Source organism: Phytophthora sojae (assembly GCF_000149755.1).
Source record: "Phytophthora sojae unplaced genomic scaffold PHYSOscaffold_4, whole genome shotgun sequence".
In the NCBI taxonomy this organism is placed as follows: Eukaryota; Oomycota; class Peronosporomycetes; order Peronosporales; family Peronosporaceae; genus Phytophthora; species Phytophthora sojae.
In genome coordinates, this window is record NW_009258118.1 from 7,047,103 (window position 1) to 7,149,082 (window position 101,980).

General features: G+C 53.1%; 25 protein-coding genes across 25 annotated transcripts in view; 8 read left to right on the top strand and 17 right to left on the bottom strand.

Annotated features, from left to right (window-relative positions):
* Positions 1 to 4,377: 4,377 nt before the first annotated feature.
* On the bottom strand, positions 4,378 to 6,555 carry PHYSODRAFT_332592 (hypothetical protein; the record flags this gene model as incomplete). The annotated part of the gene is made up of 2 exons (XM_009529626.1): positions 4,378 to 6,290; positions 6,348 to 6,555. 2 exons carry the CDS (start codon positions 6,553 to 6,555, stop codon positions 4,378 to 4,380), a joined length of 2,121 nt encoding a protein of 706 aa, XP_009527921.1.
* An 18,252-nt stretch (positions 6,556 to 24,807) lies between these two features.
* On the bottom strand, positions 24,808 to 26,088 carry PHYSODRAFT_498614 (hypothetical protein; the record flags this gene model as incomplete). The annotated part of the gene is made up of 1 exon (XM_009529627.1): positions 24,808 to 26,088. A coding segment is annotated over one exon (1,281 nt), but the record flags the coding sequence as incomplete, so codon positions are not given.
* Positions 26,089 to 30,423: 4,335 nt separating this feature from the next.
* Positions 30,424 to 30,615, top strand: PHYSODRAFT_382386 (hypothetical protein; the record flags this gene model as incomplete). The annotated part of the gene is made up of 1 exon (XM_009529628.1): positions 30,424 to 30,615. A coding segment is annotated over one exon (192 nt), but the record flags the coding sequence as incomplete, so codon positions are not given.
* Positions 30,616 to 35,309: 4,694 nt separating this feature from the next.
* PHYSODRAFT_301342 (hypothetical protein) lies at positions 35,310 to 36,181 on the bottom strand (the record flags this gene model as incomplete). Its single annotated transcript, XM_009529629.1, has 3 exons — positions 35,310 to 35,689; positions 35,727 to 35,928; positions 35,966 to 36,181. The coding sequence occupies 3 exons, from the start codon at positions 36,179 to 36,181 to the stop codon at positions 35,310 to 35,312; spliced, it is 798 nt and encodes a 265-aa protein (XP_009527924.1).
* A 447-nt stretch (positions 36,182 to 36,628) lies between these two features.
* On the top strand, positions 36,629 to 37,714 carry PHYSODRAFT_332599 (hypothetical protein; the record flags this gene model as incomplete). Its single annotated transcript, XM_009529630.1, has 4 exons — positions 36,629 to 36,987; positions 37,084 to 37,281; positions 37,375 to 37,560; positions 37,639 to 37,714. 4 exons carry the CDS (start codon positions 36,629 to 36,631, stop codon positions 37,712 to 37,714), a joined length of 819 nt encoding a protein of 272 aa, XP_009527925.1.
* Positions 37,715 to 38,123: 409 nt separating this feature from the next.
* Positions 38,124 to 39,609, bottom strand: PHYSODRAFT_315374 (hypothetical protein; the record flags this gene model as incomplete). Its single annotated transcript, XM_009529631.1, has 3 exons — positions 38,124 to 38,302; positions 38,325 to 39,291; positions 39,574 to 39,609. The coding sequence occupies 3 exons, from the start codon at positions 39,607 to 39,609 to the stop codon at positions 38,124 to 38,126; spliced, it is 1,182 nt and encodes a 393-aa protein (XP_009527926.1).
* A 1,129-nt stretch (positions 39,610 to 40,738) lies between these two features.
* Positions 40,739 to 41,962, top strand: PHYSODRAFT_301345 (hypothetical protein; the record flags this gene model as incomplete). Its single annotated transcript, XM_009529632.1, has 2 exons — positions 40,739 to 41,194; positions 41,219 to 41,962. 2 exons carry the CDS (start codon positions 40,739 to 40,741, stop codon positions 41,960 to 41,962), a joined length of 1,200 nt encoding a protein of 399 aa, XP_009527927.1.
* Positions 41,963 to 45,335: 3,373 nt separating this feature from the next.
* Positions 45,336 to 45,785, top strand: PHYSODRAFT_286128 (hypothetical protein). Its single transcript, XM_009529633.1, is given in 2 exon segments — positions 45,336 to 45,486; positions 45,501 to 45,785. The coding sequence occupies 2 exon segments, from the start codon at positions 45,416 to 45,418 to the stop codon at positions 45,598 to 45,600; spliced, it is 171 nt and encodes a 56-aa protein (XP_009527928.1). The 5' UTR covers positions 45,336 to 45,415; the 3' UTR covers positions 45,601 to 45,785.
* Positions 45,786 to 45,895: 110 nt separating this feature from the next.
* On the bottom strand, positions 45,896 to 46,633 carry PHYSODRAFT_503615 (hypothetical protein; the record flags this gene model as incomplete). The annotated part of the gene is made up of 2 exons (XM_009529634.1): positions 45,896 to 46,087; positions 46,538 to 46,633. The coding sequence occupies 2 exons, from the start codon at positions 46,631 to 46,633 to the stop codon at positions 45,896 to 45,898; spliced, it is 288 nt and encodes a 95-aa protein (XP_009527929.1).
* A 3,516-nt stretch (positions 46,634 to 50,149) lies between these two features.
* On the bottom strand, positions 50,150 to 50,419 carry PHYSODRAFT_498504 (hypothetical protein; the record flags this gene model as incomplete). Its single annotated transcript, XM_009529635.1, has 1 exon — positions 50,150 to 50,419. A coding segment is annotated over one exon (270 nt), but the record flags the coding sequence as incomplete, so codon positions are not given.
* A 15-nt stretch (positions 50,420 to 50,434) lies between these two features.
* Positions 50,435 to 52,276, bottom strand: PHYSODRAFT_301346 (hypothetical protein; the record flags this gene model as incomplete). The annotated part of the gene is made up of 4 exons (XM_009529636.1): positions 50,435 to 50,911; positions 50,933 to 51,383; positions 51,473 to 51,934; positions 51,972 to 52,276. 4 exons carry the CDS (start codon positions 52,274 to 52,276, stop codon positions 50,435 to 50,437), a joined length of 1,695 nt encoding a protein of 564 aa, XP_009527931.1.
* Positions 52,277 to 59,721: 7,445 nt separating this feature from the next.
* Positions 59,722 to 62,441, bottom strand: PHYSODRAFT_315376 (hypothetical protein; the record flags this gene model as incomplete). The annotated part of the gene is made up of 2 exons (XM_009529637.1): positions 59,722 to 59,928; positions 61,554 to 62,441. The coding sequence occupies 2 exons, from the start codon at positions 62,439 to 62,441 to the stop codon at positions 59,722 to 59,724; spliced, it is 1,095 nt and encodes a 364-aa protein (XP_009527932.1).
* Positions 62,442 to 63,908: 1,467 nt separating this feature from the next.
* Positions 63,909 to 64,070, bottom strand: PHYSODRAFT_502853 (hypothetical protein; the record flags this gene model as incomplete). Its single annotated transcript, XM_009529638.1, has 1 exon — positions 63,909 to 64,070. A coding segment is annotated over one exon (162 nt), but the record flags the coding sequence as incomplete, so codon positions are not given.
* Positions 64,071 to 64,694: 624 nt separating this feature from the next.
* PHYSODRAFT_286129 (hypothetical protein) lies at positions 64,695 to 65,357 on the top strand (the record flags this gene model as incomplete). Its single annotated transcript, XM_009529639.1, has 1 exon — positions 64,695 to 65,357. One exon carries the CDS (start codon positions 64,695 to 64,697, stop codon positions 65,355 to 65,357), a length of 663 nt encoding a protein of 220 aa, XP_009527934.1.
* Positions 65,358 to 65,975: 618 nt separating this feature from the next.
* PHYSODRAFT_497958 (hypothetical protein) lies at positions 65,976 to 66,808 on the bottom strand (the record flags this gene model as incomplete). Its single annotated transcript, XM_009529640.1, has 4 exons — positions 65,976 to 66,201; positions 66,272 to 66,339; positions 66,411 to 66,603; positions 66,666 to 66,808. The coding sequence occupies 4 exons, from the start codon at positions 66,806 to 66,808 to the stop codon at positions 65,976 to 65,978; spliced, it is 630 nt and encodes a 209-aa protein (XP_009527935.1).
* Positions 66,809 to 67,381: 573 nt separating this feature from the next.
* On the bottom strand, positions 67,382 to 68,678 carry PHYSODRAFT_354699 (hypothetical protein). The gene is made up of 3 exons (XM_009529641.1): positions 68,614 to 68,678; positions 68,246 to 68,462; positions 67,382 to 68,168 (listed from the first exon to the last, which is right to left on the bottom strand). The coding sequence occupies exons 2-3, from the start codon at positions 68,392 to 68,394 to the stop codon at positions 67,697 to 67,699; spliced, it is 621 nt and encodes a 206-aa protein (XP_009527936.1). The 5' UTR covers positions 68,395 to 68,462; positions 68,614 to 68,678; the 3' UTR covers positions 67,382 to 67,696.
* A 195-nt stretch (positions 68,679 to 68,873) lies between these two features.
* On the bottom strand, positions 68,874 to 70,061 carry PHYSODRAFT_544405 (hypothetical protein; the record flags this gene model as incomplete). The annotated part of the gene is made up of 1 exon (XM_009529642.1): positions 68,874 to 70,061. The coding sequence occupies one exon, from the start codon at positions 70,059 to 70,061 to the stop codon at positions 68,958 to 68,960; it is 1,104 nt and encodes a 367-aa protein (XP_009527937.1). The 3' UTR covers positions 68,874 to 68,957.
* A 315-nt stretch (positions 70,062 to 70,376) lies between these two features.
* Positions 70,377 to 71,966, bottom strand: PHYSODRAFT_499736 (hypothetical protein; the record flags this gene model as incomplete). Its single annotated transcript, XM_009529643.1, has 2 exons — positions 70,377 to 71,733; positions 71,818 to 71,966. The coding sequence occupies 2 exons, from the start codon at positions 71,964 to 71,966 to the stop codon at positions 70,377 to 70,379; spliced, it is 1,506 nt and encodes a 501-aa protein (XP_009527938.1).
* A 204-nt stretch (positions 71,967 to 72,170) lies between these two features.
* On the top strand, positions 72,171 to 72,962 carry PHYSODRAFT_544408 (hypothetical protein; the record flags this gene model as incomplete). The annotated part of the gene is made up of 1 exon (XM_009529644.1): positions 72,171 to 72,962. One exon carries the CDS (start codon positions 72,171 to 72,173, stop codon positions 72,879 to 72,881), a length of 711 nt encoding a protein of 236 aa, XP_009527939.1. The 3' UTR covers positions 72,882 to 72,962.
* Positions 72,963 to 83,789: 10,827 nt separating this feature from the next.
* PHYSODRAFT_332613 (hypothetical protein) lies at positions 83,790 to 85,486 on the top strand (the record flags this gene model as incomplete). Its single annotated transcript, XM_009529645.1, has 5 exons — positions 83,790 to 83,926; positions 84,001 to 84,134; positions 84,862 to 85,211; positions 85,266 to 85,376; positions 85,409 to 85,486. The coding sequence occupies 5 exons, from the start codon at positions 83,790 to 83,792 to the stop codon at positions 85,484 to 85,486; spliced, it is 810 nt and encodes a 269-aa protein (XP_009527940.1).
* Positions 85,487 to 93,354: 7,868 nt separating this feature from the next.
* On the bottom strand, positions 93,355 to 96,275 carry PHYSODRAFT_559459 (hypothetical protein; the record flags this gene model as incomplete). Its single annotated transcript, XM_009529646.1, has 2 exons — positions 95,187 to 96,275; positions 93,355 to 93,557 (listed from the first exon to the last, which is right to left on the bottom strand). The coding sequence occupies exons 1-2, from the start codon at positions 96,208 to 96,210 to the stop codon at positions 93,355 to 93,357; spliced, it is 1,227 nt and encodes a 408-aa protein (XP_009527941.1). The 5' UTR covers positions 96,211 to 96,275.
* A 1,294-nt stretch (positions 96,276 to 97,569) lies between these two features.
* On the bottom strand, positions 97,570 to 97,731 carry PHYSODRAFT_498786 (hypothetical protein; the record flags this gene model as incomplete). Its single annotated transcript, XM_009529647.1, has 1 exon — positions 97,570 to 97,731. A coding segment is annotated over one exon (162 nt), but the record flags the coding sequence as incomplete, so codon positions are not given.
* A 643-nt stretch (positions 97,732 to 98,374) lies between these two features.
* On the top strand, positions 98,375 to 99,067 carry PHYSODRAFT_301356 (hypothetical protein; the record flags this gene model as incomplete). Its single annotated transcript, XM_009529648.1, has 1 exon — positions 98,375 to 99,067. The coding sequence occupies one exon, from the start codon at positions 98,375 to 98,377 to the stop codon at positions 99,065 to 99,067; it is 693 nt and encodes a 230-aa protein (XP_009527943.1).
* A 608-nt stretch (positions 99,068 to 99,675) lies between these two features.
* On the bottom strand, positions 99,676 to 100,508 carry PHYSODRAFT_501745 (hypothetical protein; the record flags this gene model as incomplete). The annotated part of the gene is made up of 4 exons (XM_009529649.1): positions 99,676 to 99,901; positions 99,972 to 100,039; positions 100,111 to 100,303; positions 100,366 to 100,508. The coding sequence occupies 4 exons, from the start codon at positions 100,506 to 100,508 to the stop codon at positions 99,676 to 99,678; spliced, it is 630 nt and encodes a 209-aa protein (XP_009527944.1).
* Positions 100,509 to 101,081: 573 nt separating this feature from the next.
* Positions 101,082 to 101,980, bottom strand: part of PHYSODRAFT_286132 (hypothetical protein) — a 1,239-nt gene continuing 340 nt past the window's right edge. The window contains exon 1 of the mRNA XM_009529650.1: positions 101,082 to 101,980. This exon is cut by the window's right edge and continues 340 nt beyond it. Within this exon, the coding sequence (XP_009527945.1) occupies positions 101,397 to 101,843 (447 nt within the window). The 5' untranslated portion in view covers positions 101,844 to 101,980 and the 3' untranslated portion in view covers positions 101,082 to 101,396.

The window sequence follows — 101,980 nt, forward strand, 5'->3', positions numbered from 1 at the left end:
TGGGTTCCCCAGAGTTCAACCCCAAAACGTCCAAGACATCTTGGTCAACCTCAGCTTCTTCCTCAGGGGAAAGCCGCAGAAATCCCCACATACAGTTATTGAGAACTGCTTGGTAGATCAGCGGCGCGTTCTTGAGGCCAAACGGCATCCTGACCCACTGGTAGTGCCCATAGGGACAGACGAACGCAGAGATCAACTTGGCTCTCTCGGTCATCTTGATAGCCCAGAAACCACTCGCCATGTCCAAGCTCATATACCACATCGCCGACTCAAAGCCAATCAAAAGATCATCAATAAGCGGCAGCGGATAGTGGAGAGCTTAATGAAGCCATTCACCACGCGATAGTCGATGCACATCCGGATGTCGACGCCATTCTTCTTGAGGACGATCACGATTGGAGATGCCCAGGGGGACGTAGAAGTCTCGATCAGCCCGTTCTCCAGAAGCTTCTTCAGAAGTTCATACACCTTAGTCCACAGGTGTGGTGCAATGGACCTTGGACGCTGGGCAACAGGTTTAGCGTCGTCTACATCCAGGTCACAAACCACTCCACGGGCAGGTGGGGGAGCTGCATTGCCGTCTCCCAAGAAGATCTTCCGATGATATTCCAGAATTCGCCTCACTTGGTCCTCCATCTCGGGCGTCGTTTTCCCAGGGACTCCAACATCTGCCTCCTCGATCTTGCACTTAGGGGTCAAGTCACGCATCTCAGGAAGCATAACCAACTGGTCACGCATCTGAGAGAGCAACTCACTTCCTTCACGTATGTAGACCGCAGGCTCATAGTCGAGGTCCTCTGTCGAAAGCCGCATGCAGCGCTCATATTCCTGCTTCAGCTTCTCCAACGGAGTTCCCGGCATCTCTGAGATCGGGATATCCCAGTAATCTTCAACAGCATCCTGAGAATCGTCGTCATCCACATCGAATCCCAGAGAATCACCTTCGTCGCACCACTGACCCTGAGAATCACTGCCAACTTCAACCTGTAAACTCAGAGTTTCAGCGGCCGTATCACCTTCAGGACTCATGCCCTCTGGGGTTCCGACAGTCTGCGAGGCAACATCGGTCACCGCCTCCTTCAGAACGTCACCCAAGTCACTCGTATCAACAGCAACATCTCGGAGTTCAGGAGGGTCTTCAGGAGGCACTCCTTCAGTCTGAGTTGCAGCGTCTTCAGCGAAGCGCACGCGACGAGGCTTCGGTTTCCTGAGAATCGAGGCAAGCAGTGCCATGTCGGGGCCCTTTGCAGGTCGCGGCAGAATCTTCGTAGGCCACTGTTACTCTGGGCCTCGACACAGGATGGCTCAAGCGCAGCCAGGTGTTCCGCCCGAAGTCTGCCCTCACGCCACTGAACACTCTCCAGAATAAGCGTCTGCCACTCCCGATACGTAAACGAACCAGGGCGCACAAAGCGTCCGGCACGTGGGAAGAAGCCGCACTCCACAATTCGGGCGACTGGCGTTCTGTTGTGAATCCAGACGTCCTTGTCCGAGATGTTGACCACCTTCACGGCGACCGGCCAGGATCTCGCAGCGTAAATCAGGTGCGTTACCCAGCGGTCACCTCGTCCTGCCCACACAACCTCACGCTGTGGGTTCGTCGGTCCATACGAGATCTTCACCACCTTGGATTCCCCAGGGGCCAGGTACCAACTACCTGTGGTTTCCACGGGCATGTCGACACCCAGGCGATCATCTGGAGTCCATCCACACATCATGATCGCCTCTTCATCCGGAAGTGTCACGAGACCTTCGCGAACACTGATCCTCACTCCAGCTGCAAACATGAAACTCATACCCAGAAGAACTTCGATCCTTCGCCGATGTTAGCAATCCAGACATCCAGGAGATATATCACCCTCGAACCGAGAGTAATCTCCACCTGAGCACTGGCACCGATGTACGTCGGAACGCCTACACCTTGGTTTGCTTATGCGACTTGAGTGTGAGTCCGAGCTTACGCGCTAAGTCGAAGCTCACAATATTCACAGTCGCACCGGTATCCAGGAGAACTCTCGTCCGGCAGTCGTTCACAGCACCATGCACCATCGCCACATCACGTTTCTTTGGGTCAGGATCATTGTTTTCCCACCATCCGTAGCGCTCTCCAGGGTTCAGCTTGTACTCCACAATTTCTTCAGAGTTCACCGACCCAGAGTTCGCTTGTTCAGGATGCTGATTTTCAGGGGAAGTCATGAAATCCTGAGTCAAAGTAGTCATGCATTGTTGGTTATCTTGGGTTCTTGTTCTCAGCTCCGGGCCTACATACACTAGAACACATAACGCTGGGGCCTTCTTCAGCCCGGCGCGTACTGGGTCCCCACCCAGCGGGCTTATTGGTTTGACGGCCTCCCAGAGTTTGCTTCGCCACCCAGAAGTTTATCCAGGATTTGGCTCGGCATGTTCTTCAGTGCACCTTGGCGGGCGAGTTTCTTCACAGCTTCCAGTGTCTTCCAGTCTCCAGCAGTCTTCCAGTCTCCAGCAGTTTTCCTCTGGGTGCTCCCATATGCCGCACTTCTCGTAGAACTTGTCCCAATTCGGGTTTTCGCGGCGAGGGGAACGGAATCCAGAGTTCGTGTTCGGTCCTGGTTGGGCGTTCGGTGGACGCCATCCCATGCTATCCATCACGCGATAGACCTCGTTCGTCAGCGTCTGAGTCCGCTCGGCACCCTTCATACTCGCCAGACTCCCAGCGCTAGGCGTAGAAGCTTCTTCTCCAGAGATCTCACGAGTTGACCCTGAATTCGCGCTCGTGCTTCGGGCTGAAACTCTGGGTTCGTCCGTGATTTCCTGGAAACGCGCGTGAATTTCAGGGTCTTCGTCTGACTCAGAGTCAGAGACATCGCCCCTAGTCACATACGCACGTCCTTGTCGCTTCGGCTTGAAACGTCCCTGAGGAATGTTGTCAGCACGAAAGTCACGAACTCTGGGTGGCGGAGCATCATGGTCGCTGCGGCTCCAGCCATCTTCGTCCTGTTCCAGGGCGTACTCTAGATCAGCGATACTCCTGAATCTCTGGCCCTGCAGCGACGTCTTGAGGCGCGTGTCCCTGAGTTTTGTGATGAACCTCCGGATATGTTTCTCCAGGCGCTTCGAAGACTTGCGAAAGTCAATGTCAGCCTTCCCCGCGGCGGAATTCAGACGATAAAAGAAATCCAGGGCGCTCTCTGAATTCTTCATCTCCATCGTCAAGTAACGTTCAGAGTACGACGAGCGCGCTTTGCAGTACTTCTTCCTGAATGCAGACGCCAACTCCTTCCAGTCACGCTGAGTGTGTTTGGGCAACTGGTTGAACCAGTCACGCGCAGCTCCCGAGAGTTTCAACTTGAGTTCCTGAATTCGCATCTTCGTAGACCAACCTCCCTGAGCCGCCATGTTCGCAAAACGCTCCCACCAATGCACGCGTTCCCTGAGTGACGCCTTAGTATCGAACTCACCCAGAGTATTTGAGTTGATGTACGGTCTGAACGTCAGGAGCGTAGTGCCAGCTTGAGCCGTAGAGGCCGTCGTCAGGTTAACCCCAGGATTCCCGTCCGAACTGTCATCCGAACTCTCAGAGGACGAGTCATCATCGCTGGAATCGGAGCTTGGGTCTGAGTCCGAGGGTGGATTGACATCCTGACGCTTCTTCTTCTGCTGCTGGTGTTTCTTGGGTGCAGAGCGCTTGGAGTCTGTTTTAGAGTCCTGTGAGGCCTTAGAGGTCGCTGTTCTCCTGGGATCCGACGTCTTCCCCAGAGACACAGGCTCGAGCTTGACATCCTGCGTCACCTTGGTCTCCGTAGCGCCATGTCCCCGCTTGACGCGCGCGATTCTGCCGGAAGTGTCGGCAGGAGTCTGCGCGAGGGTCGCTCTCAGCTGGGAGGCGGCGACTTCGGACGTGTTCTTTGGATCAGCTGTCTCCCGTCTCTGGCCTGTGACACTTGCGTTTCCGTTGATTACGCCACTGGATTCTTGGGGTCGGGTTGCAAGTTCAGGGTTCTGAGCCACTGACGACCCCACATTTGTTGCCAAATCAGGGGCGACGGTTGCGCGACGCGCTTGAACTTGGGCCAATGTTGCACGAAGGTCGCGCACTTGGCCGGCGTGGAAGCGCTGGATATTCTCGGAAGACTCCCGCTCTCGCTCTTTCTCCGCCTCAAGTTATTGGACCTTCTGCTCCATAGTTGACATTTGTTCCTTCCAACCGGCGTAGGTCTCGGAAACCCAGCGCGCGCTCCGAGTCGGCTTCGGCTTCGTGCTGTTGCCAGCGCTCGGCGTAGGCGGCATTCAGGCGCTCACGCTCAAGACGTGATACTCTGGGTCATCCCCTGAGTTTCAGTAGAACTCTGCGTCCTGCGCACGCCGTTCCGCTTCTCCTCAGGCGATCTCAGCGTGGACCTAGCGATCCGTAAGTTCCTGGATCTGGCGACGCGCGTCCAGGTCACGTTGTTCCCTGAGGCGCTCGCGCTCCAAGGCATCCAGGCGTTCTCTGGCGAGAAACTCGCGTTGCTCATGTTCCATGCGGGCCTGCCACTCCTGCTGTTGTCGCAAGACGTTCAGCTCGATTTGGGCGGGCCCAGACCTCGCGGACACGGACGAAACTGACCCAAGATTCCTGGATCCACTCGAGCGGCTCGACGCAGATGATTTTCTGGATTTCGTTGAGCGTCGAGAGCGCACCTCGCTCTTAGAGCTCTGGTGTTGACTCCGCTCATCGGCGCTGACATCCCTTGGACCACCAAATCCAGTAATCGGGGCAGAAACCCTGAGTTTCGGCTCGGAAGTCGTGGCTGAAATCCTGGGGAGACCGGCCTTCCTGGGTGCGATCTCTGCGTCAGAGTGCACCGACGATGCCATCTCAACGTCATCTTGGTCGACTGACACAATACGCGATGGGATGACTGTCCGGGTAACCTGAAATCCAAGATCACCGGCAGCTGCAAAGCCACCGGCATTCTGAGCCACAAGCGCTAGAGCTCCAACTCGTTGTCCAAGCGACATCATCGACGAAGACGAAGAGCTACCATAAGACGTTTGAACGCCCGAGGCAGTACTCTCATCCGAAGCGCGCGAGGTACCGATGACACTTGGCACCGCGCCTGGGGTAGTGGCCTTGGCTTCCGCCTCCAGAGAATCACGTCCATTGGACACGGAATTCAGGGGAGTGGAATTCTGAAGCGAGGCACCAGTCGAAGACTTGTACGCTGGAAGAGAGGACAGCGACGGTGTAGACAGCGCGGATGGCGTTGACGGGACTTGTGGCCGAGGCGGTCCATGCTGAGTACGCTTGGATCGTGGCTCACCACCACTCGACCCTCGTGGGCTCCGTGAAATCCTGAGTCCAGTGACTCTGAATCTCAGGTCAAACTGTCGGCCCAGTAGATCCACATCGTAGTCTGTCATCAATAGATCACCGTCTCCATCTTCCTTGTGGTAGTCCAGCCTTGGTGCTTGCTCTTGGGCGCTTGGTGCGGCGTGATCTTCAGAGTTTACCTTGAAAGACACACCAGCTATCACCAATCTCCACTCGACCAGTTCCACGGCGATGAAATTCTGGGTTTCCTCCATGACAGAGCGCACCAGACTTTCTGGAATCCTGGGAGCACGCGTCGAAGACCAGCCAGGGATCAAATTGACAAACTCAAATCCGGCTTCGAAGAACAGAGTCTGCAGAATGGCGACGCACTCGCGGGTGGTCATGATACTCTGGGGAATCGTAGTCGCCATGAGATCCTGAGCAGTTCCGACGCCCCACCGGGCGAGGTGAAACTCAGAGATCCAGGCTTCATCTTGATCCTCCAGAGACATGAGGTAGTCTCCCGTTGCGTACGCGGCCGCGAAGTACGAGTTGGCATCCGGTTTCGGAGTCGGCCACTCATAAACGACACTTGGCGGCGTCACCTTCCCAGGATTCACCACTTCCCAGCGTCGAACTTCACGTCGAACGTACAGCACCATGCTCCTGGCGTCCAACGCCGCTGCTCCCGATTCCGGAGCAGGCGCAGCAGCTTCCCGGATGTCGCTTTCAGGCGTCTTCCTGGGTGTCGCTTGCGAACTTGGCGCTGAAACTCTGGGTTCAGGTGGTGCGCACCCAGAATTCACCTTGGAACTCTGAGTCTTCGCCTCCTCCTTCGCTCGCACGGGCTCCGACTTCACTTCCACAACAGACTCGTCCGAAGATGAGACCAAGTCAACCACCTCCGGGGGCTCAACCGCATTGGCGCCTCCCTCAGACGCCTGAACACCACCCTCGCGGGTGTGCTCCTCTGGGACTTCAGGAATCCGCGACCCAGAATTCACCTCCGTCGAACCTTGGAACCCAGGGGAAACTTATTCCTCCTGAGTTTGCGATCCAGCAGCAGGCTGACCTTGGACTGCAGACGCCTCGACGTCCCCACCTTGCACTGCCTCGCTCTCGCGAGCAGCCTTCTTCGCCTTCCGAGCGTCGCGGACGACTGTTTCCAGGTCCTTGTGCTCCTCAGGCTCCATACCTTGAACACGACGCGACTGACGTGACGCCTCAGTACGTCCTCCGTCACCGCGTCCACTCTTCTTCGCCCCTCGTCCTCCAGGCATCTTGGTAGCTTGAAGTTGACGGGCACTCAACACTTCTTCAACACTTGATTCCGATGAAATCCTCGACAATCGAATCCGGGCGCGCGCACCAGCTGAGGCGAGGCCGATGAAACCTTTGTCGCCCAGGGGGGGGGGGGGTCGTATAGCGCAGCCCAAGACTGTTCCCCAGGGGTAGACCCAGAGAATCGACTTGAGAGTCAACAGCAAGAAGATAGACCCAGAGATTCGCAGCCGCAAAGCTTTAAACCCTGAGAATCACACTCCTTGGTTGATGTGGGTACCTTGTGTAATCCCTGTCGGCTCGTTTGTCTTCGACGGAACGGCACTCCACCGGTTGAAAATGTAGCCTCGAAGAAGTGCGGGAGGCGCACGTCTACTTCAGAACGCACCTCCACACCAAAAGGCAAACCCAGATAATCAGATCCCCTGAAACCCAGAATATCACGAATTCAGGGTCCAGGTTTTCAGTCAACTCTGGGACTTGGAACTCAGAAGACACCTTACCCAAATGTCTCCTAGCTCGATAAAACCTACAAATACAGAGTATACAAACACTACAACTAGCCGTCACTTATTCTTTTGGACCCTTGGACGGTGGGTCACACACACACACTAGGCTCACTCGAGTCTGAAATTCAGGGGCCTAGCTCCCCTGAGACTCACACAAACGCGCACCACCTCCAATAAAGGAGGAAAATACAATCACTATCAGTTACCTTCCCTTCACACAAGCAGTCAATACAAAATCCTGGAGGCGACTACCTAGCACCCCAGAATACCCTCCGGAATAATATGAAATGGGCTACCACGAGCACAGCAAGTGACCCAACTAGGATATGGAATAGATGGATCACCCCAGGAAGCTCACGGCCGTCGCTGGTCACCACCTAACTGGACTTGAGTTTGATGGAGCCCACACAGACGGCTGTCCTTCGCCGTTGATATGCCCTTAGCGTCCCGCGGTCGTAGTCTCGGGTCCTCCGGATTTCCGTCGGCAGGCTTGGCCGAAGTCACTTGCGCAGTACAGGGTAAAAGGAACTCTGTTTGGTTTTTATCAGCTACTTCTCTCTCTCTCTCTCTCTCTCTCTCTCTCTCTCTCTCTCTCTCTCTCTCTCTCTCTCTCTCTCTTCTTCGGGCAAATATCTTCTGTTCACTATGCTTGGGGTCAAAATGTCTTGTCTTGAGTATACCTTGGGATCAGCGGTCCAATCTTGCGATCGGCTTGCGAATCCATTGTCGCACGGCGTCGAAAGTGCCAATTGTGGGTCCTTAGACTTGGTTTAGTATGGTACAGGACTCCCTCTCGACTCCTCGAAAGTATCCAGTCTGTACATCCATGACGGTTCTTCAAGGTCACGCATCACTTTGATTGCAGACTGGCTTCGAACTGACTCGAATCCCTGAAAACCAGGTGACACTCAGGGTCATCTTCTGAAATCCTGGGAATTCTGAGGAATCTTGGGGAACTGTGGGGATTCTTGGGTGTTGGCTCGGGAAACACTTAAGTTCAGTATAGAGAGTCTGGATTTATGGCTGGTAGTGCCCATAGGGACAGACGAACGCAGAGATCAACTTGGCTCTCTCGGTCATCTTGATAGCCCAGAAACCACTCGCCATGTCCAAGCTCATATACCACATCGCCGACTCAAAGCCAATCAAAAGATCATCAATAAGCGGCAGCGGATAGTGGAGAGCTTAATGAAGCCATTCACCACGCGATAGTCGATGCACATCCGGATGTCGACGCCATTCTTCTTGAGGACGATCACGATTGGAGATGCCCAGGGGGACGTAGAAGTCTCGATCAGCCCGTTCTCCAGAAGCTTCTTCAGAAGGTCATACACCTTAGTCCACAGGTGTGGTGCAATGGACCTTGGACGCTGGGCAACAGGTTTAGCGTCGTCTACATCCAGGTCACAAACCACTCCACGGGCAGGTGGGGGAGCTGCATTGCCGTCTCCCAAGAAGATCTTCCGATGATATTCCAGAATTCGCCTCACTTGGTCCTCCATCTCGGGCGTCGTTTTCCCAGGGACTCCAACATCTGCCTCCTCGATCTTGCACTTAGGGGTCAAGTCACGCATCTCAGGAAGCATAACCAACTGGTCACGCAACTGAGAGAGCAACTCACTTCCTTCACGTATGTAGACCGCAGGCTCATAGTCGAGGTCCTCTGTCGAAAGCCGCATGCAGCGCTCATATTCCTGCTTCAGCTTCTCCAACGGAGTTCCCGGCATCTCTGAGATCGGGATATCCCAGTAATCTTCAACAGCATCCTGAGAATCGTCGTCATCCACATCGAATCCCAGAGAATCACCTTCGTCGCACCACTGACCCTGAGAATCACTGCCAACTTCAACCTGTAAACTCAGAGTTTCAGCGGCCGTATCACCTTCAGGACTCATGCCCTCTGGGGTTCCGACAGTCTGCGAGGCAACATCGGTCACCGCCTCCTTCAGAACGTCGCCCAAGTCACTCGTATCAACAGCAACATCTCGGAGTTCAGGAGGGTCTTCAGGAGGCACTCCTTCAGTCTGAGTTGCAGCGTCTTCAGCGAAGCGCACGCGACGAGGCTTCGGTTTCCTGAGAATCGAGGCAAGCAGTGCCATGTCGGGGCCCTTTGCAGGTCGCGGCAGAATCTTCGTAGGCCACTGTTACTCTGGGGCCTCGACACAGGATGGCTCAAGCGCAGCCAGGTGTTCCGCCCGAAGTCTGCCCTCACGCCACTGAACACTCTCCAGAATAAGCGTCTGCCACTCCCGATACGTAAACGAACCAGGGCGCACAAAGCGTCCGGCACGTGGGAAGAAGCCGCACTCCACAATTCGGGCGACTGGCGTTCTGTTGTGAATCCAGACGTCCTTGTCCGAGATGTTGACCACCTTCACGGCGACCGGCCAGGATCTCGCAGCGTAAATCAGGTGCGTTACCCAGCGGTCACCTCGTCCTGCCCACACAACCTCACGCTGTGGGTTCGTCGGTCCATACGAGATCTTCACCACCTTGGATTCCCCAGGGGCCAGGTACCAACTACCTGTGGTTTCCACGGGCATGTCGACACCCAGGCGATCATCTGGAGTCCATCCACACATCATGATCGCCTCTTCATCCGGAAGTGTCACGAGACCTTCGCGAACACTGATCCTCACTCCAGCTGCAAACATGAAACTCATACCCAGAAGAACTTCGATCCCTTCGCCGATGTTAGCAATCCAGACATCCAGGAGATATATCACCCTCGAACCGAGAGTAATCTCCACCTGAGCACTGGCACCGATGTACGTCGGAACGCCTCCCATGCCAGACACCTTGGTTTGCTTATGCGACTTGAGTGTGAGTCCGAGCTTACGCGCTAAGTCGAAGCTCACAATATTCACAGTCGCACCGGTATCCAGGAGAACTCTCGTCCGGCAGTCGTTCACAGCACCATGCACCATCGCCACATCACGTTTCTTTGGGTCAGGATCATTGTTTTCCCACCATCCGTAGCGCTCTCCAGGGTTCAGCTTGTACTCCACAATTTCTTCAGAGTTCACCGACCCAGAGTTCGCTTGTTCAGGATGCTGATTTTCAGGGGAAGTCATGAAATCCTGAGTCAAAGTAGTCATGCATTGTTGGTTATCTTGGGTTCTTGTTCTCAGCTCCGGGCCTACATACACTAGGACACATAACGCTGGGGCCTTCTTCAGCCCGGCGCGTACTGGGTCCCCACCCAGCGGGCTTATTGGTTTGACGGCCTCCCAGAGTTTGCTTCGCCACCCAGAAGTTTATCCAGGATTTGGCTCGGCATGTTCTTCAGTGCACCTTGGCGGGCGAGTTTCTTCACAGCTTCCAGTGTCTTCCAGTCTCCAGCAGTCTTCCAGTCTCCAGCAGTTTTCCTCTGGGTGCTCCCATATGCCGCACTTCTCGTAGAACTTGTCCCAATTCGGGTTTTCGCGGCGAGGGGAACGGAATCCAGAGTTCGTGTTCGGTCCTGGTTGGGCGTTCGGTGGACGCCATCCCATGCTATCCATCACGCGATAGACCTCGTTCGTCAGCGTCTGAGTCCGCTCGGCACCCTTCATACTCGCCAGACTCCCAGCGCTAGGCGTAGAAGCTTCTTCTCCAGAGATCTCACGAGTTGACCCTGAATTCGCGCTCGTGCTTCGGGCTGAAACTCTGGGTTCGTCCGTGATTTCCTGGAAACGCGCGTGAATTTCAGGGTCTTCGTCTGACTCAGAGTCAGAGACATCGCCCCTAGTCACATACGCACGTCCTTGTCGCTTCGGCTTGAAACGTCCCTGAGGAATGTTGTCAGCACGAAAGTCACGAACTCTGGGTGGCGGAGCATCATGGTCGCTGCGGCTCCAGCCATCTTCGTCCTGTTCCAGGGCGTACTCTAGATCAGCGATACTCCTGAATCTCTGGCCCTGCAGCGACGTCTTAAGGCGCGTGTCCCTGAGTTTTGTGATGAACCTCCGGATATGTTTCTCCAGGCGCTTCGAAGACTTGCGAAAGTCAATGTCAGCCTTCCCCGCGGCGGAATTCAGACGATAAAAGAAATCCAGGGCGCTCTCTGAATTCTTCATCTCCATCGTCAAGTAACGTTCAGAGTACGACGAGCGCGCTTTGCAGTACTTCTTCCTGAATGCAGACGCCAACTCCTTCCAGTCACGCTGAGTGTGTTTGGGCAACTGGTTGAACCAGTCACGCGCAGCTCCCGAGAGTTTCAACTTGAGTTCCTGAATTCGCATCTTCGTAGACCAACCTCCCTGAGCCGCCATGTTCGCAAAACGCTCCCACCAATGCACGCGTTCCCTGAGTGACGCCTTAGTATCGAACTCACCCAGAGTATTTGAGTTGATGTACGGTCTGAACGTCAGGAGCGTAGTGCCAGCTTGAGCCGTAGAGGCCGTCGTCAGGTTAACCCCAGGATTCCCGTCCGAACTGTCATCCGAACTCTCAGAGGACGAGTCATCATCGCTGGAATCGGAGCTTGGGTCTGAGTCCGAGGGTGGATTGACATCCTGACGCTTCTTCTTCTGCTGCTGGTGTTTCTTGGGTGCAGAGCGCTTGGAGTCTGTTTTAGAGTCCTGTGAGGCCTTAGAGGTCGCTGTTCTCCTGGGATCCGACGTCTTCCCCAGAGACACAGGCTCGAGCTTGACATCCTGCGTCACCTTGGTCTCCGTAGCGCCATGTCCCCGCTTGACGCGCGCGATTCTGCCGGAAGTGTCGGCAGGAGTCTGCGCGAGGGTCGCTCTCAGCTGGGAGGCGGCGACTTCGGACGTGTTCTTTGGATCAGCTGTCTCCCGTCTCTGGCCTGTGACACTTGCGTTTCCGTTGATTACGCCACTGGATTCTTGGGGTCGGGTTGCAAGTTCAGGGTTCTGAGCCACTGACGACCCCACATTTGTTGCCAAATCAGGGGCGACGGTTGCGCGACGCGCTTGAACTTGGGCCAATGTTGCACGAAGGTCGCGCACTTGGCCGGCGTGGAAGCGCTGGATATTCTCGGAAGACTCCCGCTCTCGCTCTTTCTCCGCCTCAAGTTATTGGACCTTCTGCTCCATAGTTGACATTTGTTCCTTCCAACCGGCGTAGGTCTCGGAAACCCAGCGCGCGCTCCGAGTCGGCTTCGGCTTCGTGCTGTTGCCAGCGCTCGGCGTAGGCGGCATCCAGGCGCTCACGCTCAAGACGTGATACTCTGGGTCATCCCCTGAGTTTCAGTAGAACTCTGCGTCCTGCGCACGCCGTTCCGCTTCTCCTCAGGCGATCTCAGCGTGGACCTAGCGATCCGTAAGTTCCTGGATCTGGCGACGCGCGTCCAGGTCACGTTGTTCCCTGAGGCGCTCGCGCTCCAAGGCATCCAGGCGTTCTCTGGCGAGAAACTCGCGTTGCTCATGTTCCATGCGGGCCTGCCACTCCTGCTGTTGTCGCAAGACGTTCAGCTCGATTTGGGCGGGCCCAGACCTCGCGGACACGGACGAAACTGACCCAAGATTCCTGGATCCACTCGAGCGGCTCGACGCAGATGATTTTCTGGATTTCGTTGAGCGTCGAGAGCGCACCTCGCTCTTAGAGCTCTGGTGTTGACTCCGCTCATCGGCGCTGACATCCCTTGGACCACCAAATCCAGTAATCGGGGCAGAAACCCTGAGTTTCGGCTCGGAAGTCGTGGCTGAAATCCTGGGGAGACCGGCCTTCCTGGGTGCGATCTCTGCGTCAGAGTGCACCGACGATGCCATCTCAACGTCATCTTGGTCGACTGACACAATACGCGATGGGATGACTGTCCGGGTAACCTGAAATCCAAGATCACCGGCAGCTGCAAAGCCACCGGCATTCTGAGCCACAAGCGCTAGAGCTCCAACTCGTTGTCCAAGCGACATCATCGACGAAGACGAAGAGCTACCATAAGACGTTTGAACGCCCGAGGCAGTACTCTCATCCGAAGCGCGCGAGGTACCGATGACACTTGGCACCGCGCCTGGGGTAGTGGCCTTGGCTTCCGCCTCCAGAGAATCACGTCCATTGGACATGGAATTCAGGGGAGTGGAATTCTGAAGCGAGGCACCAGTCGAAGACTTGTACGCTGGAAGAGAGGACAGCGACGGTGTAGACAGCGCGGATGGCGTTGACGGGACTTGTGGCCGAGGCGGTCCATGCTGAGTACGCTTGGATCGTGGCTCACCACCACTCGACCCTCGTGGGCTCCGTGAAATCCTGAGTCCAGTGACTCTGAATCTCAGGTCAAACTGTCGGCCCAGTAGATCCACATCGTAGTCTGTCATCAATAGATCACCGTCTCCATCTTCCTTGTGGTAGTCCAGCCTTGGTGCTTGCTCTTGGGCGCTTGGTGCGGCGTGATCTTCAGAGTTTACCTTGAAAGACACACCAGCTATCACCAATCTCCACTCGACCAGTTCCACGGCGATGAAATTCTGGGTTTCCTCCATGACAGAGCGCACCAGACTTTCTGGAATCCTGGGAGCACGCGTCGAAGACCAGCCAGGGATCAAATTGACAAACTCAAATCCGGCTTCGAAGAACAGAGTCTGCAGAATGGCGACGCACTCGCGGGTGGTCATGATACTCTGGGGAATCGTAGTCGCCATGAGATCCTGAGCAGTTCCGACGCCCCACCGGGCGAGGTGAAACTCAGAGATCCAGGCTTCATCTTGATCCTCCAGAGACAAACGCCACTTGAGGTAGTCTCCCGTTGCGTACGCGGCCGCGAAGTACGAGTTGGCATCCGGTTTCGGAGTCGGCCACTCATAAACGACACTTGGCGGCGTCACCTTCCCAGGATTCACCACTTCCCAGCGTCGAACTTCACGTCGAACGTACAGCACCATGCTCCTGGCGTCCAACGCCGCTGCTCCCGATTCCGGAGCAGGCGCAGCAGCTTCCCGGATGTCGCTTTCAGGCGTCTTCCTGGGTGTCGCTTGCGAACTTGGCGCTGAAACTCTGGGTTCAGGTGGTGCGCACCCAGAATTCACCTTGGAACTCTGAGTCTTCGCCTCCTCCTTCGCTCGCACGGGCTCCGACTTCACTTCCACAACAGACTCGTCCGAAGATGAGACCAAGTCAACCACCTCCGGGGGCTCAACCGCATTGGCGCCTCCCTCAGACGCCTGAACACCACCCTCGCGGGTGTGCTCCTCTGGGACTTCAGGAATCCGCGACCCAGAATTCACCTCCGTCGAACCTTGGAACCCAGGGGAAACTTATTCCTCCTGAGTTTGCGATCCAGCAGCAGGCTGACCTTGGACTGCAGACGCCTCGACGTCCCCACCTTGCACTGCCTCGCTCTCGCGAGCAGCCTTCTTCGCCTTCCGAGCGTCGCGGACGACTGTTTCCAGGTCCTTGTGCTCCTCAGGCTCCATACCTTGAACACGACGCGACTGACGTGACGCCTCAGTACGTCCTCCGTCACCGCGTCCACTCTTCTTCGCCCCTCGTCCTCCAGGCATCTTGGTAGCTTGAAGTTGACGGGCACTCAACACTTCTTCAACACTTGATTCCGATGAAATCCTCGACAATCGAATCCGGGCGCGCGCACCAGCTGAGGCGAGGCCGATGAAACCTTTGTCGCCCAGGGGGGGGGTTCGTATAGCGCAGCCCAAGACTGTTCCCCAGGGGTAGACCCAGAGAATCGACTTGAGAGTCAACAGCAAGAAGATAGACCCAGAGATTCGCAGCCGCAAAGCTTTAAACCCTGAGAATCACACTCCTTGGTTGATGTGGGTACCTTGTGTAATCCCTGTCGGCTCGTTTGTCTTCGACGGAACGGCACTCCACCGGTTGAAAATGTAGCCTCGAAGAAGTGCGGGAGGCGCACGTCTACTTCAGAACGCACCTCCACACCAAAAGGCAAACCCAGAGAATCAGATCCCCTGAAACCCAGAATATCACGAATTCAGGGTCCAGGTTTTCAGTCAACTCTGGGACTTGGAACTCAGAAGACACCTTACCCAAATGTCTCCTAGCTCGATAAAACCTACAAATACAGAGTATACAAACACTACAACTAGCCGTCACTTATTCTTTTGGACCCTTGGACGGTGGGTCACAGGCTCACTCGAGTCTGAAATTCAGGGGCCTAGCTCCCCTGAGACTCACACAAACGCGCACCACCTCCAATAAAGGAGGAAAATACAATCACTATCAGTTACCTTCCCTTCACACAAGCAGTCAATACAAAATCCTGGAGGCGACTACCTAGCACCCCAGAATACCCTCTGGAATAATATGAAATGGGCTACCACGAGCACAGCAAGTGACCCAACTAGGATATGGAATAGATGGATCACCCCAGGAAGCTCACGGCCGTCGCTGGTCACCACCTAACTGGACTTGAGTTTGATGGAGCCCACACAGACGGCTGTCCTTCGCCGTTGATATGCCCTTAGCGTCCCGCGGTCGTAGTCTCGGGTCCTCCGGATTTCCGTCGGCAGGCTTGGCCGAAGTCACTTGCGCAGTACAGGGTAAAAGGAACTCTGTTTGGTTTTTATCAGCTACTTCTCTCTCTCTCTCTCTCTCTCTCTCTCTCTCTCTCTCTCTCTTCTTCGGGCAAATATCTTCTGTTCACTATGCTTGGGGTCAAAATGTCTTGTCTTGAGTATACCTTGGGATCAGCGGTCCAATCTTGCGATCGGCTTGCGAATCCATTGTCGCACGGCGTCGAAAGTGCCAATTGTGGGTCCTTAGACTTGGTTTAGTATGGTACAGGACTCCCTCTCGACTCCTCGAAAGTATCCAGTCTGTACATCCATGACGGTTCTTCAAGGTCACGCATCACTTTGATTGCAGACTGGCTTCGAACTGACTCGAATCCCTGAAAACCAGGTGACACTCAGGGTCATCTTCTGAAATCCTGGGAATTCTGAGGAATCTTGGGGAACTGTGGGGATTCTTGGGTGTTGGCTCGGGAAACACTTAAGTTCAGTATAGAGAGTCTGGATTTATGGTCCAAACCCAGGGAATCATCTTTGGAACTCTGGGTCACCTGCACTCAGGGAGGTAAACTCTGGGTCATCGTGCGGCACTCTAGGTTTTCCGTGCGGCACTCTGGGTAACAAGTCTGCTGCAGTGCAGACTCGTGTGTATCTCCTCAAAGCCACACTTTTAGTGGGTTTAGTGGCCTCCTGCGCATGGTCACAGTGGTAGTGGGTTGATTCCCAGGGTAATTTGATCCTCTGGGGCACTCTGAGCCACAGCAAGATGAGGTGTACTCTGGGATACATTCTCCAGAGACACTTTCCGCCAGACTTTAGGCACTCATCGTAAGGGAAAGTCCGCGGCTGGGCTGAGTGTTCTCTGAAATTCTGGGCGTGCACTCCCAGGATTCACACTTCCAGTCAGTTGGGCCCATCTGCGGTCAGACGCTGGATTCATCCCGAGAAATCACTTCTCTCCCACAGTCGCCATCCATGTCACACGGGTACAGCCGCGCCGTATCCAAGTCATCCACCAATCAGCATCCGATACAAACTCCAGGTCACAGAGGTGACGGCACATCATCGGCAATTTTCTGGGGACCGCCTCGTGTCAACGGGATGAACCGACGATCGGACCTCCGTCGAGGCCAGATCCCACGGTGATGCAGGACGATGGATCGATGCTACAGGAGCAACAGCACGCATCTACTGCCCGGATGGAGGAAGTCCAAGATCCAGTGTCGGTCACAGATGAAGTTCCTGCTGAGCGCCAGCCGGATCCAGATCCAACTGCCGATCGAAGTGTAGACGACGCGTTGAGACCAGACGATGGATCAACGGGCCAAGATCCGACTGACGACGCGCAAGGTCGCGAGGGGACGCTGGATCCAGATGATGTGGGACAGGCGGTCCAGCCCGTTGTCACATCGGGTGGTAATCACGGAGGGACAGGGGGCGGATCTGCAGGTTCAACAATGCGATATGGGACAGGCCATGGATCCCATGGAGCTTCAAGTTTCGGATGGTGAGATGGGACAATGTGCAGATCGAGATGGAGAGACGGTGCAGGAATCAGGTCCGACACCGGATCCAACTGTCGATGCAGATCTAACGACTACCATGATCCATGCCGCAGCTGATGCAGATGAGCAAGTCTGCTACCACGTGAGTGGGGATCTGCACGCGGAAGATGTTGAAGCGGAGATAGCGGTGCTACCGGAAGTCACTGTGACCACGGACGAGGTGACTATTGAAGACATCCAGGTGGAGATCCAGAGGTTAATACGGGGGAAGAGATCGATCGACTTCGACGGCAGATCTGGAGGCGCCGGCACCTGCTGATTGGCAAAGGCAACGCACTGCCGCCCGCGGCACGAGGAGTTGTGTGTGACATCGATGTGTGTGATGCAAAACCCATTGCTCAGCGGGTGCGCAAGGTAGCCCCGCAGTACCTTGAGAAGCTGTCGGATCTAATCAAGGGGCTGCTCGGAGCCAAGATCATCAAGAATTCGACTTCACCGTGGGCATCTCCGATTGTGGTGATCATCAAGAAGAACGGGGTGGACATACGTTTGTGTATTGATTACCGGCTGGTTAATAGTTTGACCCGGCTGATGGTCTACCCGATGCCCCTGATCAACAACCTCCTTGAGGATCTGGACAAGGTGCTTTGGTACTGCTCTTTGGATATGGCCAGTGGATTCTGGGTGGTGACGATGACGGATCGGGCTCGTGCGATCTCTGCCTTCATCACCCCGTTCGGGCTGTTCGAGTGGGATCCGATGCCCTTTGGATTGAAGAATGCACCCCAGATCTATCAGCAGATGCTAGACAACGCATTGCATGGATTCACTCGGATCCCGCGGCTGGAAGATGGATCGGGATCAGAGCGTGAACTTGGATCCAAGCGTGGATCTGGATCGGAGGCGTCGGATCTGGATCTGAAGTCGGGAGAACCTGAAGGTCCGGGCAAACCATCCGTACTGGGACGTCGGTCGTATATTGACATCTTGGTAACCGGTGGATCCTGGGATCATCTGTGTGAGCGTGTGGACGCACTACTCGACGCATGCGATAAATGGAATCTCTCGATTAGCGTGGTGAAGAGTTTCTGGGGCAAGAGTAAAGTGGAATACCTTGGTCATCGCGTGTCAAACGCGGGATTGAAGGCGAATCCCAAGTATCTTTGGCATTGATGGATCTACCCTTCCCAAGCACGCTTAGATCCATGCAGTCGTTCCTGGGTAGTTTGAATTACTACTGTCGGTTCCTGGAGGACTACGCGATTTACGCTGCGATTCTCTACGAGCTACGTGAAGTGGACTACGCCGCGATGAGCATCCCGGAGAATCGAGGCCGGATCCAAGCGGTGATGGCTTCCACGACTCCAGACCCAACGGAGCAGACCTCGTCCGACACGGTGGATCTAGACTTACCGGATCCGGACTCTAGATCCACCAAGGCTATGAAGCGGAAGACTTCGGATCTGGAGGCGAACGATCCAAGCAGTATAGATCCGCGTTGGATTCGCGCTCATCGGGCATTTGCCAAACTGAAAGACAAGATGGCGACGACTCCGATCCTCCGACACTTCGACTCAAATCTGTTGCCGGTAGTGGTCGTGTACGCTAGTGAGTGGTCCATCTCGGCTGCCCTGATGCAGGAGCACGACGGGATCCACTGTCCAGTAACGTTCACCAGCCGCACCCTGAAGTCAAACGAGCTTAACTACGGCGTGGTTGAGAAGGAGATGTTGGCCCTGTTGCAGATCCTGGATCTGGGTTACAACATGTTGGTGGGACTCCCGATCCGAGTCTTGATTAGACATTCGACGATGGCCTGGTTGTTCAGATCCACGGGCCTACAAGAGCGATTGGGACAGTGGGCGGCTCTGCTCTCGCCGTGTACCCTCGAGATTGCGAAGTACACGAAGGGCGAAGATGAGATCCTGGGAGCTCTGGCAGCCAGTATTACACCTAGATCCAAGGTGGATCGGGCTTTGATCGAAATTGTGCCCAAGAAGGAGCCACGGCGCAAGATCCAGGCGCCACGGATCGTCGTGTGGATCCGATCCATCATCTCCGTCCGGAGGTTCGCCCGCACCGCTGGCAGTCAAGGAGCGGTGAGGAGAAGCGTGCTGCCGTCGGCGCTCTTCGGATCTCGATTGGGAGAGTCCCTCCAACGTCTGAGCTTCAAACAGCTCGTTCGCCATTTCCTCGTCCTCCTCCTCGTCGCTGGCCATTTCGTCGTCGTTCTCCTCCCCTTCGTTGTCGTCCTCCTCGCGGTTGTCGTTGCTCTCTTGATCATTTTCCCCCTTATTTTCCTCGCGGTCGCTATCGTTAGCGTGGGGATCCTTGCCGGCGCCGAGGCGTTTGCTGGAGTCATGATCTCTCTGTGTGGCATGTCCACCTTCTTCAGCAGGTGAATCCTGATGACCCCCGTCGTCGTCGATCTCGCCATCGGCGTCCCTGTCATCGGGAAGAGATGGGGAGAGAATACGTCGCTTGGCAGGAGGGTCGGGATCCGGATCGGAGGTTTCTGCATCCCGATCTGGCTGCCCAGCCGACCCAGGAGGCGCCACTGGGATCAAACCTAGAATGTACGCTGGATCCACCACGTCTTCGGTCGCGTTGGGTCGGGCATCGGCCAGGGCGCGTATGGAAGACAGCTGCCATCGCGCGACGTTCAGCTCTCGTTGCAGTTCGTCTCGCTCGTGGCTCATGCGGATAAGATCCTGAGTCCGCGACCGACGCTGAGACTCGATGGCTTGCACGCGCTACCTTAATGAAGTCACTGTCTGCTCGGAGGCGTCGAAATCAGCTCGAAGATCCCTGAGCTCCGAGTGCACTTGGTCCACCTCACCATGAGAAGCGTCACGTTCTCGACAAACTCGAGCTAGATCCGCGACGGTCGTCTCCTGGAGATCCCGTGGGCGAGTGAGTTCGGGATTGTGGTGAGGTTGGACCGCTTGATCCAGATCCGCCAGGGTAGCCGTGAGAACGGCTCGAAGGCGGTTCAACTCCTCGCGAGCATCGCGGTGCATGCGCTGATGGGCACTTAGATCCTCCTGAGCCTTCACGAAATTTCGTGTGACCTCGGCCAGAGACGTATGACTGCGATCCCGATCCAGAGTCAGAGTCAGAGCCTCAATTTCTTGGCGGTCCGCTGGGGGGGGGGGGGGCTGGATCCTGGATCCCTGGCTTCTGACACGAGGCGGTCCCCAGAAAATTGCCGACGATGTGCCGTCACCTCTGTGACCTGGAGTTTGTATCGGATGCTGATTGGTGGATGACTTGGATACGGCGCGGCTGTACCCGTGTGACATGGATGGCGACTGTGGGAGAGAAGTGATTTCTCGGGATGAATCCAGCGTCTGACCGCAAATGGGCCCAACTGACTGGAAGTGTGAATCCTGGGAGTGCACGCCCAGAATTTCAAAGAACACTCAGCCCAGCCGCGGACTTTCCCTTACGATGAGTGCCTAAAGTCTGGCGGAAAGTGTCTCTGGAGAATGTATCCCAGAGTACACCTCATCTTGCTGTGGCTCAGAGTGCCCCAGAGGATCAAATTACCCTGGGAATCAACCCACTACCACTGTGACCATGCGCAGGAGGCCACTAAACCCACTAAAAGTGTGGCTTTGAGGAGATACACACGAGTCTGCACTGCAGCAGACTTGTTACCCAGAGTGCCGCACGGAAAACCTAGAGTGCCGCACGATGACCCAGAGTTTACCTCCCTGAGTGCAGGTGACCCAGAGTTCCAAAGATGATTCCCTGGGTTTGGACCATAAATCCAGACTCTCTATACTGAACTTAAGTGTTTCCCGAGCCAACACCCAAGAATCCCCACAGTTCCCCAAGATTCCTCAGAATTCCCAGGATTTCAGAAGATGACCCTGAGTGTCACCTGGTTTTCAGGGATTCGAGTCAGTTCGAAGCCAGTCTGCAATCAAAGTGATGCGTGACCTTGAAGAACCGTCATGGATGCACAGACTGGATACTTTCGAGGAGTCGAGAGGGAGTCCTGTACCATACTAAACCAAGTCTAAGGACCCACAATTGGCACTTTCGACGCCGTGCGACAATGGATTCGCAAGCCGATCGCAAGATTGGACCGCTGATCCCAAGGTATACTCAAGACAAGACATTTTGACCCCAAGCATAGTGAACAGAAGATATTTGCCCGAAGAAGAGAGAGAGAGAGAGAGAGAGAGAGAAGTAGCTGATAAAAACCAAACAGAGTTCCTTTTACCCTGTACTGCGCAAGTGACTTCGGCCAAGCCTGCCGACGGAAATCCGGAGGACCCGAGACTACGACCGCGGGACGCTAAGGGCATATCAACGGCGAAGGACAGCCGTCTGTGTGGGCTCCATCAAACTCAAGTCCAGTTAGGTGGTGACCAGCGACGGCCGTGAGCTTCCTGGGGTGATCCATCTATTCCATATCCTAGTTGGGTCACTTGCTGTGCTCGTGGTAGCCCATTTCATATTATTCCGGAGGGTATTCTGGGGTGCTAGGTAGTCGCCTCCAGGATTTTGTATTGACTGCTTGTGTGAAGGGAAGGTAACTGATAGTGATTGTATTTTCCTCCTTTATTGGAGGTGGTGCGCGTTTGTGTGAGTCTCAGGGGAGCTAGGCCCCTGAATTTCAGACTCGAGTGAGCCTAGTGTGTGTGTGTGACCCACCGTCCAAGGGTCCAAAAGAATAAGTGACGGCTAGTTGTAGTGTTTGTATACTCTGTATTTGTAGGTTTTATCGAGCTAGGAGGCATTTGGGTAAGGTGTCTTCTGAGTTCCAAGTCCCAGAGTTGACTGAAAACCTGGACCCTGAATTCGTGATATTCTGGGTTTCAGGGGATCTGATTATCTGGGTTTGCCTTTTGGTGTGGAGGTGCGTTCTGAAGTAGACGTGCGCCTCCCGCACTTCTTCGAGGCTACATTTTCAACCGGTGGAGTGCCGTTCCGTCGAAGACAAACGAGCCGACAGGGATTACACAAGGTACCCACATCAACCAAGGAGTGTGATTCTCAGGGTTTAAAGCTTTGCGGCTGCGAATCTCTGGGTCTATCTTCTTGCTGTTGACTCTCAAGTCGATTCTCTGGGTCTACCCCTGGGGAACAGTCTTGGGCTGCGCTATACGAACCCCCCCCCCTGGGCGACAAAGGTTTCATCGGCCTCGCCTCACCGTCCACATCCAAGATCCGTGGATCTGACCTGGGGTGATGGGCTCTGGGGTGATGGGCTCTGGATCTGCACCTCTTCCAACATGGCAATCTTCATACACTGACGTAATGCGAATGGTTGACTGCGAGGTCTGCCGACCCCCAGGAACTCCTCGTCACTTGGATCTTGATCCGGCGAATCTTCGGCCTGTGGGCCTCCTCCGGGTACTCGTCCGCTCGTCTCTTCCGGTCGCTGATCTCGTGTCCGTGCCTTGATTGAAGCTTGGAGCTGCAACACCTCCGCCGCCCCGGCGATGTATTCGGCGATCGCCTGACCGGGCGGATCCGGCAGCGACTTGCCCCGTCCACCCCCGGCGCTCTTGGATCTTGGTTCCACCTGTCGGACTTAAGCTGGATCCTGCCTCCGCAGTATTGCACGCGGCGTCGGGTACTCAGGACGCTCCACCATCGGCCCCGTCGGGGTTTCTGGAGGCGCCGCCGCCGCAGATCCAGCCTCCGTCGTAGCCTGCAGCGCGAGATTCTGCCACTCTAGGTAGCGGCGGGATCCGACGGATACGTAACCTTGGACCCGCGGCACTTGATCACCGGCCAGCCACATCCCTACTTGATGGTTCTGGCGCAGCACCAGCTCCTTCTCGCCGACGTTCGTGATCCGAAGGTACCGTGTCTTGCCTGGGCCCTTGATCACCGTTGGTACCCATCGATCCCCTCGCGTAACCCAAAGCTTGTCGTGTTCCGATCCAGATCCTCGCAGGCGCGTGGGTAGCTCCGCGGACTCTCCGACCCCAAGCTGCAGATAGCGATCCAGCTTCACCGACTGCTGTATAGTGGACGGCGGCCGCTGAGTTGGATCCGGACTTCGTCAGGCAGACAGAGAGTCCCGTCAGCTAGATCCAGTCGGATCTCGGCAGGGACCATGTAGTCCATGCCGAGGTTCGCTTCTTGGCCGGAAAGATCTCCTACCCAAATGTCGAAGAAATACACCAGATATCCACCCAAGGTGATCTTGATCCGCGTTCTCCCTTCCGTCGTATACACGTTGTCTCCGATCCCAACGCATTCTTGGCTCTGACTACTGTCGATGAAGCACACAACCTTACGAGCAAAGGCGGTGTCCACGATGGACACCTCGGCACCGGATCTAGGAGTAAGATAGCCTTCTCATTGTTGACCTTGCCGTGGATCTTATCCTGGCGGAACCACTTGCCTGGCGAATGTTGCTTCCAGTACCCTCTAGATTCTTCAGGTAGGAGATACGAGGACTCTGGATCTACAATCCGCCGGCTTACAGCGACACGTCGAGATCTGAATCCCGAGGTGGCTTCGCCTTCCGCTGGTTTGAACCACTGCTCTGGATCCTGCTGCTTCCAATAGCCTTGACGAGCTTCTGGATCTAGGTCTACTTCCACTGTCGCATCGGATCTGGAGTAGTCGTCGGCTTGCCGAAGACTTGAGATCACAGCAGTACGTTTCCCATGAAGATCACATGTATTACCGCGTAGATCCTGTCGTTTGCTAACTGGATCTGCAGATGTCTTGTTCACAAATGCATAGATGCAATATCTAGAACGCTCGGCTCGTACCGGATTCCAACCCGGCGAGCGTCCTAGTTTAACATCCTTTCCGCCATTTCTGGCAGCATCCCCGCATGCTTGGCTGGATTGAACCACTGGCGGATCTGGTTGTAAAACTCTTCCATCGGGCACCGGCCCACGTCATGGAGTTCACCACACCCACGGCATACGAAGAGGTAATGGTCACCTGGATGACCCTTCTTGCCGCACTTCTCACACGTCAACCGCTTCCAGCAGCCGAGATGCGAGTGCTTCTTGGATCCACAGTGCGTACAGCGGCTTCGCTCGGATCTGTCAGCGTGGATCTTGGATCTCTGCTCGCGGGATGTTGGATCTTGCTGCTTCCGGTCTAGAGGGTTCCGTTCCAGGGCTTTCGGCTCTTCCTCGACTGGTTTCGCAAGGTCGTGGGAGGCAGACAAAAATATCCTGCGCACTCGGAGTCCGATCCATCGCTGGATCCAGACTCGGATCCCGAGTCAGGTTGGATTTGGATCGCACGCACATGTTTGGTTGGAGCGCCCGGCGCAGGCGTCGCTGGTGCTTTTTGTCGGTACTTGCCGGATCCATACGCGGACTTCTTGTGTTGGTTCTTCGCCCGATCCAAGGCACGCAGGACTTCTTTCAACTCGTCACCATCCGGCAGTCGGAGCAATGTCAGCCGATCCGCCAGATCCTGATCGCCCAGAGTCTCAATGAAATGGTCCACATGCTCGCGCTTCTCCTTGGATCCACCGTCTTTGATCTTGAGTCGAGCACGGAGTCCGGTGACGTTAAGTCGGTAGAGATAATCCAGCGGAGTCTCGTCCGAACGCTTGCGAGCATGATAATACTGGCGGGCGACGGAGATCCCCAATCCACAGTATTGGGTCTGGAAGCTGCGTAGGAGATCCGACCACATATTGCGTGTGGATCGAGGTAGCTGGCGGTACCAGTTCCGCGCCGATCCAGACAGCAGATCCGCGAACGTCAGGCATTTCTCTTCGTCAGGTGCTTGATCGCGGAGGAATGCAGACTTCACCTTACTGACCCAAGCTCTCGCTCGATCCTCGTCTTGGTCCTTGCCAGAGAACTCCTTCAGATCCGAGACGCCGAGATCCGGACTCGTTGGATCAGGGCTGAACCTGTGGATCCGGTCGCGGTGGTGGCTACTGTAGCGCGCGCTGGGGCCGGGAAGTCAATGTCGTCAGGGTCGGACTCCCAGTGTGGGTCCGGATTCGATGATCCAGTGGACTCCATCTCGACATCTTGGGAATCGTGATTCTGAACCGCCCTCGGTGTCATGGCTGGGGTTAAAGCTCCCTGCTCCTTCAATAACCTGTTCATAGCTGCCTGGAAGAACGACTCCAACCTGCTAGTCGACATGTCGGATCCTGATGTCGTCGCTGTTGGATCCACTGATGGAGCTGACTGCTTCTTGGATCGAGGCTGGGATCGGGGCTGAGGACTCGATTCGCGTTGGATCTGGGCTCGGGCGCGTAGCATCGAGGCTCCCGATGGTCCAAGTGACATGCGTCGCGGCTCCGAAGACGTGTCCGACCCAAGCTCTGCAGCCGACACATAAGGTGACGACGTCCGACCTCCTGTGGATCCATCTTGTAGTGATCTTGGATCCGGGATTGCGGGATCCGGCTTCGGCTGGATCTCGCCTACCATCACCTTCAGCCGGTTCAACAACATCTCCGTCGTGGCACGGAGTTGGATTGGATCGATCTCGTACATCACTGACGCGTCGAACGCTCCAGCCACGAGACCGGCATCCCTCAGCAGCTGCATCAGGCGTTCCATCTCGGGCAAGATTCTTGGACGCTTAACAGCTGCCGGAAGTGTCAGGGGTCCCTGCAGGGCTCCTATCTGCTTCACACCAAACTTCTGCATAATTGGATCCACTGTCAGAAAGCTGCGTAGTTGCTTCTCGCGATGACGGAGCCATGATGCCTCGGATCCATCCTGGGCCGGGGTTTCTGGATCTTCGTCCTCCAGATCCGGGGCCTTCATCTTCCTTCTCGTGGCGGTCTCCGTCGTCTGGGGCTTGTCTGGACGGAAGATGTAGGGTTCTTGTTTGACTGGAGAGTCAGCAAATGCATACCGGTCCTGGCCGGCCTTGGTTTGTTTTGTTAGTGGATCTTGACTTTCGTCACGATCCACCGGGGTCCCCGAAGGGACGTGTGGAGGAGGTTGAGGTTTCTCTTCTGGATCCATGTCTGGATCCACCTCGGTTCCGCCGACAGAGGTCCTCCTTGCACTCTGCCGATCCGTGGATCTTGTTTCATTCAGCAGCGTCGTCGTCGATCCCGACTCCGAAGACGCTTGATCTCCTTGTTCCTTCTTCACTCGAACTTCTTCGTGGGACTCACGTGCACTTGAAGGTAGTTCACTAGGAAGGTTTCGGATCTGGCCAATATATTACTCCAGTCTTACAACCAACACCAGCTCTACTACCGCTAACCTCTCTACGCCGTGTAAGGCCAATGTAGTTCCCGTTTCCAGGCGAGGGAGGAAGCGCTTGCGATGTACAAGGCATATTCAGTTCTGATTTATGCTTAAGTTCGTTCCTATCTCAAAGTCCTATCACCATGTGGATCCTATCATCCCATTTGTGCTTACCGACTCGATGGCCTCCCTTTATCTTCATTGCGTGTCAGCTGCTTGCCCGTCGAGTCGTGTCCACAGCTTCCTGATTACGCCTGAATTCAGAACCACGTTGGACCTTGGATCTTGCATCCTGGATCCACCTGAGTCCAGATCCAGATCCATCTCAGTCTGGATCCAGCGCAGATCCAGATCCATCTCAGTCTGGATCCAGTGCAGATCCAGATCCATGTCGGATCTGGATCCTGGATCCACCCGAGTCTAGATCCGGATCCACACGTTGGATCTGCGTCCTTTCACTGTCACTCTTCCGGATTTGTGCCGAGGTCCAGATCCGTCACTCGTCTCATCACTGCTATAACTCTTCTCCGGGAATTGCGCTTCTCCACATCACCTTGGCTCATATTATTGGTCAGATCTCATCCAATCAGATTCGCGTCAGCCTTCACGGCTGAGGCGTGTGACTCGCCTGCGTCATCCGGGCCCCTTGAGGCCGGAGACTCTTCCTAATTCGCTGAAAAGTGGGTGTCGAGGTCAACACAGTTCCTTCATTAGCTGTCGGCGACAAGGCTGACGCTACCTGCTCTTGCGCGCGTGCTCGCACGCGCCCAGGGCGCTCCGGGACAGCGGCATTTGGCGCTGTCTCGAGTAGGGAGTCGCGCGCACCTGTCGGTGCGTGCGTAGCGGCAACAGGGTCATCGCTCACTGTTCCGCTGTCGCGACCGAAGCGCACGAGAGTGCGCTTCTACCAATCGATGACCGGATCATGCCGTACAAGCCACGGCATGCCCAATACAATGTCAAACTTATCGTCCAGATCCAGGACGATAAAGGTCTCGACAAACTCTTGATCTTGATCTTCATACGTGAAGCGCACGCGTACCATGCGCTTCTCGGTCTTCTCGACGGCACCCGTTGCCAGTCGTACCTCCAACATACTTCGAGGTATCTTTAAATCCTGGAAGTCAAGCCTTGATAAACTTCGCAGTCGAACAAAGTTCTTCGACGCGCCAGAATCTACCAAAGCACGGAAAGAGCCGCTTGCTCTCATCGAGTTCACGTTCAGGATGACAAGTTCAGGCTTGTCATCTTGGTTCTTGTAGTGAGAATGAATCTCACTGGGGGCTGCAGTCCTCAGTGTCGCGTGTCCAAGGTCGACACGCGGGACTGCATTACCAGTAGGGCGCCCCGCGCCTACTGGCGTCCAGCGTTTTTTGTTTGGTTGCGACGGTGCCCGGCACTGCCGCGATAGCCACTCTGCTGGTGCACGGGGGCCGTGCACTCCCGCGCAAAGTGACCGACTCTACCGCAACGGTAGCATCGCACATTGTTTCTATGTGACTGCTGGGGTCCAGCAGTTGCAGCACTCGAGAGGTCCATGGGTTCTGGGCCTCCCGTCCTCACTACCAGGCGTGGCTGTGGCCTCGGCACATGAGCGTGCAGCTAAGCCTGCCGCAGGCTGAACTCCTCCTGTATTGCAAGAGTAATTGCAGCTTCGAAAGTTGCACGTCCGCCAAGGCATGACATGGCGAACGCAACCTTCGCCAACTGGTCGACGATACGTCGAGCCGCAATGGCAGTGTCGAGTTCGACAAGCCAACGGAGGAGAGGTTCACCCTCTCTTCCGACATAGTTGCTCACATTGAGCTTCAGCGATTACGCGCGTGGCATCGTCCCGGACGACACCGCGGTAGTAGTAGCAACATCTCGTTGCTCCTTCAGGATGAAACCCAGAGCAACACCGTGTTGCTCCGTCGGCGTTAGCGCACGCAGCATCGTAGCTACAGTCGCCTCACCAATGACTGTTGACAGTCGTTGGAGGGCCTCCCACTCTGGATCCGACAGGTGGGGACAGTCAGCGCGTGCAACGTGAGTTGCAGGCGTAGTGGAGCTTTCCATGGGCACCTCTGTATCCATGGGAAGGTTCTCAGCTCCGCGTTCGTGCGGTGACGTACGAACTCAGGTAGTCGGTCGTTGGACGGACTACAAAGTGCTACCAGGTGTAATTGGCCTACTTTGGCCCACTACTTTAGCTTACACGTGTGCGCGTGTATGTGAGGAAGCGTAGCTTAGTTTAAATTAGAGTTAATTATACTCGGACCTCCGAGTATAGATCAATCTAAATAAACGATCCAAATAATGTGTTTGGGTTAAAATGAGAACTGCTATTTTTGTTTTATGTTTCTGAATTCCTCTAAATGTAATATTTTAAACTAGGAATCTGCCAACGGCTGGTTGGCAGAATTCCAATGCTATGCATGTCGCTCATTGGCTAAAAGATGCTGCTTTCAGCCACTAGGAATCCTACGTCTCTATGGACCAGTCGTGGGGATCGTAAATGTATGTAGCCTTTGGTGTGTCTACACCAAGGACGAGAAAGTCTTTCGAACCTTTAACATACGTCGAGAGTTACAAGTGATTGTAGCCACTTGTATCAAATTATACTCGTACTTTGTATGGAGTTGATTGTTCCGCAAATTGTATGTTAAGAGATGACACATGGGTATTGAAAACCAGCCTTCCGCGTCACCAACCATCATCATGTTGCAGCGTGTTTAGACGCTGGCGCTTTGGACTTGTCAAGTCCGCGTGGGTATACGGAAAGACTACTGCCTGAGGGACTCACATGCAAGACAGAAGCCGAGCACTTATGCGTGGCACTCCGCACGGGGCCCCGCCGGAATGCGGGGCTCTGCTACTATTGTTTGTGTAGGGTTCACTTTTATATTATTTTTCAGATGGGTTTTGTAGCGACTCAACTTTTGATGGGGGGTTATTTACCTTTGTGCCCCACTTGTGCGTGTAACTCTGTTACAGACGTTGTGTACGACCACTGGGCGTGCTGCATCAGCGAGGCACATGGGCACGAACTCTACATTGATTGGATTCAGCACGCAGTTGGCAAGTGTCACTCACGAGATTTCTTCGCCTTTGAATGCAGGTGACCAACGCAGAAGGACTTCTGTGGCGAAGGTCGTGTTCCAGCTTCCATATTGACAGACTACTGGGACCGTGCTGTTGCAGTTGGGTACTTTTCTCTAGCGTCTAGTCTCAGCCTAACACAAAGGGGGTTGTTACCTACGAGGTTTTCTCCTCCTTAATCCCAAAGTACTCCGTGGGAAAGACTCGTGTCTTCATTGATCTCGTTGCTACTGCTTCCTACTCAACACCTCTGCCTGCGCATCGTGCCAGGTTATGAGCCCAAAGCTTTGAAGCTCTACGGACTTTTTTCGTGAGCCTTGAGAGAAGGAAGCATGTCGAGAACAAGTCCAGCGTCAAGTGCGCCAGTTGGTGCGTCGACCGGACAAGGCGGCGGGTCTTCGCAAGGCTTCGTGGTAGTGAACGTGCCTCCCAGTACTGTGGCTTCTACTGGGGTGTCGACGGTGAACCTGAGTGCAACGGCTCGTGCGATTGGAAGCGCTGCTGTTGGCAGAGTGAGTTGTGGTACTGGTGGATTTGTGAGTGCTGGTACTGGTGGATTTGTGAGTGCTGGTACCAGTGCAGCTACGAGTATCGGTATATCTGTGGGTGCTAGTGGATTGGCTGGTGTCATGAGTGGAGGATTTACGTTTCCAGGACTGGTTGGCAGCTATGGATTGGCTGGAAATCCATCTCCTACAGCGATGTCTGCGGCTTCGATGTGGTCGCCTCCTCCAGCGTATGGGTTGATGACTTCGCAATTGATGGCTCCTCCGCAGTATACAGGCAGCTGGTACGAGACGAAGATGGACAACAAGGCTCCTGTGATGCAAGGTAGCTTTGACTTGTATGCAGAAGAATTGAAGACGTTTCTGGTCAAATTTGGAGCTTGAGGGTGTTGTTGAAGATGCTGCGGCTGTGCGTGCGACTGTGAGTGATGCACAGTTTTGCAGAATGAACAATTTAGCTCGTGGTGCAATTCTCCGAGGTGTTCCGAAAGCAGACGCTGAGCTCATTCGTCACGAGCAGAGCGCCCAGGAAATGTGGACAGCTTTTGTGGACAAGCAGACCAAGAGAGAATACGCGAACTATATCTTCGCTCGACAGCGACTAGTGGCGAGCCCATTTACTCCTGATCGAAGTATGGATGACTGGCTACGAGAAATGCAGCTCTTACGTCAGGAGCTAGTGCACTATAAGCGAGGTGTTTCTGATGAGGAATTCGCAGAGATTATCTTGGGGAATGTGGTGCAAACGCATCGAGACGTCGTCCGTCAGTTCTCGCGGCATTATGACCCGGGGCATAAGAGTGCAACTTCTTCAGCTGCCCAAGTCATGAACGCTCTTCGCGCCGAGTCGGAACTTGATGCAAGGAGTGAAGAGCCGCATGGCAACGACATCTCGTCCGCCGAAGCTGGCAAGAAGCAGGGAAAGCAGCCTAGTCAGCAACCAGGCAAAAGGAAAAACGCGTAGTCGAGGTCGATACAAGGCCAAGGCTAATCCAGTCCGGAATGCAGGTGGTCCCAGAGGAAAACAAGGCGGCAAGAAGAATGAGAAAGAAGACAAACGAGAGTGCTGGAACTGCCATCAAACTGGGCACATTCAGACAAACTGCCCTCGTCCGAGACGCAACGATGACGAATCAGATTCACAGCTTCAGAACGCAAACGCTGGCAGAGTAAGGGCAATTCTGGAGCAAGTGGTGGAAGAAGTGGTGGTAACCAGAGAACAATTGACATGATTTCTCGTGGTGATTCTGACGTGAAGACAGTAGCTACACAGAATTCGATGAACACCAAATTGGAGTGGGTTTTTGATTCTGCTAGTGACTGTCATGTGTGTATTCACGAGGAGTTGCTTTCTGATGTGCGCCAAGATGATGGCCCACTAGTGTTCGACTGGGAAGGCAAGCCATCTCGGAACAGAGGTTGGTGAGGTGGAAATTCGAGTGAAGAATGAAAACCAGCCCGATGAAGCGGCAACGCTCTGTCTCTCGAGTGTGCTGCACACTCCAAGTGGAACAAACAACTTGCTTAGTCTGGACAAGTTGGAGCAAGCTGGCTGGGACTTTGTCAAGCCCGAGAACCACACAAGTGCTTGGCTTCGTAAAGGGAATCAACTGCTCAAGCTGGTAAAAACTCGCGGCCGATATCGATTGCAGTCCACGGTCATTCCGAAACAGCGGATTGACGCAGTGACGCGCGAGAATGAGCAAGCTCTTGTTCGATGACACGCTCGACTAGGACATCTGAATTTTGGAGCTCTGCAAGAAATGTCTAGAAATAAAACTGTGAAAGGCATGGATGTTGCAGGGAGTGGCTGTGTACCTCCGGATCATTGTTGGACGTGCGTGCAATCGCGGATGAAGCGAATGTCTTACAAGAAAGTGAAGACTTCACGATCCAAAAGGCCCTACCAGAAACTCATGTCCGACATGTGCTACGTCAATGAGCTGACCTACGATGGCTTCAAGCACTTTCAGCTCGTACAAGACGAAGCAACGCGTTATGTGTGGGGATTCCTGTTGAAAAGGAAAGACCAGTCTGACGATTTGGTGATCAAGTATGTCGCGTGGCTGCTGGCTCAAGGACACAGAATTGAAGTAATTGGGTCCGACAAGGGACGCGAACTCCTGAATAACAACTTGAAGGCATTTTTGAGAGCTCGTGGAATTGAGTGGACGTCAACGCAGCCCAGAGGAGAATGGGTTAGTGGAGCATATGAATGGGGTTGTATGTCTCGAATGAAGAGTTTGCTAACGATGGTGGACATGCCTATCCTTTTGTGGGGAGAGGCGTTCGCATTTGCTCTTGAGGTGCTGAATATTAGTCCGAGCAGTGCATTGGCGGGTGAAACTCCAAACACACGGCGCTTTGGTGAGCGACCAGAGCTTTCTAATTTGCGTACGTGGGGTTGTTTGGCTTTTGCTTTCACGCAAAAAGTGTAGCGCAAGAGTAAGCTGGAGAATCCAGGGAAGCCGTGCATTTTCCTAGGCTACGCAAAGAACTCTATCAGTTATCGTGTGCTGGATTTGCGTTCGGGCAATATTCAAGAGCTAAGGACGGTCGAGTTCGCGGAAGACTGGACGGTGGAGCGCAGCTACGTGGAGAAGCTTCTGCTCAACCGATTTTCACGCGGTAAATACAAGCTCCCGTCAAAGCTTCCATACGTTCGACTGGGTGATTTAACTGCACCGAGTGCTTCGATGTCTTTTGGCATGGCGTCGGAAGCTGAGCCCAGTGGAAAACGACATTGCAGTGAGGATCTTAGGGATCGTGACTCAAGTACTGTGGTCGATGCTCCGACCGCTGTTGGCGATCCTGCGTTGGCAAGCGTGCCTCCGAGCGGAACGTTGAGCGCGAATCCGTCGAGATCAGCAGAGGCTGAGGTTCGATCGTCGCGTGCGCGCGGACTACGCGAATGGAGATATCTGCGTGACCAACTGGATACTGATGGAGACGGTGGAGTTGGAGCTAACGGCGGCGTGGCCCTGTCTAACAGCAGTGGTTCAGCACCGAATGAGGTCGATGGGGATCTGTCTAACCGCAGAGTCTCTGTACCTTTAGCGAGTCCGCTAGCTCTCAGGAATTCAGATGGGGATCGCATGGAGATAAGTGACAGTGACTTTGATGATGATGATGATGAAGCCACTGAGACTGCAATTGGAAATGGAGAACCGATGCAAAATATTTCCCGCTTCGTGGGGGGAGATAGAGAGGATGATGATGAAGCAGCAAATAATCCAAGTGCATCGTTTCGAAGATCAACTCGTGTTCGGCAGCAGAATGTGAGGTTGCGTGACTACGAGGTTGATATCCCGGCAAGCCTTGTGATTCATGCCGTGAATGAGCTGCTCGAGCCGACCTCAGTGGAGGAAGCTCTGAGCGCCCCTGGTGCGAAAGAGTGGGTTGATGCTCTCGACACGGAGTACAAGGAGCTGCTGAGGAACCATGTTTGGGAGTTGGTGGACCGGCCTGATGGAGTTAAGATCCTGAAGAACAAGTGGGTCTTCGTTCGGAAAAGAAATGCACAAGGTGAAGTGTGCAGGTATCGGACGCGGATCACTATCAAGGGTTGCCAACAGGAGTATGGCATCAACTGCTGGGAGACATACGCTCCAGTAGCAAAGGCTGAGTCTGTGAGGTTTATCCTCCTCCTAGCATTGGAGCTGGGTCTGTTGTGCCGCCAAGTGGACTTTGTAACTGCATTTCTAAATGGACCGCTGGATGGTGTCGACATCTACATGGAGCAACCGGACTACTTCAATGACGGTACAGGTCGCGTGTGCAAGCTCAAGCAGAGTGTGTATGGCTTGAGGCAAGCGCCACGGATCTGGTACAAGATGCTCGACAAGTACCTGCGGAAGTGTGGTTTCAAACGCACGAAGATGGACGCTGGTGTATATGTGAGGACAGTGGGAGAGAACAAAGTGTGACTGTCTACGTTGACGATCTTCTGATTGTTGGTACTGAGACCGACATTGAGATGGTGCTGGGTGAGCTCAGCAGTGAATTTAAGATTAAGGATCTCGGTGAGGTGAAGCATTTGCTAGGAATGGAGATCACGTATGTGGCCGGGGTTCGTGTTGATGATTTCACAGAAGGGCTACACGGAAAAGATTCTTGCTCGCTGCAAGATGGTCAAGTGCAAGCCTGTTCCTACGCCTCAAGTGAAGGGTAAATTTCCTATGCCTGGAGACCCGGAGCGCGAACCTGTCTGTACCAATCCGGATCCAGAGGTCGACTACCGACCGATTGTTGGCTCTCTACAATATCTGGTGCAGTGCACACGCCCAGATACAGCCAACGCGGTACGAACACTGGGGAAGTACCTCAATTGCTTTACTCGAGAGCATCATGTGTTAGCGAAGAGGGTGCTGCGTTATCTACGAGGGACGTCGGACTACGGCCTCTAGTGGACGAAGAAGAAGAAGACCACAGAGCAGAGGATGCAGATCGATGCGTATGTAGATGCGTGGAGACCTACGAAGCCGGAAGTACAGATCGTGGCTTTTGCGGACGCTGATCTAGGAAATGAGAAGGATGATCGCCGTTCAATTACTGGATACGTGCTGCAAATGGAGGGATGTACGTACGCGTACTCGAGCCACAAGCAGCGGCTGATCACGGACGATACGTGCAGTTCTGAGTTTGTAGCTGCTGCAGAGTGTTCTACAATGATCAAGTGGACACTCAATCTGTGCAAAGAGCTTGGACTGTGTCGCAAGCAGACAGTTTTGTATGATGACAATCAAGCAGCAATTGCTGTCATCAAAGCAAACACCGGAGACTTCAAGGTGAAGGGCGTTGATCTCAAGTATCACAAGATTCGTGACTACTATGAGAAGGGTGAATTTGCTTTGGAGTACTGCCCATCTGAGGAAATGCTGGCAGATTTTGACGAAACCGCTTGGCCCCACGCAGTTCAGAAGACTGCGACAGCTTTTGAACGTTGAACCAATGTCTGACAAGCGACCTGTGTCTGGCAAGCGCAAGCGTGTGAGGACTGATGAAGAAGGTCGAGATTGAAAGGCAAGGATGGTCACCAGCAACACGAAGTGGGAGTGACAGACTACTGGGACCGTGCTGTTGCAGTTGGGTACTTTTCTCTAGCGTCTAGTCTCAGCATAACACAAAGGGGGTTGTCACCTACGAGGTTTTCTCCTCCTTAATCCCAAAGTACTCCGTAGGAAAGACTCGTGTCTTCATTGATCTTGTTGCTACTGCTTCCTACTCAACAACTCTGCCTGCGCATCGTGCCATTCAAATGGACAATTGACATTTTGTCTTACCACACTGACCCAACTAGCCTGGATGTTGTTACAATTTGCGTCCACTGGCATGCGAATTGGACCCGTTGCGTGAAAAGTTGCTTCCTATGCAGCTCACTCACGTACGGCGCCCATCGGTCATAAGTCACGTCGATCACCCACCTCTGTAAGCTTCACGCAGTACCCGCTGTGGTCGATCCACTCGACGTCGTCAGCGCGTTCGACGGCGCGATACCGATCGTTTGCTTCTGAACTGGCGACGATAATTGTGAACGTGACGGAGCGCTAGCCGGTCGACTCAGTTGTCGGATATCGCTGCGTAAGTTGAGTGTGACTTCTGGCCTGGAATGTTTACCACCATTACGCGGCACTCGTCTCCGAGGTCCTGAAGCACTTGAGTGTTCACAGCGTGACGTTGGCGCTGACTCCAGTTGGGAGGCGTGACGACGAGAGGCCACGGGTTGATATCTGAGTGCGCCACCATGTTATCCGCGTCGAGGAGAGAGCACTGCATCCGAGTCATGAGACGGATATACGTGAACGACAATTCGTCCTGCGCCATACACTCGGGAGGAGCTGCGCGATGCACTGTCCAGCCGAGTACGTGTCCGACGGAAGGAGCTCTTTCGGCGGGGATGCCTCGGGTTCGATGCGCCACGGCGTCAAATTCTGCTTGGTCTCAAACACGTAGCGGGACGTTTTGCTCGCTTCATACACGCTCTGTGGGCCATTCTTAGCAACTGGAGGCGGCACACTGCCTCAGCCATAAGCGACAAAGAGTGCTCGGACTGCTGCAGTTTCAGTAGAAGGCGAAGGTTCTCGCTTCGAAGTGCGTCGTTCTCGAGCGCTAACTGGCGGAACGCGTGGGGGAGCTCAGCGTGGATCGATGCAATGCCTTCTCTTCTTGGAGGATCTTGCTACTGCGCTGTTCAAAGCACTCAGTCGTCGCTGGACCTCGGTCTCCAAGCGTTCTCGCTCGCTGCGCAGATGTAGTAGCTCGTTCTTCTTGCGTGCGCGGAACCGCAGCGAGTTGTTGATGCGCTTCTGCCGCCTCCACTCGTCGCGCACTTGAGTCGTCCAGTGCTCCGTTGTCTGCGCGGCCCAGCTTTCAAGGTGCACGACCGAGTCGACGTCGCTCACGGCGGTGGACGGACAACTCGGCGACGCCATGACGCTACAATATTGTGGTGTGCAAGAGCTTGTCTGCCGTGCGAGATACCGTACGCCTCTCGGGCCTTGTGGCTGATGAGTATTCGCGGCGGATGAGTATCGGACTTTCGCGTTGGTCGTCAAGACGAGACCCGAGCCACCGACAACGTGTCGAGGATGAAGACTCGCTTCCTCTTAGTGCGGAATTTCGCTCCAACCACGTGAAGCTTCCTCGCCTGCCGGTACCGGTGAGAACCATGAGACGCAACCACCTCTACCGACCGTACTGTATTAACGCACAGTGTAGAGTCGACGAGATCTGCTAGCGTCTCTCGTCACCATATGTGATCGTTATCCGGGCTGGTGTGGACAAGACAAGAACTGTCTTACTCATTCCCGCCGTGATCACCGTCGAAACGAACTGACCAGAAATCGAGGCGAGTTGAGTAGACTTGAGTCGTCCACGCCATGACAGGAGCGCTTAGCTGTGGCCAGGCCAACGCCCTCACGATGAACACCAACGACCCGCTCGCGCTGCTCCAAAGCTGGGCCGCAGAGACGACCGACGACTGGACCAAGGAGGTGCAGAAGGAGGTGAGGCGCCAGAAGCGCATCCAGACCTTTCTTCGCCTCCGCGCGCGCAAGAAACAAGAGCTGGCTGAGCTGCGGTATGAACGCGATCGGCTGGAGACCGAGGTCCAGCCACGTTTTGCCGCGATGGAGATCGTGGCGAATCAAGAGCGGACGGCTGAAGTCGACATGAGCGACGCAGTCCGTCGCCTTGCACTCGAGTGTGGTAACTTCCGCGCGGAAACCCTCGAGCTCCAGTAGAGCCTTCTGCAGTATAAACGCCTTGTGTCGCTATTGGGTGGAAATCTGGACGCCGTTGTCCCGATCCGGGCCGTCGACTGTGGTTACTTGAGCGTTCGCGACGCGAGCATGATCTCGCACTGGGTTTCCTGCGCTGTCCAAGACGAGCCAGGGTGGCGGGTGTGTTTCTCTCGCCGCGAGCCGTCGTTCTACTTCCACCCGTTCTCACGACCGGAGTTCGAGTCAAGCTTTGAAGTCTGCGACAGAATGTTGGCCGTGAATTTGCCGTGCTCGTCGATCCAAGGTTCATTGTTCGGCTGGACTGTACGACACGCGCCTTGAGCTCGTCGAGAGGACAACTCGAGCCTTGTTCACGCTAGGTTTACGACGCGCGTAGGCTGCAGTCTCGATGGCGCGGACGCTTTCATGACTTCGGTGCCTGTCGATGCTGCTAGTGTGCTTATCATCCCGCCGGACGGAAGTCACCCGCCGCGAGATCTCGTCAGCATGCAGGTGCTGCAGGAGTTTGACAAAAATCGCTTTGTCATGGTTTGCAACATTCCAGGCCAAGTTCACACCCGCTTTTCCAGGTAGCTCGCCGACTACCATTGACCGACAAGAACGGGAGGCGTTCAGTCACTTACTCGATGGTTGTTGCTGATACCGAGGCTCACCGACGAAATCGAGCGATTGAAGTGCCACATCCGGACGTTCAGTGGGCCCACGGGGCCGGGGTGTGCATGAAGTTCACGGAAGTGAATGATACTACGATCGACGTTAGCAGCGACTATTGGGCTGGATGTGAGGACCCCGAGCATGCCAAACACTATTGTGTATTGTGGGGAGAGTACGTGTGTCAGTGGTTACAGTTCGTAGCGCCGCCGAATCTACTCGAGTCCAGATGAAGACGTTGCAAGAATTGCGTCTTGACCTCTCCACGCTGGACGAGGACATACATATTTTTAAATCTAAGAAAATGTTTGATAACATACATAATTTTATAATGCAATGCTTGTGGCGAATGACACGAAAGTCTTTTGACGAATTCAGGTTCGATTTACATGTTCCTAGCTAAACATGGTCATGTAAATATTTGCGAAGACGGAAGATCGAGCCAAGAACTAAAATTTAAAATTTACTGCATGTACTACGTTCAGCAAAACTTGAGCAAATTTGATGAGAGAGTGAGCTGCTCCCACCTTGTGACGATGCGGCCAAACATCGTAATGTGACCGAGCGCTTCCTGGTTGCTTTTGAAGCAGCCTAAGCTGTTGAAGACAGCGTCCACTGCTCCGCCGTCTGCTTCGATCAACGTCAGCGAGTACCCCCCCCCTCTCATCGGTGACCCAGATACAGTATTGGGCCGCGGGGTCAGCGTCACGACTACGAGCATTCGCCTCTGAGTCTGCAACCACATAGTAAAACTTGTACACGCGCTGTCCGTCGATCAGATCGAAATTGGATCGCTTGACCAGACACATGTAGCGGTAGTTGGCCGCTCCTCCCGAGTAGTAGCGAACGATCACGGAGGAGGCGTCGTCGAGAGTCTGCAGCGTCTGGATAGAGATGTCCATGTTCAGTCCCTGATCCTTCGACGTAGGCATGATGGGCCATTTGCTGGTACCGTCCTCCCTGCACATGCCGTGAAGTACCGTGTCAATGGAGCGTTCAATTCTTCTGGAGCAGCGCACGTGATCGATGATCCAGTCATTCCCTTGGACTGCAGCACCATGGTAAATGTTCCAGCCGAGGAATGTTCCAGCACAGACCAAGCTCGATTCGCGAGCGGATGAGTTGGTGTCGTGACGGCTCAGAACCGCGTTGAATTCTTGCCGAGAGAACGGATGGAAGAAGAAGGACGGGTCTCCGCTTGGGAAATCCACGCGACGGCCAGCTTGCTCGGTAATTACCTGCCATTGCGAGTTGATGCAGCGGACTGTGACGGCACTGGGCTCCTCGATTGGTTCAATGGCCCTTGAGTGACGCTCGTGGGCTGCGGCCCTTTGGATGACTTGTAGGTACTTGAGGTGGCGTGAGAGCTCCTGTCGAAGCGCGACGTTCTCGTCACGTAGCCCTCCATGCTCCAGAACAAGTCGCTGCAACTCGCGCTGAAGTGGCGGCAGGTTTTCCGTGTCGAGGCCCCTCCGTCGCAGCTCCACAAGGCGTTGTTCGAGCAACTGCTCGAGTTGTTGGTGCTCCTCCAGCATACTCTTCTTCTCAGCCGCTCGTTTGTTGCGGAATCGTGACATGCGAGCGCAATGGAGTTGCAACTTGCGCATGTCCTTGAGCTCTTGCGGCCACTTTCGCACCGTGCCGCGAGACTGCACAGAGTCCAGCGCCGGTAGTATCAGTGGCGGGTCAGCAGAGTTCATTACGCAGTGGGACTGTGGGAATGAGTTAGCGTAAATTTGACAATGAGTGATCCCTGCGTCACGCAGTGCGTGGCCTCCGCGGTGCGATGATGGCAGAGGTTCCTTCAATTCATCCGCGATGAGTGGCTCAACTTCTAGCCTCACGCCACGCGTTACATAACGATGCCGCGCAAAAGCAGGAGGTGGTCGAGGGCACGGTAACCTATCGTTGTGGTCGGATACAGAACGGACCTGATCTGTGGTCGGGTTTCTTGCATTCTTTGGCATTCTGGGGGATGCACCCCCAGACCCCCGCATAAAGAAAACTAACTCGAGTTGCGGCAACGTGTCCGCTCGCTGGAATGTTCGGCGCTGGGCCCGCCTCCGCAAAAACCGCGCGGGTTTGCTGCGGCCCCTCGGTACAGTAGAATCTCAAATGGGTCGTATACAGAACGGACCTAGCATTTTATATGAGTTTTTGTATGCTTTTGGTCAGATGAAAACACATGTTCTAGCGGAAGCGAGGTCGCGTAAAACAAGTTTGTCAGCGCTCTATCAGACTCTTAGCACTACACGATTTTGCTATGATACACTTGTCGAAGACTGAGGTCGTTCCAACCGAGATTAGCTACTCGCTATTGAAGGTGATCTTCGTTAAATACTTTAGCAAGTCCGAATAGCTTAGCTCGGGGCGTAGGATTGATCTAATCGGTAGTTTGGCGCTATATCGGAAATTTCACAATAGACCTGGGAAAATGCTCAATGACTTCGCAACCACCCAGCACGCTGTACTTGTCGGTCAAACTGGACACTTCTGGCCTTACTTGGCGCTGGTCTCGACGAGTCCACTTGTGTACTTAATTAAGTAGCCTGGTTAACTAACAAACGACATGCCTGCATACAGTGGAGCTCGAGCGCCCCGCGGAGAAGCAGTCGACAGTTGCCTGGTTAATTCAGCTCAATGAAGCCCAGCCTGCGTGGCGTGCGTCTGCTGCTAGCCTGTCGCGAGCTTCGATGCGAAGACGCGTGACCGCAAGCGTTGCGGTCCTCATCCGCAGCATGTTCCGCATCCGTCGCGACATCGAAGGAGTAGGTGCAGGAGGGATGCTAATGACGCGACAGTGTTTAGCATCTTAAATAAGTGAGCCTAAATAGTCTACCCGAAGAGATTAAGCGACCTTGTGTGTGCCATGCACTCGATTAGAACCGAGTATGGTCGTAAAATACTGAGTGACTTCGGAAATATCAAATCTCCGTTGCTTTGTTGCTTTCCCCACCATTTCACTTTGCAACGAACCAAATCACTGAGTGGGCACAAATACAACAACGAATTTCGCAATAGATCACCTACTCGGTTTGAGTTCTATTCTGAATTAATTAATCGAGGCTACTGTAGCAGTACTGTACCCGGGCAGCAATGGTCGACGAAAAAGCCTGGGTCTGGCTTCACGAATGGGCCGAGTCGACGACGCGAGCTTGGACGAAGCAAGCCAAGGCAGAGGTGAGGAGGCAGAGCCGATGCCAGAGTATGGTAAGGTTGCGGATCGCGAAGAAGGACGAGTCACTGCATATGCGCCGAGAGCGAGAGCGTCATGAAGAGCAAGTCAAGAGCCACTTGGCCGTCCTGAACCGCTCCAGTTTAGATCAAGATCAAGACATCGGCACCTCAAGCAAGCGCGAGCTCCGCTGCGCAGTCCACCGACTGGTCCTCGAGAGCGACACACTGCGGACCGAGAACGCGGAACTTCAGGAGAAACTTCAGCAACAGCAACACTTCCAGTTTCTGGTTCACGACATTGCGGTGGACGTCAGTGCGAGATCAGAAGATGACTGGAGTCTCAGCGTCCAGAATATCGACACGGCCAGCAAGGAGGTGTGAAGGAGACGAAGGCTGGAGGACGGCTGGAGGGTGGAGTTCCCTAACGGGGAGCCCTCCTTCTACTTCCATCCGTTTACCTTGTCCGAGCATCAAGGCGCAGTGGCATCCTGTGAATATCAAGCCGCTCAAGGCTCTCAGAACATGCCTGTGACTGGGCAGTTGTTCGGCTGGACAGTGCACCGCGCCCCTCTTTCGCGTACGACAGGAGACGCCTCACTCCACGGCCGAATCAGGCTCACTGCACGCGTTGCGTGCTCGCTTGCTGTCGCGGATGAGGTGATTGCAGGGAGAGACCTCAACTCCTGGCCCCTCGTGTTCACGCCGCAGAACTGGAGCCTTGCTCAGCGGTCCAACGTGAGCACACAAGTTCTTCAGTCGTTCGACAGAGACTCCCACGTCATGATGTTCAGCATTCCTGGCCCAGTCCACACTCGCTATTTTCTGCTCGCTCAACGACGAGAAGAGGTGGAGTTCAACGGAAAGCGCTCGTTCACGCTGATCCTCACGATCAGCGATTCATGGCGCAATGCCAAAAGCCGAGCAGCTGAAGAATCTCAGCCGTATGTCCAGTGGATCCGTGAAGGCAGCGCGTGGGCAAAGTTCTCTGAAGTGGACCAAACTATGATCGACGTCACGTGCGATATCTGCGCGCAGTTTGACAGCGAGCTGCATGCGCAACAAGTTTTCACTCGCTGGATCGAGTTCGTCTGCGTCTGGTCTCGGGGGATTATGCAGTCGAAATTGATGGGGTCGAGGAAATGAAATGGGTATCTGCGGGCGATAAGGTGCTGAGCAGCATGTACTCGAATCGATAGGAGAGAGGACCGCGACCTTTGTGCATGCGTAGAGCTCAGATTGGTAGGAACCTCCCGAGTCGAGTCACTACATAAAGCCTCGAGTATCCACCTGCAATTTGGTCCTTTTGGCGAGTTGTACCACCGCTTTGACGATAAGAATTTGTCATCCTGACCGCCATACGTTTAGGTTACGGTGTTCAACGAGATCAACGGAGATTTGAGATTGTCCCGTTCAAGCAATTGAGCGTTGGAAAAACTGTACACGAGGGGATAGCGAATACAAAGAGTAAGCGGCGTGTGGGTGAACTGTTAGCAGTGCATGCACAGATTCACAGTACAGTAATGCAAGTACAGGGTAGCGTTTTTGAGTTGATTCCTTCCTGTAACTTACGTGCACAACCCGATAGGCATAATTCCGGCGAGGCTTTGTTCCTACTCTCTGCTGGCTGGGATCGAGCAATCGAACAGGCGTTTTATCTCAGGTTGTCAACCTTGATCGCGTGAAAAACGTTGTCCCAGCTGGCTGCCAGTCATCCGAGGCCATGACTTCGTTCATCTGGAGGGGGATTATGGGACGACTTTTGCGAGTGCCAGATTGAGCTAAGTCAGCCTACGTCACGCCGTGTAAGCTTTTGCCAGTATTAATAAAGAGGTTGCCACAACTCTTCCGACACCGTCACACGCAATACGAGGGGCTCATTACATGTTGGCATCAAGTACAGTGGATTTCGTGGCCGCTGCCAAGTTCCTGGTGGACAAAACTCTCGAGGGTGAAATCCTAAACGACAAGGAGCAGAAGCGCCGTGAGCACCGTATCGGCATGGTGGCCTTCCGCCGTAAGAGGGATGTTGCGGGGCAGCAAGACCCGCCCCGACCTCGGTATTACTAGCCTAGTGAGCCGACGAGGCGAGCGGAACGGGTGCGTAACAACTAAAAACAATGTAAGAAATTGTATCCGCGACCTGCGCGGCGGATACAATTTCTTACATTGTTTTTAGTTGTTGGGTCGTAAAAACAATAGCAACACAATTATTATGGTATTGTCCCACTACAATTATATATTATTGGAAGTTCATGAAACCAATACAATATGATATTGCCCTAATAATAGCAATACAATATCAAAAACTATGAATTCTGAGGTTGGGCGTTCATATATGATGAAAATGCTATAATAAACTATTATAATCTCTATTTTTCGGGTTGAGGACACAGCCTTGGGTTGCGAGGTTTTGTGGAGCAAGCGGTGTATACTCAATAGCGCTTTACCGGACATCAACACTTCCCAAAACCGCCCTGGAAACAGTACAGGGCTATTGTAATCGTCATCAGCCTCCACCTGTATTTTCTCACTGTTTAGGTTGGCCTGACACCTCAGTAATAGTTCGATATCAGCCATGGGACGTTTGCGTAAAGTTCGCTTGAAGTTTGCGGTCTTCCTGTCACATTTTGGCAATGAATAGTTCATGTCAAGAATGGTAAAATATACTTAAATTGTTCCAATTGTTATTATTAGTTGCCCTCATATTGCCGTTATTACTACTGCAGCTTTGGCCTCGCAATACAATTTCATACTGTATTGCCCGACCCCTGCCGCCGCGTAGCGGCGGCGCTCGGCTAGTCCTAACTTAGGACTCCTAAGAAGCAATAATAATAATAATAATAATAAATTCAGAGAGTACCGTCAACGGTAGACTCACCAAAAGATGTTCTCTGTTATCTCACACGAATCATCGGGTATGTATTCCAGCAATGCTCCCTGCATTCTTCGTTGATGTGCATCGAAGACTGCCGAAGAAATGTTTGCCAGCAGGTCCCGCATTTGCAGGCATATATGAGGGACGCAAGTATGCAGGATAGGGACCCTACCTCAAGATGAGTTGAGTTGATGGTTGCCGAGTTATTAGGCAATCATAATACATGTACAAGTGCATGGGTACCTAGTAGTTTTGCGCTGAACTAAAAGAAGCCGGCAAGATCGCATCTCTCTGGCCAGCGTTTACTGCCGCAGTCTGTCAGCGTTCCCCAAGCGCTTAGGGCATGTGCCACATGATCATTCCTCAGTCTGATAAAGATGGCGCTGAAGGTGTGAGCTGGCCTCGCAATGAAGTGCCATGCTGTAAGGGCTCGATGGTGTTTGTGTGCAGTGCACACAAACACCACTGTGCACTGCGTTGCCTGAATTGGCTGCGACGGCGCGACAAGAAGCAGGTCTCAACCGATCACGTCAAATCCTTATCATGGGATGTAAAGTTACAGTATCCTTGTTACAGATTAATGACTTCTCGATAAGCAACCAAAGTTCTGACTATGGAGCTAAGAAAGACGTAAGGTATGGGTGACGTCCAAGCTTAAGGTGTCGGAAGCGCTGGGTGGTACTTGAAGAGCTCCCTCGGCGTTTGTGAAGAAAGCGCGCCTTCGTATTGACAACAACCGGTTGCCTTTATTTTGGTTCTTACGCAGATCAGGTCCAGGATTTGAACATGCTGATTGTGAGACCAAATCGAAAGACCTGAGCCAAACATTCACAGCTTAGGATCATGACATGACTTGGTTCCTCAGCGCGTGCCCCGTTCGGCTCCCTGTTCTAGCAACACTTCGTTGTGCTCTCTTTAGGTGAAAAGGTGTGCATGAGGTATTTGGCAGTGGGTTGTGTTCAAAATCATTGCAACTACTGCTACTTGTACTATCAGCTACTAATCAAACATGCCTCCCTTCCCAACTTCTCTTGACAGCAAGATTCATTAGTTGCAATAGCACACGCTGTTCATGCTTCTATGGGTGGTGCTGAATTGTATCCCATTCGCGACTACTGCACTGTACACTGAGCACTGTAGGTGCCTTTCAGTCAAAGTCGCTGCGCACACCTGGGCTGGTTTGAAACCAGTAATTTCCTTTCACACTCTCAACATCGATACTCCACAGGTAACTTACACACACAACTCGTTAACTTAGTTTACCTACTATCACAGCATGTATGTGGTACATATACTTTAGAGTTGTGTAGTCTAGCTAGCCACAACTTGTGGTCTCGTGGCCCACAAGACAAGCCTCACTCCTGCTTGGCTGGAAGAAAAAAGCGCTTCAATTCGTAGCGAGGTACCACAGCCGCAGCACGGTAACAACCTCTCCGAAGCTAAGACGCTGCACTGCGAACAACCCTGGCCGACCAGCAGCAGAAGCAGGACCAGCAGCAGCGCTTGAGCGTCTTCGAGCCGGGCTCTCCGACTGCGCGCACACCTCGTCGGGCTCAGCGTGGACATCACGCACCGCCTGACGCGCGCCATGGGGGTGTCGTGGGCATCGATACGCGGGTGCCAGGCTCGCTCACGGTGACGGCCAAAGTGCGCGCTGTGGCGCTCGACTCGGAGCACGGCAGCGGCGAGCTACGCGGACTAGAACAGCAGGAACAGCAGCAATGCACCCGGATAAACTCCGTGGACTTGACGTGCTCCGTACTCACAGGGCATCTAGAGTGCCTTCGCCTGCACGAGTGCACGCACCGGTCGGCGCGTCACCTGTAGTTACCGCGACGGACGGCGTCTGCCTCAGAACCACGTCACTTTCCGTGTCTTCGACCATCAAATAGCACAGCTTACATAGCGCAGCATGTCGTGCTGCACGTGGTTCAAGGCAGAGTTGACCCGTCGAAGCCATAAGCCACTTCCTGGCGGTCGATCGCGTACTCGTCGTTGGAGACGACATGGCTCAAGACAGCTGACTTCATGCTGAAGTACACGCCCGGCCGTCCGCCCCACTTGCGCTTGGTAGTCCGACATGCTGATCTTGCTGGCGTCCTTCACCAGCATGCTGTAGTGCAGCTGCCAGCTTCAGATCGGACGCGATGTTCTTGTTCTTGACCTTGAGGCTCTTCCACGCGCTTGACCTTCAACCGTGGTCACCGAGGAGAACACAATCGCCCAACCGCACCGCAGCCGATTGTCGTGGACAACGAGTCGACAATGGTGTCGTGTTCGTCCATATGGAGGTACAGCTTCATCACGTCGCCGCAGCCAGGGGCGTTGGAAAATATGATTGCGATTGTAATATTGTCAAGATTGTCAATCACAATAATTGATTGTTGTGTGATCTCAATCGACAATCCCGTTCCCATATTGTCCCTTTACTGATTTTGAGCCTTTGCCAGTGATCCGGTAGAGCAATATGCAACGCCAAGCCCATGGAACCGATCCTAGACTCATCAAAGCCTTTCTGTGTCATCTGCTACTTCGAAATGCGGAAATGAGGGGTCATTGGGTGCCCAAACGGGGTACACGCTTAACATGATGAATACAAGACCCAACATTGCTTTTTGCCAAGGCTTTTGAAGGTTAACACGTACGCAATCGAATAAGCAAAGATCTTAGGGCGATAGCGCCGCCAAACGAGTAAAAATATGAACCTAGCAGAGGAAATACAAGCGAGAACTTAGATTGCAATCTTTTGTTTTTGGGATTGTCAAGATTGCAATAATTGATTGTTTCAGATCTGAGTCGCCAATCAATAAACGATCTATATTTCCACAGCCCTGGGCGTACACAGAGCCCGTGCCCACATCCTTGGCGTTCTTGTCCACGGCGCTCACCTTGCGCGGGTCGTCGTAATAGTCGACCAGGCCCTCGCAGCACACGGGCATCTGCGAGCAGTGCTGGCCCAGCCGAGATGGCACTTGGGTAGTCTTGAGAGTCGAGCGGACAGCGTTGGGGGTCGTCTACCGACGGATTCCGAAAGAAAAAGTACGCGATCAAATCTAAGACATGTTCTGCATAACACCCATTTAAGAGGGACTGATTAACTGGCTATCAGCTTTTAGGGAACACTGTACCATCGGTTAAAGAGGTTACTTCAACAGCCTCCCTACCTCTTTAGATCGAGTTTTGCCCAACTAATATTATGTAGTTTAGCAAGGCACCAGAAATAGTGACAGATGATTCCTCAGTTCCAAAAAGACCAGTGCCGTGGACGCCCGCGTTTGCTGACGGTCCTTCGTGCTCGTAGTTTTGCTACGAGTGAAGGACCGTCACGCTGGGCACGCCAGGGAAATGCTAAAGCCACGAGACAAAAGTACTAGGGACCCGTGACATCATTACCAATAAGTACCACTAATCTGGTGCATCAAATCTGATGCAGTCGGTAGCTGCAGGTAGACATGGAGTACATCAACTACTAGAGGCCCGAGACAGATGCAGTACTAGAGCCCCGAGACCGAGGACGAGTACGTGTAGTACTAGAGCCCCGAGACCGACAATGAGTACTTGTAATACTAAAAAACGGTACTTAGATCAGTCACATCTTGTTAGTAGGAAGCCTGCTCCACGTCCTGCTCCACGCTCAACGTCCTGCTCCTTCTTGAGATCCATCTCCCCCTCTTTCTCTACAGCCACCTCCAGCTCCACATCCAGGCTCCATGAACAACTTCAACTCGAGGACCATCTCCAGCGCCGGGTTCAGGTGGTCACGGCGTCAGGATTCACCGCTGATCTACTATCCACTTGTGCCTTGTGGAGAAAAATGGAAACTGCATTGATCTCTCGTCTTCTCGGGGCCAAGCTAAACTGGACCCCACGTGCATACTCACTACTATTGGCTACAAACTAGATCCTTCGATCCACTGCACCCTGGGTACATGAACACTGGGTGTGGGTACAACCCAGATCATTTCCCCCCTCGACGGCGGCGACGACCTGCCTGGCGAATTTCCGTCGCATCAATAGGGTCTTCCGGTGCCAGTATGGCCCACATACGACGTGCCAGCGAATTAGCCGGGGAGGATGCCACGAATTGACGAACAAATTGCGGAACGTCTTCGTAAATCACCGAGGCCGGTTCCCAAGATGCTTCTTCTGGGTCCAGGCCGATCTATTGCACGTGTATCTCCCACTGCTGTGCGACTTGACCAAGTCTGCACTCAAGCAACTTATCGACGAGATGCCCTCCTTCGCCATGTAGCGCGTGCGCGATCAGGTCTTCCGTTACTCCACGCTCAGAGTCACGATAAAATTTTAATCGAGAGGCGTGACGAGCAACGACATTGTAAGGTGCGCACAGGTCTTGCACCTCGAATGTGTAGTCATTGAGAGATCGCACCACCCGCTTCGGGCCACGCCAATGCAGAGCGAGTTTGTTGCCACCCTTGACGGCTGTTGCAGCCAAGACAAAATCACCGATAGAGAACTTCGCCATTCGAACTCCAGGTTTGTTTGCACTGCGGCCACGTGCTTGAGTATTCCTGCGCGGCGAGGTCGCTGAGCTTTGCTGATGGATAGCATCCAACGCGGTTCGAACTTCCCGAAGGTGCTGCTGCTGCTGTTCTTCGAACCAGGAAATAGAGCAATTATCAGCAAACGACGGCGGAAAAATAGCATTTAACTGCGACGACCCTGGTAGCCCCGTGAAAGCGGTAATTGGCGCAATTCCACCAAGTCGATCTGAAGCCATACCATTAAGAGCTGCTTGAACGAGCGGTAAAATAGTGGGTCACTGCTTGATTTGCATCTTTAGCTCGCTGAGAAGAGCTTTCAGACTGCGCAGCAACAGTCGGTTCACAACCTCAACTGATCCAATCGCCCACGGCGAATATGCAGTGACAAAGAGGTGTTGCGCTCCCAGAATGTGGCGCAATCTGTTGATCACTTCCCCCGTGAAATGGGGTCCTTGGTCAGAGATCCACATGTGAACAACTCCAAACCTCTTGAACCACTCGATTAACCCATGATAGGCAGATTCTGCCGTGGCTCTATCGCACTCGATGAGCTCCACGTATCCACTCATGTTGTCCTTGAGGACAAGAGCATAGCACGTGGAGTTCTCGCTGCGCGGTAGGGAAAGAAAGTCGAAATGAAGGAGTTCGTTGGGTTTGGTGGCTCGCAACGTTTCACCATACGGTCGCGGTACTTTCTTGCATAGCCAGTTGACGCATCCGTGCCAAATGTGCAAACTCCGAAGGCGCCCCTCATCTCGATAGTAAGTCACCCCAGACGTTATCTTCACCCCGGATGTGCTCGATTTCGTACTGGAAACAAGTGAGAGCCATTGCCCATCGCTGCAACTTGTCTGCCTGGTAGCGCTGCATGTTGCTGTCGAAGCCGTAAGGGTTGAAGATGTACACTAAGTTACGGTGGTCGGTATACAGACGGAATCCGCGCGGTCTCATCAACAAATACTCCAACCTCTTGCACGATTCCATGAGAGCGAAAGCCTCTTTTTCGATAGTAGGCCAGCGATGTGACGAACCACGAAAATGCCCACTGAGAAATGCTAAAGGCTGATGACGCTGCTCTGCAAGAGGCTTATTCGCATCTTCTAGTGGCAGTTGCGTCAAGACCGATCCCCAATGGTCGAGACTGGCGTCGGCGACCAACACAACGTCCCAGTCTGGCTTCGGGTGGGCGAGAGGCACCATCCCCAGGAGCTTACTCTTGACTTGGGCTAGACTTTCCTCTTCTTTTTCCCCCCAGCCGACACTAGCCAGCGAGATTTTGGCTAGTTTTCGTTTGGTTCGAGCGCCGCTGACTTGCATAGCTTTCTCCAGGATATCATACAAAGGAGCAGTGACACGAGCAAATTCAGGAATACTTGCTAGCATCCAATTGACTACACAAACAAATTGTTGCAGTTCGGAAGCTGTCGAAGGTGACACCATATCCACTAGCCCTTGAACTCGTTCAGGACTGTGCGCGACTCCTGCAGCAGAGATGACTTTGCCACACCATGTGACTTCCGTCACGAAGAACTGACACTTGACAGGATTGAGCTTTAGCCCATACTTGGCACAGCGCTGAAAAACTGCCTCCAGTAATTCCATGAGTTCCTCTTCCGACTCCGCGTAACGCAGGATATCATCCAGCCACACTAGTACCCCATGATACAACAGGTCGCCAAAAATCAACTCGACCACACTCTGACAGTAGGCAACCGCGTCTTTCGCACCCATTGGGACGGGAGTCGGTGTATACATGCCACGATGAGTCATGAAAGTAAAAATCTCCTGCGAGTCCGGGTGTAATGGCAACTGCCAGTACCCTCGAAACCAATCGCAAACGAAAAATACCTTTGCGCCAGCAACATGCGTGAAGACGACATCCAGTTGCGGCATTGGCCACTGCATGCCTATAGTCAGCTCGTTGACAGGCCTTGAATCGATACACATCCTGAAATCAGCGGGAGGTGGCTTAGGCACAATGCGGGGTGCTGATGCCCAACGACTATTGTAGTTTCTGTACACGAGTCCCAAATCTCCGAGTTCAGCGAGATGAGCGTCCATGAACGCTCGCTCCATGGGAGCATAACGGCGGGCAGAACAGCGCACTGGTATAGCGTGCGGCTGCAACTGCACACGTAACGGAGGTACATCAACGGGAGGAGTGAGTCCAAAAACCACGCAAAACTCCGCTTTGTGCTGTTCCAGCGATGTTTTCAGCATATCCAACGCATGTCCTTACAAGCCTCTCGAATGAGCATCATCAATGGCTTGTAAAAGCCGCTCACGGACTAATTCAGCATTCTTTTCTGCATTTTTCGTCTCGGGTAAGAACGCCCTCGATTCAAAACGCTCATCCGGATCGGGTGCAGTGCTCGTAGACTCGTCATGCCCCGCATCTTCGAAGCAAGCAATCTCGCGCAGCTGCTGAGCTCTCATCAGTGGTGACTCGGAGACATTGTTACCCGTAGGAAGCACATACTCCAGCTGCTTCTCGAGTGCCGAAACCAGTAGACCGTCCGTAGAGTACCCCAACGCCACCATCACCGATCGACCTACTGTCAACGACATCGTGAGGTCCGATTCGTCAATCCAGCACTCTAAGTTGCGCAACACGAGCGGCCCAGCTGATGTGTGCAGAACTACCTTATCGAAGTTATCTTGTTCGTACAACTTCACGGTGCCCGGACCAAAAGGTTCAAATTCCTGGGGCGTCTATCGTTTAATCAGCGGGACGTAACAGCCTTGCTTGTGTAATTCAGAGACAAATCCCTGCGAAACAGAGGAAGCATCTGCGCCTGAGTCCAAAAGTGACACCTTCACAGTCAACCCCAGCACTGTTGCGTCCACGGTTCCATGATCACCAACACCCTTTCTCTCTGCGTGCTCCGTCGCCGCATCCGACCCATCCGTACGGTCATCCGCTGTTGGCAATCGTTTCATTGCAGCCGGCGGCGGCTTTGACTCCTTCGGTTCACGTTGCCGAGCCGCGTAAAATTCACCAAAAAGGCGTTTGGCGTCTCCCGGCTGCACCTGAGGGCAATCCCTCACTCTGTGCTCCCTAGACTGGCACTTTAGACACGGCCAACGAAACAGCTTCTTCGACGCTTGGGTCCCTGTGGCGGACTCTGGCTTGGCCGTGAGCTCCTGTCGCTGCGGGGGCGTCTTGAACGGAGCAGCAGCCGCGCTGCCTGGTACAGTGTGCCCTCTCTGAGTTTATGCATGATGCAGCGGCTTGGTATTGCTGCTTTGCTGCAGCAGAGGCTTCTCCCATACCATGAATGAAGCCAAACGTGAAGTAAGCCACCGCGAAAACTCGATGACATTCGATTTGTACTTCTTGTTCTGCTCTTGGTCAATCCGACGCTGGACCTCGCTCTTGAACGACGCTGGGGCGAGAGCTGCGACCAAATACTTGACAATTTCTTCTGTTCACGTTCAAACATGATGTCCACCATATTGTGGTCCTCCAGTATCTTGTACAAATTAGCTTGCAGCCGGTTGACACGGGACTCAGCCTCCGCTAACTTAGTATCCATTGACAACTTCTGCATGTCGGCGTCCAACGCAGCATAATCTTCAAACGCTGTCTGCTTCGACTGCAGAAAATACTCCACCCACTCATCTTCGGTCACATCTTGCCAGTCTTTGGCGAAGGTGAACCGCGCAATGAGCTCTTTCGTGCCCTGCTCGATACACGAACCCACGGGTTGGGACGAACGGGCGATTGTGCTCCGTCTGGAAAGCTCTCAGCGCAGCAAAGTAGGTATGATACGCCCGTAAAAAGTCGCGACGCTCCTGCATGGAGCTCCCCTTGTAACGAGGCGGCTTGGGCAGCGCCGGAGCATTCATAATCGGCCCGAAATCACCACTCACGTCCTCCATCGTCACATCGCTCTTTGCCGGAGACGCTTGCGGGATGCTGCTCTGGCTAGGTCGGCGGTCAAATGGGTTTACGATAGGTGTCGAAGAGCGACGTGTCCTCTCGGTGCCCGTTCCTTCCGTCCTAGCTGCAGCAGCTCGACTTCCTCGGAGACTCAACCGCCGAAACGTCTCGACGAACTGGTCCCCCTCCGACATGGTCCCCTAGTCAATTCCGATAGGAACTAAAGTATACTTTGATCTGTCTTCCTCGACTATCCACTTGTGCCTTGTGGAGAAAAATGGAAACTGCATTGATCTCTCGTCTTCTCGGGGCCGAGCTAAACTGGACCCCACGTGCATACTCACTACTATTGGCTACAAACTAGATCCTTCGATCCACTGCACCCTAGGTACATGAACACTGGTGTGGGTACAACCCAGATCAACCGCGATCACAAGGATGCCAGAGACCTTCACGTGAAAAAACATAGGATGATAATAGGAAATGATGTCTCCAGCCCGTAGTTGCTGCTCCCCATTCTCCTTGATCAACGCAGCAACACTGGGAAGGCGGTGGTGGGCCTCCATTCACAGCCCAGAGACAGCCACATCACAGTCGCGGTTGAGTAGTAGCTTCGCGAAGAAGAGGCTGGCAGAAAAGTAGGTAAAGTGAGGAGGAGGAGGAGTTACGGTCGGCGGCCAAGCGTAATTGGTAAGTGGCTGCTCGGAATGATTAGATGTAGAGACGTTGGTGACTAGTACTGCAACACTAGCACTGCATCTACTCGGTGTCTGTCTCGGATCTCTAGCACTGCATGTACTCGGTGTCTGTCTCGGGCCTCTAGTAGTTGATGTACTCCATGTCTACCTGCAGCTACCGACTGCATCAGATTTGATGCACCAGATTAGTGGTACTTATTGGTAATGTCACGGGTCCCTAGTACTTTTGTCTCGTGGCTTTAGCATTTCCCGGCACGTCATGGCCCGCGTCTTGGAGTTAGGCATGAGGAGGGCGCCGCCCTTGGGTTCGCGCCAGTGGGCTGGCGCCAGCAAGGTCACTCAAGAAGCGGGCGAACATGTCGCGACCGAGGTATGAAGCATGAAGATGCCCAGCGGGCTGCGGCAGTGAGCACAGCGCTCTTGAAGGCCTTGAGAAGCAGTGAAGGCATGGCTGCGGGGGCCAGGGCGAGTAGGGCCGCGGAGGCCAGCGCAGTGGTGGCGCGGCAAGACGTGTGGTGTGATGTCACTAAAGTAAATTTGTAAATAGTGACACCCGAGAAGCTGCTGTTACCGAATAATGCTGTTGCAGACTAGCCAGTTGCTAATACACATGTACCGACTGTCGATACATACATAGACCTCTTGCCTCAAGACGCCGATAGTAGCTCGAGTGTACGCGGCCGTGGATGTACGCGTCTCGGAGATGTCTGCTCTTAGCTTAGTGCCTCCCACATCGAGGAACGCATCCTACAGTACTGCTCGATGATCATGAGCAACAGGATATTCATGCTATGACGGAGTTATGTCGTCGTCGTAAGGTATACAAATGTTCATGGGTAGTTCATCATGATTAAGCTTAGCGGTTTGCGCTGGTGCGATGATTATTACATTGGCTTGGCCAGTCAGGACCCCTGATCAAAGGAAAATTCTGTGCACCAGGCCAGTATAGATTACGTGCAGTCACCGCAGATTTGGCCTTGCGTGTTTAATAGAGGCTAGTCAGGAAACCTTGCAAGGAAGGAGAAAACCTGTTCACCGTTGGTAAGTGTGCTGCAGAATATCACGTTGCAATGAGTGGCTATTCAGGAAACCTAATGAGGATAAAACCTGTTCACCTTAAAATTGTTGGCAGTATTAGCGTTGCATTCTTTTGATTTAGCAGATAACGTTACTGTTTGTTTGCAGTAGTTTAGCTTTGCTTTTGGTGATGCAGTTGGAATTCATTGCAGTATCATGACTACTCAGGAAAACCTAAACTAGGAAAAACCTGTTTCGCCGTTCAAGGACATCGTACTCATAAGATAACCATGAAGGTTGAGGAGGTTGTCGTCTCACCCGCATATTATGGTTGAAAAAGGGGCTATGGCTTCCCATATTCACAGATTAATCTATAGTGTGGGCTTGTCCACTCTAGTGACATTCGCCTTTCGACGTGTTAATGTCGCTTTACTTCTCCACTTGGCTACCACACACTGTTCTTGCTTTCTAATGGGTTTACATCCATGTCGCATCAGACAGAAGCTTACATTGCAGATCGAAACGTTGCATGTAGTAGTTCAATAATACGCAGTCGTAGTTGTGGTAATAGAGAGTGCACTCGTTCATTGTCTTACAGATAGATTGTGTGCAGTGGCAAGCTGGTTTCAAACATCAACAATGTCTACCGGTAGTCTGGGATAGACAGAGGCTGTATAAGCTTGTCGTATTTATTCACGGAAATATACTTGGCAGAGGCTTAGTATGAGTGCCGTTTTAATGTTCATCAAGGACAGAAGTCTTTTACACTTGTCATTAATCTCATGATGTCGTATGAGTGATCGAAAGAAGCGTAGTGTTCGTGCTTGTTATAGATTTTTGACAGCGGTCATTTTCGAGCGTCAAGATGTACGATGTTTTTTTTATTGGAAAAGGTTATTGAGTTACTTGCATGAGCTGAACTCTAATATCCTTGTTGCAGCGTAAGTGATGAGATCACCATTCTGCGGTGTGTTCTGTACCCTCGACGAATTATCCAGTGGCTTGTGTTGAGAGCCGTACATTCTCTCTCTCTTTCCAATGCTCCACATCGTTTCTGAGGTACTCCATTGTGCCATGAAAATGTCGTTGTAGGTGCTCTCGACTGGGTTGCGAGATCATTTTGCTCTTCCTCGTGTCCATTGCTAGGTTGGCGAGAGAGTCCGCCATTTTGTTGTGTGCCCGGTAGTGGTGAGTCCACGATTCAACCCTGACTCTGTCGGCCAACCTTCGACATTGCGTGTATTTTCCGCGCAAACCTTGTGCTTTTGGCTCTCTCCGTTCTTCCATCATGCGTAGGATCAACTTACTATCCCTTACTACGTGAAGTCCGTATAGTTGCTGAGAGGCCGCATAATGTAGCAGTTGGTGGAGACCGTTCAGTTCCGCCCGATTGTTAGTAGTGCTGGTCCGGCCAAGCGAAACACAGCTGATCCATACGATTGTAGGCTCGGGATTTCCGGGCGAGAACTCCACCAGCACGCTGCCACTGCCCCCTGGTCCAGGATTTCCTCTTGATCCTCCATCAAAGAAGCCCAGAACCGTCGTACGAGATGGAAGCATCGCTTCCTGCGTAGATACGTTACTTTCAGTCAGCAACTGATACGCAATTTCTGCTGCACAGCGTTCTTGGAAACTCTGCGGCGTTACTGGTATTCTGCTACGGAGCCGACTGTATGCCTCCTTTAGTCTTTGGCTGAGGCCTATACTCCATGCTGCGATTGACGTCACCGTAGATGCTGAAGGGTGAGTCATTCCTGTTCTTCTCCGCCATATTATGTGTGCTGTCGTGGCCACCCCCAGTCTCCACATGCGTTGTACAATCGTGTACAGGTGATCCAGTGCTCCCTCCGTGACTTGCGAAGAATTATCGCTGGCGGCGTCCACGCACTTCTCCAACATCAGTGTGGGTACCTGAATCAGCTGCATGCTGAAGATTTTTTTTATGTTAGTCCTAACGGAAACTTGCTTTCGCCCTGCTGTCTCCCATTGCTTCAAGAACACTTGCCATAGGTGCTGCGCTGTAGGGCAGTTCCAAACCAGGTGCGAGAGGGTTAGTTGATCCATGGGATCACAGCATTCCTCCATACACCTCTTGTCCCGTAGTCTTCTAGTCTTGATTCTATACATGGTCTGGAGTTGAAGATGTACGATGTTAATAGTAAGACTTATACACATTTAGTGCGTGTTGCTTTGGCCAAATGCGGTATATTCATGCATGTATTTGTCGGATGCGTACTTCTCGTGCATTCCTTACTACTTATATAACAGTAGATATAAGCGAAAGTCGTGCTTGCAGTTTCGTTAACGAGGCGTTTGTACTTTACGTGCCAAGTATGACATGAGCGATAGAATTCATGCTCTTAAACTCATTCGTTAATCGACGATTCGCCTTGCCATAGTGATAAGCAGAAGTAACGTTGCCATTTCAGACAAAGGCGTAGTTCGGCCTTGTCAAATTACGCTATCCGACAGAGGCAGATTTCAGGCTTGTCATGTTGAAGAAACAAAGCGTAACTCTCATCAATGAGTTTGACTGATGTGGTATTCGTGCATATCTTGTCATGTTTACCGGTAGATGCGAACTTGTTGTGCATGCCTGGAGATTAAAGACATAAGCGTATTCGTGCTTGTCTAATGGGCGAGCAACGGGACTTTTGTCAAGACAACCCTCTTAGAATAAACCAGAGTCATCGTTCTTCATGCATATCGCATGGTGTTCAATTTGGGAATACCGATCGGTAAGCCATTTGAGTGGCATGTTTTGCCGATGCGTGGTTAGATGACATGAAGGCCCGTCTAGTATAGCATTAGCGCGCCGATGGCTTTACGGCTGAGGCGTTTGCCAGAAGCAACTTCACATTCGCATGTGGGGCAATATTCAGGGCTTATTCCTTCCTGTTTTCGTGGGCATTGAGCAAGTTCGGCGAGTCAGCATTGCTGCTCTCATAAGCTATCTCGCTGGTATTGGGGATTAGCCTCCCAGCTTGGCAAGTGGCTAGCTCATGACATTGCGTTTCACGCAGTTAAATAGCTCTGGGATTGACATCCAGGCATTACGGTCTCCCATTTCTCGGATGTGCATTTGCACGTGTCATCGAGTGGTCGTCTGGCACGGGGATTTCATCCGGCCGGCGCGTCGGCAGGACATCGACATCGGCCATGGAATATGTTTGCGCAGATTAATCGTCCGGCTGGTTCGTGTGTCGCTTGTCGTGCCTTGCTTCATGTCGGCGCTTGTCGCGGGATGCGCTGAGTTGGGCAGCAGTCTGGTTGGGCCGTCTCCTTGTTGATCGCGTCCACATGCAACACCAGAATCTTCATCACAGTCGGTGAGCGGAGCGGCTGCACGAATTGGCATCGCCACTACACCGTGGTTGAGGTGCTTGTCATCGAGTGCCGTGCACTTGCGGGTCTTCCTCACAGGAACTGGTATGGCGCGGGATGTTGTCGCTTGAGGCTTAGCTTGAGCTCATAACCTATGAAGGTAAGGGTAGGATCGTAGGAACGTAAAGAAGAAGAAGTAGGTGAGGTGGAGCCGCCAAAAGGCGAAGTAAAGTTTATTAGTTGAGAGAGCTCCTGCCAGAAAGCAGGAGATGGCTGGTGCGGAGCATATTACAATGGGAGACTGTATAGCATACTAAATACCACAATAACAGCTTTAAGAGGGACTGAGTAACTAGCTATCAGCTTTTAGGGAACACTGTACCATCGGTTAAAGAGGTTACTTCAACAGTCCTGGGCACGCTGCGCGCACAGCTCGTAAACCGCAGGCGGGTACATACAGCGCTGCCTTCGGCAGCGAAAGCAATTGATACAGCAATAAACTATAACCCTGCACGCACTCCGCGCTAACCCCAAAAAAAACCTTGCTGGTAAGGCATGAACCCTACAAGCTGTTTCTCAGCCACAGCGCAACTATGCCACGCACCCGGTGGCGTTGGTGGCTCCCTAAGCGGGCCGCACACTTAGCCTCAATCAGCTCTCTAGAAGTCTTCCATGTGTAGCAAAGGCGCTTCTTAGAGAGCGCTCTAGGTCTGGATAGAAGCGGGTAATCGTCTCCTCCGTGGTATGACAGTCGAAAGTACCTGAGAACGCGCCGCTTGAAGCAGTAAGATACTGCCACTCGTTTGTAGACCTTGGGTTTCGAGCCATTGCCAGTGGCCCTCTTTCTTCCTGTGCGTGGCATGGCGGTAGGGCAGGCTTTCTAGCTGGGTTTTGCTGATCGAAGTGATGGCTTGGCGCGAAATGCAATTGTGAGGGCGAGTTAGCGCGAATTCCCTTAGAAATGACTGGTTATTCTATGAGCTATAACATGAAATTAAAGGTAAAGATTGGCTTTTTATTTATAACGCTACTGAATTTTGATTAGGCAGTCGGTGGTGTGAACTATGATATATCTACGAATTATGAGTTCTGTTGTGCGGTATTGATGGGGGACTGTATTTGAAGGTACTGTATTCTTATACATTACCCCCCCCCCCCGATAGGGTCCTTGTATTCGCAGGGAACTCTAATTCCTTACCGGACACTATCCCTTCCGGACATAATATGAAACACTTCTGGGGGGTCTTGCCAAAATGACCTTGAAACCAAATCGAAATGTTTTCGCGGCTGCTAGGGCACATCAGGGCTAGAGGAGATGGCGTTGATTTTATCCGTGGCAACCGCGAGGCCGCATACCAAAAACTGGATGCATTAACGCTACGGACAGGGGACCCATAGTGATCATGATACTGTTAGAAAAGGCAACCAGGACATAATGTGAAACAAGGAAAAACGATATATTTGGTTTACCGGACGTCTATAGACCATCAGACGATGTACTAGTAGTTAGAAGCAGCCTACCGAAGTATATAAAAGCATTGGAGGCCACATGCATATGCTCAAGGGTCACTTAGCTGTCTAATATGGTAGAATTAGCTCCCATCCAACCGAGGTCGTTGCCGGCTCGTTACTTGCCCACTATGGCTTCGCACTCTCTCTATCGATCATACTAGCCTTTGTTAGAGCCGTAACATCCATCTAGAGTAGATAAAGTCCGTAGCGATGTTCGCTTGGCACCTTTAATCATCACTTGCCCACACCCTGTTGCAGGTCCCATACAAGGTTGAGCCCATGGTCTCTACTAAGTACGAATTTACATTAACTGCTCCGTTTTGAACACAAGAGGTAGCAATCGAAAGCTTAGAATGTGGAGAATACACCTGGTTAGCTCATTCTGCATAAAACTGCACTGAATTGACATTATGTGGGTACTTGTGTTTTCACCTTATGTTTTGCTAATACAAATCCCAAGTAATAAGTGCTTCAGAATAGTGGACTGTTTCATGTTTTGTCCGGAGGGGATACAAGTATTCGGTATTCTACGTTAATAGGTATTTGCTTCTACGGTATAATATTCGGTATTCTACGTTAATACTTACGTTTTGACAAATCGGGGTAACCTACTTGGCCATTTTAATTCCTCCGCGGCTATATCGACTTGGTCTCCATAAAACGATCGCCTAATCATGCACATCCACTCACATATGAAACGAATGGCGGGACCCCGGGGTCCTCGTACTTCGTGATGCGTTTATTTTGGATCATAGTCGGTAGTGTACGCACCACCTGCCCGTCAAAAGCATGCAAAAATGCAGTTCTAAGCTTCAATTGACTATAATAGAGCGCTCAAAAGCACATGGTGTCTGTATTTTCTGTTATCACCACATCACTAAGTACGAGCGTAATGGGGGACCGTCCCGCCATTCGTTTCATATGTATCGCAAGGACGCGATCGATTTACAAATCGATCGAGCTAAATCAGGGTAATAATCAATCGATTGACGAGCAAAATAGGCAAATGAAGCGGTTTAAGTGAAAACCGTGAAAACTTTTCACAATACATCATTGTATAATAAAACAGTAAAAACAAAACGGATAGACTAAAGTTTGAGCAGCCTTGCTGGGGATACGATCTGTTCCAGCTTCTCTACAAAGCGAACCCACTCGATATAGAGCTCTCGGCCATGCGCTTCACTCAAGCAAGTGCCCCATTGGTTATATGCCACATCCACCGTCGATTCATCTACTTCCGTGAGCACCGTCGTGGCCCCTCCTTCCAAAATCCACTGCACGTCTTGCCGCGCTCCCTCCGCCAACCGGTTCCAAGCGTTAGCTTCGGAATCGGCGATCAACATGATGTATTTGTCCCTCCGTAGCCCATTTGGCTGCGTTGAACGTGTGCGGCGCGCCAGTGCAACATACCGAAGACGAACTTCTCCTGGAATGCTGTATACCACAACGTAGGCATGCTTGCCGAACCTTTGCAACCCTTGGCATGCCATTCGTCCGCTTTGAGCTCGGCCCCAGCACCTCGGCGTCGTCAGCACAGGAAGCAGGCTGGGGTCCACACTTGTCAGTAGCTGCTCCGAGTCGTCTAACGACCAGCGCAGACGTCTCGTGAAGCGCCCATGGGTTCTGAAAAATGTGTTGGTCTCGTCCAACGCCGCTGGGGCATGCTCCACCGCCCAGCCCAGAATATTTCTGACTTGTTCAGTGCATGGGTGTTGTAGCGAGTTGAGTTTAATGTCGTTGAATTCTTGTGCTGAGTAAGGGTGGAAATGGAGCGAAGGCGACCCGTCCAAGAGGTTTACGTTCCAGCCCAGCTCGCCCGAGCCTTTCAAAATGGATCGAGGTGATGGATCATCGAATAACCGATAGCCATACAGGTGACGCTGCTGGCGGATTGCGTCTTCAAAGCCGTCGTACGGCTCCAGCGCCTTCAGTAGTAAGGCATTTTCCCGTGCCAACGCTGCACAGTGGATCGTGAGCTGGAGGAGAGCTACGAACTGCTCGCTGTAGTTCGCAGAAGAAGTATCGGATACCCTTGCTGCTTTGACGCAATGCTGCAGCTTCGTCTCCTGGCACTCCCGTTTTAGTCTCGCCAAGTCTTGTTTCATCTCGGTGCGCCACCGTGCCACTCACGCTCGATGGTAGTTGTCCGCTGGTCGGGTCGGGATCGGAAGTTGGCGACACGATCGCTGACGTCTTGGTACCGCACACTTCGTGTGTATTGTTGCATGAAGAGGTTGGATCGTGGTGGAAAGCATGGAATTCGCTGCTGCTGACACGCCTCGATACGAGTGAACTGCGCCAGTGGAGCAGCACGTATATATATTGATAGCTTGTGCTCTTCAAAGTAAGGAGACAAACAGCCTGAGAGCTCTGAAATTTAAAGTTTAAAAAAAAAGAAATTGGTGAATGGTAAGGAGGAAGTACTACTGCGTGGGTTGACCAACTCAGAAAACCTGCACAGAGCTCAAATGGCCAATGTCGCTATGGATAGTGGTTGTTCTCGTAGCTGATGTATTTCTTTATGGCTGTATTTGCCCGCACAGTCGAGTTGACTTTCAATGGCGTACTGCTCTCCTTGTCCACTTGGATAGGCCTGCCTAAATCGTGTTGGACATCAATTTCGAAGATCACAACTTTTAAAAATTAATGCGGACAGAGCCACACTCTAAAACAACAATTATTTGTAAAGATTCAGGGTTTTACTCAACTCAGCTCAAAGAAGTCTAGCGGGTGATATCGATTGCTCCAAGCGCACAGCGAACCGGATCCAATCGATGAACAATTCCCTGCCATGCGTCTCGCTCAAGCACTCAGCCCACTGGTCGTACACGACGTCGATGGTTGATTCATCCACCTCCGTAATTGTCACGTAGACGCCGCCCTCCATGATCCACTGCACGCTTTCCTGCGCATCTTCAGCCGCTCGGTTGCGTGTGTTGGCGGTCGAATCAGCTATCGTCATGATGTACTTGTCCACGCGCTTGCCATCCGATCTCCGCTCTCTCGAGTGCTGAGCGAGAGCGAGGTAGCGGAGGTTCACCTCACCTGGGATGTTGCACACTATAACGAGGGCGTCCTGGTGGAAGTTCTGCAGCACTTGGACGCTCGTTTCCCCGGTCTGAACGCGTCCCCAACTTCGAGGCGCTACCAGAACGGGCCACAGTTTCTTCTCCATCCGCGGCAGGATCATTTCAGACACGTCGAGCGAGCAGTGGAGGCGTCTTGTGAACGTAGCGTGCGCCACAAACGATGTTCCTGCTTCGTTACGAGTGAGCGGGACGTAGTCCACCGTCCAGCCCAGAATCTTTCCCACAGTCGCAGTGCACGGATGGCGCTCTCCATACGCGATGTCACTGTGGCACAGGATACCGTCGAATTCGGCCTTGGAGAACGGGCTGAAGTGGAATGACGGCTCGTTGTTCGGGAAGCTTACTCGCCACCCGTCCTCGTCGCCATGGCGTGGCGTCTCCTCGGCATCTTGACTTGAATTTTGGGAGCTAAAGGCCCCAAACTCCTGCCCCTCAAGACGCAGCACCCTCTCGAACTTGCTTTGCAGCGCGATCGCCTCCTTCAGCGCCAGGTTTTCTCGCTGTAACGCTGCGCACTCGATGGTGACCTGCCGGAACGCGTCGCCAAGTGACTGCTCTGGATTGAGGTCGGACCTCATGCGCGCTTCGAGCACCCGGTGTTCCAGCTCCTTCTCCAGACGCAGTCGTTCTTGCTGCATACTGGCGCCTCGCTCCTTCTTCTGCTTCCGCCACTTGATCATCCGCGCCCGCTGCTGCTCACGTCGCCACTGCTCGCGCATGGCGGACTCCCAGAGTTTGGTCATGGCGGGGTCTCCCATCGTCTCGTCGATGGTCATGTTGCAGTTGGTGCTGCTCAGCCCAGGCAGTGGACTGGAGAAGGACTTGACAGTGTCGACCATGGGTCTGCGTTATAGCAAATAACTCGGAATGACGTAATCCTAGACCACCCACCGCCCCACGGAGAGGAAGGGGTCTCGAGCGGAAGAGGTTGTGGCGTTGTAAGCCAAGCCCATCCTTTTTCTGGTATCACGTGGTCTCGTGCATCAGGTGAGGTGAGCTGCGCAGAACTTCAGTACTGTCGCAGCGCAGGCCTTCAACTAATCACAGACAGCATAAGGACACAACGAAAAGAAAGATGTTGTCTAAGACGAGAACCTAAAACGCACTGCACTTGTGGTTTTTGCTGCTGGGGCTGCAGCAGAGTTTACGGTCGCAATTGAGATTTTGCGGCTGGATCCACCAGACAGCGGTACGAATTGTTGTCCACAAGCTGCGGTTCCCTCACCGGACTTCCTATCTTACAGGTGATCATCAGGTGCCGCATATGATTCCGGCTTCAAGTCCGTTCGAGATCCGTTGATTCTGTCTCTCTCTTCGCTGTACCGGAACTGTATGTGAAGCAGACGAGCCACAGAGCTCAACTTTCCATACCCAAAAAACCTCCGACCCTCCGACTTTCTCCGACTCGTACACAAAACATGCGGATAGGAGGGTGGTCACCTTTAACTATCACCCAGCTACGCGCTACGCGCAAACCTAAAACCCCTAAAGGCTCGCTGCACTCGCTGGGCCAGAACCCTAAGCCCGCTGCGGCTCGCACGCGTCGCCTCCGCTTGCTAGGTAGAGCACTGCTGGGTCGTGGGTTTGCAGCCACACGGACTGTCAAACCGCAGGCGGGGGCTCGCTACGCTCGCTCCGTGCCATCCATTCCAAGGCTCCGACCAATGAGCAAACAGGACGACTAATCTATCTTGGACTGTGTATGCATAACACTTCGGGAAGGGGTAGGGTAATACTGTTATGCTCCGACCGCGCTTGACTGGGGATTTGTATACCTAACATCTTAAGTGCGGTCGGAGATTTGATGATATTCTACCATAACGCAGATTTTGATGACTATCATGACAATATGATCATTCCGTCATTATGGTTCACTTCAGTATGGTGCCTTATTGTATCGTGGGGTCGGGAGGGAGGGGGATCGGAGTGAAATTGGTTTTTGCAGTACGATAAGGGCATACTTGCACAGTGCATACACGTAACTGGACTTCCTACTAACAGATCGGCTAGACTCGTTACGTCTTCAAAATATTCTTGCAATGCTTTTGCGGTCGGCTTCTACATGTAGTTGCAAGGAACAAGCACTACAGTAATCTGCCCGAGTAAGGAACGCCTGATATATATAAAGACGCAGAATATATAAATTGATGTTAAGTTGAGTATACTTTTCCAATGTACTGATTTAGTTATTTCAAAATGAACTGAAGAGCAGCTTTACCTACGAGTCCGGAATGATTCCAACAGTGGCGTATGGTCGAAGCACTAACCTTTGACCAGGCATCCTCGCACCACAACAGCGCTGTCAACTGGTCGACCTCGTAGGGATTATCCAGCCCTTCACCTTGTCGAGAATGCCCACTTTCTCAGACCAAGTGAGACGGAGACGCTTGGACGGTGTGGACTTCATGGGTGTGGAGTGGGGGAGGAGGTGGGCTTGTGGGGCGAGGTGCAAAAGCAAAAGTGCGAGTCTACCACTACGGTACATGTAGTTTGAAGTCTAGTAAGATCGCTAAATGCGTGCCATTTTTCAAACGAGGGTGGAGAGCTGATGATTGGCACTGGATTTTTCACCTTAGTACCTCAGTACCTTGCAGTACCTTGCACATCCCCCTATCGCCACATCGACTGGAAAATAATATTAAATATGTGAGGCTATTAGTTGTACACCCATTCCTTATTCGGGCAGAATTCTGTACAGTATTAGTGGTAGTAGTGCAGTAGCAAGCTACCTGGTAGGACAAATCATGATAACCGTTCATCGAATTGGCAATACATTACGGCACCGTAGATCTTCGCCTGCTGAACCTTCCAGTGCAGTACGTATAACGGTAAGATAGTTGACGCCGATGGGAAAACTGGAACTCCAGCTTTGACGTTCTTGCTGTTCGCTCAGACAAGTCCGCATTCCTCAATTTGCTCTGCACCACTCAAGCCCTTTCAAGTCCTCAGTGGTCTGCCACCCAAGTCGAAACATGCGCGTGTGCTCCGTCCTCCTAGTTGCTGCAGCTGCTCTCATCGCGACCAGTAATGCTGTTGAGCCTTCCGCCACGTCAACCGTTGAGGTTGCTGAGGTTCAAGCGCGTGGTGCAGACAAACGGTTCCTTCGTAGCCTCCAGACTGAGGAAGAGCAAGGAGACAGCGATGTCAACGAGGCAGAAGACGGTAGTGAAGAGAGAGGACTATTCGCCTGGATCAAAAACGCAGTGACTGGCGATGTTCTTCTGGCGAAGGCGAATAAAGGCGACTTCGAGATGCAGACCAAGCTCTTCAAAAAGTGGATAGAAGAAAAACCTAAAGTCCGACAAAACGCGATCGCCAAGATCATGAGGGATGGAGGACGCAAGAAATACGATACGGTGTTGACGGCGTGGAAGTACCACGATAAAAGAACCGCCAATGGTATCGGCATCCGTGGCGCTACCGATGATGTTGATGAACTGCTTCCAGGAACTCTCATCTACAGGGCAGCTGCCGGAAATCAGGGCGCCCAGAGCGCACTATTCAGCATGTGGATCGGCGCTGAAAAGAAAACTTTGGACACTGCGCGCATACTCCTCTCCAAATCTGAATTGCCGGCCAAAGAGTATAAGAGACTAAACAAAGCGTGGGTGCAATACCGAAGGAAACACAAGTAAGCTCGCAAGGGTCGTCGCAGGCAGAACTGCGGCCTCGTCTGACCCGAAGAGGTCAGATTCAGGGCTTGAAATCAACATAGCAGAAAGCTTCACCTGCAAAAGCTGGTATTTTATTTTTATTAATCAATGACTAATAATAAAGAACACCACTTTTTGCTGATTAAAAATTACCCCAGTATATTAAAAACAGTAGTACAGTAATGTGCGTCAATAAGGAACCGCTAATATGGATAGAAGCAAGGAGGCTATTGGGCCAAGCAGTGTAACATAGACGGTTCTGGGTACTGTCTTAGTGCATTAAATTGGAAGTATCTGGTATATTTCCCGGTCAATTTCTTTGAATGATTCATCTAAATCAGTACTATCAGCGGGAAACTGGGCTCCTTCCAGCCAGCTGTTTGTTATATGTACAAGGAAATTAGCTCCTACACGTTCCTTATTGACACACATTACTGTAAAAGGAACCAAAGCATATCTTGAGCCAGGACATCGACTTCAGTACGGGTGAACAGTGTTCTTATGAAAACTTCCGTGCAAACTTGAGAATGGAGAGCCTTTCGTTCTTGGCTTTGGTAGAGCGAACGACCTGGTCAGACACAAAACAACGGCAATCGAAATTTAGAGCAGTTGCGTCGTACGAGAGGAAAGCACATTGGAATGATAGCGCACCGTCATCTCGAAACCGTCCTTGGCTAGTATAGCAGCGATTTCATTGGGTTTGTTCTCGACCACGACGACCATGTAGAAGACCCCACGAGGCGACAGCAAAGCGCTAATCTTCGGCAGCAGGCGATCAATCACTTCACGTCCGTGTAGACCGCCAGCCCACGCTGCCTCAATACCCCTGCAGTCATTTTCAAGGTTATTCTCTAGCACAGCATCCCAGTCAACACTATACATAAGCACACACGTACGTGGATCCGACCTCCTCCGATGGAGTCGGCACATACGGTGGATTGAACAGCAGCACATCAACTTGTCCCTACAGCTCCAAACCCTCAGTGAGTGACAACCAATAACACGCCATTTGCATGGATCAAATGGGCTTCGCACCTGTATCCGTGGCTCGTAACACTGCAGCAAGTCGGTGCGCACGATGTCGAACGCTTCCGCCCCGTTGTTCTTGGCGGTTTGTTGAGCGACCCCCGCCGCGAGCGGATTGATGTCCGTGGCCAGGAACATCGCTCTCGTCCCCAACTTCTGCAATTGCGTCGCCAAGTACACGAACACGGCGCCGCTTCCACACCTGCAACCAGTCTCAGTTCAATGCATTCCAGTCTGTGCCAGCCAACGGATTGACTCACGCACCCGATCTCCACGCAGATCGCGGGGTCCAGCGCCACCAGCTTGGGCAGTTCGTCTTGCAGCGCGTCCAGGAACAGGAACGTGTCCTCCGCCGGCTCGTAGACGTCGCAGTCGTACGCCATGTCGATCTCCGGTAGCTCCGCCATGGTCTCTCGGCTTTCAAAGCACTGCCAGTTATCCCCACAGGTTCGGGCGTGTGCACCACATGAGACTACACAGTGATCATGAAGGGACGCACAGGTCGGTTGCCAATATTACTACGGCGATGGACTTGACCGAGGATGAAGATGGCTACAATAGCAGCACCGGCAGCGTGGACGAAGACGCCGAGCTGGAACTGTCCTGCGCTCTGCATGACTTGGCTCTGAGGGTGAAAACCTTCGAGGCCAACATGCAGGGCCGGTTCCGCCAGGACCTGGGCGACGAGGAGGACGAGGAGGAGATCACGGAGGACCTCGACCATTTTGAAGAGGAGGGAGGGCCCAGCTACTACGGACGACATCGGATGGACTCGGACTCGGCGTCGCCCAAGCGTCGAGTGAGTAGAAGGAGGAGGTCGAGTAGTGGCTTCAAGACGGTCAAGCACCAGCACGGCGATGAAGAGGACGGCGACTATGAGGACCTCGACAGCGACCAAGAGGACCGACCGGAGGCCAAGAGTGGGCGTGACGACTCGGAACTGAGTGAGGGTGAGGATGAATGGGACTCCCAGGAGGAGAAAGAGGAGCTGTGCGAGCTCAAACAGAACATCGCAAAGCTGCTTCAAAGCATGCAGGAGGAGGCCAAAGCCCTCGAGGACAACCAGGCGGACTGCAAAGTCGTAGAATAGCCACGCATATCGTGAAGCCTGAGGTTTGATAACATGAATGAAGCACTTCACCCTGAAAACAAAAAAAATCGCCTGCAGCCTGTCGCTATTCAGTACACAAAGCCATCAGGCCCAGGATCTTCTTACACGGTTGCCAAGACTTTCACAACTTGTGGCATTTGCCACCTCATTGCTCACTCCCGTCAGGCCCGCTATGTCCACCGCCCTATTTCGACTGTAAATACTCCAAGAACCGCTTCTGCAGCTCGAACTCCTGTTCGCGCAGCTCCGTCTCCTTCTGACGCTGGTCCATATCGAACTGAATCTTGCTCTCGATAAGCTCCAGGATCCGTGCGCGGAAGTTATCGCTACTGATAGTGTCCGACGCGGCCGGCATTTTCCCGGCCATGGCGCCCACAGGTGACTCCATCTTTCTCCGCTTTTGCGGCAGCATGGAAGGGGGCACAGCCGGAAGAGAGCTGCCAAACGTTGCGCCGTCAGTCTTCACAATGACCCTCTCCTTGCCGTTGCCGTCCACCACCGTCTGCCCTGCCATCTTGTGGTTCTTCCGGATGAGCGTCTCGTTGATCTCGCGCAGAATCGTCTCCTTGCGCGCGTTCTCCTCCATCGTTCCGTGCTTAAATAACTTGTCGTGCTTGCCGTCTGTGTACATTTTCATCAGTGCCGTCACTCGGTCACTACGCAACAATAAAAAATAGAGTGAGACCATGAAAATAATAAAAAACTCTCGCATCTCCTCAACTATTTTCCTCACCGACACGTGTGCCATGAGTACGCCGCCGGGTTCTTGTACAGGGATATGCCCACGGACTCGGCCACATTCTGCCACATCTGCAGCCTCGTGCCGTGCTTGGCCGTGAACGGGTTGTTGACCTGCAGCGCCTCCAGCAGCGTCACGTCCATCGTGCCGTTGAACTTGGCGTACCGGCCGCGCACCGTGGGCTTCTGGGGCGCGGCAGCCTGCGCTCGCCCTGCAGATATAAGAAACCATTATAGCATGTCAGGGGTTCACGCTATCACGACCGCTCTGTAACTAGAACAAGCGCTGACTAGTGAATGGCAGAGCAGCACGTAGCTACCTGCATCGACACATGCACTGCACGCAAAGCTCACGCAGCCTACCTAGCTCATTGCCCCGATCTACTGGTAAGGTATACAAGGTCGTACCGGTGCTGGCCGGTGCGATCCCTTCGTCCCCCATGACGTCTCGAGACGCTGTAAAGTTACCGACCGCTGTTTCTTCGTTCGGGCCCCGAATTTCTCAAAAATGGGGAGGAAAAATCGAGAGCCAGCGGTTTTGAGAGGTTCGACGACCAGTTTTGAGAGGGCCTGAGCGTGACTTGAACAAAGTATGAAGTTGAAGTGCGAGCTTGACTGTCAAACTTCTTAGCGATGAAGGTTATCATTTAACGTTAGCGTCAGCGTTAGCGCCAACGAGTAGCTTGAGGACCTTGCTAATACGGCCTTCACTTGGTCTCCTCGTCGGGGGCCTCGAGCGACTTGGCGGCCATCTCGAGCGCGCCTTCGTACGTGCGGTTGCCGCCGATGAAGCCGGCGCTGTGCACAAACGTGCAGCCCTCGATGCCGGACACAGTGGACAGCTCCGCGTCGCGCAGGCCGCGCCAAGCGGGCAGCAGGCCCTTGCGCAGCGCGAAGGATCCCGGCTCCGTGTTGAGCGCCTGCACGCGCGTCATGCTGCCCGTGGCGTCGTTGTACAGCACGAACTTGATCTGGCCGGAGATCATGAGCTTCTCCTCCAGGTCGTGCAGGTGCGACTTCCACGGGCAGTACTCGGGGAAGTGCACGATCTCGCCGGACTTGTGCGTCTGGAAGCGCTTGGACACGGCCTTCTCCACGATCTCACGCGCGGGCAGCCACGAGTGCACGAGGTCGTGGATGGCGTCCGTGAACTCCGTGATGGTCATGTACATGGCCTGCTGGAACTGCGCGTTGACGCGCGCCTCGCTCTGATCCTCGTTCCAGCGCGGGTTCAGGTAGCCCACGCGGTTGCTGAGGCTCGAGGACACCTGGTAGTTGTACGTGATCTTGGCGTCCCCGGCGGCGCTGGCCACCTCGACGCCGTTGTCGATGCCGTCGATGTGCTCGACGAAGTTCTTGTACGCCTTCTGGTGCAAAATGTCCAGCGTGGCGTCGTCCAGCGTGACGGGCGCGGCCAGCACCTGGATGATCTCGCGGCCGAAGTGATTGTACACGAGGCCGGCGCTCGACAGCTTGGTGTCGCGCTGGTCGAAGGTGCCCGCGAAGGAGCGCTGGTGGTGGTCGAAGCGCAGCGCCTGCGCGTCGTACACGCCGCCCACGTCCACGACAGCCTCGCACTGGGCCAGCTTGGCCTCGTCGCGCGTGCGCAGCACGTCGTGGGCCGCGAACTTGGGCAGCAGCTTCAGCATCGACACGGCCAGCGCCTCGTCGCAGTGGAACGTACCGTTGTGGGTGCCGATGTACTTCTTGGCGGCGCCCTCGGCCAGCTGGGACGTCACCTGCGCGCTGCGGAAGGCGGCGAAGCACGGGGAGGAGGCCACGAAGGCGGCGGCTTTTGTCGGGACGGCCATGGTTGATACACCGGTTGGATGGCACCACTGGAATGGAAAGTGACTTGCGTTGACTAGGGCGATTTGAAGGGACTATTCTGGAGCACAACTATTTGGTACAGGTCAAACCGAGGACTAGATTACACTTGCTGTGAGTATGACCCAAGTTGAAGTGGACCAAACTAAGACGTCGAGGTTGGTTCACAGCAGATTTCGTGAATTTATGTTCTCTATCCGTTGGACGAATGCTACAACGTTGTGTGCACGCTATGGCAGTATCTCGCTCTATTATCTATATCTAGTGAAACCAAAATCTATGAACGTGTCGTGAGAGGACTAAACCGTAGGCGCAGCCTCAGCTTGCTCCTGCCGAATAGGACCTGTCTTGATGAACTTGGCACAAAAGAAGCCCATGGTATCGAGCTCCGTATTGGCAGGGTCGAAGCGCTGCACGAGAGACGCCTCGTGGTCGTTGAGACCTTGGCCAGCCAACCCGCGGTCGCCGATGTGGACCTCGCCTTGCGAAACAAGTTTAAGCGGATAGTTTTGCAGTGCGTGGTGCACCATCTGCTCGTTCTCCTTCGGGTTGATCGTGCACGTGGAGTACACGAGGGTGCCGCCAGGCTTCAGCAGAAATGCCGCAACCCACAGGAAGTTGCGCTGCATGTTGGTGTACTCAGCCAAGTTATCAGCATCTCCCGCGTGGAGCAACCGAGGGCGCAAGCCTAGCGCCGAGCAAGGAGGGTCCAGCAGAATGCGGTCGAAGGTTTCGGGGAAGAACCCTTCTACCTGGAGCAGACGTGCCTGGCTGGGAGTGTCCGCCTTTGCCCGAGCTAGAACCTGCGCCACACAGGTAAAGTCGCTGTTTCCCTGTGCGGCAGCCAATCCCGCGTCCACCTTATCCTTGGGTAGGACAGCATGGGTCGAGTCCATCTTGAGGGGCACGACACACTCGAGCTGCAGATCGTCGCAAAGGGTCCGCAGCTCCAATGCCTTCCTCTTCGAGCGGTCACACGCCACCAGCGTGCCCTTGTTCCGCATCAGCGTGGCCACATGAGACGTCTTGCCTCCGGGGGCCGCACACATGTCCAGAATCGCATCACCCTCCTGCGGATCCAGAGCGTGGGCCACCACCGAGCACGGAAGGTTCTGGACGTAGATCTGACCGTGCAGCACGCCGTTCATCGGTGGAGCATCATGACAGACCCGAACCAACTGAGTCACCGCCAGTCCCCTCACAGCCCGGAAAATCTCGGTGCGCGCCATCTTGGTCACGCCGCGAGCAATCAGCAGCTTGCGTCCATCGTGAGCGGCAAAGTCGCTGCCCCGCGTGTGGTTGTGGTCCAGATCAACGAACACATTGACCTCGTCCTCGGCGTTGATGCCGCTGCTGGCGCTCATGACTCCACGCGCGAAGATGTCGCTGCCACGCAGCACCGCCTCGCCGCAGAGTCGGTCCACCACGATACTCTTGAGTTCTGGGTTGAAATCGACCGCAGTATCGCCGCTAGCCGCCGACGGGATCATCAGCACGTCCGGCAGCGAGGCGTGGGCGAAGGCCTCGATGGGCTGGCGACTGGCGTCCAGCGCTGCCAATTGGGCGTTGAACCCATCCAGATGCGGCTTCAGGGCCTGCAGAGCCTCGTCCCGGGAAAGCTTGAGGGTGTTCACTCGGACGGCGGTGAAGGCGGGCCTGGGGTTGTTCAAACAAGCACGGAGTTAGTTATTTCGGCTTTATGACACGCTTTTTCCGGCTATGTGGGACTTGGGGACGTACGGTCGGGCGAGCGCGTGCTTGATGTTGGTCCAATGGGGTTCGCTGTAGGCGGCGCCGAGCTCCTGCTCCACTTGGTCGGGGAACGTCACGGAGAACGCGTCCAGCGTGGTGGCGCCCGGGACGGCGGTCGAGTCTTCCAGCGGAGCCATGCTGCGGGGATTGTAATGACTGGTGGAGTCTATGCAATTCAAAATAGTGCGTCGTGATTGGCTGAAATGTGGAGCTACGGTACGAGAAGGTGAGTGACGGTCACGTTGAAGTTGATCAGAGTGATGGTCAAATCGTAGCCGCAGATACACCTTCAACCTCATTTGCGAATCTACCAGCAACAGCAACTACAGTACACACCAGCCATGGCCTCACGCGCCCGTACGTCCTCCTTCTCGACACAGCGCATTGCTGCGTCGTACGCTGGGCGTGGCAAACGCGCCAAGGCTATCGCAACCGCCGCCCCAAGCAAGAGGCAAATGGCCATCATCAACTGGGAGAACGTCCTCGCGCCGATGGACTGGTTGGCGGTCTACCTGGGCTTGGGAGCGACAAACGAAGCCATCGAGAGGGCGGTTGCGCGGTACAGGAGCTCGCCGGATCTGCTTCAGTCCCTGGCGGCGATCGAAGAGCGCGTCATGGAGCTTCTGACGGAGACCATGAAGCTCATTGACGGGCCAGTGTTCGTTGTGAGCGAGTACAGCACCGCCTACGTGGAGCTGGTGAGCAGTTTGTTCTTCCCGCGGCTGACGGCGGCACTGAGGAACGCTAAGAGCGGAATTTACGTCGTCGGCACCCCCAACACGCAGCTGACAGCTCTGGAGATGAAGCAGTGGAAGGTCAATTTGCTGCACACGGCGATCCACGAGCACCTATTTGCTGGGATCGATGAAGTCGTCACAACGAATCTGCTTGCGCGGTCGGCGTACGGTAGGATCAAAGTCGTGGCTCTATGCGCCAACGAAGCGGACGCCGCTGCAGCGTCCGGGATCCATTTGATCGCGCCAAATGCGGTCATCAAGCATGTGAGGGTTCAAGGTCCGAAGGCTGGATATACACATTCGCCTCAACCGTAGACGACTTTTACGCTCAGCTACAAAGCTTGATGCAGTTTGTCAGACAGAACGCGAACTAACCTGATTACATAAGATCGAAGCGGCTAGCTTCTCCGACTTTTAAAGCAACATGTATGCCTACATACTTACTTTACAATTCGCTTGACAAATACATGTCCTAACTAGCCCCGGACTTGGTGAACACCCCACGATCCCTTGCATAAAGTGCCCCCCTCTCTTCCTCCCCCAAATACACCTTGTTCACAGACGTCTCTTATGCTGACGCTCGGCCAAAGCACGAGATCATCTAACCAGGGACAAATATATTTTGTGATGATGATGAGGTATATTGGATTAATTAAAATAATCCTAACAACCGTGCATCACGCCAATTGGCAAGACACACAGACGCAGTGCTCCAGAGAGCAGATATTCCGCAACACTTTACCACCAGGTTAGAGAACGAAATGAAGATCAGTAGTAGCGAAAAGGGGTTCCGGGATCATTATTCGATTCGGAACAGTTCCACGTCTCTATAGTTTCTAGTTAATCTTTATTACCCAGCCTCAAAGCCCACCGGTGGGCTCGGTCCAAATCCCACGCGTGGGCTCAAAAACAATAGTTGTAGATAAGACGTTTTCGCTTTCCAAAGCAATGTAATTGATTCTAAAGAGCTCCAAATGGCACAATGAAGTACAAGTGACTAGCCACTGACCCCCAGAAGCAACAGCAATTATTTATCAGACCATAGTTAGTGCGGAAAGTCGTTTGGTAGTCTCCATGCAGCCTATCTACCTCTATAATGATAGCGGCAATGGCCCAAGCTCTACAGACACATTGAAAACAGCACAGCAAGCTAAATGAATTCACGTGATGCATGCACTGTTGGGACATAACTGGTTAGCCTTCAACTGCCATAAGGCGTCACCTTGTTGTACCCATGACGAAATTGTAGGGGTTCCGACTCTGGGAGTAAATCAGTGACCCAGTAACGCTCTATCGAGTTGGTAGTGCTTACAATAGAGTCTACACAGTATTTGAAGTGTTTATCTGGTCGGCTCTTGCTAAGTTTCACCGCCTACCACCATTGGAACGGCTAAGAAACAAAATGTCGAACAGCTATAATAGGTATTTTTTGGCCCAATCTTAGCCGCTGTTGCTACTAACGGAAATTACCGAATAATACCCCGGGCACTATTTATTAGTACCCTCCCATTTTCAAAACAAATATGCTAAATTATGGATATTACACAGTATAAACATGATTTCGACAATTTATACTGTGTAATATCCATAATTTAGCATATTTGTTTTGTATCTTTGTATGTAAATAACATTGTAACCCTGGGATACACATTGGGTTACGTTTTAGAGGGTACTCTACGGGTAAGGGGTATTATTCGGGAATTTACGTTACTGCAGTACACCGTTCACCCTAATTAGTCGTGTGACTTAAATAGTCATGCATCGTACTTATACGAAATTTTACGGTATGTACATCTAAATTAGTCGTGCACCTGAATTAGGCATGTACCAAAACAATCTATAGGAGAACACTGGTTAAGCTTGACAGCCAACCACTCCACCGCCGGCTACACCGTGCTGTTCTAAGACCACAGCACTCCCATTCTCCAATTACAATGGCCGACGACGCAGCACGAAGCCTGCAGCAGGTCGTGCCTCTATGCGACCGGGTTCGGTGCACCGACTGGATGGAGCTGGACCAAGCCCTTCGCGGCTCGTAAGGTCTCTACGGGCGAACAGTGGACTTCTCCTTGGCCCTCTTCCGCTCCTCCGACCGGCGTGTGAACATGAACAAGGCCCGTGACTGGTGGAAGAAGCGAGAAGAGACAGCGGCCAGCCTCGAAGACCCAGCGCAGCTCAAGTTTGCGACCAGCCGACAGCGCATCCGCCACCAGTTCGTTGTGGAGACGCTGTGGTGGAGTGGATCCGCTGGGATTAGCAGGGATCCCACACTCACACACTGCGCCCAGACACCGACTAACGGAGGGGGTACTCCGATAACCGTAGGTTGCTGAGTGGCTCACCTTGTGTACCCGTCGGCGGGCGGGATCTGCTCTCTCGTTGACACGAGATGCGCAGCGGGTGAACTTGAATGTCCTTGGCGGGGACTTGGGGAGATGTTGGGGTAGATCCGCTGTGGAGGTTCCTTCACGCGGGTCTGGGTAGGTTGATCCTTGGTCTTGGCCGTAGATCTTGTGGATCCGATAAGTAATATACCGGATCCGGAGTTGTTGCTGTAATGGGCCTACTTTGGCTCACTACTTTAGCATACACGTGTGCGCACGTGTACGAGGAAGCGTAGCTTAGTTTAAACTAGAGTTAATTATACTCGGACCGCCGAGTATAGATTAATCTAAATAAACGATCCAAATAATGTTGTTGGGCTAAAATGAGAACTGCTATTTTTGTTTTATGTTTCTGACTTCCTCTAAATGTAATATTCTAAACTGGGAATCTGCCAACGGCTGGTTGGCAGAATACCAATGCTATGCATGTCGCTCATTGGCTAAAAGATGCTGTTTTCAGCCAATAGGAATCCTAAGTCTCTATGGACCACCCGTCGTGGTGATCGTAAATGTACGTATCCTTTGGTGTGTCTACACCATGTACGAGAAAGTCTTTCAAACCTCTAACAGACGTCTATCTGTTAGAGTTACAAGTGACTGTAGCCACTTGTGCGTGTAACCCTGTTACACCATCCCCCCTCAAGGTTAGACGCGCCGAGTCACGGCACGTCAATCAGGAAATTGACCATTCGTCAATTCTTCACGTTGAGAGAAAAAAACTCGAGCTCATTCCGCAATGAGCTCGCCTAGGAAGAAGACCGCCGCTGTAGCAGAGGGGAATACCTCCGCCGGGATAGAGACTCTCTCTATCCCCGAGTACCTCGAGCGTCACAAAGCACAGCGTGACGCTCTTGCTGTCAAGACTGCGGCGGGGACAACTCAACCGGAGATTGTCCTCGAAGGTTCCTCTGTAGTCAACGACGCTGTTGACTACGGGGACGGCGACGAGGAGATGGAAGAGGGCGAGGCCTCTTCTAGCAAGCGCAAGGAGTCTATCGACAGTGATAGTCTCGACCCGCATGCTGGGTCGAGACGCCCTCGTGAAGGAGACGACTCGGACGCTTCGAGCTCGAAGCGTCCGCGCGGCGAGAGCGACACTCCGCGCTCTGCTGCTGGGGCTTTAAGCTCTCCGCGCGCTGCCTGAGCAGCGCGCGGTCCGTGGATGCCGTCCGCGTCAGAGATTGCAGACCGTGTGGGCAACACTGTGCCTCCAAACGAAATCACGCTGTACGTATGCAGCGGTATCCACGACGATGCTGTTGCGGAGGGGCAGCGCTTTGATCCGTTAACGAATCAAAGGCGCGATTATTACATCGGGCTCTTCCACGAGCTCCGGTACTTCTCCAGCAAGAAGACCTCTTATCGCAGCAAAGTGCCTGAGTGGCAGGCACTTTGTCAAAGTTGGAACGCTTTTGTTGAAAACTTCAACAGGAAACCGGCTGCTTACCGCGAGCGGGTTAAGCATGCCCGTGAACGCTTCAAGACATTCCCGAGGCTGGAGCAGCTCCACAGATCTTCTGTGGACGCTGGTATTCCATGCGCTGTGCCCGAAGACCAACCGTGCACGTTGTGTCTTCCTGGTGCGGCGCGCTTGAGCGACCGCGACCTAAACGGGTACACCACGATTCGTGTACCTGCTAGTCTCAAGGATCTCCGTGCCAAGTTCTTGGCACGCGAGGAACGTGACGATCGTGGGACTTCGGGCGCTGTAGGTGACTACAGCGCTCGCACTACCTTCGTGTCGGCAGTGTGTGGTGAGCTTCGTACGCCCTCACCATTTCCGGAACGTCCTGCAGCAGGATGTCCCGCGGCTCCCATGTATCTTGGTGGGGCGGAAACCCTCTCCAACGAATACGATAACGAACCGGCTGCCGGTTCGTTTTCGGGATACTATGGTTCACAATACGCTCAACAATCCAGCGTGTTGAGCCGCGGGCGTCGCGGATTGGAGGCGGCGGTAGTGGGAACACGCCCCGGGTATGGTCAACCTGGGGTTGGCCTTGGCCCAACGCTCCAGGAGCGAGTCGCTGCTGTGGAACAGCATCAGAGCCGGGAGTTCGTCGCTCTGAAGCAGGAGGTGGTGATCCTGAGGGCTCAAGTCGCTCAGGGTTCGCAGACCGCGTCGGACATCTCTGTCGACGTGGGAGATCGCGTCGCACGCTTGGCCCAGCACGTTCACGCGTTGGAGCAGAGGTTCGCTCCCGCTGGGGCTTCCGCTTCGAGCCAGCCGAGCTAGGTGGCTCGTGCTGGCGGTATGGTTTCAGCCACCCGACGTAAAAGGTCGGATGGAGGCGCATGCTAGATGGAATATCTAGCGTGTAAGCGTTGCCATGCCGTGCCAACACCGTGAACGGCCCGATGAAGCACGGAGCGAGCATGCTCGCCCCGAAGTCGGAAACTGCATGTTTAGGTATGCTAACAAAACCAATGAACTCTTCTTGAACCCATTAGTGTTGCCCCTACCAACATTGTCTGCGTTCAGCTTCTGTCGGTCGACAGAAGCTGCAATAGCGTCTTGGACAAACCTAATAACGGCTTGTCTGTGCTGCACGTAGTTGATTGCGTCCGAGCTGAATTCATTCAGCTCGTTTCAAGCAGTAGGTCCGGCCTCTGCGTTCGTCTTCGCGGTGTATGTGCCCTGCACAGACCCGTTCTTCTTGTTCTTGTTCTTGTTGGTGTCTGTGCCCCGCACAGACACGTTCTTCGTGCGCTTATCGGTGTCTGTGCCCTGCACAGACGCGCGGTTCGTGGCTTTACTTCGTGTCGTTGCGGCTGACACTGTGCAAGTGTCAGCGGCTGCTGCGTTGCAGTCGGAGATCCTCCCCCACTTAAGGAAGGAGCCACCATCCCGAGTAGACTCGGGAGGCGTGGGTGCCTGATGGCATTCACGTAGAACGGTGTATGCCCGGTCGAGGTATGCACCGAGTGGTTGATGGCGAACTCCGCCATCGGCAGGCACTCGCTCCAGTGTTGGAACGAGTGAGCGTAGCTCTTAAGCACGTCTACGAGCACGCGGTTCACGCGCTCGGTCTGCACGTCCGTCTGCGGATGGTCTGCAGTCGACATCGAAAGTTGACTCCTAAGAAGTGTAAACACTTCTTGCCGAAGGTGTGCAGTGAAGCGCGGGTCTCGATCCGACACAATGTCGATCGGCATGCCATGGTGTTTGAACACCATGTCAACGAACAGACGTGCCGTCTGTTTCGCAGTCACTTCAGCAGGTACCGCAGCAAGATGTGCCATCTTGCTGAAGCGGTCAACAAAGACCACAATGCCCGTGTTCCCCTGGCTGTCCGGGGGAAGACCGAACACGAAGTCCAAAGACATGGACTGCCAACACTCCGACGGAGCCGGCAGTGACTGCAAGGGAGCCTGCGCGGAAGGCGCAGGCTTCACACGTTGACAAACCTCGCAAGCAAAGACGTACTTGCGCACCCATTTGTACTGGTGGGCCCAGTAGAAGTCCCGCGTAAGGAGAAGGTATGTCTTCTCACGGCCCGGATGCCCCGCAGTCGGTGCATCGTGATACTAATACATGATCCTGAGTCGCAGGTCTTGGTCATTGGGCACGACAACGCGGACCGCGTTGTCGTCGACTGCACTGTAGAGTAATAACCCGTCGTGCACCCGATAACAGTGTGCACGAGCACGAAGATGCTTCGGCAGCTTCTGACGAGCTTTGTCAGTAGGCCCTGAGCCATAGGCCAGCAAGAGCTTCGCGTCCGCGTCGTGCGCGGACGCGACCTTCACGTCGTCCAACAGTGGCGACGTTGGTGTGCTCGATCGCATGGCGTCAATGGCATTGACGTCGGCATCAGTCGTGGCGTAGTCAGGTCGACGCGAGAGCGCGTCGGCCACGAAGAATGAGAGCCATCTCGCCATCCGTTGCGAGATGTGCGGCGACTTCACAGCCGTCCGCAGCGACGCGTGGTCTGTATAGACCACGAACGGTTTGCTTCCGAGTAGATACACTCGGAACTTCGCGAGTGCGTACATCATGGCAAGGAGCTCCTTGTCATGTACCGGGTAGTTGCGCTCAGCTGGCTTCAGCTGACCCGATTGGAAATAGACGACACGATCACGACCCTCGTGATCGGGCTGCATCAACGCACATCCGATTGCGAAGTCGGATACGACGCACACAACGTGGAACGGGCGATCTTGGTCGGTCACCGCTAAGGTCGGCGCCTCAGTCAAGCCCCGCTTGACTGCATCGAAGGCCTGCTAGTCCAAATCCACTCGGCGTCCTTCTTCAGGAGCTGTGACAGCGGGCGTATCATGCCCGCGTAGTTCTTCACATTACTAACACAAGTACGTGGCCAAGCCAAGGAACTGCCGGAGTTCCTTCACGTTCGACGGCGTCGGCCACTCATTGATCACTCTGACCTTCTCAGGGTCAGGGCGGACACCGTTCTTCCCAACGAGACACCCGAGCACGGGTATCTCGCTCGCCCCGAAGATGCACTTCTTCAGGTTCGCATAGAGCTTGTGCTTGCGCATGAGCGCAAGCAGCTTCCGGAGATGCACCTTGTGCATCGCAACATCGCTCATCCCGTCCGCAACCCGGCTGTGGACGAACACATCGTCGAAGTAGCTCGGTGCGAAGTCGCGCACCGAGCGCAACAAGTGCGTCACGCACCTGTTGAAGGTCGCAGGACCGTTCTTCAGACCCTGCGGCATCACTAGCCACTCCCAGAGCATGCCGCTCGGCGTGCTCACAGCCGTGAGAGGGATATCGCTCTCACGCATGAGGATTTGATAGAACCCATCGCGCAGATCAAGAGCACTGTAGATAGTGCTCCTGGCCATCGAATCGATGATGACATCTTTTCGCGGTATCGGTGTCTGCGCCGGTATCGTCGCATCGTTCAGCTTGTTGTACGCATGAACGATGCGCCAACCGCCCTGTGGCTTCTTGACACAGAACGTCGGAGCACTGTGCGGGGATTCCGATTCCCGCACTTGTCCAGCTTTGCGACGACTCTCAAAGAAGTCGTCGATCGCCTTGACCTGCTCTCGCGGCAGTGGCCACTGCCGCGTGACACAGTACTTCGTGCCCGGCACGAGATCAATCTCGTGCTGGATGCCCTTGTCCTGCGGAAGCTCCGTAGGGATCTCTTCCGGAAGTACGTCCGCGTACTCCCATAGAATCTCGTAGAAGGGACTCGTCTTCAGCGAGTCCCAGCTCTGCTCCTCAAAGCGCTCCTTCTTAGTCTTCGCACTGAGAGTGTCCTCGCTCTCAGTGGTGGTCTCCATGAAGAACTACCTCAGTTCTTCATTCTCGCTCTTCGTTCTCTCGGCGTCCGAGAGAATGCATATTTGCTCGATGCGTCCATCGTGCAAGTCACGCGCGAAGCGTTTCCAGCTTATGACTGGAAGCGAAGTCAACTCCGACGATTGCGTCGAAGGATTAGCGATAGTCATCTCCCTGTACCGGAACCCGGGACAGGTACGCGTCAAGACGTTCAACGTCTCGACGTCCGGCTTCTCAGCCTCTGTCTGCCCGGCAGACATTTCTTGTAGCGCCTCGTCCCCAGGACGAGACTTGCGTAGCGGCCTTCGCATGCGCCGTCTTCTTGTTTTGCGGAGTCCGGCTCCGATTGGTTCTTGACCTCGTCCAGGCCCAGCCGTGGACGAGTGTTCTTCTTGTATACCGCCGGCCGGTATATCCCGCGGGCGGGCGACTTCAAACCCGGCTTGGTCGCCTGGCGCTTCGTCGTGCAGCCCGGCTGCACGACAGCATGCAAGTTTTTCCGGTGCGGGACATTTGCAACCGTCCACACCGCTTGCAGCGTCGGCTCCCGGAACCGACACGCCATCTTTACCTCGACGCCTGTTATTGGCGGAGCTCTTCGTTACAAAGGGCGCGTCGACTCCCGGAGTCGACGCGAAATTCCTTTTGGCAGCGCCAGTTCCCGGAACCGTCGCGACTTTAATACCTCGACGCCAACCATTGCCGGAGTCCCCTATTACGTAGGGTGCGTCGGCTCCCCGAGCCGACGAATCAAATTCACCCAATCCATCGACTCCCGGAGTCGACGGCGTTTCGTCACCTTGACTCTTATTATTGACCAAAACTGATTCAATCAGATTCGCGTCAGCCTCCACGGCTGAGGCGTGCGGCTCGCCTGCGTCATCCATGCCCGTTGAGGTCGGAGACTCTTCTTGATTCGCTGAAAAGCGGGTGTCGATCTCCGAGATCAACACATTTCCTTGATTAGCTGTCGGTGGCGACGCCGACGCTAGCTGCTCTTGCGCGCGTGCTCGCGCGCGCCCAGGGCGCTCCGGAACAGCAGCATCAGGCGCTGTCTCGAGTGGGGAGTCGCGCGCACCTGTCGGTGCGTGCGTAGCGGCAACAGGGCCATCGCTCACTGTTCCGCTGTCGCGACCGAAGTGCACGAGAGTGCGCTTCTCCCAATCGACGACCGGGTAATGCTGTGCAAGCCACGGCATGCCTAATACAATGTCAAACTTATCGTCCAGATCCAGGACGATAAAGGTCTCGACAAACTCTGATCTTCATACGTGAAGCGCACGCGTACCATGCGCTTCTCGGTCTTCACGACGGCACCCGTTACCAGTCGTACCTCCAGCATACTTCGAGGTATCTTTAAATCCTCGAAGTCAAGCCTTGATAGACTTCGCAGTCGAACAAAGTTGTTCGACGCGCCCGAATCAACCAAAGCACGAAGAGGGTTGCTCTCTCTCTCTTCGAAGACACGTTCAAGATGACAAGGTTCGGTTTGCCATCATGCATTTTGCAGTAAGAAGGGTCCTCACTGGGGACTGCAGTCCTCAGTGTCGCATGTTCGAGTTGGATATGCGTGACTGCTTCGCCAGTAGGGCGCCCCGCGCCTACTGGGCTCCAGCGTTTTTGTTTGTCCGCGACGATGCCCGGCATCGCCGCGTCGACCACCATCTCGGTGCACGGGTGCCGTGCACACTCGGGCATAGTAACCGATCCTTCCGCAACGGAAGCATGGTACATTACTTCCTTGTTGCTGTTGATAATCAACAGCCGTTGCATTCGAGAGGTTCATTGGTTCCGGACCTCCCGCTATCGCAACCGGAGGCGATCGCAGCCTCGGCGCATTCGCATACAGCTTAGCCTGCCGCAGGCTAAACTCCTCCTGCATTGCAAGAGTAATTGCAGCTTCGAGAGTACTCGGGTACTCACGGAAGAGATAGGTCTTCACAGGCCCATTTCTAAGTCATTTCATGAACGTGACGACCTTAGTCGCCTCGTCTATCGGGTTGGTCACAATATTCGAGACCAAATACCGTGCTCTCTGCGCGTAAGCATGGACATCATGCTAACCCTGCTGTAGGTCGAGGAACTCTGCCCTCGACCGGAACTCGTTTTGCGGGGGCTCAAATGCTTGTCTGAGCTCATCCTTGAAACCCTCGTACGTGCTGAAGCACGTAGGATCAGAGAGTCGGCGTCCATACGCCCAACTTCTCGCTCGTCCGCCAAGGCATGACATGGCGAACGCAACCTTGGACAACGACGTCGAGCCGCAATGGCAGTGTCGAGTTCGACAAGCTAACGGAGGAGAGGCTCGCCCTCTCTTCCGACATAGTTGCTCACGTTTAGCTTCAACGACTGTCCACGCGGTGTCGTCTCCGACGCCACCGTGGTAGAGGAAGCAGCATCACGCTGCTCCTTCATGATAAACCCGAGAGCAACACCATGTTGCTCTGTCGACGATAGCGTACGCAGCATCGCAGCTACTGCCGCCTCCCCAATGACTGTTGACAGTCGTTGGAGTGCCTCCCACTCTGGATCCGACAGGTGGAGGCAGTCAGCGCGTGCAACATGAGTTGCAGGCGAAGTGGAGCTTTCCATGGGCACCTCCGCGCTCATGAAAAGGTTCTCGGCCCCTCGTTCGTACAGCTCCGTACCAATTTCAGGTAGTCGGTCGTTGGACGGACTACAAAGTGCTTCCAGGTGTAATGGGCCTACCTTGGCTCACTACTACGGCTTACACGTATGCGCACGTGTATGAGGAAGCGTAGGTTTCTTTTACTTGAGTTAAGTATACTCGAGATCCACAAGTATACTTTAAACAAGATAAAGACTCCAAGTAGCGGGTTTTGGTAAAAGATGAGAACTGCTATTTTTGTTTTATGTTTCTGACTTCCTCAAAATGTAATATTCTAAACTAGGAATCTGCCAACCGCTGGTTGGTAGGATTCTGCTAACATGCAATTCACTCATTGGCTAAAAGATGCTGCTTTCAGCCAATTGAAATCCTAAATGTGCATGGACCACCCGTCGTGGTGGTCGTAAATGTATGTAGCCATTGGTGTACCTTACACCAAGGTCGAGGAAGTGTTCAAACCTCTAACAGACATCGCAACAAGTGACTGTAGCCACTTGTGCGTGTAACCCCGTTACATCTTTCTTCTATTCCAGGAAGAATGCCAGCGCTGGAAGGTCGTCGTGAGACTCTTGTAAATAAAGCGACGAGAGGGAGTTGCTGACAGGGGTGGTTCGCGCCTAATGAGATCTTGATATATAGAAAAATTGTTTTAAAATTTGTCCTGTCAAAATTTGTCCCATTGTGATACTATACATAATTGTAGTGTTGATCTTCCGGACGGATTAACCAGTTAATAAGGGTTTTGGGCGTTGGATTTCGGTGCATCTTTTTAATGCGGGATAAAACGTGACCAAGGGCGGATAAAAGGGCGTATTAAACGGAGTCGCATTAAACCGTTTTATGTAGGTTTTGGAAGGCACCCATTAGGCGCCTTCCAAAATGGAGTATCCGTTGAGCCATGTGAATCAGAATCTCCATGCGCAACGCCTGAATGCGAAGGTCCGGTCGAGTTCGAGATGGAAGATTTCCCGGAAGAGCGAAGTGTGATTGACACGTCTGTCTGCGCGATGGAGCTCCGTTTAGATAAGGTGCAAGTGGAAGGTAACGACCTTCTATTTGTGGAAGGTCTCGTGCAAGGGCGACGTCTGAAAATGTTGGTTGACTCTGGAGCGACGCACACCATTGTGCGACGCGATCTGCTAGTGGCTCCTGCTGGGACGCGGGAAGAAAGGATTCAGGCGAAGGAAGACTGTCCGTGACTACATCGAAGAAGTTCACGGTGGACATGACGGTGGAAGATCGCTTATGTCCAGTCGAGATGGTGGAGTGGCCCTTACGACAGGACTTTGACGGCATTCTCGGTAAGTCGTGGCTTCGTCGTGAGAACCCCGATATTGACTGGGCGGCTGGCACTGTGTCGTAGCAACACCCACCTCGCCGTAATTTGCCTCGAGAATGGACACCACCTCCGGGTTCTAAACCGGAGATCGAATATGTAGACGCGGACGAATTTCAACGCAATCTCAGGACCGGGATGTAACGGATTTTCCCGAATACAAGACCTGTAGGAAATAGAAGTCCGGTCAGGAATTGGTTGGAGTGCCTGAAAATAGAAGTCATGTATCAAATAAAAGACCGGACATTTATTTTTTTAACCCTTTCGTGAGCAAGTCACTAAGTATACTATACAAACTCAAGGTACTTGAAAATCAAAGGGGGCATTCTGCTCCGTTCGAGCATGTAGCCATCCCTGCCTCTTGTTGGGTACACAAATGGAACAGGGCAAAATGCCCCCAACGGGCAGGACAAACCTTGCGTCTTGATAGGCCAAAACAAAATCTTTATGGAGGGTCGCCTCGCTGAAAGGGCGCAAGCCTCACGCGATTGACTGGGGTTGCAGAGGAAGCGGCACCTTGCTTCGACGGAAGCTGATCTGGAAAGAGTTGGACTACGAATATCTTCGCTATATCTTACGAGGGATGCGCTTGTTTGAAAGTATCCGAAGGTGTCGTCGTAGGTAGTGCCCCGCGCGCAGTTTTGAAATTCGCGGCTTCGAGTTCACTTTCCATTTTGCGAGCCGCTACCCAGCTCCGTCAACAAACCTCGCCGACAAGAGGTATGCTGCTGGACCCCGCCACGGACGCCACGCTCGCCGACGGCTAGGGTGGCATGCTGCGGCCCGCCACGCTGACGGCACGGAGAGCATGCTGCCGAACCCCGACACGGACGCCACGCTCGACGCCAGCACGGACGGCATGCTGCCGGACCCGACGTGGACGCCAGCACTGTCGGCACGCTGCCAGACCCCGGCGTTGACGCCACGCTGGACAACTGCACTGTCGGCACACTGCCGGACCCGACGTGGACGCCACGCTGGACAACTGCACTGTCGGCACCCTGCTGGACCCGACGTGGACGCCACGCTGGACAACTGCACTGTCGGCATGCTACCGGACCCCGACACGGACGCCACGGCAGACGACTGAACGGAGGGCATGCTGCCGGACCCCGACAAGGACGCCACGCTCGACGGCACGATGGCGGAACCCGGCGTGGACGCCACGCGCGACCACGGCATGGTCGGCGCGTTTGTGTGCCCCGACGTGGATGCCACGCTCGGTCGGCACGCTGGGAGGGTATGATGCCGGACCCTGACCTGGACGCCATGCTCGGAGCTGGCAAGGTGGGCACGCTGATCGGACGCCACGGTTGACGACCGCAAGGGGGGCTTGATGCCGAACCTAGATACAGACGCCACGCTCGACGTTAGCATCGCCAACATCGTGCTTCAGCAATGGCGACATGGTGCTTCACTCTTACCAACATGCTTTGGGTCGTGAGAGTGGTAGATTTACTATTGAGCGCAATGGTATTAGGCAAAAATCTGGTAAATGTGAATGAAAATGATACGTAGAAGTTTGGATCGTACAAATATTGCTTGCTTGGCACCAGTTCTCTACTGAGTGCCCCCATTGAAGTACATGTATATTCATAGTATCCGACGTCGGCACCGTTTCCCACCATGACGCAACACAGCAGTGTTAGTGTACATGACCGAGTGATGTTCAGCAGAAATTCAAGCTTTACAGCACAAATAGTAGTAGATTTGATATTATATGGATAGGTCATGCCCTGAAAATATCGGCTTGGAGCATGCCCACACGAGCTGCGTGAAGACATGCAAGCTTAGCGGGAGTTGTACCGTCGGATGGACGGATCGTTGTCGACGTTTGCACAGGCTTGAGCGGCGCAGGAGGTATATCCCCTAACAGGTCAGGTTCGTTCAGTCGATCTCCAACGTACGGGCGTTCAGCTCATCGCAGCTGTTGACCAACCGTAGTCCACACTGAGTAGCGTAGACTTCAGGATAAGGGCTCGCTCAAGTTCATCAATGTTACCAATAGAGCCTGACACGGCAACATCGTGGCCTTCGGTCGCCCCACCTGGCAGAAAGCTTGGACATGTACAACAAGCGCCTTTTACTTGTTTTACATGTACCCACTACAACGTGCATGCCAACCTGGCGATCTTTGCGTCGTCCAATCACATGACGGTCTACAGTTCCGCCAATCACGCGCGCACCACGCAGGATTCCGCCAATTACGCGACGGCAATGCAGATCTCCGCCAATCACAACACGAAAAAGCCGAAAAAGCGAGCCCAAAGGAAAATAGCCTGGGCTCAGCTTGGCGCATCCTACTTTAACTTCAACACCAATTAGTACCCGGTCTCGGGGCTCTAGTACTACACGTACTCGTCCTCGGTCTCGGGGCTCTAGTACTGCATGTACTCGGTGTCTGTCTCGGGCCTCTAGTAGTTGATGTACTCCATGTCTACCTGCAGCTACCGACTGCATCAGATTTGATGCACCAGATTTGTGGTACTTATTGGTAATGTCACGGGTCCCTAGTACTTTTGTCTCGTGGCTTTAGCATTTCCCGGCACGTCATGGCCCGCGTCTTGGAGTTAGGCATGAGGAGGGCGCCGCCCTTGGGTTCGCGCCAGTGGGCTGGCGCCAGCAAGGTCACTCAAGAAGCGGGCGAACATGTCGCGACCGAGGTATGAAGCATGAAGATGCCCAGCGGGCTGCGGCAGTGAGCACAGCGCTCTTGAAGGCCTTGAGAAGCAGTGAAGGCATGGCTGCGGGGGCCAGGGCGAGTAGGGCCGCGGGGGCCAGCGCAGTGGTGGCGCGGCAAGACGTGTGGTGTGATGTCACTAAAGTAAATTTGTAAATAGTGACACCCGAGAAGCTGCTGTTACCGACCAGTTGCTAATACACATGTACCGACTGTCGATACATAGACCTCTTGCCTCAAGACGCCGATAGTAGCTCGAGTGTACGCGGCCGTGGATGTACGCGTCTCGGAGATGTCTGCTCTTAGCTTAGTGCCTCCCACATCGAGGAACGCATCCTACAGTACTGCTCGATGATCATGAGCAACAGGATATTCATGCTATGACGGAGTTATGTCGTCGTCGTAAGGTATACAAATGTTCATGGGTAGTTAGTTCATCATGATTAAGCTTAGCGGTTTGCGCTGGTGCGATGATTATTACATTGGCTTGGCCAGTCAGGACCCCTGATCAAAGGAAAATTCTGTTCACCAGGCCAGTATAGATTACGTGCAGTCACCGCAGATTTGGCCTTGCGTGTTTAATAGAGGCTAGTCAGGAAACCTTGCAAGGAAGGAGAAAACCTGTTCACCGTTGGTAAGTGTGCTGCAGAATATCACGTTGCAATGAGTGGCTATTCAGGAAACCTAATGAGGATAAAACCTGTTCACCTTAAAATTGTTGGCAGTATTAGCGTTGCATTCTTTTGATTTAGCAGATAACGTTACTGTTGGTTTGCAGTAGTTTAGCTTTGCTTTTGGTGATGCAGTTGGAATTCATTGCAGTATCATGACTACTCAGGAAAATCTAAACTAGGAAAAACCTGTTCGCCGTTCAAGGACATCGTACTCATAAGATAACCATGAAGGTTGAGGAGGTTGTCGTCTCACCCGCATATTATGGTTGAAAAAGGGGCTATGGCTTCCCATATTCACAGATTAATCTATAGTGTGGGCTTGTCCACTCTAGTGACATTCGCCTTTCGACGTGTTAATGTCGCTTTACTTCTCCACTTGGCTACCACACACTGTTCTTGCTTTCTAATGGGTTTACATCCATGTCGCATCAGACAGAAGCTTACATTGCAGATCGAAACGTTGCATGTAGTAGTTCAATAATACGCAGTCGTAGTTGTGGTAATAGAGAGTGCACTCGTTCATTGTCTTACAGATAGATTGTGTGCAGTGGCAAGCTGGTTTCAAACATCAACAATGTCTACCGGTAGTCTGGGATAAACAGAGGCTGTATAAGCTTGTCGTATTTATTCACGGAAATATACTTGGCAGAGGCTTAGTATGAGTGCCGTTTTAATGTTCATCAAGGACAGAAGTGTTTTACACTTGTCATTAATCTCATGATGTCGTATGAGTGATCGAAAGAAGCGTAGTGTTCGTGCTTGTTATAGATTTTTGACAGCGGTCATTTTCGAGCGTCAAGATGTACGATGTTTTTTTTATTGGAAAAGGTTATTGAGTTACTTGCATGAGCTGAACTCTAATATCCTTGTTGCAGCGTAAGTGATGAGATCACCATTCTGCGGTGTGTTCTGTACCCTCGACGAATTATCCAGTGGCTTGTGTTGAGAGCCGTACATTCTCTCTCTCTTTCCAATGCTCCACATCGTTTCTGAGGTACTCCAATGTGCCATGAAAATGTCGTTGTAGGTGCTCTCGACTGGGTTGCGAGATCATTTTGCTCTTCCTCGTGTCCATTGCTAGGTTGGCGAGAGAGTCCGCCATTTTGTTGTGTGCCCGGTAGTGGTGAGTCCACGATTCAACCCTGACTCTGTCGGCCAACCTTCGACATTGCGTGTATTTTCCGCGCAAACCTTGTGCTTTTGGCTCTCTCCGTTCTTCCATCATGCGTAGGATCAACTTACTATCCCCTACTACGTGAAGTCCGTATAGTTGCTGAGAGGCCGCATAATGTAGCAGTTGGTGGAGACCGTTCAGTTCCGCCCGATTGTTAGTAGTGCTGGTCCGGCCAAGCGAAACACAGCTGATCCATACGATTGTAGGCTCGGGATTTCCGGGCGAGAACTCCACCAGCACGCTGCCACTGCCCCCTGGTCCAGGATTTCCTCTTGATCCTCCATCAAAGAAGCCCAGAACCGTCGTACGAGATGGAAGCATCGCTTCCTGCGTAGATACGTTACTTTCAGTCAGCAACTGATACGCAATTTCTGCTGCACAGCGTTCTTGGAAACTCTGCGTCGTTACTGGTATTCTGCTACGGAGCCGACTGTATGCCTCCTTTAGTCTTTGGCTGAGGCCTATACTCCATGCTGCGATTGACGTCACCGTAGATGCTGAAGGGTGAGTCATTCCTGTTCTTCTCCGCCATATTATGTGTGCTGTCGTGGCCACCCCCAGTCTCCACATGCGTTGTACAATCGTGTACAGGTGATCCAGTGCTCCCTCCGTGACTTGCGAAGAATTATCGCTGGCGGCGTCCACGCACTTCTCCAACATCAGTGTGGGTACCTGAATCAGCTGCATGCTGAAGATTTTTTTTATGTTAGTCCTAACGGAAACTTGCTTTCGCCCTGCTGTCTCCCATTGCTTCAAGAACACTTGCCATAGGTGCTGCGCTGTAGGGCAGTTCCAAACCAGGTGCGAGAGGGTTAGTTGATCCATGGGATCACAGCATTCCTCCATACACCTCTTGTCCCGTAGTCTTCTAGTCTTGATTCTATACATGGTCTGGAGTTGAAGATGTACGATGTTAATAGTAAGACTTATACACATTTAGTGCGTGTTGCTTTGGCCAAATGCGGTATATTCATGCATGTATTTGTCGGATGCGTACTTCTCGTGCATTCCTTACTACTTATATAACAGTAGATATAAGCGAAAGTCGTGCTTGCAGTTTCGTTAACGAGGCGTTTGTACTTTACGTGCCAAGTATGACATGAGCGATAGAATTCATGCTCTTAAACTCATTCGTTAATCGACGATTCGCCTTGCCATAGTGATAAGCAGAAGTAACGTTGCCATTTCAGACAAAGGCGTAGTTCGGCCTTGTCAAATTACGCTATCCGACAGAGGCAGATTTCAGGCTTGTCATGTTGAAGAAACAAAGCGTAACTCTCATCAATGAGTTTGACTGATGTGGTATTCGTGCATATCTTGTCATGTTTACCGGTAGATGCGAACTTGTTGTGCATGCCTGGAGATTAAAGACATAAGCGTATTCGTGCTTGTCTAATGGGCGAGCAACGGGACTTTTGTCAAGACAACCCTCTTAGAATAAACCAGAGTCATCGTTCTTCATGCATATCGCATGATGTTCAATTTGGGAATACCGATCGGTAAGCCATTGAGTGGCATGTTTTGCCGATGCGTGGTTAGATGACATGAAGGCCCGTCTAGTATAGCATTAGCGCGCCGATGGCTTTACGGCTGAGGCGTTTGCCAGAAGCAACTTCACATTCGCATGTGGGGCAATATTCAGGGCTTATTCCTTCCTGTTTTCGTGGGCATTGAGCAAGTTCGGCGAGTCAGCATTGCTGCTCTCATAAGCTATCTCGCTGGTATTGGGGATTAGCCTCCCAGCTTGGCAAGTGGCTAGCTCATGACATTGCGTTTCACGCAGTTAAATAGCTCTGGGATTGACATCCAGGCATTACGGTCTCCCATTTCTCGGATGTGCATTTGCACGTGTCATCGAGTGGTCGTCTGGCACGGGGATTTCATCCGGCCGGCGCGTCGGCAGGACATCGACATCGGCCATGGAATATGTTTGCGCAGATTAATCGTCCGGCTGGTTCGTGTGTCGCTTGTCGTGCCTTGCTTCATGTCGGCGCTTGTCGCGGGATGCGCTGAGTTGGGCAGCAGTCTGGTTGGGCCGTCTCCTTGTTGATCGCGTCCACATGCAACACCAGAATCTTCATCACAGTCGGTGAGCGGAGCGGCTGCACGAATTGGCATCGCCACTACACCGTGGTTGAGGTGCTTGTCATCGAGTGCCGTGCACTTGCGGGTCTTCCTCACAGGAACTGGTATGGCGCGGGATGTTGTCGCTTGAGGCTTAGCTTGAGCTCATAACCTATGAAGGTAAGGGTAGGATCGTAGGAACGTAAAGAAGAAGAAGTAGGTGAGGTGGAGCCGCCAAAAGGCGAAGTAAAGTTTATTAGTTGAGAGAGCTCCTGCCAGAAATTACAATGGGAGACTGTATAGCATACTAAATACCACAATAACAGCTTTAAGAGGGACTGAGTAACTAGCTATCAGCTTTTAGGGAGCACTGTACTATCGGTTAAAGAGGTTACTTCAACAGTCCTGGGCACGCTGCGCGCACAGCTCGTAAACCGCAGGCGGGTACATACAGCGCTGCCTTCGGCAGCGAAAGCAATTGATACAGCAATAATCTATAACCCTGCACGCACTCCGCGCTAACCCCAAAAAAAACCTTGCTGGTAAGGCATGAACCCTACAAGCTGTTTCTCAGCCACAGCGCAACTATGCCACGCACCCGGTGGCGTTGGTGGCTCCCTAAGCGGGCCGCACACTCAGCCTCAATCAGCTCTCTAGAAGTCTTCCATGTGTAGCAAAGGCGCTTCTTAGAGAGCGCTCTAGGTCTGGATAGAAGCGGGTAATCGTCTCCTCCGTGGTATGACAGTCGAAAGTACCTGAGAACGCGCAGCTTGAAGCAGTAAGATACTGCCACTCGTTTGTAGACCTTGGGTTTCGAGCCATTGCCAGTGGCCCTCTTTCTTCTTGTGCGTGGCATAGCGGTAGGGCAGGCTTTCTAGCTGGGTTTTGCTGATCGAAGTGATGGCTTGGCGCGAAATGCAATTGTGAGGGCGAGTTAGCGCGAATTCCCTTAGAAATGACTGGTTATTCTATGAGCTATAACATGAAATTAAGGGTAAAGATTGGCTTTTTATTTATAACGCTACTGAATTTTGATTGGGCAGTCGGTGGTGTGAACTATGATATATCTACGAATTATGAGTTCTGTTGTGCGGTATTGATGGGGGACTGTATTTGAAGGTACTGTATTCTTATACATTACCCCCCCCCCCGATAGGGTCCTTGTATTCGCAGGGAACTCTAATTCCTTACCGGACACTATCCCTTCCGGACAAAATATGAAACACTTCTGGGGGGTCTTGCCAAAATGACCTTGAAACCAAATCGAAATGTTTTCGCGGCTGCTAGGGCACATCAGGGCTAGAGGAGATGGCGTTGATTTTATCCGTGGCAACCGCGAGGCCGCATACCAAAAACTGGATGCATTAACGCTACGGACAGGGGACCCATAGTGATCATGATACTGTTAGAAAAGGCAACCAGGACATAATGTGAAACAAGGAAAAACGATATATTTGGTTTACCGGACGTCTATAGACCATCAGACGATGTACTAGTAGTTAGAAGCAGCCTACCGAAGTATATAAAAGCATTGGAGGCCACATGCATATGCTCAAGGGTCACTTAGCTGTCTAATATGGTAGAATTAGCTCCCATCCAACCGAGGTCGTTGCCGGCTCGTTACTTACCCACTACGGCTTCGCACTCTCTCTATCGATCATGCTAGCCTTTGTTAGAGCCGTAACATCCATCTAGAGTAGATAAAGTCCGTAGCAATGTTCGCTTGGCACCTTTAATCATCACTTGCCCACACCCTGTTGCAGGTCCCATACAAGGTTGAGCCCATGGTCTCTACTAAGTACGGATTTACATTAACTGCTCCGTTTTGAACACAAGAGGTAGCAATCGAAAGCTTAGAATGTGGAGAATACACCTGGCTAGCTCATTCTGCATAAAACTGCACTGAATTGACATTATGTTGGTACTTGTGTTTTCACCTTATGTTTTGCTAATACAAATCCCAAGTAATAAGTGCTTCAGAATAGTGGACTGTTTCATGTTTTGTCCGGAGGGGATACAAGTATTCGGTATTCTACGTTAATAGGTATTTGCTTCTACGGTATAATATTCGGTATTCTACGTTAATACTTACGTTTTGACAAATCGGGGTAACCTACTTGGCCATTTTAATTCCTCCGCGGCTATATCGACTTGGTCTCCATAAAACGATCGCCTAATCATGCACATCCACTCACATATGAAACGAATGGCGGGACCCCGGGGTCCCCCATTACGCTCGTACTTCGTGATGCGTTTATTTTGGATCATAGTCGGTAGTGTACGCACCACCTGCCCGTCAAAAGCATGCAAAAATGCAGTTCTAAGCTTCAATTGACTATAATAGAGCGCTCAAAAGCACATGGTGTCTGTATTTTCTGTTATCACCACATCACTAAGTACGAGCGTAATGGGGGACCGTCCCGCCATTCGTTTCATATGTATCGCAAGGTTTACAAATCGATCGAGCTAAATCAGGGTAATAATCAATCGATTGACGAGCAAAATAGGCAAATGAAGCGGTTTAAGTGAAAACCGTGAAAACTTTTCACAATACATCATTGTATAATAAAACAGTAAAAACAAAACGGATAGACTAAAGTTTGAGCAGCCTTGCTGGGGATACGATCTGTTCCAGCTTCTCTACAAAGCGAACCCACTCGATATAGAGCTCTCGGCCATGCGCTTCACTCAAGCAAGTGCCCCATTGGTTATATGCCACATCCACCGTCGATTCATCTACTTCCGTGAGCACCGTCGTGGCCCCTCCTTCCAAAATCCACTGCACGTCTTGCCGCGCTCCCTCCGCCAACCAGTTCCAAGCGTTAGCTTCGGAATCGGCGATCAACATGATGTATTTGTCCCTCCGTAGCCCATTTGGCTGCGTTGAACGTGTGCGGCGCGCCAGTGCAACATACCGAAGACGAACTTCTCCTGGAATGCTGTATACCACAACGTAGGCATGCTTGCCGAACCTTTGCAACCCTTGGCATGCCATTCGTCCGCTTTGAGCTCGGCCCCAGCACCTCGGCGTCGTCAGCACAGGAAGCAGGCTGGGGTCCATAGCTGCTCCGAGTCGTCTAACGACCAGCGCAGACGTCTCGTGAAGCGCCCATGGGTTCTGAAAAATGTGTTGGTCTCGTCCAACGCCGCTGGGGCATGCTCCACCGCCCAGCCCAGAATATTTCTGACTTGTTCAGTGCATGGGTGTTGTAGCGAGTTGAGTTAAATGTCGTTGAATTCTTGTGCTGAGTAAGGGTGGAAATGGAGCGAAGGCGACCCGTCCAAGAGGTTTACGTTCCAGCCCAGCTCGCCCGAGCCTTTCAAAATGGATCGAGGTGATGGATCATCGAATAACCGATAGCCATACAGGTGACGCTGCTGGCGGATTGCGTCTTCAAAGCCGTCGTACGGCTCCAGCGCCTTCAGTAGTAAGGCATTTTTCCGTGCCAACGCTGCACAGTGGATCGTGAGCTGGAGGAGAGCTACGAACTGCTCGCTGTAGTTCGCAGAAGAAGTATCGGATACCCTTGCTGCTTTGACGCAATGCTGCAGCTTCGTCTCCTGGCACTCCCGTTTTAGTCTCGCCAAGTCTTGTTTCATCTCGGTGCGCCACCGTGCCACTCACGCTCGATGGTAGTTGTCCGCTGGTCGGGTCGGGATCGGAAGTTGGCGACACGATCGCTGACGTCTTGGTACCGCACACTTCGTGTGTATTGTTGCATGAAGAGGTTGGATCGTGGTGGAAAGCATGGAATTCGCTGCTGCTGACACGCCTCGATACGAGTGAACTGCGCCAGTGGAGCAGCACGTATATATATTGATAGCTTGTGCTCTTCAAAGTAAGGAGACAAACAGCCTGAGAGCTCTGAAATTTAAAGTTTAAAAAAAAAGAAATTGGTGAATGGTAAGGAGGAAGTGGGTTGACCAACTCAGAAAACCTGCACAGAGCTCAAATGGCCAATGTCGCTATGGATAGTGGTTGTTCTCGTAGCTGATGTATTTCTTTATGGCTGTATTTGCCCGCACAGTCGAGTTGACTTTCAATGGCGTACTGCTCTCCTTGTCCACTTGGATAGGCCTGCCTAAATCGTGTTGGACATCAATTTCGGTCTCATGCAGGGGCCCTGCATGAGACCGAAATTGATGAAGTTTCGAAGATCACAACTTTTAAAAATTAATGCGGACAGAGCCACACTCTAAAACAACAATTATTTGTAAAGATTCAGGGTTTTACTCAACTCAGCTCAAAGAAGTCTAGCGGGTGATATCGATTGCTCCAAGCGCACAGCGAACCGGATCCAATCGATGAACAATTCCCTGCCATGCGTCTCGCTCAAGCACTCAGCCCACTGGTCGTACACGACGTCGATGGTTGATTCATCCACCTCCGTAATTGTCACGTAGACGCCGCCCTCCATGATCCACTGCACGCTTTCCTGCGCATCTTCAGCCGCTTGTTGGCGGTCGAATCAGCTATCGTCATGATGTACTTGTCCACGCGCTTGCCATCCGATCTCCGCTCTCTCGAGTGCTGAGCGAGAGCGAGGTAGCGGAGGTTCACCTCACCTGGGATGTTGCACACTATAACGAGGGCGTCCTGGTGGAAGTTCTGCAGCACTTGGACGCTCGTTTCCCCGGTCTGAACGCGTCCCCAACTTCGAGGCGCTACCAGAACGGGCCACAGTTTCTTCTCCATCCGCGGCAGGATCATTTCAGACACGTCGAGCGAGCAGTGGAGGCGTCTTGTGAACGTAGCGTGCGCCACAAACGATGTTCCTGCTTCGTTACGAGTGAGCGGGACGTAGTCCACCGTCCAGCCCAGAATCTTTCCCACAGTCGCAGTGCACGGATGGCGCTCTCCATACGCGATGTCACTGTGGCACAGGATACCGTCGAATTCGGCCTTGGAGAACGGGCTGAAGTGGAATGACGGCTCGTTGTTCGGGAAGCTTACTCGCCACCCGTCCTCGTCGCCATGGCGTGGCGTCTCCTCGGCATCTTGACTTGAATTTTGGGAGCTAAAGGCCCCAAACTCCTGCCCCTCAAGACGCAGCACCCTCTCGAACTTGCTTTGCAGCGCGATCGCCTCCTTCAGCGCCAGGTTTTCTCGCTGTAACGCTGCGCACTCGATGGTGACCTGCCGGAACGCGTCGCCAAGTGACTGCTCTGGATTGAGGTCGGACCTCATGCGCGCTTCGAGCACCCGGTGTTCCAGCTCCTTCTCCAGACGCAGTCGTTCTTGCTGCATACTGGCGCCTCGCTCCTTCTTCTGCTTCCGCCACTTGATCATCCGCGCCCGCTGCTGCTCACGTCGCCACTGCTCGCGCATGGCGGACTCCCAGAGTTTGGTCATGGCGGGGTCTCCCATCGTCTCGTCGATGGTCATGTTGCAGTTGGTGCTGCTCAGCCCAGGCAGTGGACTGGAGAAGGACTTGACAGTGTCGACCATGGGTCTGCGTTATAGCAAATAACTCGGAATGACGTAATCCTAGACCACCCACCGCCCCACGGAGAGGAAGGGGTCTCGAGCGGAAGAGGTTGTGGCGTTGTAAGCCAAGCCCATCCTTTTTCTGGTATCACGTGGTCTCGTGCATCAGGTGAGGTGAGCTGCGCAGAACTTCAGTACTGTCGCAGCGCAGGCCTTCAACTAATCACAGACAGCATAAGGACACAACGAAAAGAAAGATGTTGTCTAAGACGAGAACCTAAAACGCACTGCACTTGTGGTTTTTGCTGCTGGGGCTGCAGCAGAGTTTACGGTCTCAATTGAGATTTTGCGGCTGGATCCACCAGACAGCGGTACGAATTGTTGTCCACAAGCTGCGGTTCCCTCACCGGACTTCCTATCTTACAGGTGATCATCAGGTGCCGCATATGATTCCGGCTTCAAGTCCGTTCGAGATCCGTTGATTCTGTCTCTCTCTTCGCTGTACCGGAACTGTATGTGAAGCAGACGAGCCACAGAGCTCAACTTTCCATACCCAAAAACCTCCGACCCTCCGACTTTCTCCGACTCGTACACAAAACATGCGGATAGGAGGGTGGTCACCTTTAACTATCACCCAGCTACGCGCTACGCGCAAACCTAAAACCCCTAAAGGCTCGCTGCACTCGCTGGGCCAGAACCCTAAGCCCCCTGCGGCTCGCACGCGTCGCCTCCGCTTGCTAGGTAGAGCACTGCTGGGTCGTGGGTTTGCAGCCGCGTGCTACGCACACGGACTGTCAAACCGCAGGCGGGGGCTCGCTACGCTCGCTCCGTGCCATCCATCCCAAGGCTCCCCGACCAATGAGCAAACGGGACGACTAATCTATCTTGGACTGTGTATGCATAACACTTTGGGAAGGGGTAGGGTAATACTGTTATGCTCCGACCGCGCTTGACTGGGGATTTGTATACCTAACATCTTAAGTGCGGTCGGAGATTTGATGATATTCTACCATAACGCAGATTTTGATGACTATCATGACAATATGATCATTCCGTCATTATGGTTCACTTCAGTATGGTGCCTTATTGGATCGTGGGGTCGGGAGGGAGGGGGATCGGAGTGAAATTGGTTTTTGCAGTACGATAAGGGCATACTTGCACAGTGCATACACGTAACTGGACTTCCTACTAACAGATCGGCTAGACTCGTTACGTCTTCAAAATATTCTTGCAATGCTTTTGCGGTCGGCTTCTACATGTAGTTGCAAGGAACATGCACTACAGTAATCTGCCCGAGTAAGGAACGCCTGATATATATAAAGACGCAGAATATATAAATTGATGTTAAGTTGAGTATACTTTTCCAATGTACTGATTTAGTTATTTCAAAATGAACTGAAGAGCAGCTTTACCTACGAGTCCGGAATGATTCCAACAGTGGCGTATGGTCGAAGCACTAACCTTTGACCAGGCATCCTCGCACCACAACAGCGCTGTCAACTGGTCGACCTCGTAGGGATTATCCAGCCCTTCACCTTGTCGAGAATGCCCACTTTCTCAGACCAAGTGAGACGGAGACGCTTGGACGGTGTGGACTTCATGGGTGTGGAGTGGGGGAGGAGGTGGGCTTGTGGGGCGAGGTGCAAAAGCAAAAGTGCGAGTCTACCACTACGGTACATGTAGTTTGAAGTCTAGTAAGATCGCTAAATGCGTGCCATTTTTCAAACGAGGGTGGAGAGCTGATGATTGGCACTGGATTTTTCACCTTAGTACCTCAGTACCTTGCAGTACCTTGCACATCCCCCTATCGCCACATCGACTGGAAAATAATATTAAATATGTGAGGCTATTAGTTGTACACCCGTTCCTTATTCGGGCAGAATTCTGTACAGTATTAGTGGTAGTAAGTAGTACAGTAGCAAGCTACCTGGTAGGACAAATCATGATAACCGTTCATCGAATTTGCAATACATTACGGCACCGTAGATCTTGGGATTGAACATGCCCGCCTGCTGAACCTTCCAGTGCAGTACGTATAACGGTAAGATAGTTGACGCCGATGGGAAAACTGGAACTCCAGCTTTGACGTTCTTGCTGTTCGCTCAGACAAGTCCGCATTCCTCAATTTGCTCTGCACCACACAAGCCCTTTCAAGTCCTCAGTGGTCTGCCACCCAAGTCGAAACATGCGCGTGTGCTCCGTCCTCCTAGTTGCTGCAGCTGCTCTCATCGCGACCAGTAATGCTGTTGAGCCTTCCGCCACGTCAACCGTTGAGGTTGCTGAGGTTCAAGCGCGTGGTGCAGACAAACGGTTCCTTCGTAGCCACCAGACTGAGAATGAGCAAGGAGACAGCGATGTCAACGAGGCAGAAGACGGTATTGAAGAGAGACTCCCCAACCTGTCGCCTGTAGACGACGCACTCGCCGGGCTCAAGAACGCAGTGAAGATCAGCCCTGACGATGTTCTGGTGCAGGCGAATAACGGCAAAATCGACATGCAGCAAAAGCTCTTCCAACAGTGGTTGAATGGCCCGCCTGAAGTCCGACAAAACGCGATCGCCAAGATCATGAGGGATGGAGGATACGAGAAATACTATACGCTGTTGAAGGCGTGGGAGCACCACGCAGGTAGAACCGGCCAGGGCATCGGCTTCCTCGGCGCTACCAATGCGGTTGATGAACTGCTTCCACAAGCTGTCATCAGTGCGGCAGCTGCCGGAGATAAGAGAGCCCAGGCGACACTATTCCACAGGTGGATCGGCGCTGAAGAGAAAACCAGGAATACTGCGCTCAGAATCCTCCACGAATATGGAAAGGGGATCCTAGCGTATACTAGACTCAACAATGCGTGGTTGGAATTCCTACGGCGACTCATGTAAGCTCGCAAGGGTCGTCGCAGGCAGAACTGCGGCCTCGTCTGACCCGAAGAGGTCAGATTCAGGGCTTGAAATCAACATAGCAGAAAGCTTCACCTGCAAAAGCTGGTATTTTATTTTTATTAATCAATGACTAATAATAAAGAACACCACTTTTTGCTGATTAAAAATTACCCCAGTATATTAAAAACAGTAGTACAGTAATGTGCGTCAATAAGGAACCGCTAATATGGATAGAAGCAAGGAGGCTATTGGGCCAAGCAGTGTAACATAGACGGTTCTGGGTACTGTCTTAGTGCATTAAATTGGAAGTATCTGGTATATTTCCCGGTCAATTTCTTTGAATGGTTCATCTAAATCAGTACTATCAGCGGGAAACTGGGCTCCTTCCAGCCAGCTGTTTGTTATATGTACAAGGAAATTAGCTCCATATTGACACACATTACTGTAAAAGGAACCAAAGCATATCTTGAGCCAGGACATCGACTTCAGTACGGGTGAATAGTGTTCTTATGAAAACTTCCGTGCAAACTTGAGAATGGAGAGCCTTTCGTTCTTGGCTTTGGTAGAGCGAACGACCTGGTCAGACACAAAACAACGGCAATCGAAATTTAGAGCAGTTGCGTCGTACGAGAGGAAAGCACATTGGAATGATAGCGCACCGTCATCTCGAAACCGTCCTTGGCTAGTATAGCAGCGATTTCATTGGGTTTGTTCTCGACCACGACGACCATGTAGAAGACCCCACGAGGCGACAGCAAAGCGCTAATCTTCGGCAGCAGGCGATCAATCACTTCACGTCCGTGTAGACCGCCAGCCCACGCTGCCTCAATACCCCTGCAGTCATTTTCAAGGTTATTCTCTAGCACAGCATCCCAGTCAACACTATACATAAGCACACACGTACGTGGATCCGACCTCCTCCGATGGAGTCGGCACATACGGTGGATTGAACAGCAGCACATCAACTTGTCCCTACAGCTCCAAACCCTCAGTGAGTGACAACCAATAACACGCCATTTGCATGGATCAAATGGGCTTCGCACCTGTATCCGTGGCTCGTAACACTGCAGCAAGTCGGTGCGCACGATGTCGAACGCTTCCGCCCCGTTGTTCTTGGCGGTTTGTTGAGCGACCCCCGCCGCGAGCGGATTGATGTCCGTGGCCAGGAACATCGCTCTCGTCCCCAACTTCTGCAATTGCGTCGCCAAGTACACGAACACGGCGCCGCTTCCACACCTGCAACCAGTCTCAGTTCAATGCATTCCAGTCTGTGCCAGCCAACGGATTGACTCACGCACCCGATCTCCACGCAGATCGCGGGGTCCAGCGCCACCAGCTTGGGCAGTTCGTCTTGCAGCGCGTCCAGGAACAGGAACGTGTCCTCCGCCGGCTCGTAGACGTCGCAGTCGTACGCCATGTCGATCTCCGGTAGCTCCGCCATGGTCTCTCGGCTTTCAAAGCACTGCCAGTTATCCCCACAGGCTCGGGCGTGTGCACCACATGAGACTACACAGTGATCATGAAGGGACGCACAGGTCGGTTGCCAATATTACTACGGCGATGGACTTGACCGAGGATGAAGATGGCTACAATAGCAGCACCGGCAGCGTGGACGAAGACGCCGAGCTGGAACTGTCCTGCGCTCTGCATGACTTGGCTCTGAGGGTGAAAACCTTCGAGGCCAACATGCAGGGCCGGTTCCGCCAGGACCTGGGCGACGAGGAGGACGAGGAGGAGATCACGGAGGACCTCGACCATTTTGAAGAGGAGGGAGGGCCCAGCTACTACGGACGACATCGGATGGACTCGGACTCGGCGTCGCCCAAGCGTCGAGTGAGTAGAAGGAGGAGGTCGAGTAGTGGCTTCAAGACGGTCAAGCACCAGCACGGCGATGAAGAGGACGGCGACTATGAGGACCTCGACAGCGACCAAGAGGACCGACCGGAGGCCAAGAGTGGGCGTGACGACTCGGAACTGAGTGAGGGTGAGGATGAATGGGACTCCCAGGAGGAGAAAGAGGAGCTGTGCGAGCTCAAACAGAACATCGCAAAGCTGCTTCAAAGCATGCAGGAGGAGGCCAAAGCCCTCGAGGACAACCAGGCGGACTGCAAAGTCGTAGAATAGCCACGCATATCGTGAAGCCTGAGGTTTGATAACATGAATGAAGCACTTCACCCTGAAAACAAAAAAAATCGCCTGCAGCCTGTCGCTATTCAGTACACAAAGCCATCAGGCCCAGGATCTTCTTACACGGTTGCCAAGACTTTCACAACTTGTGGCATTTGCCACCGCATTGCTCACTCCCGTCAGGCCCGCTATGTCCACCGCCCTATTTCGACTGTAAATACTCCAAGAACCGCTTCTGCAGCTCGAACTCCTGTTCGCGCAGCTCCGTCTCCTTCTGACGCTGGTCCATATCGAACTGAATCTTGCTCTCGATAAGCTCCAGGATCCGTGCGCGGAAGTTATCGCTACTGATAGTGTCCGACGCGGCCGGCATTTTCCCGGCCATGGCGCCCACAGGTGACTCCATCTTTCTCCGCTTTTGCGGCAGCATGGAAGGGGGCACAGCCGGAAGAGAGCTGCCAAACGTTGCGCCGTCAGTCTTCACAATGACCCTCTCCTTGCCGTTGCCGTCCACCACCGTCTGCCCTGCCATCTTGTGGTTCTTCCGGATGAGCGTCTCGTTGATCTCGCGCAGAATCGTCTCCTTGCGCGCGTTCTCCTCCATCGTTCCGTGCTTAAATAACTTGTCGTGCTTGCCGTCTGTGTACATTTTCATCAGTGCCGTCACTCGGTCACTACGCAACAATAAAAAATAGAGTGAGACCATGAAAATAATAAAAAACTCTCGCATCTCCTCAACTATTTTCCTCACCGACACGTGTGCCATGAGTACGCCGCCGGGTTCTG

What these genes read in the sequence shown, in the direction of transcription:
- PHYSODRAFT_286128 (XM_009529633.1), top strand. Translation starts at nt 45,416, where the DNA reads ATGCACCCGGATAAACTCCGTGGACTTGACGTGCTCCGTACTCACAGG.
- PHYSODRAFT_354699 (XM_009529641.1), bottom strand. Translation starts at nt 68,394, where the DNA reads ATGGACGTGACGCTGCTGGAGGCGCTGCAGGTCAACAACCCGTTCACG. An exon ending in TACTCATGGCACACGTGTCG is followed by an intron (nt 68,169 to 68,245) that starts GTGAGGAAAATA and finishes ATTGTTGCGTAG; the next exon opens with TGACCGAGTGACGGCACTGA.